This window comes from Micropterus salmoides, unplaced genomic scaffold (genome assembly GCF_014851395.1).
Source record: "Micropterus salmoides isolate LMB-PRFRI ecotype aquatic unplaced genomic scaffold, ASM1485139v1 Ms_hic_scaffold_15, whole genome shotgun sequence".
Taxonomy (NCBI): Eukaryota; Metazoa; Chordata; class Actinopteri; order Centrarchiformes; family Centrarchidae; genus Micropterus; species Micropterus salmoides.
Window position 1 is genome coordinate 12,621,623 of NW_024040596.1, and position 120,532 is coordinate 12,742,154.

General features: G+C 40.7%; 7 protein-coding genes and 1 non-coding gene across 17 annotated transcripts; 2 read left to right on the plus strand and 6 right to left on the minus strand.

The window, feature by feature from the left end:
• Positions 1–20,113: 20,113 nt before the first annotated feature.
• tmem41aa (transmembrane protein 41aa) lies at positions 20,114–30,983 on the plus strand. Its single transcript, XM_038720366.1, has 5 exons — positions 20,114–20,472; positions 22,009–22,159; positions 25,187–25,348; positions 27,035–27,173; positions 28,988–30,983. The coding sequence occupies exons 1-5, from the start codon at positions 20,297–20,299 to the stop codon at positions 29,206–29,208; spliced, it is 849 nt and encodes a 282-aa protein (XP_038576294.1). The 5' UTR covers positions 20,114–20,296; the 3' UTR covers positions 29,209–30,983.
• Positions 30,984–32,559: 1,576 nt separating this feature from the next.
• igf2bp2a (insulin-like growth factor 2 mRNA binding protein 2a) lies at positions 32,560–80,911 on the minus strand. 2 transcript variants are annotated; one of them, XM_038720364.1, is made up of 16 exons: positions 80,402–80,911; positions 79,157–79,217; positions 52,773–52,821; positions 51,210–51,261; positions 48,693–48,756; positions 47,384–47,671; positions 47,079–47,213; positions 43,907–44,029; positions 42,152–42,287; positions 40,044–40,181; positions 39,454–39,522; positions 38,582–38,704; positions 38,083–38,157; positions 37,718–37,849; positions 37,153–37,266; positions 32,560–35,779 (listed from the first exon to the last, which is right to left on the minus strand). In XM_038720364.1, exons 1-16 carry the CDS (start codon positions 80,574–80,576, stop codon positions 35,681–35,683), a joined length of 1,833 nt encoding a protein of 610 aa, XP_038576292.1. In that variant the 5' UTR covers positions 80,577–80,911; the 3' UTR covers positions 32,560–35,680. The 2 variants fall into 2 exon arrangements, with proteins under 2 accessions (XP_038576292.1, XP_038576293.1); XM_038720365.1 differs by lacking the exon at positions 80,402–80,911 and adding an exon at positions 79,988–80,301.
• A 3,662-nt stretch (positions 80,912–84,573) lies between these two features.
• Positions 84,574–90,087, minus strand: tra2b (transformer 2 beta homolog). 5 transcript variants are annotated; one of them, XM_038720371.1, is made up of 8 exons: positions 89,938–90,087; positions 87,259–88,000; positions 86,960–87,122; positions 86,513–86,701; positions 86,301–86,416; positions 85,215–85,337; positions 85,004–85,074; positions 84,574–84,914 (listed from the first exon to the last, which is right to left on the minus strand). In XM_038720371.1, exons 2-8 carry the CDS (start codon positions 87,429–87,431, stop codon positions 84,904–84,906), a joined length of 846 nt encoding a protein of 281 aa, XP_038576299.1. In that variant the 5' UTR covers positions 87,432–88,000; positions 89,938–90,087; the 3' UTR covers positions 84,574–84,903. The 5 variants fall into 5 exon arrangements, with proteins under 5 accessions (XP_038576299.1, XP_038576297.1, XP_038576296.1 ...); XM_038720369.1 differs by having other exon boundaries at positions 85,004–85,071; positions 87,259–87,404; positions 89,938–90,086; XM_038720368.1 differs by having other exon boundaries at positions 87,259–87,404; positions 89,938–90,085.
• Positions 90,088–91,317: 1,230 nt separating this feature from the next.
• LOC119904016 (high choriolytic enzyme 2) lies at positions 91,318–93,528 on the minus strand. Its single transcript, XM_038720367.1, has 9 exons — positions 93,357–93,528; positions 93,197–93,248; positions 93,010–93,069; positions 92,776–92,928; positions 92,562–92,679; positions 92,270–92,448; positions 92,081–92,162; positions 91,869–91,993; positions 91,318–91,771 (listed from the first exon to the last, which is right to left on the minus strand). Exons 1-9 carry the CDS (start codon positions 93,426–93,428, stop codon positions 91,758–91,760), a joined length of 855 nt encoding a protein of 284 aa, XP_038576295.1. The 5' UTR covers positions 93,429–93,528; the 3' UTR covers positions 91,318–91,757.
• Positions 93,529–94,455: 927 nt separating this feature from the next.
• Positions 94,456–96,802, minus strand: LOC119904018 (low choriolytic enzyme). Its single transcript, XM_038720374.1, has 9 exons — positions 96,310–96,802; positions 96,190–96,232; positions 96,040–96,102; positions 95,791–95,946; positions 95,544–95,661; positions 95,200–95,378; positions 94,905–94,986; positions 94,691–94,818; positions 94,456–94,576 (listed from the first exon to the last, which is right to left on the minus strand). The coding sequence occupies exons 1-9, from the start codon at positions 96,367–96,369 to the stop codon at positions 94,560–94,562; spliced, it is 846 nt and encodes a 281-aa protein (XP_038576302.1). The 5' UTR covers positions 96,370–96,802; the 3' UTR covers positions 94,456–94,559.
• A 46-nt stretch (positions 96,803–96,848) lies between these two features.
• On the minus strand, positions 96,849–96,921 carry trnak-uuu. The gene has a single exon. It is a non-coding gene; the product is annotated as a tRNA-Lys (tRNA).
• Positions 96,922–99,117: 2,196 nt separating this feature from the next.
• ankzf1 (ankyrin repeat and zinc finger peptidyl tRNA hydrolase 1) lies at positions 99,118–104,082 on the plus strand. 4 transcript variants are annotated; one of them, XR_005444640.1, is made up of 16 exons: positions 99,118–99,213; positions 99,548–99,702; positions 99,782–99,900; positions 100,033–100,135; positions 100,246–100,457; positions 100,566–100,675; positions 100,799–100,952; positions 101,545–101,767; positions 101,866–101,964; positions 102,138–102,332; positions 102,427–102,558; positions 102,680–102,962; positions 103,042–103,153; positions 103,241–103,408; positions 103,465–103,553; positions 103,654–103,731. XR_005444640.1 is itself a non-coding variant. In XM_038720375.1 (16 exons), the coding sequence occupies exons 2-16, from the start codon at positions 99,585–99,587 to the stop codon at positions 103,778–103,780; spliced, it is 2,226 nt and encodes a 741-aa protein (XP_038576303.1). In that variant the 5' UTR covers positions 99,118–99,213; positions 99,548–99,584; the 3' UTR covers positions 103,781–104,082. The 4 variants fall into 4 exon arrangements, 3 of the variants coding, with proteins under 3 accessions (XP_038576303.1, XP_038576305.1, XP_038576304.1); XM_038720375.1 differs by having other exon boundaries at positions 103,483–103,553; positions 103,654–104,082; XM_038720377.1 differs by having other exon boundaries at positions 102,141–102,332; positions 103,483–103,553; positions 103,654–104,082.
• On the minus strand, positions 103,992–109,642 carry glb1l (galactosidase, beta 1-like). 2 transcript variants are annotated; one of them, XM_038720378.1, is made up of 16 exons: positions 109,397–109,641; positions 108,877–109,046; positions 108,627–108,777; positions 108,015–108,075; positions 107,848–107,942; positions 107,585–107,765; positions 107,425–107,483; positions 107,214–107,335; positions 106,619–106,659; positions 106,390–106,508; positions 106,227–106,301; positions 106,044–106,133; positions 105,795–105,908; positions 105,472–105,603; positions 104,638–104,865; positions 103,992–104,545 (listed from the first exon to the last, which is right to left on the minus strand). In XM_038720378.1, the coding sequence occupies exons 1-16, from the start codon at positions 109,460–109,462 to the stop codon at positions 104,342–104,344; spliced, it is 1,908 nt and encodes a 635-aa protein (XP_038576306.1). In that variant the 5' UTR covers positions 109,463–109,641; the 3' UTR covers positions 103,992–104,341. The 2 variants fall into 2 exon arrangements, with proteins under 2 accessions (XP_038576306.1, XP_038576307.1); XM_038720379.1 differs by lacking the exon at positions 105,472–105,603 and having other exon boundaries at positions 109,397–109,642.
• Positions 109,643–120,532: the final 10,890 nt, after the last annotated feature.

Here is a 120,532-nt window from a genome sequence, read left to right on the forward strand (position 1 = left end):
ATTTACTGAAAGTAGTTAAATTTAAGAAAGAACTTGTGTTGCTTGTTTTTCTTTTACATGTAGTCTTATAGGTAGGCCTATTGGTTTATTCCCGTAAACACCCTATTTTCTTGCTGGGCAGTTAGCATAATTAGCATAATTCGCAGATATGGACAAATTTCAGCAACTGCTTGGCCAATTTGGACAATATTGGAGTGGTTTTGGAGGTTATTGAAGACGCTGAATTCATTCCTGACATTTTCTAAATGGCAGGTTCAACCAGAAGTGGCCAACTAGAGGGAGCTCCGCCTGGAGGGTGGCATTATGAGTTTTCCCATCTTAAATAGTAAAAAAAAAAAAAAAAAAACGGAAATCAATATGAGGCGGTCAGCAATGATAATGTGGTAGGCTGCCACAAATAAATTAATTTATGGGTAACACTGTGCTGGATATCACTCACCATATTAGCCAGTAAACATAAACCCAGTAAGACACAAACAGAACAGAAGTTGACTTCCGGCCGGCGCATCACCTTGGCAACGCTTCCGATGAAAGTGTCTATATGAAATGGAACAAACTGTAGATGCTCCTGTCTCTTTAAGCCCCCCCCCCCGGCTCCATCTAGTTCTGTGTGTCATGGAGCCATTGGTAGAAAAAACAGTTCATAACAGGAGGAAATCTGAAGTTTTTTCTTACAGGGATTTCTTTTAAATACTTTAACCTCATTGCTTGAAGCTTTGGCCATGTTTAACATGCATCTACGGTGCAAATTAAAAACTCACGTCTGGTTCGTTCTGTTCCTTGTACTTTGGTGTTTTTGAACTGAACAGTTACGGCAATCATGCGAATGAATAAAATACTTAATAAAATATCTGCTGCTTATCCTACGTATGTGCCAACCCATAGACACACACAAACACACACACACACACACACACACACACACACACACACACCACAACATAATAGAATAAACATTGTATTTGCAGCGATTTCCCTATTAAGTGTGGAAACAATATAAAAATATCTAAATAAAAATGAGTCTTTGTATAACAAGTATAACATGTTTATGATTTTGTTCTTTATTCTCACTGTCGTCCCGCACATTGGTAGAAATTGCTGCAAGATCCAGGGTGGGGATCTTCTATCCCTGCAGCTTACCTCTTCCAATGAACCATGTGTTTATGAGGAAAAACAGAACAAAATCATACTCTTGATCTGCTCTCATACAGTGTTTAGATTTGTTTTTTTTCAGTCTTTTTGTTAGCAACAAGTGACTTGCTCAGCACAGTAGGCTGTGCCCTATGCATGTGTTATTTTTTTTAAAAAAAGACACTGATGTGTTCCTTAGGTAAAATCAAAGAAAGAAACCAATAAAGTCTGTTTTCATAAATTGCTATAGGTAACAAGTTAGTGTTGAGCTAATATTTTTAGTGTTAAAGTCATTGCAGGTTTCATCAAATACATTAACGTCAGGGACACAACATAAGAAATCTGTAAAGTATATCCATGGCCAAAATCGTAATTTAAGAGTTTATACGTTTTAATTGATTTCAATTCATTCTAGGTGCATTTGACTTCATGCGGCACTGCGCAGCACTGACTTAAGGCCCATTTACGTGCGTACCTATGGCGTAGGCTACGCACGTAGCCATGCATTTATACTTGTACGTAGGTCTGTCCGTCATTCTGTGATACACCCCTAAACCCTAGTTGTGTTGCGTTTTTTCAGATTTTGAGAAAGGAGAGGCTCAGTCCAATGAAAATTAACAAAAAGATTTAATTACAAAAATTAGTGAATAAAGAGATGGCATTACAGAACAAACAAATAACACTGCAGTGGACTGAAAAGTTGGTCCTCCGTTCAGATTTACAGCTTTCAGTCAAGTCCGAACAGACTGAGCTAAAGCCGCCTCCAGCAGTGGACTGAAAAGCTGCTTCTCCTCCCAGATCCACAGCTTACAGTCCTGATTCTCACAAATAAATTGTTAATATCCTCCAGGTATGTGGGCGGGTCCATTTTCCTCCAAATGGCTTAGGTCCATAGCCATTGGTCGTCACCCAATTGGGAAGGGTGTACCTTACTGTTCTACCTTTTGGTCGAACAAAAGACACTGATCCCAGACGTGAAACCCCGCTTCAATCTACAGGAAAAACAGTCTTTTGCTCTAAACTAATCATAGAGAACAACTGGGCAGTCCTTCTGGCACTAAACAAAGAGGTGTCAGTTTTCTTCACATTACAAAGAGGATACAAACAATGGTTTAATCAACATTCTAATGCAATTGCCTGGCCTAAAATCCTGCAGTTTTACATTTGAAGAAAAACACTGAAACACTGGAATTAAGTTTGTTGAACTTTTTAAAACTCAACAATCCCTCCTTTCACACCATTTATTGGTGTGAAATCACTATTAGACTTAGCAAATCTACAATTATGTCATTGAAATGTCAGAAGTTGTAAAATCAAATCATGGTTTAAGCAAAAAATCATCTTCCTCTTCTCTGACCTCTTCCTCCTGCGTTGGTAACATGCCAATGTTACGTCTCCCCTCTGCATCCTCTTCTTGCATCTTCACTGGTTATGACCTTTTTTGTGTGAAACAGTACGTGTAGAAAATCAGTGTAAATGACATCAGTTCAATTGGTGAGTGCAAATGAATCAATAATCTGTGGGTGTTGTGGTTATATGAGTACTAGTGCAGTGTTTGTTGAGAGCTCCAAGACTTGTCTGTCATCTTGTTGAACTGTGCTGACCAGGACGGTGGTGAGCACTGCAGCCATTGTCTGTGTTGTTGGAGGGGATCCTCACGGGGAAACACTTTGCACTGTGATGCATAGACCCAAGTGTCCCTCTCAGCTACCTTGGCGGCAGTTGAAGTTGTCCATATCACCTGGGATGATCTTGACTGTCTGGTGATGGTCTCACTGATTGGAACCCTGGAACTGCACAGTGAGGCCCCCAGGTGGTGCGTGTGGCCAGGATTCTTCTGACCTTGTTCCTCTTCCCAGGCAGTCATTGGCAACTGGAGTAGTAGTTGACATGTACTCCCTCTTCCTCTCCTGTGTTTGGTGGTCCTCTTCTGTTTGAGGATTCTCTCCTCTCTGTAGGCCATAAGGCATGGTGCATGTAGACCTTCGAAAAGACAATCTCTGGACCAGTGTCCTAGCTGTCCACATTTGTAACAGCCAGTGAATCCTGTTGTCCTGGGCTTATACTGTCATTCCATCAAGTTCCCGGACTCTAATATTTCCTTCTATGCATTATGAGTGCTCTTATGTCTCCCAAACAGAGCTGGTCTCCTGCTGTATTCTCACATTCGATGATCCATCTTTGTCCTCCTTTTTGTAGTGGTGGCAGTTTGGTCACTAATGCTTCCATGTCCCCGTGTTTCCAAGGCTGGTAGACTGTTGCTCCTCCTCCTCCAGCCACCAGAGGGTATTGTCCCTGTGTTGTGCTTTCTATGGGTGATCGGGGGGCTTAAGATGGGACTGGTCAGGACTGCTCCTTCAGATGTGGTGGGTGGCAGTGCAACCTTTACTTTGCCCCTTAGTCTGTGTGTACATGTTTTGTTGTTGTCCTCTTCTTCTGACTCAGAAGAATCACTGGAGTGTCTTCACCTTTTTCCTTCCTCTCTGGATGTGTCACACATCCCTTTTTTTCCTTTCTTAATTTCTTCTTCACTTTTCTTGTCCTTCACTGTCTAACCAGTCCTATGTTTTCTAGGCTTTTTCTTACTCTTCGTCTTTCTCTTCTCCTCTTTTGTTGTCTCTGCCTCAGTCTCTGTGTTTCACTTCCCAGCATGGGGCTTCCTCCCTGAGCCTGAAGGCTCCATCTCCAGTGCACTCATTATCTCTACACATTTGTCCTTGATCCAGGGTGGAGAAGGATGGATGCACAGGGCTTGTCACTGGGTTCCGGTGCCGCCACTTCCTGTTCTGCTTGTTTCCAGTATGCTCTGGTCTCGCTTATCATTTGCTGTGCATTTTGGCCACAGCCAGAACCTCTGATATCACCTCATTCAGTTTTCGGTTTGCATCAGGAACTCCATCAACTTCCAGGACTCCTACTGTTACCGGCATTAAGGGGCTTGTACAGGTGGACTAGAGGGGGTAGGGAGCCTGGGTTGAGACAGCATGTATGGTGGGGAGCAGTGGGAATCACTGAATGTAGTCTAAGGTCCTTAAACTCATTCTGCTCTTCCTTGGTGGTGTCCGAGTTGGCCTCTTTCTCTGAGCAAGCTCCACTGGGCTCTTCTGGGATGACATGCTTCACGTACATCAACAACTGAGAGACACGTGCCATACGTTTGCAGCCTTGTCAAGGGCTCTTTTTGTTGATCCAAATCTCGGTTCTCCTTTCCTCTCCCATTTTGTTTGAGCTTTGGACGCTTCTCCTCTTTCATATCCTATTATCCGTGTTCTGTATGTTCCAGTGGGACATGGGTCTGTATCTACTGGGATCAATTTTCTGTCCTGCCAATCCATCCAAATTTTTTCCAGCTTCTTTTTGTTTTTCGTCTGTTTTTCTTTTCTGTGGCTGCCTCAATTTTCTGGAAAATCTTATTCTTCCAGTCTTCTGTTGTAATGCTTGAGGATGGCTGCAGGGGTTGTTTGTCTGCCATTTTGCTAATTTGTCTATCCCTGACTTCTACACATCGTTTGTGTCTTATTCTTTGAGTTTGGGTGTGTGTACTAAAATGAAATAATATAACAGAACAAACTCTAACCCTAAGGGGGGACTCCAACCCCTCAACACTAAAACAAACAATACTTAGGGACTCTAACCCTAAGGGGGACTCTAACCCCTCAACACTAAAACAAACAATACTTAGGGACTCTAACCCTAAGGGGGACTCTAACCCCTCAAAACAAACAATACTTAGGGACTCTAACCCTAAGGGGGGACTTTAACCCCTCAGCACATACACAAACAATACTTAGGGACTCTAACCCTAAGGGGGGACTTTAGCCCCTCAACACTTAGACAAACAATACTTAGGGACTCTAACCCTAAGGGGACTCCAACCCCTCAACACATACACAACAATACTTAGGGACTCTAACCCTAAGGGGGGACTCTAACCTCTCAAAACAAACAATACTTAGGGACTCTAACCCTAAGGGGGGACTCTAACCTCTCAAAACAAACAATACTTAGGGACTCTAACCCTAAGGGGGGACTTTAACCCCTCAACACATACACAAACAATACTTAGGGACTCTAACCCTAAGGGGGGACTCTAACCTCTCAAAACAAACAATACTTAGGGACTCTAACCCTAAGGGGGGACTCTAACCTCTCAAAACAAACATAACTTAGGGACTCTAACCCTAAGGGGGGACTTTAACCCCTCAACACTTAGACAAACAATACTTGGGACTCTAACCCTAAGGGGGGACTCCAACCCCTCAACACATACACAAACAATACTTAGGGACTCTAACCCTAAGGGGGGACTCTAATCTCTCAAAACAAACTACTTAGGGACTCTAACCCTAAGGGGGACTCTAACCTCTCAAAACAAACAATACTTAGGGACTCTAACCCTAAGGGGGACTTTAACCCCTCAACACATACACAAACAATACTTAGAGACTCTAACCCTAAGGGGGGACTCTAACCTCTCAAAACAACAATACTTAGGGACTCTAACCCTAAGGGGGGACTCTAACCTCTCAAAACAAACAATACTTAGGGACTCTAACCCTAAGGGGGACTTTAACCCCTCAACACATACACAAACAATACTTAGGGACTCTAACCTAAGGGGGGACTTTAACCCCTCAACACATACACAAACAATACTTAGGGACTCTAACCCTAAGGGGGGACTCTAACCCCTCAACACTTAGACAAACAATACTTAGGGACTCTAACCCTAAGGGGGGACTCCAACCCCTCAACACTTAGACAAACAATACTTAGGGACTCTAACCCTAAGGGGGACTCCAACCCCTCAACACATACACAAACAATACTTAGGGACTCTAACCCTAAGGGGGGACTCTAACCTCTCAAAACAAACAATACTTAGGGACTCTAACCCTAAGGGGGGACTTTAACCCCTCAACACTTAGACAAACAATACTTAGGGACTCTAACCCTAAGGGGGACTCCAACCCCTCAACACATACACAAACAATACTTAGGGACTCTAACCCTAAGGGGGGACTCTAACCTCTCAAACAACAATACTTAGGGACTCTAACCCTAAGGGGGGACTCTAACCTCTCAAAACAAACAATACTTAGGGACTCTAACCCTAAGGGGGGACTTTAACCCCTCAACACATACACAAACAATACTTAGGGACTCTAACCCTAAGGGGGGACTCTAACCTCTCAAAACAAACAATACTTAGGGACTCTAACCCTAAGGGGGGACTCTAACCTCTCAAAACAAACAATACTTAGGGACTCTAACCCTAACCCCTCAACACATACACAAACAATACTTAGGGACTCTAACCCTAAGGGGGGACTCTAACCCCTCAACACTTAGACAAACAATACTTAGGGACTCTAACCCTAAGGGGGGACTCCAACCCCTCAACACTTAGACAAACAATACTTAGGGACTCTAACCCTAAGGGGGGACTCTAACCTCTCAACACATACACAACATACTTAGGGACTCTAACCCTAAGGGGGGACTCTAACCTCTCAAACAAACAATACTTAGGGACTCTAACCCTAAGGGGGACTTTAACCCCTCAACACTTAGACAAACAATACTTAGGGACTCTAACCCTAAGGGGGACTCCAACCCCTCAACACATACACAACAATACTTAGGGACTCTAACCCTAAGGGGGACTTTAACCCCTCAACACATACACAACAATACTTAGGGACTCTAACCCTAAGGGGGGACTCTAACCTCTCAAAACAAACAATACTTAGGGACTCTAACCCTAAGGGGGGACTCTAACCTCTCAACAAACAATACTTAGGGACTCTAACCCTAAGGGGGGACTTTAACCCCTCAACCATACACAAACAATACTTAGGGACTCTAACCCTAAGGGGGGACTTTAACCCCTCAACATACACAAACAATACTTAGGGACTCTAACCCTAAGGGGGACTCTAACCCTCAACACTTAGACAAACAATACTTAGGACTCTAACCCTAAGGGGGGACTCCAACCCCTCAACACTTAGACAAACAATACTTAGGGACTCTAACCCTAAGGGGGACTCTAACCTCTCAACACATACACAAACAATACTTAGGGACTCTAACCCTAAGGGGGACTTTAACCCCTCAACATTAACAAACAATACTTAGGGACTCTAACCCTAAGGGGGACTCTAACCTCTCAACATACACAAACAATACTTAGGGACTCTAACCCTAAGGGGGGACTTTAACCCCTCAACACTTAGACAAACAATACTTAGGGACTCTAACCCTAAGGGGGACTCCAACCCCTCAACACATACACAAACATACTTAGGGACTCTAACCCTAAGGGGGGCTCTAACCTCTCAAAACAAACAATACTTAGGGACTCTAACCCTAAGGGGGACTCCAACCCCTCAACATACACAAACAATACTTAGGGACTCTAACCCTAAGGGGGGACTCTCCTCTCAAAACAAACAATACTTAGGACTCTAACCCTAAGGGGGGACTCTAACCTCTCAAAACAAACAATACTTAGGGACTCTAACCCTAAGGGGGGACTTTAACCCCTCAACTTAGACAAACAATACTTAGGCTCTAACCCTAAGGGGAGACTCCAACCCCTCAACACATACACAAACAATACTTAGGGACTCTAACCCTAAGGGGGACTCTAACCTCTCAAACAAACAATACTTAGGGACTCTAACCCTAAGGGGGGACTCTAACCTCTCAAAACAAACTACTTAGGGACTCTAACCCTAAGGGGGGACTTTAACCCCTCAACACATACACAAACATACTTAGGGACTCTAACCCTAAGGGGGGACTCTAACCTCTCAAAACAAACAATACTTAGGGACTCTAACCCTAAGGGGGACTTTAACCCCTCAACACAAACACACAATACTTAGGGACTCTAACCCTAAGGGGGGACTTTAACCCCTCAACACATACACAAACAATACTTAGGGACTCTAACCCTAAGGGGGGACTCCAACACCTCAACACTTAGACAAACAATACTTAGGGACTCTAACCCTAAGGGGGGACTCTAACCTCTCAAAACAAACAATACTTAGGGACTCTAACCCTAAGGGGGGACTTTAACCCCTCAACACTTAGACAAACAATACTTAGGGACTCTAACCCTAAGGGGAGACTCCAACCCCTCAACACATACACAAACAATACTTAGGGACTCTAACCCTAAGGGGGGACTCTAACCTCTCAAACAAACAATACTTAGGACTCTAACCCTAAGGGGGGACTCTAACCTCTCAAAAACAACAATACTTAGGGACTCTAACCCTAAGGGGGACTTTAACCCCTCAACAATACACAAACAATACTTAGGGACTCTAACCCTAAGGGGGACTCTAACCTCTCAAAACAAACAATACTTAGGGACTCTAACCCTAAGGGGGGACTTTACCCCTCAACACATACACAAACAATACTTAGGGACTCTAACCCTAAGGGGGACTTTAACCCCTCAACACATACACAAACATACTTAGGGACTCTAACCCTAAGGGGGACTCCAACACCTCAACACTTAGACAAACAATACTAGGGACTCTAACCCTAAGGGGGACTCTAACCTCTCAACACATACACAAACAATACTTAGGGACTCTAACCCTAAGGGGGACTTAACCCCTCAACCTTAGACAAACTACTTAGGGACTCTAACCCTAAGGGGGGACTCTAACCTCTCAACACATACACAAACAATACTAGGGACTCTAACCCTAAGGGGGACTCTAACCCTCAACACTTAGACAAACAATACTTAGGACTCTAACCCTAAGGGGGACTCTAACCCCTCAAAAAAACAATACTTAGGGACTCTAACCCTAAGGGGGGACTCCAACCCCTCAACACTTAGACAAACAATACTTAGGGACTCTAACCCTAAGGGGGGACTCTAACCCCTCAACACTTAGACAAACAACTTAGGGACTCTAACCCTAAGGGGGACTCCAACCCCTCAACACAGAACAACAATAACATACCATTGTTCTGTATTACCATCTCAAATGCTGTTTAACAGTCGGTATCTTCACTTTAAATCACTTTAAAATTTTAACAGACTTACGGAGTAGACGGTGCTTGATTCTCACACTTAAAATATCTTATACAGCCTATACAGAGTTTTGATAAAACAGGTCTCTGTTCTTACCTTCTGATATTTGGGCCTGTGTGAAAATCAGGCAATCGTCTGCTCTTGGTCTTTTTGTCCTGTCCTTTTCTCAAAATCACGTCAGGGTCACCAATTGTTGCGTTTTTTCAGATTTTGAGAAAGGAGAGGCTCAGTCCAATGAAAATTAACAAAAAGATTTAATTACAAAAATTAGTGAATAAAGAGATGGCATTACAGAACAAACAAATAACACTGCAGTGGACTGAAAAGTTGGTCCTCCGTTCAGATTTACAGCTTTCAGTCAAGTCCGAACAGACTGAGCTAAAGCCGCCTCCAGCAGTGGACTGAAAAGCTGCTTCTCCTCCCAGATCCACAGCTTACAGTCCTGATTCTCACAAAATAAATTGTTAATATCCTCCAGGTATGTGGGCGGTCCATTTTCCTCCAAATGGCTTAGGTCCATAGCCATTGGTCGTCACCCAATTGGGAAGGGTGTACCTTACTGTTCTACCTTTTGGTCGAACAAAAGAGCACTGATCCCAGACGTGAAACCCCGCTTCAATCTACAGGAATAACAGTCTTTTGCTCTAAACTAATCATAGAGAACAACTGGGCAGTCCTTCTGGCACTAAACAAAGAGGTGTCAGTTTTCTTCACATTACAAAGAGGATACAAACAATGGTTTAATCAACATTCTAATGCAATTGCCTGGCCTAAAATCCTGCAGTTTTACATTTGAAGAAAAACACTGAAACACTGGAATTAAGTTTGTTGTAACTTTTTAAAACTCAACAATCCCTCCTTTCACACCATTTATTGGTGTGAAATCACTATTAGACTTAGCAAATCTACAATTATGTCATTGAAATGTCAGAAGTTGTAAAATCAAATCATGGTTTAAGCAAAAAATCATCTTCCTCTTCTCTGACCTCTTCCTCCTGCGTTGGTAACATGCCAATGTTACGTCTCCCCTCTGCATCCTCTTCTTGCATCTTCACTGGTTATGACCTTTTTTGTGTGAAACAGTACGTGTAGAAAATCAGTGTAAATGACATCAGTTCAATTGGTGAGTGCAAATGAATCAATAATCTGTGTGGGTGTTGTGGTTATATGAGTACTAGTGCAGTCTGTTTGTTGAGAGCTCCAAGACTTGTCTGTCATCTTGTTGAACTGTGCTGACCAGGACGGTGGTGAGCACTGCAGCCATTGTCTGTGTTGTTGGAGGGGATCCTCACTGGGGAAACACTTTGCACTGTGATGCATAGACCCAAGTGTCCCTCTCAGCTACCTTGGCGGCAGTTGAAGTTGTCCATATCACCTGGGATGATCTTGACTGTCTGGTGATGGTCTCACTGATTGGAACCCTGGAAACTGCACAGTGAGGCCCCCAGGTGGTGCGTGTGGCCAGGATTCTTCTGGACCTTGTTCCTCTTCCCAGGCAGTCATTGGCAACTGGGAGTAGTTAGTTGACATGTTACTCCCTCTTCCTCTCCCTGTGTTTGGTGGTCCTCTTCTGTTTGAGGATTCTCTTCCTCTCTGTAGGCCATAAGGCACTGGTGCATGTAGACCTTCGAAAAGACAATCTCTGGACCAGTGTCCTAGCTGTCCACATTTGTAACAGCCAGTGAATCCTGTTGTCCTGGGCTTATACTGTCATTCCATCAAGTTCCCGGACTCTAATATTTCCTTCTATGCATCTTATGAGTGCTCTTATGTCTCCCAAACAGAGCTGGTCTCCTGCTGTGTATTTCTCACATTCGATGATCCATCTTTGTCCTCCTTTTTGTAGTGGTGGCAGTTTGGTCACTAATGCTTCCATGTCCCCGTGTTTCCAAGGCTGGTAGACTGTTGCTCCTCCTCCTCCAGCCACCAGAGGGTATTGTCCCTGTGTTGTGCTTTCTATGGGTGATCGGGTGGGGCTTAAGATGGGACTGGTCAGGACTGCTCCTTCAGATGTGGTGGGTGGCAGTGCAACCTTTACTTTGCCCCTTAGTCTGTGTGTACATGTTTTGTTGTTGTCCTCTTCTTCTGACTCAGAAGAATCACTGGAGGTGTCTTCACCTTTTTCCTTTCCTCTCTGGATGTGTCACACATCCCTTCTTTTTCCTTTCTTTAATTTCTTCTTCACTTTCTTCTTGTCCTTCACTGTCATAACCAGTCCTATGTTTTCTAGGCTTTTTCTTACTCTTCGTCTTTCTCTTCTCCTCTTTTTGTTTGTCTCTGCCTCAGTCTCTGTGTTTCACTTCCCAGCATGGTGGCTTCCTCCCTGAGCCTGAAGGCTCCATCTCCAGTGCACTCATTATCTCTACACATTTGTCCTTGATCCAGGGTGGAGAAGGATGGATGCACAGGGCTTGTCACTGGCGTTCCGGTGCCGCCACTTCCTGTTCTGCTTGTTTCCAGTATGCTCTGGGTCTCGCTTATCATTTGCTGTGCATTTTGGGCCACAGCCAGAACCTCTGATATCACCTCATTCAGTTTTCGGTTTGCATCAGGAACTCCATCAACTTCCAGGACTCCTACTGTTACCGGCATTAAGGGGGCTTGTACAGGTGGACTAGAGGGGGTAGGGAGCCTGGGTTGAGACAGCATGTATGGTGGGGGAGCAGTGGGAATCACTGAATGTAGTCTAAGGTCCTTAAACTCATTCTGCTCTTCCTTGGTGGTGTCCGAGTTGGCCTCTTTCTCTGAGCAAGCTCCACTGGGCTCTTCTGGGATGACATGCTTCACGTACATCAACAACTGAGAGACACGTGCCATACGTTTTGCAGCCTTGTCAAGGGCTCTTTTGTTGATCCAAATCTCGGTTCTCCTTTCCTCTCCCATTTTGTTTGAGCTTTGGACGCTTCTCCTCTTTCATATCCTATTATCCGTGTTCTGTATGTTCCAGTGGGACATGGGTCTGTATCTACTGGGATCAATTTTCTGTCCTGCCAATCCATCCAAATTTTTTCCAGCTTCTTTTTTGTTTTTCGTCTGTTTTTCTTTTCTGTGGCTGCCTCAATTTTCTGGAAAATCTTATTCTTCCAGTCTTCTGTTGTAATGCTTGAGGATGGCTGCAGGGGTTGTTTGTCTGCCATTTTGCTAATTTGTCTATCCCTGACTTCTACACATCAGTTTGTGTCTTATTCTTTGAGTTTTGGGTGTGTGTACTAAAAATGAAATAATATAACAGAACAAACTCTAACCCTAAGGGGGGACTCCAACCCCTCAACACTAAAACAAACAATACTTAGGGACTCTAACCCTAAGGGGGACTCTAACCCCTCAACACTAAAACAAACAATACTTAGGGACTCTAACCCTAAGGGGGACTCTAACCCCTCAAAACAAACAATACTTAGGGACTCTAACCCTAAGGGGGGACTTTAACCCCTCAGCACATACACAAACAATACTTAGGGACTCTAACCCTAAGGGGGACTTTAGCCCCTCAACACTTAGACAAACAATACTTAGGGACTCTAACCCTAAGGGGGACTCCAACCCTCAACACATACACAAACAATACTTAGGGACTCTAACCCTAAGGGGGGACTCTAACCTCTCAAAACAAACAATACTTAGGGACTCTAACCCTAAGGGGGGACTCTAACCTCTCAAAACAAACAATACTTAGGGACTCTAACCCTAAGGGGGGACTTTAACCCCTCAACACATACACAAACAATACTTAGGGACTCTAACCCTAAGGGGGGACTCTAACCTCTCAAAACAAACAATACTTAGGGACTCTAACCCTAAGGGGGGACTCTAACCTCTCAAAACAAACATAACTTAGGGACTCTAACCCTAAGGGGGGACTTTAACCCCTCAACACTTAGACAAACAATACTTAGGGACTCTAACCCTAAGGGGGGACTCCAACCCCTCAACACATACACAAACAATACTTAGGGACTCTAACCCTAAGGGGGGACTCTAATCTCTCAAAACAAACAATACTTAGGGACTCTAACCCTAAGGGGGGACTCTAACCTCTCAAAACAAACAATACTTAGGGACTCTAACCCTAAGGGGGGACTTTAACCCCTCAACACATACACAAACAATACTTAGAGACTCTAACCCTAAGGGGGGACTCTAACCTCTCAAAACAACAATACTTAGGGACTCTAACCCTAAGGGGGGACTCTAACCTCTCAAAACAAACAATACTTAGGGACTCTAACCCTAAGGGGGGACTTTAACCCCTCAACACATACACAAACAATACTTAGGGACTCTAACCCTAAGGGGGGACTCTAACCCCTCAACACATACACAAACAATACTTAGGGACTCTAACCCTAAGGGGGGACTCTAACCCCTCAACACTTAGACAAACAATACTTAGGGACTCTAACCCTAAGGGGGGACTCCAACCCCTCAACACTTAGACAAACAATACTTAGGGACTCTAACCCTAAGGGGGGACTCTAACCTCTCAACACATACACAAACAATACTTAGGGACTCTAACCCTAAGGGGGGACTCTAACCTCTCAAAACAAACAATACTTAGGGACTCTAACCCTAAGGGGGGACTTTAACCCCTCAACACTTAGACAAACAATACTTAGGGACTCTAACCCTAAGGGGGACTCCAACCCCTCAACACATACACAAACAATACTTAGGGACTCTAACCCTAAGGGGGGACTCTAACCTCTCAAAACAAACAATACTTAGGGACTCTAACCCTAAGGGGGACTCTAACCTCTCAAAACAAACAATACTTAGGGACTCTAACCCTAAGGGGGGACTTTAACCCCTCAACACATACACAAACAATACTTAGGGACTCTAACCCTAAGGGGGGACTCTAACCTCTCAAAACAAACAATACTTAGGGACTCTAACCCTAAGGGGGGACTCTAACCTCTCAAAACAAACAATACTTAGGGACTCTAACCCTAAGGGGGGACTTTAACCCCTCAACACTTAGACAAACAATACTTAGGGACTCTAACCCTAAGGGGGGACTCCAACCCCTCAACACATACACAAACAATACTTAGGGACTCTAACCCTAAGGGGGGACTCTAACCTCTCAAAACAAACAATACTTAGGGACTCTAACCCTAAGGGGGGACTCTAACCTCTCAAAACAAACAATACTTAGGGACTCTAACCCTAAGGGGGGACTTTAACCCCTCAACACATACACAAACAATACTTAGGGACTCTAACCCTAAGGGGGGACTCTAACCTCTCAAAACAAACAATACTTAGGGACTCTAACCCTAAGGGGGGACTCTAACCTCTCAAAACAAACAATACTTAGGGACTCTAACCCTAAGGGGGGACTTTAACCCCTCAACACATACACAAACAATACTTAGGGACTCTAACCCTAAGGGGGGACTTTAACCCCTCAACACATACACAAACAATACTTAGGGACTCTAACCCTAAGGGGGGACTTTAGCCCCTCAACACTTAGACAAACAATACTTAGGGACTCTAACCCTAAGGGGGGACTCCAACCCCTCAACACTTAGACAAACAATACTTAGGGACTCTAACCCTAAGGGGGGACTCTAACCTCTCAACACATACACAAACAATACTTAGGGACTCTAACCCTAAGGGGGGACTCTAACCTCTCAAACACAAACAATACTTAGGGACTCTAACCCTAAGGGGGACTTTAACCCCTCAACACTTAGACAAACAATACTTAGGGACTCTAACCCTAAGGGGGACTCCAACCCCTCAACACATACACAAACAATACTTAGGGACTCTAACCCTAAGGGGGGACTCTAACCTCTCAAACAAACAATACTTAGGGACTCTAACCCTAAGGGGGGACTCTAACCTCTCAAAACAAACAATACTTAGGGACTCTAACCCTAAGGGGGGACTTTAACCCCTCAACACATACACAAACAATACTTAGGGACTCTAACCCTAAGGGGGACTCTAACCTCTCAAAACAAACAATACTTAGGGACTCTAACCCTAAGGGGGGACTCTAACCTCTCAAAACAAACAATACTTAGGGACTCTAACCCTAAGGGGGGACTTAACCCCTCAACACTTAGACAAACAATACTTAGGGACTCTAACCCTAAGGGGGGACTCCAACCCCTCAACACATACACAACAATACTTAGGGACTCTAACCCTAAGGGGGGACTCTAACCTCTCAAACAAACAATACTTAGGGACTCTAACCCTAAGGGGGGACTCTAACCTCTCAAAACAAACAATACTTAGGGACTCTAACCCTAAGGGGGGACTTTAACCCCTCAACACATACACAAACAATACTTAGGGACTCTAACCCTAAGGGGGGACTCTAACCTCTCAAAACAAACAATACTTAGGGACTCTAACCCTAAGGGGGGACTCTAACCTCTCAAAACAAACAATACTTAGGGACTCTAACCCTAAGGGGGACTCCAACCCCTCAACACATACACAAACAATACTTAGGGACTCTAACCCTAAGGGGGGACTTTAACCCCTCAACACATACACAAACAATACTTAGGGACTCTAACCCTAAGGGGGGACTCTAACCCCTCAACACTTAGACAAACAATACTTAGGGACTCTAACCCTAAGGGGGGACTCCAACCCCTCAACACTTAGACAAACAATACTTAGGGACTCTAACCCTAAGGGGGGACTCTAACCTCTCAACACATACACAAACAATACTTAGGGACTCTAACCCTAAGGGGGGACTTTAACCCCTCAACACTTAGACAAACAATACTTAGGGACTCTAACCCTAAGGGGGGACTCTAACCTCTCAACACATACACAAACAATACTTAGGGACTCTAACCCTAAGGGGGGACTTTAACCCCTCAACACTTAGACAAACAATACTTAGGGACTCTAACCCTAAGGGGGACTCCAACCCCTCAACACATACACAAACAATACTTAGGGACTCTAACCCTAAGGGGGGCTCTAACCTCTCAAAACAAACAATACTTAGGGACTCTAACCCTAAGGGGGGACTCCAACCCCTCAACACATACACAAACAATACTTAGGGACTCTAACCCTAAGGGGGGACTCTAACCTCTCAAAACAAACAATACTTAGGGACTCTAACCCTAAGGGGGGACTCTAACCTCTCAAAACAAACAATACTTAGGGACTCTAACCCTAAGGGGGGACTTTAACCCCTCAACACTTAGACAAACAATACTTAGGGACTCTAACCCTAAGGGGAGACTCCAACCCCTCAACACATACACAAACAATACTTAGGGACTCTAACCCTAAGGGGGGACTCTAACCTCTCAAAACAAACAATACTTAGGGACTCTAACCCTAAGGGGGGACTCTAACCTCTCAAAACAAACAATACTTAGGGACTCTAACCCTAAGGGGGGACTTTAACCCCTCAACACATACACAAACAATACTTAGGGACTCTAACCCTAAGGGGGGACTCTAACCTCTCAAAACAAACAATACTTAGGGACTCTAACCCTAAGGGGGGACTTTAACCCCTCAACACATACACAAACAATACTTAGGGACTCTAACCCTAAGGGGGGACTTTAACCCCTCAACACATACACAAACAATACTTAGGGACTCTAACCCTAAGGGGGGACTCCAACACCTCAACACTTAGACAAACAATACTTAGGGACTCTAACCCTAAGGGGGGACTCTAACCTCTCAACACATACACAAACAATACTTAGGGACTCTAACCCTAAGGGGGGACTTTAACCCCTCAACACTTAGACAAACAATACTTAGGGACTCTAACCCTAAGGGGGGACTCTAACCTCTCAACACATACACAAACAATACTTAGGGACTCTAACCCTAAGGGGGGACTCTAACCCCTCAACACTTAGACAAACAATACTTAGGGACTCTAACCCTAAGGGGGGACTCTAACCCCTCAAAACAAACAATACTTAGGGACTCTAACCCTAAGGGGGACTCCAACCCCTCAACACTTAGACAAACAATACTTAGGGACTCTAACCCTAAGGGGGGACTCTAACCCCTCAACACTTAGACAAACAATACTTAGGGACTCTAACCCTAAGGGGGACTCCAACCCCTCAACACAGAACAACAATAACATACCATTGTTCTGTATTACCATCTCAAATGCTGTTTAACAGTCGGTATCTTCACTTTAAATCACTTTAAAATTTTAACAGACTTACGGAGTAGACGGTGCTTGATTCTCACACTTAAAATATCTTATACAGCCTATACAGAGTTTTGATAAAACAGGTCTCTGTTCTTACCTTCTGATATTTGGGCCTGTGTGAAAATCAGGCAATCGTCTGCTCTTGGTCTTTTTGTCCTGTCCTTTTCTCAAAATCACGTCAGGGTCACCAATTGTTGCGTTTTTTCAGATTTTGAGAAAGGAGAGGCTCAGTCCAATGAAAATTAACAAAAAGATTTAATTACAAAAATTAGTGAATAAAGAGATGGCATTACAGAACAAACAAATAACACTGCAGTGGACTGAAAAGTTGGTCCTCCGTTCAGATTTACAGCTTTCAGTCAAGTCCGAACAGACTGAGCTAAAGCCGCCTCCAGCAGTGGACTGAAAAGCTGCTTCTCCTCCCAGATCCACAGCTTACAGTCCTGATTCTCACAAAATAAATTGTTAATATCCTCCAGGTATGTGGGCGGGTCCATTTTCCTCCAAATGGCTTAGGTCCATAGCCATTGGTCGTCACCCAATTGGGAAGGGTGTACCTTACTGTTCTACCTTTTGGTCGAACAAAAGAGCACTGATCCCAGACGTGAAACCCCGCTTCAATCTACAGGAATAAACAGTCTTTTGCTCTAAACTAATCATAGAGAACAACTGGGCAGTCCTTCTGGCACTAAACAAAGAGGTGTCAGTTTTCTTCACATTACAAAGAGGATACAAACAATGGTTTAATCAACATTCTAATGCAATTGCCTGGCCTAAAATCCTGCAGTTTTACATTTGAAGAAAAACACTGAAACACTGGAATTAAGTTTGTTGTAACTTTTTAAAACTCAACAATCCCTCCTTTCACACCATTTATTGGTGTGAAATCACTATTAGACTTAGCAAATCTACAATTATGTCATTGAAATGTCAGAAGTTGTAAAATCAAATCATGGTTTAAGCAAAAAATCATCTTCCTCTTCTCTGACCTCTTCCTCCTGCATTGGTAACATGCCAATGTTACGTCTCCCCTCTGCATCCTCTTCTTGCATCTTCACTGGTTATGACCTTTTTGTGTGAAACAGTACGTGTAGAAAATCAGTGTAAATGACATCAGTTCAATTGGTGAGTGCAAATGAATCAATAATCTGTGTGGGTGTTGTGGTTATATGAGTACTAGTGCAGTCTGTTTGTTGAGAGCTCCAAGACTTGTCTGTCATCTTGTTGAACTGTGCTGACCAGGACGGTGGTGAGCACTGCAGCCATTGTCTGTGTTGTTGTCTTTTGCTCTAAACTAATCATAGAGAACAACTGGGCTTGTCTCCAAAATGGTTGACACCTTGACCTATCTTAAGTGTCAATGAAACAGTCAAAACAAAACAGTCCTTCTGGCACTAAACAAAGAGGTGTCAGTTTTCTTCACATTACAAAGAGGATACAAACAATGGTTTAATCAACATTCTAATGCAATTGCCTGGCCTAAAATCCTGCAGTTTTACATTTGAAGAAAAACACTGAAACACTGGAATTAAGTTTGTTGTAACTTTTTAAAACTCAACAGTTGGCAATAGCGCTGCAGCGTCCACCGTGTTGACTTTTGCCGGCTGAGCAGGTTAACTTCCGGCTTAGCGCTCCGCTAACGTAAATGGGGGTAAAATTGTATACATGCGGCTGGTGTAGCCTTTTCAAATGTTACCGACCAGTCATTTCGCTCAGGTTGCAATGGTCAAATATATTGATTCACTGTGTTACAGCCGCTGTTTTGGCTGCTAAATGTTACTTCAAAGCGCAGGGTACCTCTGGTCGGCTCGGAGGCATTGCGAGGCTACCCAGCCGACCAATCACAGATGTTACGGTCCGCATCGACTCGACTTGTAGTTACATTTTTGAGGAGGTGCGTACCCTCTGCGTAGCCTACGCATAAGTATAAATTGCACTTTAACGTGATGCATGCTGGACTTAAAATAAGGCTTGCTGGTTAGAAATTGTGTCTGACTTTCGCCAGCGCTGCAATGCATGACATTAAAACCTTGCGGGAGCAAGGCGGCTGCAGGTGCCGAGTCTGGCGGCCGCAGTTGCTTTTCCCCAGCGTCACCAAGTTGGAACCAGACTTTTGCCTGGTCTCGCGGCATTATTCTTTGCAAATGCCGCGAGATCATCTCAGTTTACAGTAAGCTCTCGCAGGTAGTGTGTCCGACTTGACGGCGCCATTTTTATTCCCCGCCACTGCAGTCACCTGCAGCTCAGGTTAGACTATCAACTCGGCGAAAGTCACCCGCCGTCATCTCGAACGCACCTACTTTTTTCTTCTCTTGATTAATACCGCATTGTAAACAACGTTTAGGTGCATACCGCCATCTACTGTTCAGGAGTGTGTAACACACACATAATTCGTGATTTCCAATTGACACTTGAAACTACGTTTAAAACAATCTTTCTACCAGATTGCTGGAATAGCATTATAAAAGCACTATCATTAGCATGACAGTCTTCATTTATCAGTTCAAAAACACCAAAGAACGAGGTAGAAATAGGGTAAAAGATGCGAGCTTTTATTTTGAAATGTAGAAACTAGCGGAAGGCACCAAGCGGGAGGCCATGAGAGGGGGAGGCCATGAGAGGGGGGAGGCCATGAGAGGGGGAGGCCATGAGAGGGGGAGGCCATGAGAGGGGGAGGCTCCAGGCTGCAGCCATACCGTCTCGAAAATCTGACGAACACGGTAGGAGTTAATATGTCTATGTTAACAACCACCAGAAGAGGGCGGTAGTGCAGCAGTAAGGAATCCAGTTGCCGTTGACCCTCGATAAAGCACAAGAAGAAGCAGGAGCAGTGGTTGGCCATTGTGTCTCTCCGTACCTCTCACTGACAATAAGGAGGAGAAGACGGTGTCCTGGCTAACAAAGTGAGGAATATGCGCTCACTTGTAGGATTATTTGCTGTGGTTGCTGCAGCAAGCCTGTACCTGTACTCACTGTCCCTGTACCTTCCTGCGGGACCACGACGGCGTCTTCCGTCAGCCGCCGACAGGAGACATGTGGAGACAGCGGAGTCCGAGCAGCCCACTGACAGCTCCGAGGAACCCAGCAGGTGACTGGTCATGCTATAGCCTTATTAGCCACAACAGTAAAGTGTTTATCTTGGTTACATATAAACTATTTTAAATGGTATGCTATTTTAACGTTACTGTCTCTTACGCTAGCTAATGTTAGCCTGTTCCCATCCCACCCGCTCACTCCTTCAAAGCTAACTGGGCAGGATGCTGTGATGTAACGTTAAATATTTCCGTCAACTCTGTTTATTAGTTACGTTACACAACAGCGTAATGTAATAATGGATCAATCATTTAGCTACTTTAAATGATAAAATTACTAAAAGGTTACAGACCAAAGCGATAACTTCAGAACTGATTAAAAACACTACTGTTGGCTGATTTAGCGAGAAAAATGAGCGAATCTGGAACAAAGTTTTCCCTCCTGGGTGTCTTAAGACCACATAAATCGTCCTGTTAACAAGGCAAATTTAGATAAGATAAGATGTGCCTTTTAAGCAAAAAGTCAGAGGTGTAGAGAGTGAACAGAAAAGGTACAGTTCCCTGGGGTGTGCCTGTGCTCCTGCAGCCCTGCAGCCTGTTAACATGGCAAATTTGAACGTCTTAAGACTACAGAAAATATCATGTTAACACATCCATGTTGGGGGATACCGCTTCATCAGTTTCTGAGGGAAAACTCTTTCATACAATAACTGCAAGGGACAATAAAAACATCTCCCAGCAGGAGATCTTTAGAAATAAAGTCGCTGAGGATCTGAAAAAGGTGTACAGCCGACCACAATAAAGATCAATAAACGGATATCCAAAATATAAGCAATGCCAAAAATCTTTTGTCTTGGAGTCTCTCTCAAGCAAGTGTGTACAATTAATTCAAAATGATCAATGATTATGTTCATGACATTGAAAATCAAGTCCCTTAAGTCACAAAGTTGTAATGATTGTAATCCAGAGAAATTTACTTAATCATTGATCAACAAAATTGTAATGAAGCATTATTTGTGTGTGTGAATTTCCCAATTGTTTATTGAAAATTAGTTATAGGCTAAATTTGATAAACCGAATGAGATAGGGCTGTAATTAAGTAAAGTAAGTCATCTTTGCTTAATCTGCAGTTATTTTCTCAATTAAATTATTGAATTGAAAGTAATCATTAATCTAAAAAATTGTGATGCCCATCACAATTTCATAAAGCCCAAAACCCAAAGTTGAACAGGTGACAATCACATGAAACTCTGATGGACATAATAATTATTTTGCTCTAAAAATGACTTCAAGTATTAATTGATTATCAGATAAATTGCAGATTTATTTTTTGTCCATCCACTCATTAATCAACTAAGTTTAAACAATTAGATCTGAACAAATGTCTTTTAAAACTACAAATATCATCATGCTTTAATTTACCAGTTGAAAATGCTGGCTATTTATGATTTTATATCTGTTAGCAGGTAAACAGTGTCAATATTAATTAATATTTGATTACAGTGAAGTCTTTGACTGTATTTTCCAACCGTGTCTAACTGTGAAAGATGAGTAGAAGACTTAACTAGCTTGAGTATGGGATGTTTTCGCAGGTTGAAGTTCCCTTCGGACTTGGAGGAGCTGAGGGAACTGGCTGAACTCCTGCAGTTTTACAAGACGGAGCACACTGAATACGTCCTGCTGCTCTTCTGCAGTGCATATCTCTACAAGCAGTCCTTTGCCATTCCTGGATCCTCGTTCCTGGTAAGGTAAAAATTGTTTCAAATATTCTCTGCACTAGAGCTGCAGCCAACTATTTTTTTCATTGTCAATGAATCTGTTGATTAGTCGCTCGATTAATCGATTAGTTGTTTGGTCTGTAAAATGTCAGAAAATGCTGAAAAATGTTAATCAGTGTTTCCCAAAGCCCAAGATGACGTCCTCAAATGGCTTTTTTTTGCAGACAATAGGGCTGAACAATATGAAAAAAAAAATCATATTGCAATAATTTGGACAGATATTGCTATATGTGATTTTTGCTGGTGTCTGTACCAAAAAAGAGCATGTTCCTGTTAAGTCTGGATAATACAGTTTGTGTTGGCCGGGGCATCACTGGAGCACCACAATGCTTCATTTTTAATTGTATGTTGTGACACATTTACGTTTATCAAAAAATTGCAGCTCCTGCGATTTAGACATTGCACTTGACTATATTGCAGTTTTGATAATATTTCGATAGTTAGTCCATAAATAAAATATTATCAGACAAAGAGGAGTAAAGAAAGTATAAAAATGTTAAGATGCTGGAATAAGAGAATTTTGATTTTTGTTCTTAGAAAACTACTAAAACATATTAATTCGTTTCAGCAGCCCTAAACCAGTTAATCAGTGCAGGTCTACTTTGCACCGATGCTGGATAAGAAGGCAGACATTCTTGTAAGGAAGGCAAAAACAGTGGCCTTTGGAAGTGTTAAAAATGTATTTCATCTTTATGGTAAGAATTAGTCACAGCATTTTGGATAAAAATATTCAGCTAGCTCAAACAACAAAGGCCTTTGGGTCAATGACATGACGTGGATATTTTTGTGTCCAAGTGAATTCTTTTCTGTTAAAGTAATTTTAATCAATTCATGACATAATACATATTTTATAAAAACAAAAACCCATTTGGTGTGAATACATTTTCATTTTCAACATTATAATGATATATATTTTATGTTTTGGCATCTAAAACTCCCAAAATGTCAGGTGGTGCAAATAAACAGATTAAGAAAATATTTTAAATTGTGTTTTAAGCATATTAAATTCAACTTTTAGTCAGACTGATTCACTTTCCATGTCAGGTGGTACAACCAGTGTAATACTGGAAAATTATTAATTTATCATGAAACCTTTTATTTAATCAAACCAATGTATGTATGAACTTGCTAGCAAAAGCAAAAGTTAATACAAGTTTCATACTATAAGCCTGTTATATTTGAAATAAGTAATAAAGTCAGGTGGTGCATTCAGTATGTCAGGTGGTGCAAATGCAAGGAAAGTTATTCTAAAGTGACTAATGTTTGGCTTGATAATGAAAATTTTAAAATTTGTTTTAAATTAAGAATGTTTTACCGCGTCTAAGCTTTTTCATGAGAATAGGTTGTGTTTACTAGCTTCAGAAGAGCTGCGTTCAATTCTACCAATTTAATAAGGCACCTAAAAAATGAACACTAAACAGAATACAGTGAGTTCACTTAGGTAACTCAATCCGAAGCAACACACGAGGATACTGTTAAGGATAGAGAAATTTAATTAAACAGTGATCCTGAAGTGTACACTATGCAACTGTATTTAGTAAAATATAAGTATCGGATCGGGACTCGGACTTGGCAGATACTAAATATTAAATGACTCGGATCAGGGGCAAAAAAAGGTGATCAGAACATCCCTATTTGTAGTTATCTGAAGATGAAGATAGAGGGAAAACTGTGAAACTCCCAATTTAGCCAGCAGTCCAGAACAGAACAGCAAAAAGTGAGGCAACAGTGGAAGCAAAACCGGTGAAAGCACAGGGAGAGGAACATTTAAAACTTTGTTCAGTTACAATGGAATACGTAGGGGTGGGAATCACCAAAGGCCCCACAATACGATATTATCACGATACTTATGTCACGATACCATATTATTGCGATTTTAAACATATTGCAATTGTGTCCCCAAAGGAAAATTCTTTTTCTAGTGGACTGAAAATGCTATTTTATTAGTGCCAAAAAACAAACTTCTCATGTACAATTTATATAATAAAAGATCGATACTTGACGTTCGTGTTACGATACAATATAATATCGCGATACTATGCTGTATCGTTTTTTTTTTTTTCACAGTGAATCCACTGCACTGTAGCCTGTTTTTAATCAGTTCATTACTTTTACTTCAACAGAGACTGTTGACTAAAACACCTTTTTTGTATTTGAAAGAAAATTGCAATTTTACAGTATGTTCGCTGTCATTACTAATATGTTGTCAGGTGGCGCAACTGAATTGTCAGGTGGTGCGACCAGCTACAATATTGATTTAAACTGATAGGTTGAAGCGAACATATGGTTTAAAACAATGATGATCATGAATACTGTATTGAAAACGTCAATTTTTATTTTTGTAATTATTTTTCCATCACTAAATGTAAAATTGGATGCTAAAGATACTAAATAACTGGCTTCTAGAATGCAATAATCTTAGATAATTGTAAATACAAATCACAAGCACAAAATAATAATTTGTTAAGCCTATAGACACTCTAGGGAATACTTGCCAAAGCTATAAATTAGAATAAATAGTAGGAAAATATATGTTGTTACAAATATTTGGTTGCGCCACCTGACATTTTTTGGGCTGTGAAGTTACAAAAATGTGTTTAAACAATGTTATTTAACAAATAAAACTTGTTTATACACATTGTTCTAATTTCAAAAATATGAATTATATCTATTTTGAAAAGACTTGAACTGACTTTAAAAACAAAACAAACATTTTTTGAAGCTTTTTATGTCATTTACCCTTTTGCGTTTTGGACTTTTGTGACAGTTTTTATTCCCAGTTTAATCTGTACAGCCGAGTGTGCCGCACAGAGAAGAGGCCTCAGCCACACACCACATGCTGGTTAAAGTGACTCTAACCCAACGTCTCACACTTAAAACCACTGTTGGATCACAGAGGATTTAGAAACCGTAGATCTGTGTGTCAGAGCTGATCATTACACATTTTGATGATGTCTAGTAACACAGTCCTTATCTGCTTGTCTTTGTGCAGAACATACTAGCAGGAGCTATATTTGGACCATTTCAAGGGCTGCTGCTCGCCTGTGTACTCACCACAGTCGGCTCCACCACATGCTACCTCCTGTCCCAGGCTTTCGGAAAACGCTATATTGTTAACCTCTTCCCTGATAAAGTCTCCATGCTACAGAGGAAGGTAAATCAGTGTTCTCATTCAAGCCAACAAATATTGAAAATGTTGTGTAAAATTATATTTGACAACATACGAACTTCTAAAGCAATGATGCGCTTAGTTTAAAGCCGGGGCAATGTTGTAAAAACTAGCAAGAGACTGCTAGATTTTGAAAGTATCCAACTGAATGACAGGCTTTCTTTCAAAGCCACAACAAAAATACAAGAACAAAAATACATTGCCTACCCCAGCTCTTACCAAGTAACTGTTCTTCCTGGGTTGTATATCTTCTACATAGGGAGATAAAGATCAGCACACTGCTGACTATAAATACACTGCAAGGCTTGGTAAAAAAAAAAAAAAAGTGTAAGCCATCATCACTGTCTTACCAAATATCCGGTCAGAGATGTTTCTTAAAGCAACTGCAAGGCACTTCTTTCTGCAGCCCCTGTGGACAAAAGCGGTAGTTTCCACCGCCTCGGGTCGTAAAGATCTTGATGTGGCTAGCGAGCAAGTGGATTTGTTTTGGAAGCGAGTGAAAGAAAGACGCAACTTGTTTTTAATAATACTTTTCTTTTTTGGAACACCGCTGTTTCAGGGCGCGTAGCGATGAGGTAATGTATTTATTTGTGGCTATGACAGATTAATAAACTGTAATATGACAAAGGTGACTCAAAGTAAACTTTGTTTTGGTACAGTTCATAGACCTAGGTTAGATGTAAGCCTACAACTTATATATTCAGTTGCTCAGTAATATTTATTTCGTAAGCTAAAGTTCAACATTATTAGGGAATCAACATTCCTTAAAAATGTTCTGTATTCGTAATAATAAGAAAACAGAAAGATATAGTTCAGGCCAAAATAAAATGTCATGTTATCAGCCATTTCTTTTACAATACTATCCACCGTGACCTATACCTCCATGGACTGTACACAGCCAAATAAAACAGACATAGCATACCTTCCTGGAGGAAGACGGACAATTCAGGATCGGTTTTGAATAATTTCAAATCCCTCAATTCTCCCCTATGTGTTGAACCCTGAACCAAGATCGACTCCCATTTTCTCTTGGCTTATCGTGCCCCAGTATCAGCTATAACCACAAAATATAAAGACAGAAATAAAAGTCCTCTTCTGCTTCCTTTTAACTAGCTAACGTACCACTCACTGTAAAAATGTAAACAACAGCAACAACAACAGCCACAGTCACAGAATATTATGTGGTGTAAATGTTTACAGGTTTTATCACCTCCCCTAGGAGGTGTTATGTACTACTATTTCAGGTTTCATTATGAAATATGACACCTACGTATGTGAACGCGAGGTGAGGCTGCGTACTGACATTGAATCAGAGTCTATACTGTACGCCTCCATTTAGAATATAAAGTTGTATTTTCCTGACCCGATGTATTATTATGTGCAAAGTTATACCAGGAGGTGTTTTGCAGTGTTATTAACTAAATCTTATTCTACTATAACGAGGTTAAATGATGACTCTTGTCATGTTCCTGTTGAAAATCTATTCAGCAGGCTGTTGTGGTTACTGTCAGTTGACACTGTTCATAAACCAGTGTGACATAACACTGACACCCAAAAGAGAAATTACTATCTATCTTACGATAGATGGTAATTAGTAGTATTAGTAGTATCTATCTACTGTCCCTTCATTGATTCAAACATCTCGTTTAACATCTCGTCCTTATCTCCCAGGTCGAGGAGAACCAGGACTGTTTGTTCTTCTTTCTGCTCTTCCTGAGGTTCTTTCCCATGACTCCCAACTGGTTTCTGAACATGTCTGCCCCGATTGTCAACATCCCCATCACCTTCTTCTTCTGCTCGGTCTTCATTGGTAAGAACATACACCTGCACACCTGATTGACGGCTTGCTGTCAATAAATGATGATGATCCAAAACGGAAAAACAGATAAACAGAAAACAAAAAAAACAGACATTGGTTTTTCTTTTTCTTTTTTAAAACCAAAACAGAAAAATATTGATTTGATATTTAATGAGTCCGATTTGTGTTACACTTAAACCTGCAGCAGATACACTCGGGCGATTGTGGTGCCTGATTAAATGTAAATGTAAATTTTCAATTTGTTGATAGCCCCTTGAGATGCAGCATCTCGTTTTCAAGAGGGTCCAAATACACACATAAATAAGATGAGCTAGAAAAACAGAACAATATTATATAGCTGCAGTACTGGAAGCTGCATCTATATAGCCTAATATTAGCTCAACGTTCAGTTTGTAACTCACTAGCAACTGTAACAGAAACGCATTCCTGAGAATCCTCCAGTTTTTAAGATTTCTTAAATTATTTCAGTGGTAGTTGTCAGTACATCCAAACGGGACACTGCAAATATGAACTGGTATTAGTTAGTTCGGGGAGCTGTATATTAACGAATCATACACGGATTAAAATTTTCGGGTAAATTTCATTCATCTCTACACTGTTTCGAGATGACCTTTATTTTCTTTTTGAGATGGAAGAATTTAGAAAGTTGTGCTGCGCTGCGGAGAGCGTCCAGCTGCAGTAACACATGGATTATGCGAGCTCAGCCTTTATCCAGCCAGAGGGAACGACCACTGACCGTCCAGTGAGCCGGTTCCACTGGCAACACAACCCATAGTAGGGTGAACGGAGGGGGGGCAGGGGGTTGGAGCATGTAGGGCGAGGGAGAGGAGGTTGCACCCTGACCTTAGCCTCAAGAAAAAACCCTTGATAAACATATTCGGGTATTTTTTGTTGAGATCGCTCAGCTGCTTCAGATCCCAAACAAAATGCTTCCTTGATTCTGACGTACTTAAGCTAGAAATAGGAGAATTTTGAGTGTTTGAGGCTACAATCATATTCGCCATAGTTGATATGAGATGCGACCTGACAAGAAATAGCCTTATATATAAAATATTTGGCCTAATGTTGACTTTTTGTTTCACAGGATACACGAACACAAGTCTCCTGGTTCAAAAGTCCTGGCCCTCCTTTCACCCCAACCATGTTCTAACTCAGTCTTTTCTGTTAAATATCTCATACCTGCCTTTACCGTCACAAACTGACGCTACAGGGCTTCCCCCACTGCATTGACCTATGACACTATAGGGATTCCCAGTGCGTTACAAACGCCGATAGGCCTTGATCATGAGTCCATATGTGACGAGTCGGGGAGTGAGAACGGGTTGTAGGGATACAACACTGGTCAAAGATAGAACAAAACGCAGCTCCTTTGTTTTCCCTTATGGATTTAAAACAGAAAAACCAAACAATGACTTGGTTTTTTGTTTTTTCTGATTTGGTTTTGAAACGTAGTAATTAAAGAACAAACCATACACTCTAAATCAAAACAACACAGACCATTTTCAATTCTTTTGATCCCCCAGATAAACAATGTAGACACCAAAAGAAAAAGGACTTTACATTCACCTAAATCAATGTTGAAAAGGCCACTTTAATGGCTGCTCATATTTGGTTGCTCCTCTTTGTATTAGTGTTGGTTATTACGTGCCTTCTGATTTAAAGTGTTCATTGTTTCTGTCCTTTTTTGTCTAACAAAATCACAGAAAACGGGGATTCAATTCAAACAAGAATACCAGATAAAACTGCAAATAGCCCTTCTTATAATGTCCACCACAGTTTTTTTATTGATCTACTTGCTTTCATAGGTCTCCTGCCGTACAACTTCATATGTGTCCAGACAGGCGTCATGCTGTCCGAGGTGTCGTCACTGGATGACTTGTTCTCCTGGGAGCGGCTGCTGCAGCTGCTGGCCATTGCCTGCATGGCACTGCTGCCTGGCGCCCTCATCCGCCGCTTCAGTCAGAGGCGTCTCAAACTGGATGTCCGTTCGCAGAACGGGCTCGTTGCAGATAAGAAAGTCAAGTGATCTGTTCTGGAATCGAGTTTGTTTGTTCCCTGGCACTTTGATGACCTCTGCCATGAATGTAATTAGTGGTGACTCTTCAGAAAAACCTTATGCACATACATGTGTAAAGGTTTCTTTTATCTGGGAGTGCTTTACTTTTCTGGAGCCACATGGAGATGGAGAGGTTTTAGAAAAATAAGAGTGGCACAGTGGGATTTGAGGCCAAGTATTTTGTTTGACCAAATGTTGGTGTTTCTGTGCCATGGCGCCTGTTGGCATGCACAGTATATGTATATTATTTGGCTTCGATTATGAAAAGAAGATTATTGAGATAAACCAATTATTGTGCTGCATTCCGTTTCACAATGATGCTCTTGTTTTGTCTTGTAAATCCAGCGCATCCCTTTCCTTTACAGCGGTGGCTCTCGCCTATGTCTAAAAGCCCAAACTCTCTCTCAGCCAGGCTGTGACATATTAAGTTCAGCTCAAGCCAAGATGACAGGGGTAAAGACTGCTATAACTGGCACCATTATTAGCTTAAGCCTTTGGCATTTTACACTACATAAATAAGCCCAGTGGCTAGTGGACCTTTCCATAGCTTATAAATTACATGTATTTTTACTTTTGTTACTAATCGTTGATTTAAGTCACTGTATTTCATGAGAGAACACCACGGTTGAATTTCAGCATTATGTAATATTACGTAAGTTGTCGTCCACTCCAGTAGTTCACCTGTCACCTGCTCAGCCCCCCCAGGCAGCCCATCTGCAGTCAACCTATCGAAACACTGCCTTTCTGTCATTCTGTCACCTCTAAGAGGCTGTTTAAATTTAATAATGTTGGATGACTATTTCTTATAACTTGGGCTATTTGAGATTTTTGGTGTTCTGCATAATAACTTTTTTTTAATGGAGCATTAAATAATTATGATTATGATTTTCGTTGTAATGGAGCAGCCCTAATGTATATAGATATATGAATGTACAGTAATTATATGGAAAGAGGGAGGGGTTTTAGGGAAACTTTCGTGTTATACAGTAAGAGTACTGCTTCAATGTTAACAGCTAGTGTTTCAAGTGCCTGTCATCCCTGGTTCAAACTTCTACCTCCAAAAATGACAGCCTACCAGTGTTCATAGTGGCTGGATGGTTCCAATGATTGTTTTTTGGGTTTGTTTGGATTATTATATTTGTAATGTAAAAACTGATCATGTTTGCAGTGTATGTTAAACAACTTGGAAGTTGTATTTTTCTTGTGTGACAATCACATTTTGCAATTTTAGTATAAATTCTAAGAGTGTATAGGACAGTTTTTACTATTTTTCAACTCTGCTTGAACTTAAAAGATTTTTAAAATTGTAGAGACCAGAATAATTGAATTGAATAACAAAATGTACAGCCCTGTTTTACCATGTCATATCTAATCAGCTGGATTCATATCTGAAAGTGAATGTGCAGTTTATTCAGGCAGTGTGAGGCCTCTGTTAAACCAAGCCTTAATATTGCATTGCAATCCTTCTCTTTGCTGCCTCTTTTCACGGTCCATGTGTCTTTTGTACATTACCTGTCCAGCAGCTTCTGCGTTGCACAAAGTGTTTTAAAACTCTTTCTTAATTTTGCTGATGTAAAATGTTATGTCAGCTTTCTGTTTCTTCAAAGATGTGAATTCTTTTAAGTGTAATCTAATGCAGACTTTGGCTGGTACATTTGTCAGATTATAAATGATGTGCCACCTTTTTATTCCAGAGACGACAAAAAAAACTTTGAAATAATAAATCAACAGTAAACATGGAAAAACAGCATTTTGTTTTTTCAAATATTCTTTATTGCTCAGATCTAGGTTGCTCAGCAATACAGTTCACTCACAACTCAAAACAACAGCATGGCTGTTACCAGAAAGGCATGGATCCACGAGATGTGTTTAAAAATGGATCATTTGTCTGTCCAGTGCACAGTCACCGATCACCTTGAGGTGTTTGGGACCGTTTGGCCCATGGGGAATTGTAGAACTTGAGGGTTGTTGACCTACTGAGGAAACAAAAGGAATCTCCCAATTGGTGAAATGCAGTTAAGAAATGGATCCATGTGAATCCACTACTGAAAGTCTAGTGCTATATGAAGTGTAGTAAATACTGGACCGCCGTCAGTCTCGTGCAGTGCTTTGTGTTTTCTCATTGAACAATTAGACAGGACAAAAAACACTGCTGTGGTTCTGCATACATCCGGCCAGACTTCGCTAAATCCTTTTCTCGGCTAATCCATAATTTTAGGATGGTTGTTGAATGCAGAACAAGTTTTATCAGATTTTATTTTTTATTAATGTGTTTTTTTTGGACCTGGATACACCCTCCTTCCTTCTTTGTATGTCACAGATTCATTTTATTTTCCCATTCTGATTCTCCCAAATTTGTTCAAAATTAGAGCTAGGACATTTTTCAACCACAATTAAAAGCTAGTATTATTGGTAGTGATCTAACAGGAATGAATATTATAAGCAAAGAATCCCAGCTACTGCTCCGGACTACATTATTAAATCAGTGTAAATGACGCCAAAACAAAACAAAACAAAAAAAAGCCTAAACTATCCAACCACCATGTGATATGACTAACAACACAGTACACCCTCAGTGATGTGTGTAATTGTGGTTTTCTGGTACTGAATATTAATGTCTAGCAACACCCCACAAAACCTAGAAACACCAATCCTTGGAAGTAAAAAAGAAAAGAAAAAGAGAAAAAAGGTTACTGTCATCTTGACAAGTTTCGCCTCAGATTGCGGTTGGCTTACAAATGTCTCAACAAGCAGGACGCCGTGCTGACAACACCACAGTGTAACCGAACCACCTCATAGGGAAACCTGCACTTACTGTATAAAGAGCCAAAAACACAAGAGAGACAGAGGCCTGAAGAGTCCTCCGCAACGCAAGAAAAGAGCCTCAGCTTCAAAACTGCTCTAAAAAGCTACTGCTTGACAGTCAAACAAACCACGAGTGACAAACTACAGTTTCCAGTGCTACCGTGAAAAGCCGTTTTCTCCCCGCGACATGGCCCTACTACAGTGAAGCAGACCACCACAGGAGTCATGCGTTCGAGTAGAAGCACCGTACTGCATCCGTGTGGGTAAGGTCGGGGTATTTGAATCAGCTCTGGTGAGCTCTCATCATCAGTGTGAGGTACTGTACCGGCTGTGGGGAGGCTTGCTGAAACAGCCTCAGGCATTGTGTGAGTTTGATAGACCTTTATGTTTTGTTTAAGCACTGCTAGTCTGTGTTCACTGGGACAAAAATGATCCACCTCATCTGATGACAAACGTCTGCCCTCCAAAAAGTAAAAATCAACTCTCAACAGTCAACAACAAGACAAAAACACTAAATTTCACTATATCATTCATTTATTTTAATTCTTTTGCCCTACATCGGTTTTAGTAACTAAAGTCAGCCTTGGATTCTGAGAGGTAATTCTGAAATGTACAGCACAAATAAAAATTAAAATTAAATCGGTAGATTGATGGGAAAACCGTTTAGAGGTCAGTTTTGAGGGAAGCTGTGACGCTCTAAATTTCTCCCACCATATCTCACAACGCAGGTGCAGACTGGTAAGTGTTATAGAAAGACAGAAAACGATGCATTTATGTGTGACTCTATCGTACATGTTTACAGATATACAGTTATCTTGTTGTACACAGTGACATTTCAACGACTAGAGTTGTTCTACATTCTACACAGAAGACTACCATGTTCAAGAGTCCTGTCAGTGTATTTTTGCAGCTTCGTGTTTTCTTCAAATCAACCCCAGAGTATGCTGTTAACAAATAGAGCTGGTAAGATCGGGTTGGGTTGCTATAAAATTATTTTTTTTCCCACAAATGAATAAACTTCATTGTTATTTTTAAAACTCTAAAAAACCTGGAGGTACAGTCAGGAAAAACAGGAGGTACAGTTGGTTGGTTTCTGTTTCTATCAACTGATTTGTATATTTTTCTTTCTTTGACGGTGAAATCAGTACACAACATCCACATTCAGAACCACTTCGGGCAGGTATGTACCCCTTAGATCCTGCTCTTCATTCCTTTCTAGCAAAAACTTTGAAATCCTTTTGACGTGTATCATTAAGAGGTTGTATTGCGTCCAGGCAAAGACAGTCCAACAGAGTTGACTACGGTTTACAAAGTTTCACTAGTCGGCTGGACCTGAAGAGTTTAAAGATTACTGTAGGTCTTTTGTCTTTTTCTTTTTTTTTCATTAAAAAAGAAAATTAAAAACGCTCAAAATGATCAGGTAACAAGGCATACAAAATGTGGAAAAGGGGAAATGAAAGATTGGACTGAGGTACCCTGAAGCCTGAGGTAGATCACAATACTGACATGCGCACTGTTCACATCCTGACCAAAGTTAACGCGATGGTTCACTTTACTGTTCTCCTATTTTTTCAGGTTTTTATTTATATTATTATTCATAGTCTAGTTTTCAAGAAAATAAACACTTCCCTTCAAAATAATATGGCAGTGTCCCACTGAGGAAAAAAAGAAAAGGACTTTGTTTTCTTTTAGTTTCTTATCAATAGCTCTCATCACAAAATAGGAAAAAAATAGATTCATAAATATTACTCTCTCTTTTATATATATATACACACACGCTTGCGTACACGCACATACACACACATACACACACACGGAGGAAGCTGTGCGTATTGGCAATAACCTTGTGTCTGGAAGATGAAGCTGATGGGTGAAGTCTGAAAGGTGACAAAATAAGGCAACAAGCTTCCATGGTCTCCAAAGTAAAGCACAAGGGGACACCAGGACCTGCGTGTCCAGCGTACTCACAGAGTGGTAGGCCAGCTCGCCAAAATAAAACAAAAAAAAAGTTAAAAGAAGAGAGCGAGAGTGAGAATGACAGTCTGTGTGTCTGTGCCTCTGGCCCGGCCTGCTGGACACGGCAGGGGTGATATTTCTAAAAAGGCTGCATATTGTACATTCACAGCTGTCATGCCGTTTTAGAAAGCTCCCTGACAAAAGGGGTTAAAGCCAAACGCGGCTGCGGTCATGTTTGCGGTTGTGTGTGTACCACAGGTCATACAGTGCCTCCCCATAACACCCACCCCCCCCCACCCCTTTAACCCCAAACTCTTCCTCACTGCCACTCCACACCACGAGTCTGCACCCTCCCCATCCCGCACTCCCTGAAAAACCCCTTCCCCGTTCTGGGCCCTCAGCTCACATTTTGTGTTGGCCCTCCTGACGTCCTCATAAGGCAGAGCGTGTGGCAGGTGCACGTTCACAATGACTGGTCGCCCATTAACAAGCAAAGGTGCACCACTTTTCTTTTTAAGACGTCAATTTTTGCTCTGGTCGTCGTCGAAGGATTTTTTTTTAATATTAGGACAACAAGCATGAATGTACATATAGTCTAGTGTACAGCATGGGAGAGTGATACCAGTTTACTGGTAAAACAAAACCAAAATCCCTCTGTTGCAGTTAACATCTATTCTGTTGAGCAAAAGTGGCAGTCAGTTTGATGTTATCAAAAGCCTATGGAGAAAAAAAAGTGTTTATTGAAAACAAACCTTTTTATCCTATTAAAAATACATAATGGCAGATGAGAGAGAGAGTGATGAGAAAGTGAAGCAGAAGTTAGCAGAATAGAAAGAAAAAAAATAAAGTGTAGCATCAGACATGAATGGAGAGGGACGTTATCTTTTGCGTTGGCACACACACAGGCTTGTTACAAAGACTCAGAACCATTCACCATATTTACTTTATAGGGGTTTTCTTTTTTGATTTCAGTGGCCTATGTGAACAAACAAGGGAAACCGCTTTATGTGGCTGTCACAGCCCAATCAATCTCTGGAACAAGCAAAATATTAAAAACTCCACCGAGTTGTACTGTCATTTTCAAAAATAACAGCGCATCCTCCGGGTGCATCAATATACTTTTCTACTCTGTATTAATACTGCTAAGGATATTTCATCTTACAGTCTGAAGATCATCTCAATCTCTTGTGAGAGAAGGTGTCCATTGTCCCTCTCTCTCGCTCTAATCCAAAATATCAAACACAATGCCTCGTATACGCTCGTGTTAATACAGCTTTATCTGTTTGTTAGGCCTATGTTAGTCCAACTAAAGAGATAACGTTATGCAGGGCGACATACTATTTCCTGTTGACCTTTTTAACTGTGAAGACAACAGTTCCCAAATTCTCTGCCATTTCCAACTTTCTTTTAGAATTTTTTTTTTGGTCTTTTTTTAAATATTATATTATATCAGTACGATTTCTCCCACTCTATCTGCTCTCACAGGGCTGGCAGTGCACACAATGCCCTCAGCCTTTGGCTCTCACTTGTTTCCCCCCGAATGAAGTTCTTTGGTTTTGATCCCGGTGCTGCTGGTCTGCCCTGCATGTCCCCCTTGGCCTTGGCCTTTGTCTTGGTAGGTCTCTGTCCGTTTGGGAGGGCTACATTCATTGGCTGGCGCCCGCTGGAGCCACCCCGCTGGTCACTTGGAGTGGTGCGGTGACACGGCGGCGCCCTGCTGGTGCTTCTGTTCCTGCTGTTTCACCTGCTGAATGATCTCCCGGATCTTCCTCTGTGCAGTCTGTTGGAGAGACATCACATGTGGGACGAGGAGTTAATTGTCTCATGACAAGATGTTGACATTAAAATAATGGACAGGGAAGAACTACCACAATGTAAAAAGGAAGAATAATGATCATTAAATCCTACATGGAATTATATACATCGATATATGTAAAATGTATCTGAAAGACTGTTGATGTGCAGATAACTGACAAGTTTCTATGAATTGCAAAGCATCAAGAAGGGTAAGCTGAAATATGAGGGGGGATGAATTGTATGTTTGTTTATGTGTTTTTCTTTCTTTTTCATTTGCTTTCCTCTATTTTTCCCCCTGCAATTATCTGTCTGTCAATTGTATTAATGTATGGTATAAATATGCGTTGGTGCCGTTAGCTGGGGACGGTGTCAAACTAATAAAAAGCAAAACCAAACCAGTGAGCTCCAGCTGAATTTATCATTGTGATGGCAGAAAATTGTTTTCTCTTTTAGTTCTTTTATGCAAGTGCTTATAATAGTACTACTTTTCTATTATTATTATGTCTTATATATTCTTTTAATATATATTCTTTTCTTTAACCTTTTCTTTTTATTATAATACTCATTATCCTAGTCTGTCCACATGTGTAGGGTTTAGGTCAGAGATGTGAAGTTGTTTTATTGTTTTCCTCACCCAGCCTTGACTGGGACCAGTCAAGGCTGGGTGAGGATCTTTGTTCCCCAAAACATAGAAACCTAGCCTGTGTAAATGATTATGCATCCATTTGCTTGGGGCCAGATGTTGATGACTGTCCTAGGAGACAGAACCTCTGGTCCAGCTGATTTATGTTGTACTTCTCTGTTTATTCTCTTTTATTAATAAACCACAATTTTAACAGATAAAGACAACGGTTTGTTGTAACTCAATTATTTGCTCAATCCCTCACCAGGAATACCACAATTTTCCATTACAATCATCATTCATTTTTTTTGACAATACAGCTTTTGTACATGTACACGAGAAAATCAAAAATCAAAAATCAAAGATCAAAACAATCCCAACTCAAGGTCCACTTTCTAACCTGTTCTGGAGATTTCAATCATATCAGACAGTCTTCATCATTGGATGGAGTTTGCTCAGTTGTCTCGTAGATGGATCTGTTTACAATTAATTAATTATTAAAAGCTACTGGGCTTGCATGCCTAGTTGTCTCCATGGCACTAGACCATGTGATATGGTTGAAAGCTTCAGAAAAATCAAGTACAGTAAGTGAACCTTGAGTTGGGATTGTTTTGTCCAAAAATAATTGCTGTTATATCTTTGTTAAACAGACAACATGCTCACACCGACCAGTAAGACATTACACTGTTTAATGACTCCCCTGTTCACAGAGCCTTACACCTTGTTTTGCGTACCTGGCTGGCAAAGAAATGCCCACTGATTTTCACAAAGACCTCATCATTCTCGTCTGGAGTTTGGTCCCGCGGTACGATGACCTCAGCGCTTGTAAGGTTCTGCAGCTCGTTTACCTGGGGAAAAAACACTCCAGAGATCATCATCTTGCTTTGAATGTCACCTCCAGCCTCACTTACAAAACATGCTGACAGACAAAGTATCAAATTATGGCACACTGAAAACACCCTTTGAAGAAAACAGGTGTTATTTGGTGTACAGTAAGTGCAAGTCCAAGTAAATGCAATTGTGTAAATATAAATAGTAGCTCATTTCAAAACAACTTGCTGAGTTACTTTTTAATATAGAGAATGTTGATAGAGTTTTTTTTTCCCCGAGCAGAGTTCAAACTACAGTCTTCTGGGTGTGAAGTGGAAATGAAATATTTAAAAGCCAACAAAAAAACTTTCTCTTCTTTGCTGACCGACTGTTACTGTTACATTTGGCCAAAAATGTCTGATGCTTATGGAGATCCCTACTGTGTACTAAATAATTTACACAGTCAATGCAATTTAAGCATCAACTCACCGTCTTGCCGCCTTTACCAATGACCCTGCCGGCTGCAGTTGAGGGAACCTTGATGTGCGTCTCCAGTTTGACCTCCTCCTTCGCTGAGAAGAAGTTCTCCTCTTTCAGCTTCCCAAATATCCGACCTTGGGCCTGGAATACAGAGGAGGGTATGAGGCAAGGAGAGACTGGGGAAAATGGGAGGACACAGTGATCCACTGCAGTTTACTATAATACAGGAAATATAATAATCATGATTTTCTTTTTAAATCTATAGCAATTTTAAGTAGCAATCTCATCCTCAAAATGTTTGCATACAATTTTAGCATATAATAATGACATTTTAATGCATATTTGTACACACATTGTGTGTCAAGTGTTTTTACCTTAAACTGAGCCTCTGGGGTTCCAGTAATGATTACCATCCTCTCAGTCACATCTGGGCTCTCAGCTGGGGCAATCTGACACACACACACACACACACACACACAAACAGGTTATGGAGACAAACAAGGAGATAAAATGTGAATTTGTTCTGTGGTCATTCTATCCATGTAACCAGTGAATCATCTGAGCAAATTCCTACAAATACATTGCCTTAGATTACGTTATGAGAATTGACCAGCTGTCCCACCTCACTAGACAGGGCTTGAGGGGCTTTCTGAAATGCCCAACTCACTAGTCATCTCCTTATTTTTGTTTTTGTCTTTGACCACGAATAACTAACATCCTCAGATGTGGTCCGTGAAGTGCTGTTGACTCAGCCAGCACTGACTGCAAACTTGATAACTTCACCTTAACTTCAACTCGTGTTTGAGGGTGTAACGACCGCGTCTTTCCCCCTCCTAACTGAAGTCAGCGCTCTATTGACGCCAGCAAACCCACCTTGATGGAAGCTCCAGCGAAGTGGGCGAGTTGTTTGATGTGCTGCCCCTTCTTGCCAATTAGGGCCCCGACCGCCTGAGTTGGAATAAAGAGGTAGACAACCTCCTGTTCTTGAGCCTGTTGCTGAGATACAAAAAACAGAGCGCACAGGAAAATACATTTCACAATTTCTTTTTTGCTAAACTCCACCGCTGATGGTAGCAGAGAAAAACACTGAAAAGTGCTTTAATTTTACTTAACTCGTCATATACTTGAAGAGCAGCGGAAAACGATGACACCACATGCAAGGAAAGCTAAATTGAGCACTCTTCGAGGGTTTTCTCTTCAGGTAAACATCCCACTCTAGCTGGGACTGAACGGAACATTTCCTATTAAGGCCGATGGTTGCCCTATGTTTTTGTTTATCTTAGCTTGGTAACACTCGTGTATTCGAGGTTTACAAAGTGAATTTTTACGAGCCACAGGACCACTCTGGGCTGAAAAGTCCCCATCCAGAAATATTTGTGGTGTTCTGGTGACTGGGTGATGGTACGCAGGAATGCCAGACTCGCTGTTAGACATAAATGCTGACTGAGAGGTTGTCACAGAGTGTTATTTATGTCTCCGGCTCTATTAGTCTCATATCTTTTTCTTTACACTGTGGCAGCTCCTTGCATGTTTACCACAAGTCACAGTGCAAAGAGAGACTTTACTCAGCACGTACAGCTTAGAAAACATCCACGGTTTGAGGCTTTTCCTAAGATTCTTGTGTGCTAAAAAGCATGGCTTTAAATGCCCTCAACTATTACAATAATTAGCTACCATCACCAACAAATCTAAGTCTCTGATCACCAAGGCTACACTGACAGTAGTGCAGATTGTAGGGAACATACTGAGTGCTGGTGAGGGGTGGCACTTGCTGGAGGAACCCCGTACAGGCCACTGAGTTGTGAAGAGTGACTCTGAAAGTGAAGTGACAAGCACACCGATCAGATGGCACACAAGCACACACATTTATACACACATGCGTATACACAACTCGAGATGTTGTTAGGGGGAATTTAAACTCACAGTGAATCACACACTAACTTTCTTGACTACGATGCAGGCAAATACATTCTCACACTCTGTCTCACACCACTTTGGCTCGACCTCGTCAGGCAATGAGTGGATACTTTGTTTTACAGACAAACTGACTCATTTCTGGAGAAGATGGGGGAATTCTGGTTGTTTCAAACTGTGTACAACAGCATGCAGGAAGACCTGAGTCAACACAGTATTGTTTCTTTAAAAAGCACTTCAGGGGGAACCTGGTTTACCATGTGGGAACAAATTGCTTTAAACTAATCCCTGCAGGAGCTGCGCATCAGTAAGCTGGGCGGCTGAACCCCACAGCGGTAAAGTCTAAAAGAAGCATTTTTTAATCTTTTTTTCACTAGCTTTTATGGTTTTGTGCAGTTGCTGCAAAGCATACTGTACTTACTAAGAATGGGTTGTATCCTGCTGGTGCCACAGGGGGCACTGCACCGCGTGGTCCAGCAGAAGGGGGCAGCACCGGCAGACCAGAGGAGAAGATTCCCAGAGCGTTCAGATTCAAGCCTGGGATCAGGTTGGCCTGTTGCTGTGCAGAAGAAGAGAGGGAGTGGCAGATTTTAGTCACGACTGGAAAACTACATTTGGATTTAATTAACGCAGATTATTTTTATTTAATTTTCTTTTATACCAATTTTCACTGCAAAAATATGCAGTTTTTTTAAGTAGCAGATTAAACAGCTTTTTACTTGGATTTTAATTCCCCAGACATCCATGTTTCCTGCTGCACGAGGACACCGACTGCTACAGTTTACAGTAAACAAAGATCATTGAGCACAGCATAGGAAATCTACGGCCAATAAGAGTTAAAGAGAAAAAAATAAGGAGAAAATGTAATCGACTACTTCCAAGTAAAAATACCTGTTGTTTGAATAACAAACAAACATCAATAATTTCCAAAATTGTCAATTCAATCTGACTGTTATTGGGGTCACAGAAATGAACCTAAATGTTGCTTTTCAGGTTTTTCTCTTTTTATCTACAAGGTAAGTTAAATATGTCCTGCCAAATGTGACGTGTTGAGCTGAGACAAGCAGTCAGCAACTGTTCTGATACCCGAGTTATCTTTTAAATAAATAATGAAGCAAAAATACAAAACATTCCTTGGCTACAACTATTTGTTGCTTTTCTTTGTTTTCCGTTATACTAAACTGAATATATTTGGGTTTGGATAGTTGATCCAGGCAGATTAGTGGCAGCCCTTGTTGTGTGAACTGTTTCTTTCCTAACACTAAATCCATTACATAAAAAAGTGCTTTTATTCGTGTTATTTGGTCACTGTCAAGTGAAAACCACAAATGACCAATTTCTGTGATTTTGTATTTTTCAGATAAAATAAAGGACCAAGTGTTCATCTATGGGTGGAGAAAATGCTCCTACTTCTTCAGCTAAATAAACCATTAAAAACCTCACTGGACCATCTGTCACAATGCTGAACACAGGGCTGCTTTTCTTAGCTCATGAAAAGATGTTTGATGTTTTGGAGATACATGTTTTTCACAGGACGAGTTTGCTGCTGTGTAACGGCATGGCAAAAAATATTTCTCCCCTCAAAGTCAAGTCAGCTATTCTGGTTTCATGGCCTTGACATGACACGCGGCCTCCTTTCACTTCCTTGTTCCCAGAAAGCCTTGTGTGTAATATCCACAGTGTCACGCTAGATGGCCCTCACCGCTTACTGTAGAGTCAGCCCCAACAGGTGCCAGAACAATTTAACCGCATGCTGCGTGGTACTTCTTGATGATTACTTCTGAGCCAATATTTGGAAAATCAAAACTGGAAGAAAAACAATTGGCAGTTCACGTGAGTGCAGCAAAACAGAAATCAGATATGCTGGGATAATGATTCTGAGTCTCTCCACGAGGAACTGCTGTTAATCATAAAGAGCATCATCACGGTGGATATAATCCCTTTATCAGCATTCATCCCTACTTTAACGCAATGCAATGCGTGATATCATCGCTATCTCTCTTAAGGTTGACCTCTCTGGCTGCAGCACTTGTGCGTGTGTGTGATGTAATCGGGGCAGTGTGAAAGGGGAGCTGGGTGAGAGAGAGCGGCCTACAGATATCAGATGGATGCTGGGAAACGCAGTGTGTTACAGCAGGAACAACGACACACACAGCGGGGAAGTGAGTCAGAGGCTCTGAGGAACAGGCGCACACACACACACACAGACACACTGTGCTCAAACACCCGAGTCACTGATGAGCTATTCAGCGATCGTTTACTCTTATCCATTTACCAAGCAGACAACAACGGGTATTACTAATGCTGGTGGTAACATGTACTGAATGGGGAAGTGATGTTATCCTGTTTTATATCATCACTCCTCTCCGTTGCTCACCTGTCAGTCTATGTGAGTCAACCTGAGATCATAACTACACACACACACACACACACACACACACACACACACACACACACACACACACACACACACACACTGTGGTGAACGTTCAAGAGTGCTGCAGATAATAACCTTTAAGCTCGGCTTACGTTTATAGCAGCAATGTCATTCTCGTAGGCTTCCCTCAGTTTCTTCGTGATCTCCGCTTCGGCTTTACAACATGCCTCCAAGCTGCCCTTCACCGTGATGGTCCTCTCAGGGTTGTAAATGGTTAAGTCTTGTAACCTGCAAGGGAGAACACACACACACACACACACAAATTAGTATATGCATATGCAACTTCAACTCTAGAGAACAGGCACACTCTTGTGAAGGTGGCGGTGACCGAGCTGATTTTTTTCATCATTATCAATAACTGACATTAAAATGTCTTGCTTAGCAAACAGGTAATTTAGTATTTCTATTCACGCAGAGGACAAGACACAGATTTAAAAACAAAAACAAACAAAGCATGGTCAAAACCAAAGCAGCAGAGGCCATGATAGTCCACCTCCAAGAAACACTAGTTCCTCAGTTCCAATAATGCAACTCGATAGGGTTTCACTATGCTGCATTGACATCATATGGTGGTGGAGATGGGAAACATGCCCATGTTAACATCTTGCTTGCATTCATCTGACAACTCAAGATGGATTTTTGATTACAGAGTTGTTTGTGTGCAAGTTAAAAATACAACTCATTAAAATATAACACTATATCTATTAAATGTGGGTTTAATTACACTGAATGATGGAATATGGCTGATGTGTCTGCTTGATTGTCAGACGTTTCTGTGTAAGTAAGTCAGACATTTCAGAGCATTCAGAAAAATCTGACTTTCCTAGTCCTCATTAACAACTTGGATGTTGATATGAACTCCATTTGGGAAACACCTACGTCTTATGAAGTCTACGCCCCCGAGTTTGCACAGCAGACTAGCCCAAACTAAGATAAACCTGGTGCCACCCTCAGGGTCATTTTCTTTTCAGACTCGACACAGAAGACACAGAAGATACAGAAGATATTATAAACCTCTCTTCAGAGAGTGAGTACTCAAAATAAAGTTTGAGTGAAAAAATATTTTGCCCTGAAAGTTATTCTCACTGCTTTTGCAACTACGGATGAAGTACTTTCCCCCCTTACCTGTACAAGAGACTTACACAGCAGGTGAGCTGACCTGAAGTATTTTTCAATACTCAAATAACCGATTGCTCAAGAAAGCAGTTACCCTTGAAGTTGGACAAACGATAACAACTTTGGGCTATTGAAGTAGAACCAATCTATTCTTTCCTCTGTGTGGGTGGACGTGGAGGACACAGAATTTCAAGGAACCATCAAAATTGAATGTACCGCTCGCCTCTTCTCAAAAGGACGCTCTCCATCTGTCTTTGTCTCTCCCTCTCTCTTGCCTCCTCTATGTCTCTTTCTCAAGGCTCATTGCGTCCTCAGAGCTCGCGGAGACAGAGCAATTCATTAGTCCTAAATGAACGAGGGTAGGCGGGCACGGCCCATTAAATGGGTGGTTAAAACCACCACCTCTCTAATATCATGTTCTGGAGTGAAGGAGCTGTAATCAACTCCTCACATTTGTTCTGTGACAAACTCAGTTAAGGGAAACCACATGCTGGGGATGCTGCTGGAGAAAGGTGTTGTACTGAGAAGTTGAAATGACTGCCCCTCATTTGTGCATTGTGGGAATAGTCAAAACTTTGAAAGCCTTTGAAAGTATAATTGCTGCTGTTCCACACTGCCACAAACCAGGGTGTGTTCACTTTCCTGAAGGTGCTAGTGGAGCTAGTAGCGTAGCCACAGAGCACCGCGGTAAAGAGCGCGTAAAAGAGGAAGCAGTGGGAGAGGCGACTTACGAGGAGATGGTAATCTTGGTCCCTGTCTCCTCCTCGATCTTCTTTAGGTTGCGGCCCTCTTTCCCAATCAGCCGGCCCACAAGGCTGTTGTGAGCGAGGATTTTCAGAGGGATGTCCTCCGTCCTACACACACACACACACACACACACACACACACGCACACACACACACACACACACACTCAGGTTAGGACAGATAATAGAATATAAGTTCTGCTGAGTGTCACTGATGCGGCGTGAGGAATGCTATGGTGTGATAGAGATGAACAGGAATGTGGATAGCTGCCCAGCTGGAAGTGCTGCGGTAAGCACAGGGAATAATGCTAAGACACAAGCCTTTTATTTAGTGATGTGTGCACAATGGTTCCTTTTTGGTTTTCATAGGTTTTCACAGATAAAAAAAGAAGATCAATTTAAAACAGTTTTATGGCTGACTTTTTGGACTTGTTCCACAAAACATTGTTGTGTTTCCTGTTGCCAGAAAACAGTGTTCAGTGTTCACCAAGGTTTACAATAAACAAGGTACTGTTGCAGCCCAGAAAACACTGGTAAAAGGAGGTGAAGAGAAAAACAGTGTGAAAATAAAAATGATCTGCTGATTATGTGCTGGAGTCTGAGAACAGTAAAACAGTTGTTTTTTTATTTTTATCATCAAAATAAAAAGCTGTTAAGTTCTAAGATTGTTCAGTTTATTTCCTAATAATTTCCGAATATCTTTCCCATTTCCTGTAAAAAAAAAAAAAAAAGTTAATTGGTAGTAAATGACAGTGTTCAAATGTTACACTTCCAATTAATTGATTGTAATCAGTTGCTAAATTAGCACAACCTCTCACAGCAGCTCAACTGAACACGCAAAAGTGTAAAATGTGTCTACAGGGACGCATGCAATTTAACATATATGAAGAATGAAGGTTCACAATAATGTTGCTTTCAAAGCCAAAATTAAGGAGAAATGTGCACATCGAACAAAATCGAATGAATCAAATGTAACATCTTATTTATCTAGAAGCCAAAGATCTTTAGTTTTACACAGAACTGGTATTCTCCCTCTTGCTATTGAGAAGGGTTGCAACGGTATGATATTTTCACAGTGCCATAACCATCTCAGAAAATATCACGGTATACAGTAATACACAATTATTATTATTATTATTATTATTATTATTATTATTATTATTAGCAGTAGTAGTATTATGGTATGATAACTGTCAATTTTCATATCACAGTACAAAAAGTGGTGTACGGCTGCAACCGAAAAGGTTTTTAGTAGGGAAACAGATTGTGCAAGCTGCGTAATTTGGGTGAAGTGGAAAGTGAGTCTCATTTTCAAATTATGATGATTTAAGAGAGTTCATTTTCCATGAAATGGCTGAACTATTCTGATATACAGATGGTGTTTGAATGGTTGTTTGATTTTGAAGTTTAAGTCTCTAACCATGTCTCAAAAGTCTAAAAGAGGCCAGATGAACTATTTAACTAGTATTTATTCCGATTTCTCCAGTAATATATAGCACATGTTTGTTTTTGCTTTTTGATCCATGACTTTTTGCAAACAACAAAGCAAAGTTGGCTGGGCATAGTTGTATGCATGACACAATGATAAAAGCTTTATTAATTAATTAATTATTAATTAATTATTAATTAATTGAATTGATAATAATGATAAACACATGTTTAATTGGGCTAAATGGAGCACCATTTCAAATGAATTTCTCTGGAAATCTGCTTTTAAATTGAATACAAACAACTCTTAAAACAACAGTCTTAAAACTTGGTCTCTTTTTTGCCTATAACTACTACCAAATGACATCGTTCTTTCCAGGAAACATTCATGAAATTAGTAGAAAATAAACACATAAAACAAAGCATTACTTTTTCTTTTCTTTTAAAATAAATAAAAACCAAAAACAACAAACCCTGTGTATGTGTGTAGATAGGGAAATAGAAGGAGCATCATTTCTGTATAATCTATATTCCTGCTGTGTGGGACAACTGTGGGGTGTGAGTGTGAATTAAGGTCATGGAGGGTAACCAGATGCTCGGGGTTTCTTTAGGGCTGGGTCACAGACTTGGTGGTGGTGGTGTGTGTGTGTGTGTGTGTGTGTGTATGGGAGGGGGTGGCAGGTCGGGGCATGTTATAATCTGTGAGTGTTGATCATTGCTGTAAAGTGAAGTTAGTTTGGAGTGAGTGGTGGGGTAGGTGAGGGGAGATGACAGTGTTTAGAAGTTGTTGGGGGTTTTCACTGTATGTTGGGCCTCCTTAGACTCAATGAAATTACAGGGTGTGGGACGGCCGAGGTAATTCCTGAAGGTGTGGCACCCAGGCAGGGCAGGGCGCTGTTATTTAGTTGACACGCAGCAGAGGTGTGGACATTATTGTGACTTTTGAGAGGAGGATTACAGATATGATAGATTGAGGTGAATCAGGGCAGCTGACTTCTTTATTATTGTCACATTGTATGGCAAATATGAATCTTTTCCAAAACCATTCCTTTAAGGGTGTGACACCTGCCTTCAATGTCTTTCTGGCAAACCAAAGAAGAAGGAGAAGACACAAATTTGGTCACAATAATTTAAGACCTAAATTCCTTTGGATGCTAGGAGATTGGCAGGAAACAAAGTGGGATGTTATCGCAGCAAGAGATAAAAAGTGTATTCAGACCTAATGCACACAATTTTTTTTTTACATACAATTTAAGCGTGATGAAGCAAAAGTCTGTTTCTGGCCTTTGTATCTCCAACAACACTGACAAATCACCAAGGGTGATGTAAAGGAGTGCAATTCCACAATTAAATGAAGGCAAACGCTGGTTATGTGTTTAAGGTGGGTGTTGATGCTCAGATGCAGCATAAGCTTAAAAGGTGCAGTGTCTTGTTAAAAGTGTCAAGCCCAATTAGACATGTTGGCCTTGTTTCTTAAATGCTAAGCTGCGGTCACGTGTTAGCCTATGTGAGTGTGTTGTGTGCACTTTGTTTACTGTGTTAGTGGTCCAAGCGAGAGAATGCACAGTGAGATTAAAAGGTGTGCAGGCAGGTTAAAGGATAAGATTATAGCCCTGCAGACATTATGGTTAATCTCCCTCTGGGAGTGTATACATGCTCTGCATAAGCACATCTGAGTGTGTTTATATGCACATTTATGAATCTTTGAGTATGCTGAAGTGCAGACTCACGTCTTGGTCTCGTTGGCCTCCTTCTGCATGATTTCCAGAATCATGCGGCAGGCAGAGGAGCAGCCCTCGGGAGTTGAGTGGATGGTGATGGGCTTTTCTGCTGCACCTGCATTTTCCTTCCGATGAATGTCCACCCTGAGAGAGAGGGAGACAGACAGACAGACGGACTAAATGAATAATAAAGTTTGTCATATTCCTTATAATAAATATGTAAAAATATGAGGCAAAAAACATGCCCTCTTCTACCCAACAATACTTTGGGCTACTCATTTTATGAAATTTATCCTTTATTTAACCTAGCTTACTTGGACTGTGTCTGTTTGGTGACGTTCTTGATGGTAAGGCCCTCCTTGCCGATGATGGCTCCCACAAACTGAGTAGGCACGAGCATGCGCAGGGGGAAGTCGTGTTGTCGCCGTGGAGCGCCAAAGTCTCCTGAGGGCCCAGACTGAGAGGCACCCTGGTCTCGGGACGACCGACCCCCACGCCGCGTGCGGGGAGCCTCATCGGGCGGAGCAGCATCCATGTCTACAATGTATGACACTTTGAAAGAGTAGTCGTCGAACTGTTGTCCTGTTAACTTCTCAATGGCTCTGTAGGGTGGAACACAAGGTGGAGGAGCAGGAAGGGGTATAAGGCAACAACAATAAAATGATGGGTCTAACTGTCAATATAATCAATTGTAAATGTCAGTAAAAGGAAATAATATCTCAGTATACAGATTCTGTGTTATGTCTTGAGCTTGTATAACGCATTTAAAATGATTTTAACATTTAAAACTGATGCCTATGATATATCTGCATGATGCTGCTTTGGGTAACCTGCATTCCTTCAGTAAGAAATGAATGCTTATCATCTGCAAGGTGCATTTGAACAAATGAACATTTGGGACAGGACCCTATTAGTGAGGTAAGTAAAGAAACATCAGCAGCATGCTCTGAACAAATGACAACAACAATGAGAGGAGACACAGGGTTGTCTTTTTAACTCTACTGCATTTTACATTTATTCATTTAGCTGATGCTTTTACCCAAAGCGACTTACAATTGCTATATATGTCAGAGGTCACACACCTCTGGAGCAACTAAGTGTCTTGCTCAGGGACACATTGGTGGTTGTATCACAGTTGAACCCGGGTCTCCCACACCAAAGGCATGCATCTTATCCACTGAGCCATCACCACCCTTGATACTGACTGGGCATGCTTAGATCATCGTTTTGCAAAAACTTTGTTCTCCCTGTACACGCTAAGTGTGGACAAAGGGCTGACATGGAGAGAAAAAGGTACATTTTTATATTTAGCGTAACTTAATACGGATGTATACTCTAACAGAGGTTGCTGCTCTTTTTCTGCCGTCATCTTAACATTAAAACATAGTAACCTCCTTTGGGTGTCACCATTTTTAATTATGCACCGGTTGTGCAAGGTGGATATTCTGGTTACGTCTATGACATGGCCCTGCTCTGACCCGTGTGGGTATACTTTTTAATCCTCCAGGTACACACAAAGTACACAGACAAGTATGTGAACAATGCTGCTCGTGCTGCTGCTGCATGTCTGCGTATGCATAGGTGAAAAGCAAGTATATCACAAGCCATACGATTGCTCCTTACTCTTTAGCTTCCTCCTTGGTTGCGTATGTGACATTCACCACTGCTGTTTCTGTATCAGTGTTCACTGTGAAACAAGATAGAGAGGGAAAAGCAAAAAAACATGAGATACAGCAGACAAAGCCACATTTACACATGCACATAGCAGGTCTTTGTTGTTGCCGCAGGTGAGTCAGACACGCGGTCCAGGTTCCCGTGGTGACCCAGAGAGCCACTTGTCTGTGAATCCATTACAGCCATCACCAAACTGGCTTCCCTCCAGACCCCGCTGCTGCCTCTACAGACGGGAGCTGCTAAACACAATAGCCTCTCTGGCGCTTGCACAATAACGGATTTAAGTTTGATACGACAGCCTAAACAAAGCAAGTAATCTGTGATAAAGTGCGACGCAGCACGCAGCAGAGACACACCTTGAGAAGATTTGTGGTCCTGTACTGCTCAGAGCAGAGCGAACTCTGCCAGAGTTATGGGTTTGATTTCTGCTGGGACCAAAACATGCTATAAAGGACTGAACAGCTACACAATGATGAAACAAGCTCAGAATGGGTCAATTAATTAATGAGTTGATTGGTGTATAATTAGCTTAAAACAATATAATTTAAATACTGGCCTCTGAGTAGTGAGGCTGGGCTGCAAAATCTTGTCATTTAGCATTAAAAAAGTATATCACCTGCCCATCATATTAAACGCGTATTAGGGATTGTTTTGTATGTAATGAAATTTAGTATTTATTATTGTAAATGTAAGTGTTACAGTACACATGTCCTTAACCTGCTTAATTCTACTTCAGCTTGGGCTTTGCTTAATTTCACAGAATAACTTTATTCAACCTGTGAAGAGTCTAACTTTCAGTACCTGTGGTATAGAAAGCCACAGTGGGAGTGACAGTGAGAGAAAAAGAAACATAACATGTTTTATTGATAAAATGCCTTCTGGTCTACCAAGGCCTCTGTCAGAAGAGACAACTGCATCTCTTGCTTTGTCAAGATGGATGTCTGTTTGTGTAACCGCTAAATGTCAAAATGATGAGTCAACAAAGAAGCCGCTGCTCTTTGATTGTGAGGGCTGATGCCAGAGCCTGCTGAAAAAATATTCACTGCAGATGCATTGGATATCTTTAAAAAAATGTGCTAATAAGCTCCATTGCAGCGTTTGACAAGTTAACCGCATGAACAAAGAAAATGACAATCAGCAAAAAAGATGAGCCAAATAAATGAGCCAAAAAATGCAATGTAAATGCCAAGATCATTGAAATAGTGAAAGAAATGTTTAAAAGTGGACTTTTTTAAAACGAAAACTTCCAAACTTGTGAGTGCGCGGCGGACAGCAGGTTTGGAAGGGTTAAAATCTGTGAGAGTGCCCAGCTGGCTTAGAGAGGGTGAGTGGGCAGAGCCTGGCATGGTGCCCGAACCCCAGCGCTCACAGCTAGCTCAGCCCCGCCCCCCCCCGCCCGACCTTCCCCGACACCGCCAGCCTTCACCATGCCACACAAGAACATGGGACTCCTCCAAAACCTCACCCGGTAACCAGAGCGCATGGACGCAGGCGGAGAAAAGTGACAGCCAGACAGGAAGTTGGACAGAGACACAGAGAGCGACTAAGATGGGGACAAATGCAAGATCGAGCTGACTCCCTGCTCTCTTTGATCATACACTGTAACTGCAATTCTGACGTTCGGAGAGCTGGACTGAGGGATAGAGAGGGAAGAAGAGGGAAGAAGAGGGAAACCTGCGCTGGTGTCTGGTATGATACAGATGAAGTAGGCTGTTTTATAGCAGCATCTGGGAAACTCTGAGTGGAGTAATTTCTCTGCTGGGTTCTCTTTTAGCACCTGTCATGACTACAGTGGGTGGTAGTTTGTCTTTGGCTGCTTTGACGCACAGAGAGACACTGTGTGTGCTTGTGTCTGCGTGTAAGAGTATTTTTCGCTGTGTGTGCGCAACCTTTGCATGTGTGTGTGTACAGTAAAAAGTTCCTAGGGATAGCTCTTGTGCTGTCTGCCCTGCTGAAACACACACACTTAAACACACACACACACACACACACACCATCAGACAGCGCAAAAGTCTCACCACACCACAGGCGCCTTCAGTGTCCTCCCCCATTGCCACGATGCACCTCCCCAAACAATACGTACAGGCATAAACACACACACAGACGGACACATTACTACTGGATGTCTGCCATGTCTGCCCACTTCAATCCATACGCTGGGGCCAGTGGGACACATGGCAATACACAGTGCTTATTATAGAGGCTGCATGTAATTGAAATGCTGCTCTCCCTGGGTCAAACGTATGAGACGTGCGCGCAGACAAGATGATAAAGGCTGATTTATATGCAGGGATGGGATATGTTTAGATAATGGGTGTGTGGGATGATGGTAACGAGGAAGTCAAGTCACACTGGGAGACTTGACTCACTGGGAGGTCTCTGTGCGTGTGCTGCTAAATAGACACATATGCATTGAACAGTTGGAGCGTGATGATGATGAGATGAGTGTCACAAAGAGGTCTGTACCTTGTTCCACGTTTTCTACAGTACCATACTGAGCTAGAAGTCCGTCCAAAACCTGAGGGAGAAATGAGAGTGTGAGTTAGAGACACAACCATGACCACTGATGAAAACACACACACACACACACACACACACACACACACACACACACACACACACACACACACCTACACAGGTCTGGTGCTCACAGTGCACAGCTACAGATGTTTCCAAGCAACGGATTAACACAAACTTAATTTTTGCTCGCTATAGGCTTGTAATGGTGAAACGAGCTGGCAGTTACTATAACTTATGAAAGTACTTTATGCAAAAAACACAATGAATTGGCTGGTAAATACTTCTTTAAAGCTACCTGTAATTCAAATGTAAAGTTCAAACCACAAGATTACCTTTAACTTCCCAAATCAGGAAAGAAGTTTAAATTTATGGACAACACACAAAACTATTTGTAATACAAAACATTAGTAATATTACTAACCAAGGCTATAAAATTGTCAGAGAGCTTCGGTCATGATCAGAAAAACACACAAAGTCACAGTCAAACTGTTCACTTACTGGGTATACATGATTAAAGAAACAAAATTAAAGAATGGGGAGTTTCAGTTAAATCCACAAGCAATTTAAGAAAATTGCTTGTGGAATTTATATGTATATATATATATATATATATAGATAGATAGATAGATAGACACACACACACACAGTAGATTTTTAGTTGCAGTGAAGCAAATTTTAACTACATTTTTTCATTTTATATTGCTTGATATATTATGCAGTGGAGTAGAAGAGCATAAAATGCTAATATTCAAATAATGTCCTGGTATTTGAGCAAGTGCTTGAATGAAGTTATTTTCAACCATTTCAAAGTTATCTTTATTATTAATGAATGGTTACTAGAAGATGGCAAATAAATAATTGTCAATAGGTAGATGGCATAAATAGTTTTTACATTTCCAGATGGAGCTGCTGAAGAGACAAAACCACTTAGTGGAATGAGCAACCTTGGGTTTAGCTTGGACCTTTGTTTGCCAGTCCACATTGAGATTTTATGGGGGAAAATCATGTGGCAATGTTTTATATCTGTCAAACAAACAGTGATTTGAGAGCTACTCAAGTAATTTGTCCAATAATGTTCATGTTTTTACATTTCTTAATGGTCTGAGAAGTTTTTGAAAGTTTTCTAGGAGCACGTAGACCATAACCTGTAAATATAGTAGAAACCCAGAGACACCAGAGAAAATGGGAGAGTCTGCAGGCATGATGACAGACGCAGTCACGCAGAGAAAAACAACTTGGATCCCAGCAAAGTTACAGATGTTGACACACAGACACAGTGTCATCCACACAGCAACAAACGCTGACACAGATATAAGCACAGAAACAGACATAAACACATGCACATAAAGGCGGAAGTAGCAAAAAAAAGCTGGTGACTCATTGTCAGGAAACTGGTTTATGTGCTACCTGGTGCTTCAGCTGGGCATCACTGTGCCTCTCTCTCTCTCTCTCACACACACACACACACACACACACACACACACACACACATAGAGACAAACAACTGACCTCCCACTGTAGATGAGGGGGAATGTTCCGGATCTGGATCTTCCGACTCCTGCAGAGATGAGAGACACAGACGGAGTGGATTTAACAGACCTGAACCACACAAACACACACACACACACACACACACACACACACACACACATACACTTTTGAGAGTTCCAGTCATCTGTTGTGTTTACAGTAAAGCAAAACTTCACTCATATATACCATATACACATTCGCTGTATCAACAGCTGAGAAGCAAGAACAAAGGCCCAAATGCAGTCAGAGCTGTGTTGGATGTAAAATAATGTAATAATGAGTGTCACCTTTCTACAACACCAACAGCTAATTAGACAGCATAACAAATCAAATGACTGTCATAGAGGTGCTGGAGGAAAGGTAGGTGAAGAAGTTTATTAGACAGCAGCTAGTGACTCTCAGTAACACCCTCCCACGAGTGCTATTCTTTCTACTCTCACTGCAAAAAGTCGTAGTGACACAAAAGACATGACAATGGCTGTAATTTAACTACACAGAAATGATGACACATAATTTGATGAAGCCAAACCATTCTGACTAGAGGTTACCAGCCAAAAAACAGAAATGCGTATCATGTATCCCCTCCATTCCCGATTTAACAATTAAAAAACATTTTTATGCTTTGTATGCTATTCGTTTTTATTTGGGATTAGTCCCTGAAAAAAGGAAGTGACAGAATAGCGTATAAGTCACACAGCTCACAGACTAGTTGAAAAACGGGATGAAATTGACTTGGAGAACTAGTGCTGAAACTTCACAAGAAAAATCACCAACTAAAATAAAGTCACAGGTGGTTAGATTAAAATGGTAATATCTAGCCTTTCAGCCTTTGATTGGACGGCCTTTTTCATCTTCCTGAGTGAAGCATTAGAGGAAGTGTTTTTGGTTAGACTTTAAGTTGTGTGAAATAAAGCAAGAAAGAATAAATTGCAGTACCCACCAATAAACAATTTTATTCCTAGACACCCTTGTTTTTGAATTCTCATTTATGTCAATATATATCCATATTTTTGGTTGCTTGTCAACCTGTCAATTGTTTGCACCTTTGTGAATTTGATTTGTGATTAACAACAAAGATAATCAAACCCCGAGTCGCCATGATTAAGATTTGAACAAGCTTGGTCTAACCACATCTTTTCACACATCGTTGTTTATCAATATATGTCAGTCAGAGAAGACAGAAAGATGGCCATACAAATGGGGCTGTGTCCATCTCCGCCCGGTCGTTCCTCACAACCTTCCACACTTTCTCCCCTGAGCGTCAGGTCAAACAGCAAAGCCACACAAACCGCCCGCTGACCACAAGCTGTTAACAACTACATTAACGTGAGAGAGTCCAGCTCCGCAATGAGAGCTACTGATTTAAAAAGCAGAGAGGCTGGTGGAAGAAAAAAAAGCCACACTGCTGAGCAACCCTATCCCAAAAACATAATTTAAGAAGCATTTTAGCACACAATTAGGAGCAGGCATTACAGGAGCAAGAGCGGCGGTATTAAAATGAAGTGGAGGAGGAACAACAAACACATATTCCTGCACACACCGACATACATTTCTCTGTCTAGGTTTTGCATCTTTCTCTCCGAACAACATCTGAGCGCAAAAAGACAGCAGATCAGAACTTCCTGTCAGCAGCGAGGAGAGGGCAGAGCTGGCAGCTGGACATGAATGAATGGCTCTTTCTGATTGTGCTGCTGGAGGGGGGAAAAACGAAGGCGGATTTGGGACAGCCCTCTCTCCTCCTCCTCACCCATCCACCCGAACTTTAAGCACTTTTGTTAAAAGGATAAATTAAGAGACTGCTGGGTATCTCCATATCAAATAAGAAAGGGGTTTCCGTTTCCATTTTAGATAGTGTTTGAAATATATATATAAGCTATTCCACACCAAAAAAATATATACTGTAAAATATTTATGCTGTTTTTGTCAGGTCTTGCCTGTCTTCAGTCATATAACTCCTAGAGCCATGTAATTTGGTAGGGGAACAGATCACAATGATTTAATGGCACAAGCAGACATATTTTTCATTAATGATCTTTGAAAATGGAAAAAAGTGCCAAATGGGTGCTTTTGGCGTATACATTACAGTATATGGTAAAGTATATACAGTACATATGGATGTTTCCAATTTAATGTTATACCACATTTCAGGGGGCCTAACATAAACAGAATGCATGGCAGGAAGCCAAGGCTGCAATTTGTTGTCTTTTTGAGATGCCAAAATGGCGATGTGGACTCATTCCTAGGGCCTTGAATACATGTGCTAAAAGGAGTCTACACGTGGGCATTTTGCGTTTAAAGATATGTCCCTTCTATGTTGTCTTGTTTAAATTTAACAGGCTTGTATAACATATAGGAGTTTGAACAAAATATAAAATGTAAAACTAAAAACATGCTATCCGATTTGGTAAGCAATCAAAAATCGTCACCAAACACAAACAACGACATTCATTTTAGAGTGGAAAATGTAGATGACATTAATATGATTCTACTAACAGTTCTGTAAATCTCTATCAGCAACTTAAGATCAGTTTAAAAGGTAAACACCTTCATAAATAAATCAACGGAAAAATTAGTTAAGTCTTGTTTATCCTCATGTGTGTCCTACCGCAGAAACTAACAGTGGACACAAACAGCGTAAAGAAAAAACAAAAACTGACAATTCCCAGTGTGTCCTACCACATAGCGGCCTGCAAGCTTTCTGTCACTGATGGTGGTTTAAAGTGAGTGGCTCGATGAAAGATCTCTCTTGGCAACCGGCATCCAAACAAGGGTAAACCGATAAAAATCAGTCTGTACCACTAAAACACATCACCTTTCTCAACGTAGTAAACAACCTCCTGCCATCTAAAAGCAGCCAATAGCTGAAAAGCGTTTAAGGCCAACTCCAAACCTCAAAACAGCTCCAAACGCTGGCAGCTTGAGCTGCCAAATATGGAAACTATAAAAGCTCCTTTCATTCAGCATCGTCTGCTTAAATAGCCCATGAATTCCGAGGGCCAGGTTCTCTATTGTATTTTGCTAATTGATTTTTCAACTGTAACCTTGATGTAATTTTAGACCACGCAACGCTGAACTGCAGCACAGTAATGCCGTCCTCTGCACTGTTTAAAGTTAAAAAGCACGTTAGCGGAGCCACTGTCAGGTGAGGAAAACTCAACGAGGACAGAGCAGAGTTTGGTGTAAAGTGTAGTCTTGCTTCAATCAATATTCTATCAATATTGTCCCACTATCTTTACATCACGTAGACACGAGGATTCCCTTCCTATTCAAGCAAGACTACTTTATTTCCTTCTCTGCTGCTTGCACGTGTTTTAAAGGCCACTTGCCTTTCTGTCATTTTGAAATATGCAGGGGAAGCTCCCTGAATGGACATCTCTCGGAAAAAGTGACAGTGCCTCCCAACAGTTCTTCAAGGTCTCATTTCCAGCATGCCTGCGGCCGCTGGCTGGCCGTAAGATCACTGCTCTCTGTCTGTCTGCCTGTCTCCAGGGTAGGGAGAGGCCATGCAACATGGACTATTGTCTGTCTACAGCGTTTATAGCTGCAGACATCAGCTGTATGTCCTCCCGGTCATATGTGTAGCTTTATACTGAAGAAATAACCCAGTGGTATTTTATGAAGCAGCAGGTATCTGCTAATATCTGTTTGTTTGCATTCAAGGTGAACCCAGCGCCTTTTCTCAGCTCCTCCCTTTCCCAAAGTCTAAAATGAACTGCAGTAGAAGATACAGACTGAAGTCAATGGTTTCTTAATGTTTGTTGAATGTAACCAAGCTGTCTGCTGTTGGTTTGGAGCCGCCTGCCAAGAGAAAAAAGAAAGTCTCTGAATTTTCGGCCTTTAAATATCTGAGGGTGGCCATGTTCATTTGTAAAGCTAATATTTACTGCACCCACCTGCACGAGGTAAGGAACCATGTCTGCGCACACGCGTGCACTTATACACACGCGCACGCAGAGCAGTCGAAGGAATTTTTACCTCTGAGAGGGCGGGGTGAGAAAGAGGGTATTCACCCTTCGCCAGAAGTTTGCAGTGTTCCTAAAGATGAACTTCTGATCAGCTGTGTCAAAAGCTTAAAATTATACACTTATTTAGCTAACCTTTTGTACTCTGTTGTTTTGTTTTATCTTTCGATCAACATTTAACACCTTTTTGTCTCTGAACAAAAAAGGCTCAGCTGGCTACCTGCTGAGATCACTCACAATGTTTAAAGAACTGTAAGGCATGGAGCGGCAACGATCAGTTGCTTTAATCCTTCAGGTGATCGACAAAAAATTTATCTGCAACTATTGTTGTTTGTTTTGGTCATTTACATTTACAGAAAAATGAATGTCTCTAGGTTTGAACTTTTGGTCAGACAAAAAATTCAGAGACATTGCTTTGGGCTCGAGGATCTAGTGATTGCCTTTTTAAAACTGTTTTCTAATGTGTTATAGCTCAAACAATAGATCAATTTATTGAGTACAATTTAAAGCTGTTTACTCAATAACAAAATTATATTAAGAATCAGCAACTTCTGGAGCAACATTTTATTTTTGTTTCTTTGAATAATTTCTGCTCCAACTGGAGTCCACCAGCACACAGCATGTGGACAGAGATGACAGAATAACGAGCGTGTCTTTGAAATAAAACTCTCTTATGACAGGAGGCAAACACAAGTGTTGGGACAAGACATCAGCAGCTAGGACGGTCTGGAAAAAATTTCACCACAAATGGAAAATGGAAATCAAAAACGAAAGGATGCATAAACATACTGTGAGTCAAAGGCTTTGGGAGATACTATGTATTAAATGTAGAGATATGACCACATATGACCTACACTTCTGCCCAGCAGCAGAAGATGTATTTAGATCTTTTAGAGCAGCAAAATGTACTTAACTTTATATAAGGTGGTATAGTTTGACCTATAATAACTGAATATTGTACAAGTAAAACCTCATTTTCCAATGTAACTACGAGAGAAGCGGTTAAAGGATCTGGAAGCCAAGTAATGTCGTTTATTTTGATACACATGCGATACAGAAATGTTTAAACTGGTTTGTATTTTATTTAATTTAAGAGATTTGCTGTTAATTTAATAATAAGGTTTGTGCAGATTATCAAAAAGTGTAAAATATAAAGTTCAAGGAAGAAGACGCTTCAAGTAATTTGTCTGTTGGTGTTCCTAACAAACGTGACAGTGAAAAACCTCCTATGTTCTCATGTCATTGTGAACAGGACACAATGGTTATTCAATTTGTCATAAACTCAGTGTACTTTGTTATTAAAAAGCCCCCCTCATGTCATTAAGAACCGTAACACAAAAAAGTCACAGGGTGTTTCTTTCGCACATCTTTTAGAGTTCCTTGAATGAGGGCAAAATCTTTTTTCTTTTTTTCCTCCTTACAGAAACTTACAGTAGTGAATGATTAAACATTTCCTTCTCTGCTCGATTCTGTCTAATGAGGCCTTTAAAAGCCTTGTTTACCTTTTCCTCCCTGCTCTGTGCGGAGGCCCGTGCTTGTCAGAGACATCTCACAAGGCACGCCGCCCTGTGCCCAGCGGGGAGGCTCTCTCCGGACGAATAAAAAGGCATCCTAAATAGCCTGTCCGGAGCACACTGCCTCACAAAACTTCCACAAACACCTCTGCACACACAGTCACCTCTACCAGAAACCTCATACCTAATTGTTTCTATGTCACCTGCCTGATAAAGCTTTTTTTTCTCCATTTAACTTTGGCTTTCTACTGTGTCGAATTAGCCGTCAACACTTTCTCAAAGTAGAGGTCTCTGATTATAAAATGCCTCACCGTTGTTTCACACCGATATGGGCGCATATTTGCTGCTTAATGCTTACAGAGATTCTTCATTCCTTGTGATAAAACGATGAGCAATATCGCCGTATCAGTCCTATGCCAGAATAACAGAAATCACCCCTCCCTCCTATCTGTATGTGCCTGACAAAGTGCTTTGTTCCCTGCTGAAATCCAGTCTTAATGACACAATAGACACAGGAAGTCCAGAAGACTTCATATTGCACGGAAGATAATTGATGACTTTCAAAATGAAAGATGATCTGGCCTTCATCACAGCCATACCATGCAGATAAAATGGGAAATGAAAACCTATGCGGCCATAAATCACACTGGAGGCGTGCGATTATGCACCTATTACATGATCATATTACAAATCCACTGATATATACTGCCTAAGCAACACTAATGTCTCTGCTTCGTGTATGCAGTGGTCTGACGTTTCAGTGCTGAGTGCCGTATAACGTGATCATCTGACAATCAGCTGCATGTGCATGTATGTGGGCTTCTGTTGCTCTAACATCATCAGTAAACTGACAGACTGTAAAGCTCTAAGCTGACAAATACGTCAGCACTGTTCTTATTCCTTTACATCTTACTGAGACTAGCACTCATAAGCGGTCTAATTTATACCCAGCCAATAAGTGAAGCAGAACTATAAAATATGGGTCCGTTTGGGTGGGTTGGTCGAATAGTCTGGTGGTCCTTAATACACCAACCACAGCCTCGTCTAATCTGAATTAACCCAATTTTTAGCTTTGCCTCTTAAGCTCTTTAGCATGTAAATTCCCTGAAATCTCAGAGAGGAAGCAACAAGTCAACAATATTCAGGGGACCCTACTGTGTGGAAGATGTCCGTTGGCTCCTCTTTTCAAACTCTGCCGGCGCTCCCACTGTGTCCCACTCTCTGTTGCTGGATTAAGTCGGAGCTCAGGCCATTTCTGTGTAGTGCTCCTAAGCACTCCTCTAAGGCCCATCCAATTGTTGTGGAGCAGAGATAACAGGATTTGTATGAGAGAAGTGTCTATTCATTGTTATTGCCCTTCAGCCACAAAGATGTGTTGCTATTTGTCCTCCCAAAGGACAAACAAATCCTGAAGCAGCTCCTCGGCTCGCATCTTACCATAGGCTGTTTGTAAAGGCATAGTATATTTTTCATCCCACAACGTCTTGTTAGACTTAAGCCATTTTTCCCACTTACGCATGTAAGTGCGTGGCTGTGCATGGGGGCTGTCAAAACACATCTGAGTGCGCAAAAGGAATTTAGCTGACACAGTGTGGACACGGACTGGACAGGGCCAAAAAAAAACAACAATACATATTTATCACATCTGTAATTTCCAAGACACTTCCTGGAAAACGATGCCTTTCTAACAGAAGGGAAGCAGAGGCAGGATTCAATTTGTATACTGCTAATTAATTCATTAAACTTAATTGCGAGCGTAACATAGATTGCTTTTTTTAGTCGGTGCAGTCACAACAGGTCTGCATGCAAAATGCGACACTCGTCTACAGGCTGGCAAACACTTCAACATAGATGAAGAGCAACATTTCCAATAATAAATGAAGAATAATGAATGAACATTTACTTGGGTTTCAATTGAGCTTTCCTTTCAAGGACATTCTTATTTTCCCTCTACTGAGTACAGCTGCTTCCGATGGGAACAATGCTGACGAGAGCAGCGACAGTGAACCAAAACAGTAAAGATAAGTGCAGTAAAACCAAAACAATGAACTGAAAGGTGCTAAAACCTGTGCAGAGCTAAAGGGAACTGCATAGTGATAATTCTCTGCAGGTTCGACACTACAAGCAGGGGACAGAGTATAGAGGGCCCTCATGTGAGGCTCATCGAGAATGTCTATGTACAGGGTCTAAAATTTTGTGCTACGCCGCAGTTTGTGGGAAAATTACATTTTTTAACTTTTTAAGTTGAACAGATACTTCAGAGACAAAAAAATTAAGCAGTCCATGGTTCATCTGAAAGAATACACATACTGTGATATAATGTCCAAAGTAATAATTGTTACTGGTAACATTTAGTTTCATTAAAAATCTTTTATTCCTCCAGGCTTTAATTGCATTGATCAAGAATCTCTCCCCCATAAGAAAACAGGCATTGTATCTGCTCTTCTTCACTGCTCCCTAACCACAAATTTTTCACACTGATACTGCAGAGTGAACAAAGCTGCCGCTACACAGTGCTGCTAACCATCTCATCTCAGTGTGCAGCGCTCAGGTGCCTGCTCCTGTTTTCTCTCCCAGCCCTCGGTGGGTGAGAACTCATCAGAATTCAGCACACTTACCTGCCTGCCTGTTTCTCTTCACGCATTAGTTTCCTCTGTGGCACCGAGGCAGGGAGGCACGGGCCAGAAAGGAAAGGCAGGTAGAAGCATGCAGCTCTAATGGAAGCCACAGCCTTCCTGTTGACGTTTGTCTACTTCTCGTTGTCAACACTCGCACAGCTGGTTAATGGAAGGATGTAAATAAGGAAGGACTGCATGTTCTTTCTTCATCCATTTTGTGTGGTTCAAAGTCCATTGGCATGGTCTACGGGCACGCATGGAATTTTCAAGTAGATTATTATCTTGTGTCAGGGAATGATTCATTGTCATGTGATGGGTTTAATTACAAATGACTCAATATATTTTCAATGACTCAGGCGAAGCAAGTCATTCATGTTCGAGGACCATGCAGCGTGAGAGACGGCTTACAGCAGCGTAATGTTTACACTGATTCATACAGCCCTCGTCGTTATTAACGGTATGCATAGAGGCATTTGTAGAGTGTGTTTTTTTACTACACGTCAGCTCATAGCAGATTTTGTAATAAAAAAAATTAAGACAAAAATCATATATTTTTACAATATCATATAATTACTTACAATAAGATACGACACATACATACCTACTCTGGAAATGTCCAGAGTTATTTGCATGCTGTTGTAGATGTGAAATGATTTTCAGTTCCCAGGTGTAATCACCACAAATTAATTTTCAGTCAGTGGTAAAATGCCACAGGGTGCCCATCTGACACAAAACAAATTTTCTCCCGTCATGCCTACCAAGCCAATGAAATGAGTATTTTGAAATGTTCCACTGTTATCGCTGTGGCATAATGCATTTCTATTTAAATGAAAACTGTTCTAACACAGCGAGTCAGCGTGGCTCTGAGCATGCGTTCACACATTTCAAATCAAATCTGGACATTTACATTTTGGTGCAAAATGCTCTCTGGTCCCAAGTTTATTTCTTCCAGCCCAGTATAGGACTACAGAGGAAGGAACCCGTCGATTACCCTGCAGTAGAGAGCTCACGAATGGTAATTAGAAGTCAGAACTGTATTGGATTTTTTCAAGGGAAAAGAAAGTGTGACAGTCTGATACTACAGCCTGGACAATGAAGCATTACAGAGAAAAAGATTTTTTTCAGGATTAAAGGGTAACTTTTTTCAACCTAGACCCTATTATCCCCATGTTTTTGTGTCTATGTGACAAATTGAGACAACATTTATTGAAATTGGTCAGGTATTAAGCAAGCATGCTGCAGTCCGCAGCAGTGAGACGGGTCTGCAACTTAATCCTTCCGGAATATTACACCACGTCAAAGCACATATACTGAAGTTACCCTTTGCACTATGTCATCCAAAGACCTATCAATAGATTGAGTAACACCTGCACACTGACTTGAAGTTCCCTTGATACATGTTTTAAGATATTTATAAAGATACTCTGCTTTAAATAATAATTTGTGTCTGACAATGTGACAAAATTCAATTAACTAGTTCTCCCTCAGTGACAAATCCAGAATCTACATGCAAATATTGTTCACTTCAAAGCGTGCTCTGGAGGTTTCAAGTTCCCACATCAAACTTGTTTAAGTTGCATCTTGGATAATAACTGGTTTCCAAACTAGGTGTGATGTCATAAAATCATTCTCATACGTGTTGAAGTCACATTGAAGGTGAGAACAGAGAAAAGTTCCCCTTTCCACAGATAAATGTCAAAACAGCCACTTTGCAAGGCGAGCAAACACTTTCACATGAATGGAGAATAACATTTTACATACTAAATGAATAATAAATTAACAATCAGGTGGGTTTCAATTGAGCATTTCCTTCAAGGACATTTTCCCTCTTAAAGAATACAGCTGCTTCAGATGGGAACGACGCTGACGTAAGCAGCGACTGAACCAAAAAAGTAAAGACGTGCCGCAAAACTAAAACAGTGAACTGAAAGATGTTAAACGCAGCAGAGTTAAGGGGAACTGCATAGTAATAATTCTCTGTGAAGTAGTGGGACTTGGGAAATGGTTAACACACACACAAACACACAAGTTCATCTTGACATAAGTTCATAAGACATTGACATAAGGCTTTCCCTAGCCCCTTACCCTAACCTTAACCATCACAACTATGCCTAACTTTAACCCTTACCCTAACCTTCACCTAATTGTAACCTGAACCCTAGAACCAAGTCTTAAAGAGGTGGTATTATGCTTTTTGGCTTTTCCCCTCTCCTTTATTGAGTTATATATCTTTTTTGTGCATGTAACAGGTTTGCAAAGTGAAAAAGCCCAAAGTCCAGCCCAAAGGGAGTTCCCATCTCCTACAGAAAGCTCTGCTCTGAACTGCTTGAAAACAGCTCGTTTGTAGTCCAGCCCTTCACTTCCTTTACTTGTGATGTCACAATAAAAACGCGTCATAGAGCTTGCCAAGCGGCTAGCGGGGTCAGGCACGAACTCAAACCAAGCTAGTCTGCGCAGAGGCCCTTTGGCTCGACTGGCCTTTGTTTGGTTTTCCATTGTAGAAATGTTGTACATGTACCTGCTTCCACGTACTTTTTTTCGTATCACCTCACCTCCATCAAGCTTCCAAGTGAGCTGAGGGATACTAAAATGTAACGTGAAAACACAACAGACTGCTGATTGGTCAGAGAGAATATTCACTATTCACTATATTTTTTAGTCCTAAAAGATGATGCAACTCCGACTCTGTTTGGGCCTGGAAATTCACAATCACAACCTGTAAGTATGCTTTATTGGTTGTGAATTATATTTAAAATAAACATGGCAATGTAACTTCACAGACTGTTCAATGCTGAGTTGTTGTAAGTTATAACTATAATGCTAATGTTACATCTGATGTGAAAGCTACTGAGCAAACATTAAAATTGTTCGGCCAATTTTTATGTAAAATTTAGATGTAAGATGTGGAACAATGATGTTGTGGACTTGTGAGTAACTTATACCATCTGCTAGGTTATGGTCGCAGTCTGAAGCAGCTTTGATTTGGATCACAATACCTTGTTTCTTACGACCCGCCCTTCTCTGCTTCTGATTGGCTAGTAGTCCTTACCTGGGAACTGCGCATGTGCAACTCCCAACAAAGATTTTGTACAAGTAAGATGCATCACTCTGTAGCTCAAGAGCGGAGCGTACAACACACAGGGTGAAAAGAGGAGCTGCAGCAATGTGCAGTATGAGAAAAATATGGTGTTTTTTGAAACTAAAACCATGTAAACCTGTTCTGGTACAACCCCTAATTAAGATGTTGAAACTGAAAATGAGCATAATACCACCTCTTTAACATTTAAAAAAACATCTACCCATGGTGACAAAAAATTAGGTCCCCATGGGTGACCCGAATCTCCGTTGGTTAGTGTGCATTCAGGTTAAAGTCCCCACCGAGGCAAAAAACACATTTAACACACACACACACTCACACACACATTTACCAGAAAGACCTTTCAATAGCCCTCAAGCAGATGCAGTACTTATCCAACACCTAAAACAGAATAAATAACCATACAAAGTCTAATCAGTGTGTTGGACAGGAAACATAATGTGCAGTCCTGTGCAGAAGTAATTTCTGCTAATCATTCAAAATGCAGCAACAGTCAATCATCTGCAATTACGACATTTACATTCTTTTACCACTATTGGTGCTTAACCCACTTCCTTTGCCGCTGAGCTGTAAGTGTCAGATTAGCAAAAAAAGAATAATAAACAGAAAGATGATTCAAGAAGACATGCAGAGTCATGTGCCAGTCTGTTCTGTCCTGTCCTGCACACATCAAACACTTGCCTGCACCTCCACACTGCTATTTCACTGAGGACTCGCCACAAAGCACATAGTCAGCACTGTCACTGACATCCTGTAGAGCCTACAGGGACACTACTGACACACAATCATCTCACACACATACACATCTCACACAAACGCACACACTAATGTATAACAGCCTGGTGTGCCCACTCTTCTCTACAAGCACACACTGATTTTTCATTTTCAGTGTCTTTCTCTCTTTCACACACACCTCAGTGCTACAAGCTACTGACAGGTGGATACCAGCTCATACTGCGGTGCTGCAGTGTGGGTCCGATGTTAGCTGCTCCTCATGGCTGCTTCTGTTGCTTTATGTTGAGTTGTGCAGCTTGTTCCTTAGGTCTCATCCTTTAATCTGCCAACCATAAGGTATTACACTGTAGCTGGAAGGCTGAGCCCGCCTGCCATAGGTGTAGGTCCCGGCAGGGTTAACCTGGATCAATACCACACGCACACCACTTCACATTACGCAAGCCCCCAAACCATTTCCCTGCCTGCGTTCCTCTCTGTCTATCTCCTGCTCGACTACAGTCTGTCTCACTGCTCCCTCCAGCTCCCTCTGGAGAGGAAGCTTTACTTGTTCACACACACACACACACACACACACACACACACACACACACACACACAAGTGAACGCACTACCTCTTGTCTCTCTCCCCTCCCCCATCTGCAGGGGAAGTTCCTCGCAGAGAGTGAAAACACGTATAGGTAAGATTCATCGCTGACAAGCTGGGTCAATAAGCAGCATATTTCAAAACACCCCTGCCAGTTACCGAGGAGTCCTCACTCTCCAAACAGTGGCAGAACAAAGCTTTTGACACACGGCATTTCTCAAACACAGGGTGGAGAGCCGGTGCCGGGCCGAGAGACACTGTCTGGCACATGCATGTGGCTGAGCAAAAGTTTAATTAAAGCTGTGTGTTTGCTTTTGATCACGCTACCTCTTACAAAATGACTTTTGTTAAATTTAAGTGCATTTTAAACTGTCCGGAACTCTTAGTTTTGGGCACTGGGTATTGTTTTTATTTTATTTTAGACAGTGTTGGAAACGTTTTTTGTCGATACTCCGTAGTAGTTTGCGAAAGTTGTCTTTGCCTGTTTATGTCACTTGTATTTATTCATATATTTCTTTGAATTTTAACAAGACTTTTACCTGGTTTAATAAAGGAAAGATTTAATGAAAATCAAACAGTATTAATTTAAGTATTTATTTAAATGCTGCAAGTGTAAAGTAATTATGTTTTTTAGAAATTTAATTGCCAACAAATTTGATATTCAACTTATTACTGGAACCAGCAAAAAAATTTGCTGTAAATTGAATATACAAACAGAATTATCTAAAGATGTCACCATGGGCTTTGGAAACTTGACAATAGCATTTTACAGTATTGTCTTGACGTTTATTACACTGAATAATTACTAAATTATTCAAAAAATAATCGGCAGATAAATTGATAATGAAAATAATTGTGAGTTGCCGCCCTGAAATATTTATTTAAATGCCTCAGCACTTTTAATAAATGTATAGTCCTTACTGTTAAGAATATTTAAGATGAAAGACAACAGAAATCAACTTCAAATGAAAAGTTATTTCTTGTATAATTTTGATTTGATTGATTAAACATCACAAAGAATTGACACTTAAAAATAAACATGCAGATAAAGGGGAAAAAGAACCAGTAATAAAGGAGAACAGATAAAGAGATTAAATGAATTGCAGACTAACAGAAATTTTACACAAGTGAGTGAAGTAAAGCCATCAAGAGATTAACAAGGCGGTGGGATTATCTATATAGGACGCAGTTGTGCGGGTTGGCGGGGTAGGGGGCAGTACAAACAGGTTTAAGGTTAAAATTACATCAATAGGCAGTTGTAAGCAGTAGAGACTGGTTCATGTTTATTGTCTGCAGAGGGAGAGAGTGGAGGGGTGCAAAAGTGAGGGTGGAAAAACATTCCCTCACCATTACTGTTTTCCTCACCGTAAAAGAGCAGTTTTTAACGGTTATGGGCGTCCAGCTCTACAATGGGTGGAGTCAAATGGATAAGGGCCTCCAATACATTAATTACATTGTGCTCCTCACGTGACTCACAAGTGGCTGAAGTGGCATTATCCCTGTCAGACTTTAATCCTGTGGCTAAAATGGCTCCAAATCCTGACCTACTCTCTGAAATGAGGCAGGGGGCTGGAGAGGAAGTGGGCTGAGGATGGTATAAATTCAGAGGTACGTGTGTGCATTTGTGTGGGTTTCCATGAGAAGAGGACGCTGGGATGAGGAGGGTGGTAGTTGGAGTTTGGAGGACACCGGTATGCTGTGTGGGAATGTAATATGTAGACTAATTCACTTATCGTAGACGCTCACAGTGGTGTCATCCCTGATCAATATGCAATAAATACTTGAGTAAATATCCTGCGTTGATATCGATATCCCAAGTTAGGAAGCCGGAGCGCCACAGCAGAGGGGAGCAGGTGGAAATGGCTGTTGTGTGGGCAGCATTTAAAGTGAGACAGAGAAGGCGAGAGAGAATTATTGGTGATTGAGAAAAGGCCTGAGGGAATGGTGTTTTTTTTGTTGTTGTTGGTGACTCTTATATATGCGAGTATAAGCACTCAGTAGAGCCGAAACGTCTGCCAAGCTGGAGCGATTCTTCAACTCGCAAAAGCTGCACCCTCCGTAACGGTTTATGTTTGTTTACTGTTTGTCTTCCAGGTTAGATTCTCTGACAAAATCCTACACTATGTGAATGCGGCAGCACACACAAACACAGTAGTTAGTTTAAAAAAAGAAAACAAAAAACATGTCAGGAAATCTCGAATCATTATCACCACCAAAATCTATGGACCCAAATCTATTTGGTAATTCTGCTGAAGGGCAATCAGAAGTTGAGTGCATTGCTCGCTATTAACAATGAGAGGCCATCTCTGATTTGCTACACAGCATATTAAAGGGTGCAGTCCACTAATTTAACAACTATTTCCAGACCTACTCTGGCTTACGACTTTCCTCCACACAGAAACACCAAAACAAATCTGCAAGCATTTACAGGCTTTCATCATTCCTGGCAGAAAACAGACTAGGCTGGTTCTCCTCTTTAGCAAACACCCTGTCTGAGTTGAAAAGGCTATTAGGAGTGAGGGCTGACCTGGAAACCTGGTCACTCATTCTTTAAGACAGCCACAACAACATGCTCTGAAAAGTGAGCGTGAAGGCCTGACAGGTCTGAGCACGTCACAAACACAAAAAAAACGCAATAAGATCGCTCGTCATAATTTGACCTTGTCATATAAAGGGTTGACATCTGCAGCGGTGGACCCAAATTGGTTATGGATAATAAGCAGCTACAAAAAAAATGGACTGTAGTATGAAAAGCAAATCAGAGCTGTGTTTTGTCTGGTGGCATTTCTATTATTTGCACTGACGTTTGATCAAATCAAAGCCTATCTGTGTGTGTGTGTGTGTGTGTGTGGACCTGTGAATCATGTGCCGTGAGCGCAGTGATACACCAGCTCTGATGACGTGCAGCAATGGGGAGGATGCAGCGAAACTGTAAGTGCTCCACAAATGCCTGAGGTGGCCATGCAGCTATCAAAAGATGCAACAATTACACTTGACAGAAGGAAAAAACAAACATCAGTCCTGTTACATTAGACTCCTCCTAAAATGCAGCATATTCTATGTATCATCTGCAGCGGCTCTACATCTATACACCACTGTCTCTTTGAGATCAAACTGGTCTTTGAAGCTTGTCATTCTATATCTCTGTAATTTATTCTCCCGCAACATCGAGCGACCGGAAACCGGGCCGCCTCGAGTCACTCCTCACACCACTTAAAACAAAACCATCTTAGCAACCATCTCTGACATGAACTGCTGCCTCCCCCCTGGGGAATGGCAGGAACACAGAGGCACTGTACAAACACACACACACGCATGCAATGACATGGACACATGCACACACAGACGGCCACTGTTGTCGAAGAATTCCACAAGCGGTTAAGCACAACTCTACTAAGAATAAACTGCCTGTCTCTGTTACACTATCTGATAGGGCGGCTCACATTCAGCTTACAGTACATAACAGAGTTGTACGCTATTTACACCGGCTCATGATAACACATAGCCGGCTTCATTCTTCACTGCCATGCTGTGCCAGGGGGAGCAGTGACGTTGTGAGCGGGAGGGAGGACGGTGAGAGACAATGCACGCGATCTAGGTGGTACGCATGACATGGTACGCTGACACAAAGCATGCACGTGGAAGGAGGAGGAGGAGGAGGGGGAGGGTGTGGAGGGACAACAAGCACCCGATGCTGCAGTGGAAAGGGAGTGTGACTCTCCCTGGAGCGCGGAGGTGAGCTACGGCTGCATCTTGTGGTATTCACTATTACTCAAAATGAAAATCACCTGAACACACGCAGAACGAGTGTGTCGACGTTCGGCAAGCGTGTGTGGGGGAAAATGAGCAGTTTTGTTCTTACTATGCGTAACAGGCAAAGACCTCATTAACTTTTGCAAACCCTCCAACAAAAATTCACGCATGGCTGCTCCAGCATCAAATATTTACTATCCTGGTGAGCTGAAGATGCCCATGCTTTTGGCTTTAGGGTTGTTTTTTTTTACAAGATCGGGTTCTGCTTCCATTTTAATTGGATCTGTGTCAGTGTGTGCTTCATTTAACCTGACAGGGACAGGCGATTCATCAATCAGTGTCATGTGTTGGCACCTGCTGAAGACAGATAGCAACATGAAAATATCAAGAACTCTATGCTAAACACACACACACACACAATCAATCAATCTGCCGGTATCCTAGCAACTTGCACGTACATTTTGTCAGCTTTACACGTGGTATTTTACTCATTGCATTTACAATGGGAATAGCTGAAAAACTCCAGTACTCCTCATGTACAGTAGAGCAGTGCTACCGCAGCAGCTACAGCACCCCTGAGTGTAAACTGTTTAGTGAGACACGCACAGATTGAACACTTCAGGATAAAAGATTATACTCCTCCAGGGCAATATTTGACAAGGGTCAGCAAGACAACAAGTATTTACAAACTGTTTGTTCACATTCTGCTCACGGCCCCCTGTGTGTGCAGCTCTCTGCAGCAGCTGTATGAAACTGCTCGGCCGCTCTCTTCCTGCAAGCTGATGTTTGGTGTGATAAAACCAAAAAGGACTCCCACAGGGTCCTCCCTTTCCTTTGCAGCTCAATTCTTCTCTTTCTGTCACCCACTATCACCCTCTTTCACATACATGCTTTGTCTTTCTCTCTCACACCGCGACTGACTGGGTATTGGCATGTGCTGGGTCACTTGGCAGGGAGGCAGATGGCGCCGTCCTACTCTCCAGCACCTGCCTGGCCCACATTACCCACTCATCTCTGAGCTCAGCAAATCATGGTCAGGATCAAGCACAGCTGTGTAAAACAACAGGCTTTATGGCACATCGCAACTGCCAAAATATTAAATGCTACTTGTGATGAGGCTGAAGGGCCAGCCTGCAACTCCTGCCACAGCTCCGTTTTGCAAAACATAAGAAGGGATGCCAACGGTGAAGGTTAAAAAATGATCTTCTGGACTAATAGATGGCATTTAATGAAAGATTTTAAAGAAATGACAAGAACACATTAAAAAAAGACCAAAATAAAACCAAAATAATAAGGAATAGTTAGAACAGTTACACTAATTTTATTCACTCTCTTGCAGAGAGTCAAATGATAAGATCGATGTCAATCTCATATCTGTGCTTTATGCTAAGCTAAGCTATCTGGCAGCTGTAGCTTAATTTTTAATGGACAAACAACCAGCCCAGGGATCAGATCATACCCAAAAGACAATTTCATAAGGCCCCCCACATGTTTTAGGATCGTTATCGTTTATCGTTACATCCAGCCTGCGAATACATTGTTTTTTCCATTGTAATAAATTAATTTTCTTGCAAGGCTGCAAAAGACAGAGCATAAAACATAACACACACACATTAACACTTTAGCTACAACCAACAGACCTCTGAATCGCCACAAGGCACCTGACATTGACATAGTTTTATTTTAACATCGAAATACCAGTCAGGTGGCTAGAGTTAACCTCATTGAGGGAATAAAATCAGTTGATAGGTAACATTAAGGGTAGATGTGAGAATATACACAATTTCTTTTTCTGTTTCAGACCCACAGCCAGAAATCCTCCTGTTTCTGAGCAGACCCATCACAGTCTGCTGACAGAGGGGCAAAGCCACTTCAAACCACCACCAGCCTCACCCAGCCAGCGAGCCTCTCTGACATGAGGGGAAGAAATGCTGCCCTCTATCGGCAGTGTTCATTTCTTTCCACCCAGGAGCAGAGACACACACACGCATGTCTTTGACTCGAAAGTCCTCTCCATGTCTTCCTCTTCCGTCAGAGACAGTGTGAAACAGAGGAAACACAATAGTCAGACTGTGCTCCAGGTTGTGTCGGAGGCTCAGCTGTGAGCGGACATTACTGTAGATGACTTGTTCTGTCGCAGGAGGGTGAGTGTGTGTGTGTGTGTGTGTGGGGGGGGGGGGGTTCCCCAGCTTCCGTGGCATACATATGGAAAAGGATGGAAATGGTGGCTCAGAGTGGGTTTATGAATAACAAAGGTCACAAAAGGGCTGCGGCTGTGACATAGATGGACAGCCCACTCAGCAGTTTTCCCTGCCACACTTGAAAATGAGCAGTTGGAAGATTTCACTGAAGTGATAGCTTAGGCTTTTTATTGAGGCACCTTACCAGGCTGTGTATTCACTGTCATATAAAATCTGCACTCTGACCACTGCACCGCCCATAGCATGAGCCACCAACACACGGCTGGACTGCAGACCGGGGCTTACAGCTATAACCAGTAGGCAGTCTCCACGCTCTGGGGAAATGGGTGTAAATTACAGGGTCCCCAAACTGACAGCAGTTCATAAGAAATTTAAGCTGTGATCAGAGGATTCTGACAGTGATATCAAAAGATATTCTAATGATTTATTGTAGGTGAATATCAGGGTGTTGCTGGCAGTAAACTCAACTTTTGTTTTTGTTTTGTTTTCTGCAGCTTGCGTGGTGTTCTGTGCACACTGGAGGACTTTCATTTTCTGAAAGCCTTCATCGTTCGAGCTCTCCGCCTATAACTAAGCAAAACACTCAAAACTGGTTCCCATGGCAACGTGGAGAACCTAACCTGGAACAGTTGGAACTGAATACAGCCCGACCTGTAAACACACATGGACACACATATTCACAAGCACAATGGCACAGTTTTGCACCCACATCAAGATGAGACTGCATCTTTCGACGTTTGCGTTATCACAGAGAGCTGACACAAAAAAACACACACACATCAAAAGAAATACATGGGACACATCTATGTATATTATTTCTCTATCTCACAATGTCTTGATGTTCCTGAACAAACAGCAGGGCTATGGCGATGACACTCAAACACACACACACAAACTAGGAGAGCTTCTCATAGTAGAGCTGATAGCAACATAGAAACTCTCTCAAAGGCACATAAATGTGCTTCTAGTGACGGCTCCAACACAGAGTCTGACAGTAGATGCTCGTGGCTGGTTAGCTCCGACTACCAGCTCTACGTTGCTGTCCATGCTACTGAGTGGTGGTTAGTCAGTCTCTCCCTTCAGTTTTCCCTGACCCTGGGGTCGCACACTACGTAGCCACTAGACCACGTCTTCTCACTTGTTGCTCCCTCCTTCCTCTGTTGCATTTTTTTAAATATAGGCTAGGAGAGAAGGTTGTAGCAGAATTTGAGGTTGAAATTACCCTTTAAGCTCACTTTGGACAAGGTTTCGTCACACAACCAAAAACAGTTTCATTACAAAGATGCAATCTGTCTGCCCCGGCACAAGACTGTAGTCATTTCACATCTCTTTGTGGTCATTTTGGTGGTTGATGGTTTAAGTCATACCTTACAGACTTTCTGTGCTCCAATTTTGTTCACCATTTTACATGCTGCCCATTAGGACATATCATGCAAACGCCCAACATCAGTTTCCACTTTTACGGAGACCCAGGTTCACCTCAGCTATGAACAATCTGATTTTTCTTGTGCTTATAAATTGTCTCAAGGACATTCATAAATGGTTGGCTCAAAATATCCTTCAACGCAATTAAAAAAAGACTGAGATACTAGTACTTCGCACTGACTCCTCCAACACTCAAATTACAAATATACTAGGTTCATCCTCTCATCTTATTACTCCATAGTGTAGAAACCTTGGTTTTGCCGTTTGCAATCAGGGCCCCCAGACTTTTGAAAATACCTTCCAGAGGACATTAGAAAGGCTATGTCTATCTCTTCCAGTCTCTTCTTAAAACACACTTTTATATTCTAGCTTTCCTGTGGTTCTTCTATCTCATCACACCATTTGTTTTTATTATGTTTTATTGTGGTGTTTATGTTGTATTGCTTTATTTGTATTGTTTTATTGATGGTGCTATTGTTTTATGACACTTTCATGACTCCTGTTGTTTGTTGTTTTTACAATGTAAAACACTTTGTACTGTTTTAACTTTGTTTTGGAAATGTGCTATATAAATATTGTTTATTATTATATATTACTATATATTTGTGTGTCTTTGTAGTCGTTTAGCATTTTTTTGCCTCTCATGCCTCGATCCCGACCACTTGACCCCCTTCAATAGGTTTGGCTATATGTAAGCAACACAGATACTGACTCTCTCTGATTGGGTAACAGGAGTTTTCTCCATTTTCATTTCACCTGTTCAAGAACCATCAGAGCTCAAACGTTCCAGCAGGGGTAGTGTAGTTATATGGTGTTGATATGGGACGAGGATGGGTCTGTCTGTGACAGAAATGCCACCTGCTGTGCGCCTCAGCTGCCAGACCTTCAATGGAGACCACACCCTTGGGTGCCCATTGGCACATTGAGTTGTGAGAAACACTTAAGCTTACATCCGGCATGTAGCTTTCAGCTAAGATTCAGCACAGCTTTTTTGTTTGTCCAGTGTTGTCCTAAAGCTGCGTGTGAACGTATCTACATGTGCATAACGCTCCCCCCTCCCATTTCAAACATTCATATCCACATGCTGTACACATGTAAAACAGACTAGGCAGTAGAAGGACATAGAAAATGAAGGAGAGACAGAGCAGCTGTTACATCTTCAAATTACTTCCCCCCAAAAAGAACTTGGGTACAAACTGCCCCACTCATAATCCTGATTTATAATTCATTAAATATTCACATGCAGCACATTTCAGATTCCAGCAATTCATCAAACCCTTCTTAGCAAATCTGCATCCTCAAACATCTGCTCAAAACAATGTGGGTCTATCCTGTAGAGGATTGGGATGGCGGTCACACTTTTATGTTGTACAAACAGCACACTAAGAGTTGTCTAAAGCACACTCAGTAGGTCTAAGTAAATGAAAACATGCAAAAGAAAAAGCTACTCTGTCAGCACTGAATTTATTAGAAATACATTTTGGTCACCCAAAACATTTCACTGCTAATAAACTCAATGCTAACAGTGTACGGAAATTCAACTTTTTCTTCTCTTCTCAACTGACAGAAACTGACTCCAACATGCCAATGAGAGAATATAATCAGTGACATGTTCTCTTGCAGGCAGAAAGAAAAATGGCTTCAGCGGGGTTTATTTTGCTTCCACCATGGGCTGCCTCTCTATTACCCTCATCGTTCAATAATAAGAACCAGTGAGAGGTAATGGGTAACGGTGAGGTCACAAATAATAACACAAACTGAAGAAGCAGCCCCTTCTTCTCCTATTGGATGAATGGTGTTTCTCAGCCCAAACTGCTTTCTGTCACTGACCAAACACACATCAGCAATCACTGCTCCAGTTCTGTCAGGTGAAACCATCTCAAAGTACTGAAAGGTCCTGTATATTTTGGTGATTTAGCATTAACAGAAAAAATGCATGCCGACCACACCTTCCACACCTCCTCAGAGCTGCTCCTGAGATCTCTTAACTCCTGGTTGTAATGAGTGTAATGCTACAGTAAGATATTAGTCATGCAACAGGTTGGAGTGGAATGTGAATGACATCTTACCGAGAATGAATCACTACAGTTGTTTTAAGTGTCTTGTTAAAAAAAGGAGATTCCAACTCTCTTAAACAGCAATCCCACAAGTCTGATAGACACCACAATGAATTTACAATGCTCTCACATCTAATGTTGCCGTTCCCTTAAGCTATATAGTCTGTTGTACTAGCAAGTCTGCCATCACTTCAGGAGAAAAATACACTTCTCCACTTTTGTGAAAACATTTAAAATTGCAATACAAATTTAGCAGCGTTGTGAGAAGGGCTGGGATTTAAATGCAGTGGCCTGAAAATAAAAGCCAATGGCTAACACATAACAAGTAAATTGTCATTATTTCTAGAGGTGCAAATGAAGAAATCATTTGGCATTATTTTTTCACACCTCATGAGCATTATTTTACACTACAGGGGCTCAGTCAAAGATAAATTGTTCTACAACATGAAGTATACTCTCTTTTTTTCCGCCTTCGTGAGTAAAGAGCCTGAGACAGAGCGAGTTAAAAAGACACGCTCTTTAAGGCAGAAAACGAACATAGGTGAGAGACACCTCGGGCATCTGCACCCCTCACTCCACAGAACAGACCACTTTGCACGATCCCTCCTCACAGACAGGTGAGGGGTACAGTGAGGAGTCAGGAGGAGGGTGCAGCGGATGTGGCTTTAGAGGGCAGCAGTGAAGTGCCTCCTGCTATCACTCTGGACAAAACCGGAGCCTGAATTGGAGAACTTCCCCTACACCCAGGATCAACTGGGGAGTATTAATGGATTCGGAGTGGATCAACTGATTGCTATCGTATTTCGCTGTTTTGACTCCGTGCGTACTGACAACCCAACACACACATCTGCATGTGCACCACAGTGGTGCAATGCAGATGTTTACACCCATGTCTTGGTTTGTATCCTTTTATGAAAAAAAAGGTCTTGTAATCAATTCAGTTCTTATCAAACAACATTAAGCTGTAAACTTGGGTTTATATGACGAGTACAAAGCAGTTCAACCTGTGTGTATCATGATACAGCCTAATGGAGTGTAACACAAGAGTTAGCACTCAATCACACATTTATTGCCTTTTTATTTGAGCACATTTTCACTGGAGGTTAAGTCAAAGGTGTAGAGAGATAATTAAGGGGGAAAAGGTCTGCTGTTGTCACTATTAACAGCTAAAGTATACTTTTCAGGAGCACAAATTTAAATGTGTTTTTCCCACAATAACAACGCTGTGTTCACATGTTAATATTACTTGTTGATCGGGCTCACAGCGAGAGATCACGTTAGCCACTTTGTCCACACCTTCACCGACCATTTGATAGTCAAAACAACGCTGCATATCATTCATGGAGCACCAATATCAATTAAGACCAAGTCACACTGCGTTTTCTCGTGTGTTGCACAAGCAGACACGCAGAAACTTATCACTTACTTATTACTTAAAAGTAGGAGACAAATACTGTTTTCTGATGTCTGGAATCAAAAAAAGCCTCTGTGAAACAATACATGAGCAAAATGCAAAAGAAAGGTATTCAGGTTTCAGCAAACAAACTGAATTCTCTAATCAAACAAAATGTCATTCTTCCAATCAAATTTAGACAATAAATTATAGAATTATTAACAGTCATTCTGCATGAATCTATTTATTTTCTCTCAGGAGTTTTGTTGTATTGATTATTTCATCATCAAATGATTAAACAGCTCATAATTTAAACCTACAATTAGATAACAAGCTCAGTTGATTATAATAATTTAATAACAAATGTCAGAAAAATGTGTTACTCACTAATAGAATAGTAGTATAATAGTCAATTCTTTTCAAACAACAGTTGTCTCAGCACAGAAATCCAGGATGAATTAATATTAAGTAACCTACATTATTTTAACATGTATTAAAACCATAATTTTAATAAAAAAATAACCCTAATAATTTCTAGAAACTCTTTTTTAAAAATATGTGATAAAGTGTAGCTAATTGTTCTGTATTTCCCATGACAAGAGGCTTCAAAAGCTTTGAAAAATAAAATTAAAAAGATAGTTTACTTCTGCTAAAATTTGCTACTTATATGAAAGGAATATGAAAGCTGACACTTTTCAACCAATTTGAAATATCAAAGCATAAAATAAAAATAAGTGAAATAACATTGAAATAGTAAATAGTCCATCAAAACTACAACAAATCATACAATTGTCTTTTCTAGGTTATTCAGAATTGCATTCATGAGGCCTTTTACATAATAACCTCATTAGCAAACAAAATGTTATTACAAAGACAGTATAATAAACAACCCTAAATTTTTTGTCCTTAAAAGTAGACATAATTTAATTAATAATCCCACCATGCCTACAAGCACAGTGGAGACATTACACAACTAAACTATATAAACAAACAGTTCACAGAGCAAACAGCAGCTAAATCTACAGCAGCCTCACAAAACCAAGAAATGCCAGCAGGCCTGAAGATGAGCTCACACACAGCTTCTTAAATCACAAAACAAAAACTGGTGATTGGTTCACTCCTCAAGCCCTGTTTAACTATTACTTTACTATTATAACCACACACACACACACACACACACACACACACTCACACACACACACACATATATAAATTCAAATCCATAACAATAACAGTAATTATAATATAATTATTTAAATACAGGATTTAGAAATAAAGTAAAGAAAAGAAATATAATTTGAGAATTCTACAACTGTATTATTAAATTTAAACAACTATATTGAAATTAAAATTTGATATTAAAAAGACGTGCATCAGAAACTAAGACAATTACATTCTCCACTGCAGCACAAAACCCCGCATTTTAAGCCTTGAATTCTGAATTATTGCAAATATTTCTGGCAAACTCTTCTGAGGTTTTAACAATAAATTAAATGATCGCCGTGGAAAGGCATTATCTATTTTAAAATGATTTAAAAAGATAATATGGAGTTGCACCTCCACACCTGATTTCGCCCAGTTCACGCTGATGCTCTGTTTAAAAATGACACCTGTGCGCCTCACGCAGGTCGACCTCACTCATATGGCGATGATTTCGCTTTGAAGGCCCGTTCAGAACACGCACGGGCGTCCAGCGGCTCCACACGCTGCCGATTGGACACATGCAGGGACATGTTTGGACATTTGGCCTCATCTGATTCAGCCTATAGCCGTGCAGTGTGCAGGGCCATCATGGCAGCCATTATAAGGCTCTCCAACATGGCCTACGTGCACATTAACTGTGGGGAGTGGCGCTGGCTTATACACGATATTGCGCCTTGCAGCTCACAAAACGCCTTCAAATCGAGTCACAAAGCGAGAAAATAACACAGCAGCTCCCTCATTAGACATTTCAAACATACAGATTTGTCTCTTCAGCGGGGCACAGCAAAAAAAACGAGGGCCGTAATGCGGGAAAGTGTAGCCTGCACTGAAGGGGGAGGACTATGCTGGAAGTATGGGTCACGTGTTCCTCCACAAGGGGCTTGAATATTTACCTTTTTGTCACGCAAGGTAGTCTTTCTCTACAGCCAAAGGCATTGTAGTGAAAAGAGGTGGATCTATACATACTGAGAGTGTATAGGCTGCACAATCTACCACAAACGAATGAGTTTATTACGCCGCTTTACGCTTTATGAATAGGCTATGCTTGATTAGTTCTTATTTCCATGTAATTAAAAGCTCGTGGTTGCCTTGTGTTTGTATACCGCGTGGATCAGCGTATAGAAAAAGCACACAAGGTAACAGTGGCGTCGTGGTTTGTGTAGTTTAGGGTTTGACCTACAGATTTCACAAAACCTCCCTCGCACACACATAATCTGTTTCTCTATATATACAGACATACACGTGCATATAGTAACCAGAGAAGAGGTTCAGCTGATTGGTATGCAACTCACCGTGCATTGCAGTGTTACAGTCAATAATGAAACCTAACTTCATCGCCTACATGCGGGAAAATATATAGGAACAATTTAAGTGGGTATGTGCAGCAGCCTACATGAAACTTTGATTACAGCCTAAATGAGATATCCAATCAACATGCAATTATTACACGTATGCAATTTGTGTGTGTGTGTCCATGTGTTACAGTGGGATAGGCCCTTGCTGCAGATCACGCGATATGGCAGCAGCCACCGTGTGTTTTGCGGATGTTGGGACTAAACTGCTCCTTTGTCGCTTTCTTTCTTTTGTTTAATCGCCATGTTACATTTCCCATCTCCAGGGAATAAAACAGCAACAGACAGGTTTCAAAAAGGAAGAAGAAGAAAAAAAAAACACACACACACACAAGCATAGGAAAGAGGATAAATCTGCGTGCTATATTTCACAGCGGAAGCCTACAGGTCACACAGTCTGCCATGGGGCACAGTATAGGCGTATGACACGATGTGTGCTTGTGTGTGTGAGTGTCAGATTGTAGGCCTACCTTAGTTTTTTGGGAACAGAGTAGTCTACCTCTATCACCTTTCCGTGTAATTCAACTTTACCTGTAGGGGCGACAATTGATAGTGTAACATTAGCCATGTGCCATGAAAGTAACAATGCAAGCTGGTAGGCCTACACAGCAACACTTTGAATCACTTCACCAAGTAGGTGCGTCCCCATTCAAACAGCCAACCCCTAAAAAAAAAGTACTGTACATGGGCGCGTAGTGCGCACAGCGGCGAATAAACTACTGGGTATGTTTACATTAAAACAACCATAGTGGGGCATTTTGAGGGTTACATTTGAGGGAATCGGCGCCAAAAATGAAGCATGATAAGCTTATATAGTATGGGGGGGGGACGGGGGGGGGGGACGGGCAGCCATGCTTTCCACTCCCACAATCCTCACAGTGCAATGAGGGGTATTTTTCCCCCTGCTCTCAGTAAAGAAAGCAACATCAAAGAAGAGATGGTTTTGAAAGGAGAATGACTTGTACTCTTTCTATTCTAGGTAGGTGTTTCTTAAATTCTCCGTGTTGCCCCAGCCCGGAGGTGAATTTGAAGCGCTCCTCGGCGGAGCTTGAACACGGGTTTTCGTTACTATTATGAGTGGCCTGGCGCAGCACGGAATTAGCGTCTCACCTCGTCCCCCACTCAGCTACCTGTTTATTAGCTCTTTCCTCCGGACCCCCGTGACCCACCTCCAAGACACCTCGTAAAAACATACCCAGACATCAGAGGAACATGGATCTGACAAGTTTTCCGCGGTCGATCCGCTCTGCTCTCGTCAATAAAATCAAGATAAAAAATAAGTGAAAAATAATTATGCCTACCCGAACCATCAGACCATCCCATACATTCCAGCGGGTGATTGCAAAGTAGCGCCCCACACTATCGGAATCTCCAAAATATAGGTTATTGTGCGCGTTAATAGCGTTACGACGTCTCGTGTTTTCTTTAGGCAAACGGGCACCAATGCCCCGAGTGGGTCCTGTGATCGATAATTTATCCAATTTTTTGGTTGGAGCGTGCATTGCTGAGCGTTCATCTAAACTCTGATGGCACACGGATGTGATCGCAAACACCGTCCCGAGCAAAATAAAGAAATAGGCCCAACACAAACAATGATTTATATTTCACATTTCGGACACGCTGGGCGATTTGTGTTTTTAACCCGATCTTGCAGTTTGACCGGCTGTGAATTTTTCCCTGTCACCAGCAGCATCACTTATCAAAGCCACACTTACCAGAAAGAGTCTCTATAGCCTTTATGGCCGAGTTCTGGTCGGGGAAGTCCACAAAAGCATAGCCGGATTTCAGTAGGACCTGGTCGGCCACTGGCAGCTTCCTCTCCCCAAAGAGCTGCTTCAAGTCCTCGACAGTGACCGAAGGACTTAAATTCCCAACATATAGTTTGTTCATGATCTGGAAGGAACAAAATCTCGAAAGTGTATCCGATCTTAGGAGTGAAAGAGAGGCGATTTTCAAATAATTGGGGAAAAAATAAAATAAAATTAATGAAAGAGAAAATAGAAGAAAAAAACGCAGCAATTACCCCCCAGGAAATTACTAAACTATAGGCGACCCCCCAGCACCAACTCTGGCCCTGGTCTAACTCTTTTAACAGGGACTGGGGGAAAAAGTGTCGTTACGACGCTTCTCTGGAGCCAACAAGCACCGCCTCTAAATAAAATCTCCCTTAAAATCACAAGAAAAAAAATGTTTGGAGGTGCATGGGATCACTCCTGGTTCTCCGCGTAGAAAGTGCATTAGGGTATGAAAGTGGCATGATGATCACTGGGAACATTCAGCAAAGGGATGGGCTTAAAGGAGGCAGAGGGGTTATTTCATCAAATTATAATAAGGGCCGTGCCTTAGGTCCCTCCAGGCTGGTGGAGTGAAAAAAAGGGCTACTGTGTGGAAAATCAAGTCGTTGTCACTGTACTTGTCGACCCAAACAGTGTCACTGATCCCTACAGTTTGCCATTCATTTATTTATGAGCAACACAAACATATGGATTTGTGGAACCGGTGTAAGCAGGGGGTCCAAAACGTCGCCGTGGAGGAGACATTACCCTGTAATGAAAAAAAAACACCTGAGATAACATTCATGATCTCGTAGTATTAGACTGTAATTATAAAACTATACAAAGAAAATAAAGTCTGTTTAAAACAATACAGAAAGTGAAACCTAAAACAGCCTTTCTTGTACATTCTGTCCTCACGCAGAGATAGAAGTGAAATAAACTGTTCCACTTTATTTTTTTGCCGTGCATCTTCATCAGGGGCCACTGTTTAAGACCTGCAGGTTGTGGCCCATTAACTTTACACAATGCTATTAAAGGTGGCGACACTTTCAGTTTTGTGTTTCAACCTGTGGACAGTGCCAATAGATCCAACTGCAACATGACAAACCTGAGCAAATATTTATTTTTAGATGCTGATAAGGGGAGGCGAGGGGATTCCTGGCCCTCACTAATATTTGTGTATCTGTATATAATGAGGGGAGGCGCCATCTATGCGGTGTCACTCAGCCATTCTGAGCTCATGATCCAGGCTGCAGACATGTATGCATCTTTTTCTTTTTTTTGCGATGTAGGTGTGTTGTGCGTGTGGGTGTGTTTGGGAGGGAAGCAAAGCTAAGGTGGATTTCAAAACAAAAGCAGAGATGTAAGGGAAGGACCTGTGCTGCATGGCGAAACGGGTGTGGGGGTGGAGGGGGCGTGCTGCAGTGCTCATGATGTGTATTCTTGTACCTACACACTAGTTACTAAGGGGAGGAGCCTTTGCTTACTTGAGTGTTTCTACATGTGACTGGCCTAGCGCCTTGGAACATTACTGCCACCCTACTGTAGTGGAGACTGTGCCAGACACAGTGACCATTCCTCTCCTTGTTTACGTCAGTGTGTGAACAGAGGAATGTCCAAGCTGTGGCCTATTTACAAAACATTCCCTTTAGTTACTTTCCTGATGACATGCTAACACAGTTTTTGCCTTGCCGCCTTGCTGCTGCCAGCGGAGACTCATTCTGAGAATCACCCATTCATTTCACCACCCCTTTAAGGCACTAAATTTACTATTAGCTACTATATTTATTTAACAACTCTTGACATTGAAGACATGGTTTATAAATGAAACGCTATGCAATCACTTTAACCTGCTTGCCTTTGCTTTAACATTTAAATAGCATTTGTCCTTTTCTAATAAACACAAAGTAGATAAAAATGTCACCACATACTAAACCACAAGATTTGTTTACATCCTTTCCTGTTAAACATGTTATGCCCTATGAAGTCAGTGTGCTGACAAATCAGACAATTACACTAAATGAATTCCACTCATGAGACAAAAATGAAATGGAACTGAAAGGGATGTGCACATTTGGAAGACACTGAGCGACCTGCCGGCCGAAACAAGCTACATACATGTAGACTTGTGGTGGAGGAAGGAAATACATAGGCTTATGCAGTTTCCAAGGTGTGGTCAGCTGTGTGACTAGTGTCTTGTTCATTGGTCTTCCTGCCTTCCTCTCTGTATGAACACTTTGAAAAACTCTGGAGTACCTGATTTATTTTATTACCAAGTATTTCAAGTACTTGCTTTTTAGGAGTAGCATTCGAAATAAAATAAAATTGACCATTTACATCCTCCTTAGAAGTTTCTGGTTGTACTGTGGGATAAAAATTTTACACCTTAATATCTACAACACTCCATTCTTCTGTTACACTGTGCAAATAAACCCAAGTGTGAATTACTATTTACTTAGGTATTGTACACAAGTACAGTTTTAAGGAACTGGCAGTTTAAATTGTTTCCTTTTTTTGTTACATTAGTTTTGCTGTATTTCAGAGGGAAAGTTACAATCAACATTTCTGCTAAAAGGGTATAAATAACAATAGATATAGTGAATAGTTTATGTGAATAGACCATTTCTATTAGTGCATTAATATCACAGGAAGAAAATAATTGTTAAGTGCTAATTCTATTATAGCAATTCACTCAAATTCCCCCCAAAATAAGAAAACACGTTCAATCCTGTGAGCACCACAGAGGTAATCCAAATTTTTTTTCTATCCTTTCTATTGGGGGGAATCTCAGAATGGATATTTCAAATACTTGACAAATAAAACTAAAATGCCTTGGCTTGATCCCATTCGACAAAAGTGAGAAATTGTGTTTTTTAATAATCTGAGTGAACTGACCTTTTAAGTAAAGAAGCAGACTTTTTTTATGGCTTTTTTTTCTTTCTTCAGGATTTATAATGTTTTTCCCACCAACCCTGGAAAAACTACAATAAACCAAGACAAGTCATACAGTGTTTTGAACTGTGCTGTCTGTCATGGATGCTGGAGCAGTTTGGACTCCTTTGTGACCAGTAGGGGTAGATGTTGGACCTCGGTCCCTCACAGCCAGATGCTGCTTGGCAGGTATTGCTTCACCTTATGGTGAGTGTGGTAGTTCCCCTCCGGCAGGAGGCTGCAGTCCATCAGTACCAAAACCTCACGCCACATTAACAGCTTCTTCCCATCTGCACCTGCTCTCATCAGCAGGGCCCAGGACCCCCTCAAAACTTCCCCCCTTTTACGATACACTGTTAATGTTTGCACAAACATATCTTGATTTTTTATGCACATATAAATAATTAACTGCCATATCGGCTTTATTCTTCTTCTATAACTTGTATATTTTGTCAATTTCATATTTTTAAATTTATATGTTTGTCTATTGTTACGAAACTAGTCACCAAAAACAAATTCCTTTTGTTTTGTTTCCTTAGCTGTTTCTGATTTCTGAGTTTAAACAGTGTACTTGATGGAAAAAAAAAAGTATATATGCTCAGTTTAAACTTGTGCCTACCTACCTGATAAGTAGCAGCATTTAAATGACAGATTTATAGTTTCAACTCAGGAAATATTAGCCTCATAATCAGACCAACTTGCCAATTTGTTTCACATCACTATTATTCTATTATTGCTGAATCTGAGATGTGGGCAAAGATTTAAAGGTCTGAAACCAGGCTAAGAGAATAAGATGGCATTGCATTTAGCCCTACCCATTCAAGTACAGTCACACCAATTTAAAGAAACCGCTAAAACAAAGATCATATTAAAACACAATTTTATTTAATGTATTTGACTATTTCTAGGTATTCTAAGTATGAATTTACAAGAACTTAACTGGTAAACTTTATACATTTGATCTGGTTTTATAGTTTATAATCAGACATTTCTTGATTTGACAGTTTATTAGTCGCTCTCCAGTTTTTATTGTTAAAGCTGAGAGAATTAAAATTCTTTATAAAATAGCACATAGCAATACGATAAAATGAAGGCTTTAATACATCCTTCTCTGTATCATAGCCTTGCAACAGCAAATAGTTAAAGTAGTAATGTAGAAGTGCTGCAAGAAAGAACATGAGTCAAAGTGAAAAAAAGCATCTTCCTTTTAATCTGTTCAAGACTTTTTTCTCTCAAGTTGTATACAAAAACCCCATCAAAACATTAATATAATATTTAGGACAGATGTTTCCTATACATTTAAATAAAAAAAATGAGGGGACAGCTTAAGTCATGTCACATGACACTGCTTCACAACTGATCTCAGTACACATGTAATGGTCATGTACATTAGCAAACAGAAGACGATCACTTTAAGAAAGAAGATCTATTCTGAAATTTATTCCGAAATCAATCAAACCACTCAGAAACACTTCCTGGCTGTGCTTGGAAAGGAGGAGGAGGAGCAACGTTCAATAGCGACCTGTGAAACGAAGCAGAGTCATAAGACGAACCCAACACATTGCAACCTGTTGAATCCTTCATTAAAAACGGTTTGTGAAAAGGACTCACGGGGAGAATAAGACCGTGATCTGGACCGAGACCTGTAAGCCCCTCTGTAGTACGGTGACGGAGATCGCCTTCTGAAACAAGACAAAATGATTAGTTCTCTTTGTGCCATTTTTGGCTGAACAGGACAAACTGAACAGGAAACTAAAACACCACGAGTTGAGAGTCAATTTCCCATTGATAATCTGCAGGATTACTGCTGAACAATAGTCACCTGTATGATCTGTAGTAGTCCCTGTCATCATAGCGATCATAGCCGCCTCTGTCGTATCCGCGGTCATACACACGGTCATAGTCACGCGAAGAGCGCCGAGGACCGCTTGGGCCACCTCCACCACTACACAGAAGAAAGTACAAAGATGAGATTGCGTTTGGATTTCCTTCTTAACAATTGGATTTGCAGTTATGTTTTATGTTGTTTGTAACAATTCCATTTCAATTTTAGGTGCACATTATATCACATACTATGCTGAGGTTACTTTAATGATCGTTTAAGCTCTAAACAGGAACAAACAACATGCCTTCCACTCAACTAGGGCTGAAACGATTCAGCGATTAAATCGATTAATAAAATGCATCGACACAAATACTTTGCATCAATGCTTTGTTTAATCTATATAACTATAAAGCACAGTGTTTTGCGCGGACATTTATAACTGTCGCACATTGCGCTTACGCTATGTGAACAGGATGTGATTGTGATGCAACAGCAAATAGTGATGTGTGCACAACGGTAACTGATTCGAAAGCAGCTGGTGTTCCGCTAGCATTTAACTGAAATCATGATTGATTGTTGAGTTGAAGACTAGCCAAAGTAAGCTGCAGTCCTCAGATGAAAATGTATATACGTGCGTTTGTTGTTTTCCTTTTTGGGCCATGAGTTGTAACCTCACAGTCATGAGTTAACTGGGTGTCGGGAGCTGCACCTTTTAACTCCCCTCCAGCTCTCTCTGTAGCTCAGACAATCCCTGCTACCTGCGTGTGCTAATCCATCCTTTACCCATATTCTTTTTCTTTATAATTGCTATCGGCAAGCAAAAGTACTTCTTTAATGACGCATCGATGAATCGTTGAACTAATCTATAGAAGCTTCGAATACTAAAATCATTGTTAGCTACAGCCCTATACTCAACCAACTTATAATTTTGTTAGGTGTTCTTAAGAGTATGTTATCTCTGCCCGACTGAGCTCTAAATATCAAACTAAAAACACACACCACTTCAGATCATATCTAATAAATGGAGATAAATTAATTTTACCTAATGAATCCACATGAACATCAGTATGTCAGGTGGCTTACTATGTGGGCCGGCCCATGTAGATTCCAGGGGTTGGGGTGTGAGGTCTCTTTGTGATGGAGAAGTCCACCCTGATCCTACGACCATCCAGCTCCATGCCATTGGCTCGCTCCTTTGCCTGACAGTGAACAAACATATAAATGACCTTTTTAAACCCAGAAAATATTCTAAGAAGAGGGTTGCCATGGGCCTTTGTCAACTCATATTCTTATACCTCTTTGGCATCCTCTTTGTTCTCAAAGTAAACAAAAGAAAAGCCCCTGGAGCGCCTCGACTGCTGGTCATACACAATACAGACATCCGCCAGGGGGCCGTATTTAGAGAAGACTTCCCTCAGATCCCTCTCTGTGGTGTACAAGCTCAGCCCAAACACGCCCAGGCAACAGTTTGGATCTGGATTCGCCTGCAATATTAAAAATATTAAAGGTTCTAATATGATCATATACTTTAATATAAGTAACTATTGAAAGAGTCCTCTATTCTCAAAAGAAAAAAATGAGTTTCTTAATACAGTATTACTAAATTAGTATATAGTGGTGTTTAGGATCTAAGACACATATATTCAGACATTATGCAGGAAGAACACAGGCAAAACTGATTTACTTAAACTTAAAAATTTACTTAAAAATATCTAGTACCCACAAGGGCACTGCGCACTTACGCGGTTGCCGATGTGCCTGCGGCGGTTGGACATGGGTGAGCGGCTATGGCTCCTTCGCCTGCGCTCTCCACTGTAGGACCTACTGTGAGATCGGCGACGATAGGACCTTGAGCGGGACCGAGATCGGCTATAGTGTCTGCGTGAGCCACGGTGAGAATGGGACCTGTATGGGCAGAAACACTTTAACATTCAGATTGGATCTATGGTTATTCACATCCAATTTCACTACAACTGCTATGAAAGACAGACGGGCATATCCAGTCTGTCAACAAGGGAAGAGTTTTTTTTTTGTGACTCACCCAGATTTCGACCTGGACCGAGACCGAGATTTAGAGTGGGAGTGGCAGGAGCCTTCTTTTGAACGGGCAGGCGAGCGAGCCGGGGAGTGGCTTGCCGACTTCCCTGAGCCCCGTGGACTCATGCTCCTGGATGCAGAGTGAGACTCCTGAACGAACCACACACACCAACACATGTCTCATCAGCACCAATGAGAGGACAAACTGAGAAACTTGCCTAAATAATTCTATGTATTCAAGAATTAAGACTATCCTGTTAAAAGTACAGAAGAGAACAGAATTTGAGATTGTGGATTAGAAATGTAGGTTGACACTATTTTTGTAGCCTTGAATCAAATGACATCAATTGATTACTTTAATCAATATAATTAAATTGTCAACATGATGAAAAAACAGAAATGTGTCAGCTGTTTAAAATTGCAATGATTTAAACTAATGTGTGTTGTATTCAATAACAAGAACATGCACGCATTTGACAAACAGACCAGAAAATTACTTAGCACAGTGACCTTATCAAGATTACTTCCTTAACTTCATTTCTGTAACTTCATTACTTCACATTATTCTTCTTTCTTCAATTGTCTTACTTCTTCTTACTTCCCCCATCTCACACACTGCCCACACTTCTTCCCTCCTCATGTTTTAGCATGCATTCAATAATTCAGCTTCACACATCTGAGCTTCATATTATTGAAAATAAAGTGGACATGAGACTTCTTCCGCATTTTCTTCGTCCAATCTTAACCTTTATGAAAAAGAAAAGGATGAAGAATATATGACTACAATTAAAACTGCACCCTCAATCAACTTTTAATGTGTTATTACGATCTTATGACATGCATGGGAATGTTCAAGAACACATAATACAAATCTTTATTGTTAGTTAACTATAAATATTTCACTTTCAGTGGTTCTAAATTCACTGTTCACAGTCCTATCAGCCACTTTGACTTAAGTGTATGAAGCATCTTAGATGCGAACATTAAAAAAGTACTGAAAGGTAAGCATATGAACACACACACATATCATTTTTTTATTTTCGTTGTGTTTTGACACGTTAGGGTGTCAGACAGGAGTCCATCTGCATTGGGAAAACAGAACAAACAATATTGTCCTATACGCGTACACATTCACAAGACGGTAAAGAATAATATGAGCTGCCATTCATTTTATCCTTTCCATTTCTTTTGCAATAAATACACTGTGTTCCTTCTGAAATGGATACTGTTGACATAATTCTGTCAAGTGGCCTCTAAGGCATGAAAGTGTATATCAAACCACTGAATGTGAATAGTACCTACTCAAGATTACATCACATAATTTAAAAAAAATAAATCTTAGTTTAACAAAGCCCAAACAACCTCAAGATGTTGCTTCCACTCATTTGTATTGACCTGCATCACTAGCGTTGATAAAACAGACATGGCACAGAGAAAAACATTTTAAATTAAGTGGCATACACAAACATACTTTATATAGGTCTACTCATGTAGACCATGTTTTGTTCATTTAGCCTACTTGCAGTTTAAAAAAGCCTAAATTAAAAGACATAACAGACAAACAGAGAAATGTTATTAAATCTGAACATTATACTAGTGCTGTGCAAGCCTCCTATGGGGTTTAGCTACTACTCTAGTTCTCTGTTTAGTGAGAAGTACAGACACACTGGTCATACCCTCTGGTTGACTGACAGAGGGTATGAATATAACATGTTTTCTGGCAACCTGCTGCTTGCAGATATAAGGATATGTTAGTTTTGAATTGGCATAAGGTGGAGGGCTGAATATGCGAGTCAATGCAAATGAATAAGAAGAAATCATGAGGTCGTTCGTTTTTGTTTGAAATGGTTTTAAATGTTTAACACATTATATGCCACTTGACAAAATTGCCACGCCCAGAAATTTGAGAAACCGTAATGACATTAACTTAACTTTATATGATTAATGTTAGCAATGTTAACATTCATTCATATTACTCAAACGAAATGTTATCTATTACTGTCTCAAAATACAGTAACTATCATATAACAATTAACTTTACTGATTGTGTTATGGAGAACTAACGTTAACATAATATTGACACAGAAATTATATTCCTTTCGCTGTGTTTTATTAACTGTTGACACAAGATGTTTAACTCGTCTAACTGCTTTTATAACGCTATTTGACAATGTAGCTGTTGTGTTAACCATAAACACCCAAACGCTCATTTACATTAACGTTATCTATAGGCTTGGGTCTGGTTAAACTAACTGGGTTGACTGGCTGGCTGGCTAAAGTTGGGATTCACATAACGTTAGCTGCATCTGTATTGCAATTCCCGTACTTACAGACAGGGCCTGTGGCCTAGCTAGCGTTGACAAGCTAGCAATAGCCAGCTAGCTAACGGCTCTTGGCAGGCGCTAATAACGTAGAGCAACTAAATTAAGCCATATGGCTCATTTTAGTCATCCAATATTAGCACATTCAAATTTAAATGAGCATGTTTATGTTTTATTAAATAACTGAAAATCCAGTAACTGATTTCAACTGGGGAATTGCGCCAGCTAGCTAACGTTAGCTAACCAGTATTAGCCAACACAATTTAAAGACTCGTAACGTTTCACTTTAATACAGACTAATAATGTATACGTTAGCTCCATAAAAACGGTTCCACCAAACCCCTCAAAAGGTTCATACGTACCCGCTCGCCATAACCTTTACCGTTATCGCTCATTTTTAGTGATACTGCGAATTTAGCTTTTTGTACTGCAGATTGCTTTGCCCTGGTGCTAACCAGCTAACTTAGCTACAAGCTAAAGTGCGTGTGTGGGCTGCAGCAGCGACTGAAACTTGAACGTTAACTCCCCAGTCTTTCAGACTTTCGCTGCATTTGGACAATGGGATAGATGCCAATCGGCTCTAATGGAAATAAGACATGGACTTTTACTAAAGTTGCTGAAAGTTTCAGGGTTTTAAGAGTTATTTATAGTTATATTTCCAATATGACTCTGTATATCCTTATAAGGTAGTTGGCAACTGTGAAAATGTAAGGGACAATGGTTATTTTTTGAGATTAATGTACTAAACATTAAGTTCACTAAATCTTTTTCTTTGGAGGATTTACAATCAAGCAAACCAAACTGTCAATACAACAACATGAATGTTTCATAAATGAAAACGGTGCATACTATTAAACATCAGTAAGAGATGTAGTGCTTAGTCAGCCATCATAAAAACAACCAAATTGATAAGTGGTCTTTTTGAAAAGAGGACTGCAAAGGGTGTCCCTAGACACCAATTTTGTCATAGTCACTTATCAAAAAGTATTTCTAGATAAGTTATGCACTTGCTGTTTTATTTAAGGAAAGTGCTGAAGAGTTTAAAATAATCTTAGAAATAATGATCTTTATGATAACAAAACTAAATTCTTACCTTTTAATGCCCACTCTTTCATAATTTTAGTCTTTCACCTGGGAGCCAATAAGACCAGTTTTGGATGATAAAGTTTTTTCACACGTTGTAAGCACTAGGAACACATGCCATTAACACCATACCACAGTGCTAACTGTCTGTTCCTGCGATCTATTCCTCACCTATTTACTGTGTTTCTTTTATTTCCTTTTCCACTGCAGCTTTATTTTGTCAGTGAAGAGCAGAAAATGAAATCCTGTGGATATGGAGAAGGTACCATGTGACAATTTATTTTAGTGTAAGCGCACTCATAGACTGTAGGTGCTACTCACTGGATTGTAAGGTGGCAGATGTACAGGAACACACCTCAAAGACCAGTGGTGCTGTGGTGTTTGATTTGCCCCATTTAAAACCCCTGTCACTTAGTGGGTTTACTGCTAGTTCTTTTTATTTTAGTAAATCCCTAAACTATTTCGCGTGGATACATGTATGTTAAGACATCTGTCATTTTCACACAGATCTGAACAGAAAAAGGATAATCTTGTTAGATTAAAAATCAGCAATACTGTTTGTGTTCCACCTGAAAACATTATCAGAAAGCCCATGGACCTCAATGCAAGACCTCTGCAAGACAAAGCTGTGACAAAAGATGTCTAAACCAGACCAAAAGTCTTACTATTGCATTTTCTTTATTAAAAAATGAGCAGAAGCTGAGAAGGAGGCAGACAATGGAACAAAGTGATTCAGAGCTTGGATGCAGTGATCTAATTGGCAGCGGCAGGTACGCAAAAACTTATCACAGTGCAGATTTTAGTTATATTCGAGAAATGCAGCTTTCAATTCTTACTTGCCAGTTTATTTCACCTTGATGACATCTTTATCACAGATCAGTTGACTGTACTTAGAACTGACTAAACACAATGTAAAAGTACACACTGGAATTTGTGATAATAATTTAAAATATATACAAAAATTAAATTCCTATAAAGTAATGCTGCCCATGTAATCTACTCAAAACCAGAAGTTAGAATAAACAGTTTTCCTAATCTGACATGACCTGGGAGCAGATTTTAACAGAGTATGGCATAATAAAAGGATATAACACTCCAGTTACTCATTGACACCTAGTGGGGAGTAGAGAGAAAATGTAATCAATCATTTTGAATGTGACAGATTTCTGCTAAAGATTTTTTTAGTCAGTAAATGTGTAAGTTTACCTACCACAGTCATACAGGACATTTATTTTATGAAGATCTAGAGCACTGGGTCCATCTCGCTGGCCAATCGGAACGTAAGGATCCGGTCTGGGAATAATTGTAGGTCCACCATTTTCAGAGAAGGCATATCTGGATGTAAGATATATAAAATATATGGTATTGTAACGCCCCAGGAAAACTAAAAATACAATAGTGTTCCCTCAAAGAGCGGCTCACCTTCCATAATGCATGACAGAGTAGTAGTCATATGGACTATTGAGATTGTTTGTCACCTGTTTCCTGAAGTTATGGATTTGGTCTGTCAAAACATAAAAGGTAAAGGACATAAAACTAATTTGGTGAGAATATTACTAAACAGGCGAGGAAAAGGCTTTAAATAACATAATGTTAGGTGGTGATCCTAACCTGGCATGATGTTTTTCCATACAATTGAAACATAGTGGTCTCGGTCTGAGCGAGACTGCTCATGTACAAAGCCGAGGGCGTGCATGAACTCGTGGGCAGCCACTCCCGACCACATGCACCCAGGAGTCTGCAGGGACAGGGTCTGGCTTCCCCCAGTCTGCCCCAGAAACGACCAGCAGCTTGGGGTACAGATCAGAAATGAGGTGTCATCATCGCTAAGCAAAATCACCACACAAGCATCATATACTACAAGACAGGCATTACATGTAAAAAGCCACACAGCCACACTCACCCATATCTTGGCTGAATATCGAGGAAGCTGCCTTCATGAGTGCGAGGAACAAATTTAATACATGTTCCAGAGGATATGTCTTGCATCCCAGTTTCTATGGTGATTCTGTCCATGTCGTCTGCCGTAAAAGAATAAAAATTTAAACTGGAGTTAAACAGAACAATTTAAAGTTCCAATGCCTTTGTGACGCCTCTTTGAATCTTTGGCTTCATACCATATAGTGGAGAGAGCAGGAAGGGTACGTAAACAAATCCGTCAACCGATTTAGGCCACAGGCAGGCATTGCCAGGGCAAGTTATGGCACTCCGTACATATGAGGTGGCAATATCTCCCTCTCTGAATGCCAGTCCGCGGGGGGCTCGCAACACTGATGAGAAAAAAATACTCTAAACTACTATACTAAAATAACTTAAATAGCACAATTTTATGTAAATTACAGCTTACTTACAGCGATTGACTTCCAGGATTTGATCCATTACATTCATTTCATCACGCTCTATAATTTCATCTAAACACAAAACAAAAACAGATTTCCTCTATTTTTCATTATCGCAATAATCATTGAAGTGTAGAGCATTATCTGAATGCATGATGAAGCGCATGTAAAAGTAATTTTAAAAGAGTTAGTAGCCCACCTGAGTATTTCCTCTTCAACCTCACTTTTCCCTCATTTACTCCGGTAGAATTCTGTAATACAAATGGTAGTGTAATTACCTTTTGGCTGCAAAGCATGACAAGACTAAAAGGTAAAGTAAAAGGGGCATTTGCTATAAAATATTGTCTCTTGGTACTGACCTTTACAGGTAGAGCGTACGCCTGGGTCAGCATGCCAAACAAGATACCCAGAAGGATCATGGTAGAAAGCATTGTTATGTTTTTCAGAATGGTGTACCAGTTTCAGTCTGCAGTCTTCAGATGCAAGTGCTAAATCAAGTCCTCACCTCCACTGAATCTATATACCCACTTCTCTTCCAGTGCTCTGTACTGATTGGGCACATGTTCTGTGATGCATGATTAAGACCCCTCATCATCCCGTGTATGCAATTTACTCAAGTCCACTGCTTATCCGTAACAGGTGGTCCTGATGCTGACCTTCACCTGTGCCCCGTACTTACCGCATGTTAGACTCAGCACTTTCAGAAATGAGACACTTAAAGGTGTTTTGCTGTTGGTTGCGCTACTCCTCAGCAGTTGCCATCAGGAGAATAACTCTCCACCCAGTCCAACAGACCAGCAATTTGTGTCTGACTGTACTGGCAACCAATGATTTTGTGATAAACTATCACTTGATAGCTGTCTTGACAACAATCATTTTGTCACAGGGGTAAATATCTAAAAACAAAACCTTCTCATACCCCAAATATTATTTCTAGCTTTATAAAGGGGCCAATTTGAAGGGCAATGAGGAAAGAATCCCATGTGTTAGCAGTTGTGAAATCTTGCCTCAGTGGATACTTGAAAGAACATTAGTGCTGTAACATTTCTGTATCTGAGTTACGGGTGCATGGTTCCAAAGATGAATACATTCATGCCGTGTCATACCACAACCTGGTTCTTCATTAATCGGGGTAAATGGTTTCTTCAGTCTTCCTCTGATTAAAACGTACAACTATTTATCCTTTATTTCTCTCGTTTAACACAGACCCGTGCTTTAATCCCGTGCTTCAAAAACATTATTTTACTGTAGTATTCTATGATATATGTAGGATTACATTTTCTTCACATTCAAGTTATCTCTTAGTGATTCATGAAATTGCTTATGCTGTATATACTAGGTTGATGTGGAAACTTGTATTACTACTTCAAACCAAGCTATCTTGTGTTCCTACTCCTTTTTCTCTTTACAACTTGTTTAAACAAACATGACTGCATTCACACAGAATAAATGCTGATAGAAAGCTTGAATTAATCTTTATTGTAACTGTATCCATGATTTAACATCAGATTATTATATGAGCTTTCAGTACATTCTGGGTTCACCTCAATTCTGTTTGTTTACTAATCATCCTTGCCACCTGCAGGGAGAGACAGAAAGGAAATATTTGACAGTAATATGCCGAGTATTCTTTCCCATTTATATCACACAATATGGTTGTTAGCTCTGAAATATTTACGGATTTTATACTTACATTTATAAAGTCTGTTGATTTTCAGCTGGTCAATGTGGCTGAGACTCGATCCCTGGCCCAGCTTTATGTCCTTGCTGTTACCTATCTTAGGAATGATGGTTGGCTCACCATCCTGAGAGTAGGCATACCTTAACATATACATATTATATGTTACAGTATAATACACAAACCACATTATTATATCTTGAGTGATCTACATGAAATTATCACTTACATGCCAAAGTGCATGATTGAGCCATAGTCGTATGGCAGGTCCAGGTTGTCAGTCTTGAATTTCTCAAAGTTCCTCAACCGATCTGTTGGAAATTGGAAAAATATTTTCTATTTGTGAGCATTCATTTAGATTGTTGTTGGATATCAAGTAAAGCATTTTCCTGATTTGTTCTGAAAATTGGTATCGGAATGCAGCCAATTATAATTTTATATATAAATTACATGTCCTGTAATTTACTGTTTGTGGAGATCTCATTCTCCCATGCTACCCCCCTTTCCTGCCCCTTTGCAATTACCCCTCCAAATGTTTGGCCACATGATAGTGACATATTTGTCCCGGTCAAAGCGGGACTGCTCGTGCACAAAGCCCAGGGCATGCATGAATTCATGGGAAATCACTCCAGTCCGGAGGCAGTCAGGGCTCTGCAGAGACACGGTCTGTCTTCCACCACGCGCACCAAGGTAGGACCAACACCTGGATTAACACACAAACATCTCATTAGAACTTCACAGAGTCCATAGAGAAGGAAATAATTGAAGGAATCCATTTGAAATTTCTAGACAGAAAACTATTTTGCCAAAAGAGAAACATTTTTAAAACAAAGACTACCACATTAACTTTCCAAGCAAAGGCTCTCACCCAGACTTTGGCTGGATATCGATGTAGTCTCGCTGGTGAGTCCGAGGAACAAACCGCACACAGGTACCTTTCTCTATGTTTTCCATCCCTTTCTTTATCATCTTCGTCTCCATTTCAGCTGTTCATTTGTTTAGAGAGAGTGGACAGGGGAAAGACAATTTCAAAATCATCAAATATAAAGTTAGTGAATTGCTAAAAGTATCAGGCTGTAATGTAATGCATATATTTAAATTATAAAATAACGTACAGTACTCAGGCGAGAGTGTATATGCAATATAGACGTGTCCATCCACTGACTTAGACCAGAGGCAGCTACGAGCGAAGCAGACTTTAGAGCGTCTTCCAGACGAAACAGCAATGTCTCCTTCCCTGAGACTGGTAGTGCCGTCTATGATTCGGGAAGCTGAGATAGAAATAAGGGGAAATAAAATTAAAAAACAGGAGGTTTGTCACAGTATGTTGTGTAAACAGAAAAATTACATTGTGTGTATCTTACCTTGGAACTCATTAGTTTTAATGATTTCATCCATTGCTGTCGTACCACCATGCTCTTCACGTTCTTAAAACAAAGAGTTTTTAGTCAGTATGTGTGTTTTTACTGCTGTCACACTCACATCAATTTAAATCAAATCCAAATTGTATTTACCTTCATAGCCAATGGGGCCCCAATTTGGGCTGAACAAAAATTTCTGCAGAAAAGACAGATAAAGTTTGCAATTATATTGCAGTCTGTTGTTGAACTTGTTAAAATTGCAGTCCCATTTACCTGTGCCTGTACGGCTGAGAGACAGGTCGAAACCGCGCACAAGAGGATAATCTGCTCCATCTCTGCCAGTCAGATATGTCTTCACTGTTGCCATTTTACCTACACAAACAGCTAGCTTTATAGGTGTTCCCAATCACTGTCCTCAGGTAATACCCATGATCATCTCAGGTAAATTACAGTGTTAGTTATATGTTTGTGAGTGAGTTTAATGCCCAAATTAGTTTGATTCTTTCATAAACAACAGCCCCAACAGTAGGATAATGTGAGGTCTACACTGTATGTAATAACAGCTCCACTGCAATGACTAGCTTTAAATTAAATGGTTTAATGTTTGGCACAGGTCTGGGGCAATTTTAGGCTTTAGGTGTCACATTTGTCTTACCAGGAGTGCTGTTTTGTTTTAACTGAAGCTAAGCTCACCAACAGTTAACACGCTATGTTTCTATGCTAATTTCACATAATATGTAACTCTTGCAAGGCCCATGCGTTAATACCACATTCTCACCCTCACTGTGTTGCGAAAAGACAAAAAACATTACCGCCCGAACAGGGACTTGAACCCTGGACCCTCAGATTAAAAGTCTGATGCTCTACCGACTGAGCTATCCGGGCTCTGACATAAGTTCCGGAAGTTGTCGTTATAAAGCGACGACAGCATGTCATTCGCACACGGGTTCAACTTCCACCACGGCAGCTCAACAAACCCTGTCATATAATTTCAGTAAAACAAGATATCATGAGCGCATTTTACGGCCAAACATTTGTAACACAACACGACAACTCTACGGTAGGTTGATGTTAACTTGCAACGATAACTGTTACTTAAGCTAGCTAACGTTAGCTAAATGTGCAAGGGTTGATATCGGTGGTTAACTTATTTACGTTAACGTTACAGCTAGAAGTAACGTTAACGCGAAACTTATCAACGAAAATAACAATGTTGGACATGAGTGCAGGAGTGTGAATAGCGTTAAAGTTAAGTTTAATGCCCCCTCTCGTTAACTTGCAGGAGGAAATCAATGGTCTGCAGCATGCCATCCAAGAAAACACTCGTAAACTGGAGGAGGTCCAGCAGAAAAGACTACGTGCTGAGAAAGAGATAATTCAATGGTACCGTCATTATGGCCCTGTATTTTGCATGTGACGTTATTGGTTTCGTCACTTAGTGGTTATCCATGGTGCCTTTTTGTTACTCAGTCATTTATGTGTGAATTACAGTTCAACAATTGAAGTTCATACTAACGACTGTGGTGTTTACTGTGAGTTTTCTTCTTGTATTTGCTGTTATAAGTTAATTTGTTTAATAATTTGTTTGCCTACACACTCTTGGAGGAATGCTCAAAACTCTGCTTAAACATAAATGTTCAGATTCAACAAGTCAAAGGTCAAGATGAGTTCCAATCATAATCATAATCATCCATCCTATCATATCATGCAGTGTTGACTTTATTCTGCATAGATTCGCCTTATGAGTCCTGTTCTCACATGCAGTAACCGAGAACTTGAGAGGAGAGTGGATTTGATGATGGGGAAAAGTGAAGTTGTGGATGTGTTGCAACAACTGGGTCATCTGCTGCAGGAGGAAAGGCACCTTTCTGAACAACTGAATAATCAAGCCTCTGTGGACAGGTAATGTGCTGTGCTATGTGCACACAGAGAAAGAGAGAGAAACCTTGCATAAACCAAACTTTACTGTATATTTGTTATCTTTCAGAAATAAAAGCAAAGATTTGCAGGAGAGGAGTGAGCACATCACAAACAAGGCGAGAAGCCTCGCTGCAGAACTTCTGCAGGTGAAACAGTGTCTGGCAGAAGCCAAGGCTCGTAATATGGCTGGTAAGGGGAGTGTGGGAGGTATCTACATACTGGTAAACTTGTATTTGAAAAACAGTAGATTTGTACTTTGCTATCCTTCTTTGCCAACAGCACAAGCTTTGATCCATGCACCGACCAGCAAATCAAAGAGAAATCAAAGAAAGTGAATCAAAAATTGAAAGTTTGTTTTGTACATTACAGGCACCATTGTTTTTATTTTTAATTGCATTTGAGATGTATAATTTATAGTGTTTATATTTTGTTGCACCTAATAAAATGTTTGACTTGAACTTGTCCCAGAATTACTTGTATTTACTATAATAGCCCAGCATGATATCTCTCTAAATATGCTCTGATTTGGGATGTAAGGTACTAAGTAAATTTACTCAAATACTGTGATTACACACAATTTACATATTATTATTATTAGGTTAGTTAAAAGATAAAATGTGAGTGGTGGTACTCCGCTGTTACAATGGCTGTCAACAACAATGCATTAAACTATATTTTCTATATTATTTACCACTAAATTAAATCAAAGCTGGAAATGGAAAAAGGCAGCAAATGTCGATTTCAGTGAGGATTGCCCCCCCCCCCCCCCCCTTTGCAGCTTAAAGTACATTTTAGCTAATTTCTTTGGGTCAACAGATGAAAGGAGCAGGAATATGAAAGATTATATGAGTTACTGTTAAAACCATATATATATATTATATTATTTAAATAAACTATTATAAAAGGCAAATGGGAAGGTATAGAAAAATATATATAACTTGTTACGTCTCATTGAAGTTACACATATACATTATTTTAGATAGTATAAGTAACAGTTTGAAGCTCCATACCAGACATGAATCAAACCTGTCAGTACATGTAAGTGTAATCACAAAAAGTCAGTAAAACTCGTTAAACGCGAGGTTGATGTACATTAAACGCTGTAGGAAACGTGGGCTAGTTTGCAACCTTTTGTTCGTGAACGTCTTCTAATTTATGCTTTTTCTTTTTTGACGCTCTCGGGCATCCGTAGACATTTCAGGAAGAAACACAAAGTAGCAACGTTAGCGCAACTTTATCATGAGACATCTTTTTATGGTAAGTTTTTGTTGCTAATTTTCAGTTAGTACACTGTGATTTAAAATAACTGCAATATTCTTAGCTATTAGAAAAGGTATATAGCACCCCCTTTTAAAGAAGATAATGATACCACTAGTCACTATTACACGTGTCGTTCAAAGAGCACATTTATGGTTACATCAGCTAATATAACGTTAACTTTTAGAAAATAGGACAAATAATAGTTTGTGCGTTGTAGCCAGCTCATGACAGCAGTGTTGTTAATTACTGTGAATATGTTTGAACGAAACATATCATTTCGGATAACTCAAAACAAAACGAACAGTAGGTTTATCTGTTTCTGACATGTTAGCAGGTCATGAAGTAAAACCAAAAGCCCAACCATTACAATGACGACTTGTGCCGGCCACCGCTCCGTCTTTGATTTGTGCCCAAATGATGAGGCTTTGATTGGACTGAGAGAAGTGAACCCGAAGCAGGCTGGAACCCCTCACCAAGCCTCGGACGGTATGTATGAAGAGTTAGCTGTAGTTTCTGTGATAAAGACCCTTTGAAACATACCCTTCTTGTATTGCTTTACACATAGAGTTGAATGATAAATCCCCAGAGGATGACAGACAGCAGGAGTCCAGCCTGGTTAGAGAGGTGTCAGAGAAGATGGTCTGCTCAGCCTGCAGATGCCCCTTTAATACTCGTGAGGAACAGGTGACCACACAACTTATTTAAAACGCTGCTCTGTTCATTTAAAAAAAACAACAATTGTATTTATGTGTTGACACCTGAAAATGAGCGTGGGTCGTTTTTTGAGTAAAACATGATTTTGTCTATAAATTTCAGATGGAGCACTACAAGCTCGACTGGCATCGGTTCAATCTAAGACAAAAGATTTCAGGGATGCCACCAGTCACAGCTGAGGAGTTTGAGAGGAAGACCGGAGCTGGTGAGGAAATCAGAGGTCCTACACATCTGTCGAGGACTTTAACAGGAAACCAGCGATGGGCTCTTGAAGTCTTTGTAACAGTTGATTGATTTTCAGTTATTGGTTTGCAGGAGACATGTCAAGCATCTCAGGCTCAGAGTCTGATTCAGAGGAGGAAGACTCGGATAGTGACGGCGGGGGGACAAGCAGCAATGTCACCGGCACAGATAACGAGAGCTCAGATCAAACCAGTTCAATTATCGGCCGGCTGTCGACCAAGGTTGTTTTCCAGAACTCAGCAGGACAGTATCTATCGGTCTACCGCAGCATTCTGCAGGGAAAGGTGAGGATAAGCAGGTACAATACTGAAGGATTTGGTTGTGATCAGACCTTTTGAAATATGTTTTTTTTTAATTACTAATTAAATTTTTCTGTTCCTGTAATATCTCAGTCAGATGATGAGCAAGACACCGTATCCTCCCTGAAGTGCATAAGTAAGAAGACTGTGTGGGTCATTCTCATGACAGGTGGAGGCCACTTTGCTGGTGCTGTCTTCCAAGGGTAAGTTGACAGTTTTTTGCATGTTTGTTTTCAGCAGCTTAGATTACACATTATGGCTAGGATTGTAAGTGCAAAACGTCAGCCAGGTCAGTAGTGTGTAAGCATCTGCACAACATTTTCCAGAAAAGAGGTCATTCAGCACAAGACCTTCCACCGATACACAGTGCGAGCGAAGCGAGGCACTGCTCAAGGACTCCGAGACTCTCAGAACCGCAGTCACATGCCCAAGTCTGCAGGAGCTGCTCTGAGGCGATACAATGAGGCAGCACTAGTCAAGGCAAGCTTCTGGTGCATTTAACAGCACTGTCATTTCCTTTACAATGATAGCCATGATGTTTTCTTTCCAGAGGACAAACAAATTAAGCTACTCCTGAAGGCTGATATTCTGTTGCATGGCTAATGATGATCCATGTGACCCTGATGATGCTTTCTGCTGAATTCCATTTAATTTTTCTCTGATACCAGTAAAAGTTTCTGTTAGGCTACCCAGCCTCCTCTAAGGGTGGCTCATTTTTTTTTACTTTTGTTAGAGATTGCCACTTCATCTGCAGAGCCTAGGGGCTGCTTATTCACAAAAACAGTTGGTCTCTGTGTAAGGGTTGCTTATTCCAAAAGGCAATTTTAAATGAGCATTTGCTTGTTGTCAGAATACAACTCCCAAAAATGGACTCAAGCGATTTTCTTGTAAAACACATACTCCTTGTTTTTTGTTCTTGATAAGATTTAATTACATGTTTAAGTTTTTTCTATTAATCCAATTCTAAAAGGTGGACAGTTCAATCATGCGAAATGTGAGTTCATTCGCTGTAGACCATTCTTCTGAGTTGCTGTTTTTTTTTTTATGCAACCTCTTGTGTAACCTCTTGCAGGACATTCAGGATCTTCTTGCAAGCTGGGCTGAACACTTGAAGCAGGCCTCTGCAATATTTGTACGAGCCTCTAGATACAACAAAACTATCTTCTTTGGTGGCCGTGCACCTCTGCTTGACAAAAAAGATCCCAGGTTCCATACACTTCCCTTTGCCACACGCAGGGCAACCTTTCGAGAGGTACAGAAGGTACATGAGGTGCTTTCCACCATCCATGTTTATGGTGAGCTGAATTATATCCTTGGAATAATTACATGTTCTCTGCTCAATTTCGTACAGCCAGGGTATAATCAATACTGGGTGAAACATATCTTAATGCAGGGAAAGACACAGACATGTCTGCAGTCTTCAGTCCATTAAAGAAGACCTGGAAAAAAACTGCCAAAACCACAGCACAAATAAATACAGATCAAGAGAAAGGTATGTTTAAGAGATTAACATGTACCCTCTGGGTTAACACTCTATTGAACTGTGGATAACAACATATCATGACAAAATTAAGCTTGCTTTTTGTTTAATTTAATTATTGCTGTTTCAACACAAAGTTATTTACTTTAAAATTTGGTATTACAGTACACTTCCTTTTTTGGCAGCAGAAGAAAACCACGATAGCTCAGACAAAGAAGAAGGTGGGGAGATTCAGCTGGAGATGGTGGAGATGACAATAGGAACTCTGGACCTCAGGGAGTCTGAAATATTTCCCTCCATGCACAGAAGGAGGAGGAGGAGAAATGAGGAAACCAAAATGCAAAATGAAAATAGGCCCCGTCCACTGTGTCATCACATAGGTGGCTATAGCTACATTACAGAAACTCAGTGAATGCTCATTTATCACACCAAAGTTCTGCAAGGTTCATGAAATTTCATATCCTTGTGTGACAGAATTGAGTAACACAGAAGCAGACAATCAGGAAGAGGAGGTGCCAGAGGCTACAGTAGCAGGAGACGCCCCTCAAGAGACGCAATCAAAGAACAAGAGGAAGAGGAAAGCACAGAGTAAGAAACAACTGGAAGGTGAGTGAGCGCCTCTTACTGCTGTACATTTATATTGCAGATGATTCTCAATCTTGCAACTTGTCACCTATTTAATATATAAAGTTCAAGATACTTATTATTTAGCTTTCTCTGTCCATAGAAATTGTTGATGAATCATGGGAGTATGCCCAGAGGGACGCCCTGTTTACAGCCTGTAAGGTTGGGGATGTGGACGCTCTATGCAGACTCCTCCAGCTACCTGGAGAAACAGCAGAGAGTCGTGAGCGGTCGGAGAGCAACCCTTCTGATGTCTTAAGTCCTCTAACTCTCCTTAATAAGCCCATAGACTCATCAGGGTTCACTTTGCTGCATGTTGCCTCAGCAGCTGCACAAAAGGCAGTGGTCAGGCTGCTCCTGGATGCAGGAGCAGACCCAGCCTGCAGGTATGAAAAATGGAGTCAAGTTGTATGCAGCAGTTGAATGCCCAGACTTGAACATTATTTCTGCAATATTCCTTTACAGGGATAACAGAAAGCAGACTCCGTATATTGTCGCCCCTGACAAAGACACAAGGAATGTCTTTCGTAAATACATGGGTGAGAATCCTGACAAATATGACTACAGCAAGGCGCAGGTATAGTCTAACTTGTGCATCTTAAGTGCAACTTATGCATCCCAGTACAATCAAGCACTTATATTTTTCCCTCTTTCGCAACTCAAGGTCCCCGGGCCACTAACAGCAGAGATTGAATCCAAACAGACGGAAAAGAAAAAGACACAAAAGGCATTGAGAAGACAGCGCGAAAAAGAGCAGAGGGAGGAAAAGAGAAAACAAGAGCTGGAGGCAGAGGAAAAGAAGAGGTTCGCATCTCTGACTGATCGTGAAAAGGTGAGATTACTCTCTGATATTCAAGTTATTTTTTCAAACACTGAATATTTTAACAGCTTCCTTTTTGACTATAGAGAGCTCTGGCAGCAGAGAGGAGATTAGCGGAGCAAGTAGCTGCAACAGGAATCAGCCTCTCTAATCTCAAGTAAGTCCCCCAAGAGCCTTCCTCTCATTGAGCGTCGTCATAATGCGATAATGTAAATGGTTTGTTACTCAAATGTGTGGGGGTTCATGTTTGACAATAGGAGGTGCTGGCTGTGTGGAGAGTCTCTGCTTGGGAAGATCCCATTTCAGTACCTGGAGTATTCATTCTGCACCCCTCGCTGTGTCCAAGCACATCGAAAAGCCACTACTCTTCCAGACAAGACCTAATGCACATGTGGAAAATGTCACTTGAAAGGAAGCTACCTCATAAGAACTAAAAGTCAATTTATGCGGCCTAGATGGGTAGATGGAAGTCTAATATGGTTGTCTTTTGCCAATGTGCTAGTTTCATTTTCAACATACATTTTAAATATAATTTTAATATAGCAGATTATCTTAGACAACTGGATGCATATACAGTATTAAAACATTTTAATAATAATGTTTAATAAATGTATCATTTATTCACAGTATCTGCAGTTACGGAAAAGGTAAAAAAGCAAACGCAATAAAAAAATTAATACAACTTGTATAATTTGTATAATTTCTTTTTAGTGAATGTTCTACTGTTAAGACAAAATCATTTTTGGAGCACTGTTTGACTGAAGCTGCTGTGTCAAAAGGATTAAAGAATTGGCTACAAAGAAACTGAAATCTGAAGTGACTAAGAATAATGACACAGAAATGATGTAGATAGTTCCTCATGTACAGAGTGATTTAAACTGATATTGGGATGTAGTATTCCTACAATCGAATGTTGTAAAATATGCTAAAGCTCTGTGCGCTCTGTTAAGACTTGTCAGCAGTGGCATTGAGCTGAGGCCGGTCCATGAAGAGAACCCGAAGGTGTGGTGGGGCCCCTTCCAGTTCCAGCACCGTGATGTTGTTGGGCAGGGTCGTGCTGAGCAAGGGTCCTGGGATGTAAAGAGTCTGTTGAGGGCCCTTGGCTGGCCAGTATCGTCCCAGATTCATACCATTAATCCAAACTTGACCCTGGTATAAACAAGACAATGAAAACATCAAAAAGGCTATAATTATTTTAGCCCTGGCATGCAGGAATTAAGTGTATTGGCACCAAAATATACCTTTGTCCATTCATTGAGCTTGAGAAAGGTGTCCCAAGCGAGACCGTTGGGCTCTAAGGTCCCCATGTAGAAGACTGGCCCAACTAAAGGTTCTTTCTGAGGAGAGGGGGAGGACTTTTTACTGTTTGAATGAGGCCATCCACCAGCGATGGCTCCATCAATATCCAAAGGGTAGATCTTCCAGTCAGTCAGTACATCTTTACCCAGGATCAGATTGCTCAGGAGACCCTACAGAACACATACTGTTTACCAGCTAACACTTGTACTTTGTTTACATAAGTTTTACTCAAAGTAATTATGAAATAAGAAGGAATGGTCTTCATTTTTTCATCATCATTTTAAAGTTTTAGCCTTTGTGGTAACAGGAACTGTCCCTGGTACTACAGCTGCATTAGTCTCTACATTGTGTTTGGTGTCCTTGAGACCCAAGGACCCCTTTAAACGCACCAAAATATTTCAAATATATAAATAAATAGAGAATATGGGTTTGCCTATTGGATCCATGACAGAGGTCTAACAAGAGTTCGGGCAGGAATAACATTTAGTTTCACTTATTTGTTTAGCAAATGAAAGGAATATTTTGTTTGTGTATACCTCATATATCATATTTATTTTGTGATCTTTCTCAAATGTGCAAGCCTAGTTTGGGGTAAAGTGGAGGATTATAACATCAATACTTTTCTAGATGCTTTTAATAAGGTCAAAGGTTGATTTGGTAGTTATTATTTTTACACATACAGCATTGTGAAGCTGTGGGGAAGTAAAGATAATGTCAACAAAATATGCGTGGTAAAGAAGTGATTGTGTGAGATTGGCCTTATTTTTTGTTCTTGCCTTGCTGTCACTAATCTTGCTGCCAAAATTCACCCTGCCCATGTTCTCAACGAGGATGTCCACAATTTCCCCCTGCTGTCCAGTGACGTTCATCACCAGCATAGTGTCTCTCTCCAACAGGCCCTGGAAAACCTGTCCACATAGATGCATACTCTTGGTCACGAGTATGAAAATTTTAAAAAATAAATCACTGACTGAGAAAGAAGTTTCACAAGCTGACATATTATAAACAAGCATGCTTTGTCTTTACCTGTGCTGTTTTCCCTATACCTGACCTGAAAATATGATTAGCTTGACAACAAAAGTTCATTGTAAAGGCTTACCCCATTGACGGACACATATGCACGGTCATGAACCCCATTCAGTGGAGAGATAAGTGGCGTGGGCCCTGAGAGGTCCCTGGGCAGCGTGGTCCGATAAAGCATGTATCCATAGAACTGAACACAATAGACATGACAGGTTGCAGACACAACAGTCTAGAAGTTCTACATGTTTCAAGAGGTTTACTGTCACTACAGCACTAGTCCCCTCCCTCACTGCCCCCTGTTGTTGCCTTCAGACAGACACCATACCTGTTTCATCTCTTCAAACGTCAGAGGATACTGGGATTTCACTGGCCCAACGGGTGAGAGGGTGTTCAACAAACCGCTGATGTTGCCAACCTGGAAAAGCGCGTCCATTGTTAGGATCAATCACAGCAACCTCTGGCTCGTTGTCAGACACTTTTTGCGCTTTAAAACCGGAAATTATAATACCTTTTTCAGGGTCACAAAGCCATAGGCAAACTTGGGAGTTGCAGGTGGCATGGGGCCCGAGGGAATATTTCTAAACTGTAGAGAAACAGATGCCATAATCATATCTAAGACATCTGTATAATAAGGACATCAACATCGTGGGTGGCAGTCCAATCTGTGGTACCTGCTTAATGACATCTCTGATGGCAAACAGCTTCTCTGTGGGGTCTCCTGCCTCAGACAGCGGGGCATCGTAATCATAACTAGTCACTACGGAGCGGAACCTTGTGTCATGATCAGCACCTTCGGGGGGAGTTACAAAGACACAAACCTTTTATCGCCATCTAAATCGTGTGAACACCTGAGATGATCCAAAACTGATACACTGATTATAAAAAAAACAATGATTTTACCATTCCAGTAGCCAAAGTTAGTGCCTCCCTCAAACATGTACCTGGGAAGAGAGAGGGACAGACTGTATTACTTAGAGGGACAACTTGTGTTTGTTACACAGACAAGTGCTTTTGACCTCTTGGGAGCAGTCTGGTGATTGATGCATCCCAAAGAAAAGGCAACCATATTCCATATTTGTCTTATTGTCGGCAAATCCCACAAAAAGACCAAAACCAGCAAGAATTTGATCCTACAAACAAGTACTGTATATAGTCAAAGCTGATATGTCTTATTCCCCTGTTCCATAGACTTTTAAAAACACATCAATGAGCCATACTGTTGCATCCATTACAATGAATACACATACTAGTGTATTTGACATGCTACCTTAAATATTCACTAAAGCAGCAAATGTGTATTAGTCCCAAACAAATGCACTTTTGCACTTAAGGAATGAATGGTCTTGGGCCTAAGAGCCACAGACAGGCTAGGGAAGTCCAAAAGACAAACGCATTGTTGGGTTTTGGTCATTGCATGGGATTTGTTGATAAAAAATATAGATAGACAATGCCAGCCACATTTGTGATGATGTGATGAGTGTTTGGGGAGACATACATGTTGACGTTGGCCCCCATGGTTAGCATTTCTCCTAGCACTCTGCTGACCTTCTGAGCATCAACTACAGCATGCTGATCTTGCCAGTGGTCCAACCAGCCAGTGTAGAATTCTGAATTCACCTGTAAGATCATTTAAAACATGTTTCCACCACGCGCTTGGTTTGATGAGTCAATAATTACTGCATGTTAAGAATGAACATGTCACTAACCAGGGGCCCTCGAGGTTCAAACCTTCTTTGCCTTTTGAAGGCTTCTGTTATGTTGGTGTCTGTGTAAGGGGATAAATAGTGGATATGTCAGCTTTCCCTATGAATACATTTAGAAAGTAGGATGATGCTTTCTTGTTAATTACTTTCATATAGTACCAACCTGTGCCAAAGTCTATTGTGGCATATAATCCCTCCAGAGTCCCGCATGCCATTTCCTTGTCTGTGTTTCCGTCAGTGGTGAACAGGACAATGTTTTCACCCAGAAAGAAGCGCAACAAAGTCCGCAGGTGACGCATGTAGTTGTAGTCACAAGCGTAGTAACTTCCATATTCATTCTCTACCTGCAGTTAAAGAGGATGAATGAGTAAAACCAATATTAAAACACTACTAATAAACATCTTAATTCCTCATTTAATGCTCTACCTGGACAGTAATGATGTTGCCCCCGTGGATATACAACCATGGCTTAATTTTGGGGAGAAGAACGGCAAACCAGTTGCTGACTGCCTGGACATAATCTGGAGCAGGAGAAAACAAATAATATAAAAAACAAAACAAAAACAGACACATACAGTAGGCGCATGTTATACCTGTGTCTGCTGAGCGAAGTAGCATGTTTGGTTTCTGAAGTAGCCACGCAGGTAAGCCGCCCTGGGAAGAAATAACAACTTGTTCATCAACAAGCAATAGATATACTGAAAGTGGCACATTTGAGTACACATCATCACTGAAAGACAGCAAGCAGGAAGCAGTTGGAGATCATGCTTTTGATTTCTTGGTGACTAACAGCCAATCCAGGTTATCATATCATCAGCTGCAGTCTCAGTAAGTGGTATGGACAACGACTGAATTTAGTATTTAAAGTAAATGAACTACCTGTTAAATATAAATCCCACAAACATCATTGTAACATAGATGCCCGATCTACAGCATTCATTTTAAGTGCACATGCAAGAAGAGTAATGCATACATTTTACAACTGAGACATTTTCAATAAAGTACATTAAGAATATTTAGGTGATAAAAAGCATCAAGCATACAGTTCAAAAACAGCTTACTTTGATTGTAAATCTCCACTTATAAAAATTCGATGGGTAAACAGCTGGATGATGTTTCAGATACTGTATACTTTCTTGATAAATGTCAACCTTATAGTGTTTATCAGTTCATTTTCTTCTTCTTCTTTAAGTTCAAATTCTCACCATTTCCCATTCTGCACAGATGTACGGTCCCGGACGCAGGATGACCAGAAGACCTGTCTGATTAGCCAGATCCAAAAAATGCTCCAGATCTCGGTCGCCTGTGAAGTTGTGAACCCCCTCTACTGTTTCATGGAAGTTCCAGGGCACATATCTGTGTGGAGGAAGAGTAAATGTAGTCAACCCATTAAGGTCGAGAAAGAACATAATCACAACATATTTAGTCCTTAATAATGTGATATGTTGAACTCACACTTGGATAGCATTGAGTCCAGTCATGTACATCTTTACAAGCCGGTCCTTCCAGTAGTACCGTGGGATTCTGGAGTAGTGAATACTGCCTGAGATGTACTGAAAAGGCTTCCCATTTTTGCGGAAACAGTTGTTTTTGTAGTCTATAGAGAATGATCTCTCTCCGGAGACCTGCAAGAGATCGCAAGAGAACTGCTCTGAGAGACAAAGTGTATTTTAAGACTGCTTTGTATATTATCATTCTTGAGTGACTCTGTAATATCTGTTACATACAGTATGGTATTTATCACCTGCTTGGACAGTGATAACATAAGTCGGCAGGGGGAAATTTTTTAATTTACTTATTTGATTTTTACATGTTAGCCTTGAATTTTAAAAGGATTTCCAAAATATAAAACCAAGATAAAATGTAGAACAGTTCCTACTGTAACTGGAAGAAAACGTTCCAGGAACTGCAGCCTTATGAGTGGTCAGGTGACTTTTCTAATATTAGTGTAGTAAACTTTTAGATTCTTTCTTACCAAGTTTCCAATGACAGCCAAACAAGCAAGGTTCACTGCAACAAAGAGTAAGACACCAGCAGCCATGCCCGCTGCCTTCCTGCGAGGACTGGACCTACAACGACTTCATCACTAATTTGTATTATGCTTTTAAGATTTCATATCTGTTACCACAGCTATGCTCTCCCTTCCGATCAGCTGGGGAAACAACATTACCGTCGACGACCTGCCAGGCATGTCAGACCCATAGTTCACACCGCGGTCCAAAGCGCTGCCACGTGATTCTCATTCATCCGCAGGGTCCTAAACTCTGTCAATTTCACCCTTACCTCGTCCTGTCACCCTAACCTCCTCCTTACTGTATGTGGACTGCCCTGAACCCCTTCGAAGACACAATTTTCATTAAACATCCAGTCCTGTGTTGTTTCTTGTTTTCCCAATGACCGGTAAACGTGATCAGTTATAACAAGCCTGGAAATTTTTAATTATTAAGGGAATTAAGAATGTATATGCTGGAGAAATTCTAAAAAGCTTTAAAAAGTATTTACAGCTTGACCACAAGAAAAAATAAGTAAGTAAGTAGGCTAAATGTCAACATCTAGAACGATCCATCATAAATAATGATGTATGTAAAGGTTCTCAGTCGTTTTGGTCATAGTTATCCAAGGAAGGTTATAGGGCAATAATGAGAAAATAAAATAGAAGTATGTAACTGTGTAGGCTAAGGAAAAACAACAGAGAGCCACCATATGATATAATGCTGTCATAACATGCTGTCCTACTATGCATTCTGTAGGCTGAGGACAATTCCCATTGTGTTTGACATGGCAAGATAACAAAGCAGCCAGTTCAGGAATTGTTTCCTTTATTACAGCTGCAGGACCCGGCTCTATGTCCGTCTGTCTTTTCATGTTGTTTGAAAGATGGTTTAATGTCAACCTTTAATCATTAAACTAAAAACATGTTTATTCAAGGGAATGTTAATACCAAGACCCTGCGACAGACATGAGGTAATGTTGGATGTGTGATAATATTAAATTCGTTTGCAGTTAGTCTAATAACAATTGACTGTGTAGTATGTGTGTAATAATGTCACATTCTTACAAAGAGCACTAGATGGCGCTTCAATACCTTAATGAGAACCAAAGAGAGGCGATGTGCCTGTCTGAGATGAAGATTTTCACAGTTTCATGAGAAAGTCATGGTCCTAGCAAATGTTAATCTTTATATAACAAGAAATCATTAAAAAACAACAAAAAAAGATTCCTTTATATTTTAAAGTTGGGAAGTTAAAAACAAGTATGATTTACCTCCAAATACTCAGAATCCATTAGCACTGATCCTTAAGTACTCAAACGGTTTTAAAACAGCATTTGTATCTGGAAGTAATAATTTCACTTCTTTTATTCTTCATTTAAATAGTCATGAAGGCCTGTTTGAGCCTGTTTAACTGCATTTCATCCAGCAAAATTGACCTGAGGTGGTGATTTGAGTAGGGGAGACCGGGTATGGTTGTAACAACACCAATTCCACCATTTAGGGATAGAATAGGAGTTATTTTGACCAAGCCTATATTTTGTTTGGTATCTATACTATTGCAGATAAAATTGTTTGATTAATATTAGATTGAATTGTAGTTTCTTAGGCTTAGGCTTCCTTTGTAATTTCAAACCACTATGCTAATACAGTTACTTAAACATTGAGTGACAGGGGTGGGGTGTGTTGTAACACTTCTTTAAAAAGTGCTATACATACAACTAGGGACTTTCTTGTTTTTCATATTTTACAGGGTGATCTTTGCAGTCTGGGTCCACCAAGCCTCCACTCCAGGGTTACCAGCATTCATTTGTCAGCACTGTGACTAGAATTCCCCATTCACATGTTGTTCACATGTTGGCACGTGTATCGGCACTAGATCTTTTCCATACTCTGTCTCCTCAGGTGGAGATGGCAGAGAAGCATACGGGCAGCTTGTGAGAAGTGCCGGTGCGCAAGAAAAAGTCCCGGTATGCCCTGTGGCGGTTTGGGGGTAGCCAACAGGGGCCAGTGAACCTGTAACACAGACCTTGGACCCCCCTATAGCCCCCCTCTGAACAAAAAGTCTACAATAATCATAGTAATATATCTTCCTTGCGATGATATAGTGCTGATGTGAAAGGCAGAACAAATGTGTCTCAACTAGTCGGATCCTTTAGGACGTAACACCACCACTGTCCGGTGTCGACTTCATGAAAGTAAATGAAAAATATAACATGTGGATTGTTTCATCTGTCATTTTCATATTGTTTTATCGACTAGGCTAATGTTACGTGTTATTAAACTTTGTATTATTCATTGCATTGAATTGAGAATGTCTAAACAAAACGTAGTTGATCACTTATTCATCTATGTTACTGTTTGGAAGCTAGATCTAGCCAGACAGTCACATTTTTCAAATAAGCTGCTCCTACAAATATTTACGCCATTGATACTGTAAAATCAACATCACTGTACATTACACGTTACATCTATTTTACAATATATATTCATACAATACAATATTTTGTCCTTGTAATCCATTGAGTGGATATAGCCTTTGGATATTGCTGGAAATTGTTCTCAGTCCCTCTCTTTAAAGGGTAAATTATTATCATAACAATTTAACAATGCATTGCATTTAAACAGCACTTTTTATTCACAAAGTGATAACAAAAGCCTACTAGTCCTACCAGGCTGGACATGCAGTCTGCCAAAATATCTATCCCCCTCCATAATGCACAGATGATTGCCAACTATCAAGTATTTTATTTTGTGTATACTTCACATCATGACTAACAACAGGGGTTACTTAGACTATTCATTAAGCCTTACAAAGAAGTGTTGCATCAAAGAATGTACTGTAACTTGAGCTAAAGTTAACAGGAATGTTTTTTTGTATAATGTAATTTAATAAAACTGTAACTAAGCTACTGAAAAGATCCTGTTACTGAAACAAATAACTGTAAGTTACTGAAACATACTAAAACATTACATTATATACTAAACAAGACATTTTGAAAGCTCGAACATTGCCTTTGTCTCTTTTGTCCTGTATTGAATGTGCCCCTCTGAAAAAACAATTGGCCCCAGCCTGGCCCCCTCAATAAAATTGGTCGAAAAAGGTAAAATACAGAAGTGCTTGTACTGAGTAACGGTGAGTACTGGCCCACTTCAAGCACTGACTGTGACTCTGATTAAGAATATACACACATTGACACACACAGACACACACCTCTTTTTTGTAAGATCTAAAGATGTACAAAGATGGTATTTAATTAAGTACATTGTTGTAGTATTTATTAAGTATACTGTTAAGTAAGTTCATTCGATAAGCTAGATAAATTTACATACACATACCTGCGCGCAAGTCATCAGACATAGTCTGTTACAGTGAGACAGAAACATTGTTCTTTTATATCACTACCTGTTTTTGAAGCATATCATATAATGTGGCATCTATTTTTGCATCTTTTGTCTGATTGTTGTAACTTACCCCAGCATGTGTTACAACCTACCCACATATTGAGGTAGGCTATAACAAGGGAACACGATGCATTTGACATCAACTCACGAGGTCTGTGATATTCTTGTAGAGGACTGAACTGGTGCCATTTGTAATGAACAAATATGGGTACTTTGTATAAAAGTGTGAGAACTCAAGCAAAAAAATTCAGCGAGTTATAGTTGCTGAAGCAAAAAGTGTTACAACCATACCCGGTCCCCCCTACTGGTGTGCTGCTGACACACTCAAAGAAAAAATAAGTTGCTTCCAGGACGCAATTTGCTGTGGATCTGCACATCATTATGGTCACAGAAAGCTCTTAAGTGGAAGTAAAGTGGCTGATATTGTAGTGTGTAATGGGAACAACAGTTTGTTTCTGTCTGTCATGTAGACACAAAGCAGTTAATCTCGGTAATTTGGGTTAATAATGCCTGCATCTGCCTGTCTTTGTGCTCACATGGTCATGTACACATACACTTTTACAGATGCTTTTACTCTTTTTTTTTCAGTCCCACCCCCTCAGCGGTAATGATTGTCTATACAGTAATCTCATTTCCTGCTCTGCCTCTTTATTCATCAGTCTCTTTTTAGGAAGATTGAACGGGGGTGCTCACAATTGCTAATGGCAACTGATTTCAACTGTAGATAGAACAAATGCTCGGGCTCCGTGGCTCATTAGCCCACTGTCAGACTCAGTTAATCACCTGGGAATGAGAGGAGGAACGACATACATGGGCTTGTAATTTGGTTATAAGCGTGATAGTGCCTGAGGAGAGCTTGTAAGTTCCCCATCTTTGAAGGCCCAAAGCTTGTGGAAAATGGATGTTCAAAGAAACCCATTGACTAATGCTCTAAGGACAACACCACTTATTGAGATACTATAGCAAGAGAGGAAGTCAAACGGAAGTGACTGAGACTAATATAAACACCAGAGAGACAACTAAACTCTCATTACTGCAGTCACAAACACTGTCAGATGAAATCAGGTTGCATTTAGTACACTACGTATGGTTTCTAAAACTTTTTATTTGACTTGCAAATCACTGTAATCTTTTAATTACTACGTAAAGGTACAGACCAGACCTGCCTACAGTAATTGGAGAGACCAGTCCCTAAAGTGATGGGAGACCCTCACCCTAGGGTCGGGCGTCACCTGAATGAAGTCATCTCCCTTGAGTCTGTAATTAGATTGTACCGTCCCCTTTGCCTACCCCAAAATATGCTATCAGAAGCAGGTGTATTTAGATACCCCACACCCCCACATACTCCCACCTACTCCTACAGTTCAGTTAATTTGGAACAGCTGATGTTAAAAGGGCATGCCACCAATTTACACTTCTTTACTTTAAAAAAAGAAATGTTTACTTGTCATGAGGAATACTACTCAGCCAATGAAAAACAGTATATGGACTGCAATTGCTTTTATACCAAACCACTTTACAGTGTGTCTCTCATTCCATCGTACACATACACACTCACACATGGTGGAAAAATGCCATGCGAGGTGCTCATCTGGCCATTGGGTGCAATTGGAGTTCAGTGTCTTGCTCAAAAACAAAGTGACATGTGGCCAAAGGGGGTGGTAATCTGTAGGGTCTATAGGTCTATTTGAAATACTTCTACTTCCACTTTACTTGAGTATTCACATTTTAAGCCACTTGATACCTTCACCCTCTACTACATTTTTGTTTGACAGATATAGTTACTGGTTTCCATGAAGATCAAGATGTACAAAGAAGTACAAGACATATGATCAGTATAAAATATGTTGAATTGTTATAGATTAAACTACCCAACAGTATATAAACTAGTTAAATTTAGCTTCACCTCAAATAGCTAAACTATTTACAATGGTGTGAAAAAGTGTTTGCCCCCTTCCTGATTTCTTATATTTTTTAATTGAAATGTTAGACAAAGATAACACAAGTAAACACAAAATTAAGTTTTTAAATGAAGGTTTTTATTATTAAGGGGAAAAAAATTCAAACCTACATAGCCCTGTGTGAAAAAATTATTGCTCCCCTGTTAAAACATAAATCAACTGTGGCTTATCACATCTTTGGAAAGCTGAGTTCAATTTCTCTAGCCACACCTATTCTCAATCAAGACATCACTTAAACAGGACCTGCCTGACAAAGTGAAGTAGACCAAAAGATCCTCAAAAGCTAGACATCATGCTGCAATCCAAAGAAATTCAGGAACAAATGAGAAACAGAGTAATTGAGATTTATCAGTCTGAAAAAGGTAATAAAACCATTTCTAAAGCTTTGGGAGAGCGCAGCGACGACTCATCCAAGAGGTCACAAAAAACACACAACATCCAAAGAACTGCCGTCTTGACGATCCCCAAGACTTCTGGGAAAATACTTTGTGGACTGACGAGACAAAAGTTGAACTTTTTGGTTGGTGTGTGTCCCATTACATCTGGCGTAAAAGTAACACAGCATTTCAGAAAAGGAATCATATGGTGATGGTAGTGTGATGTCTCGAGTTGTTTTGCTGCTTCAGGACCTGGAAGACTTGCTGTGGTAAATGGAACCATGAATTCTGCTGTCTACCAAAAAATCCTTAAGGATAATGTTCGGCCATCTGTTCGTGACCTGAAGCTGAAGCGTACTTCGGTACTGCAGCAAGGCAAGGATCCATAACACACTAGCAAGTCCACCTCTGAATGGCTTAAGAAAAACAAAATGAAGACTTTGGAGTGGCCTAGTCAAAGTCCTGACCTGAATCCGATTAAGATGTTGTGGCATGACCTTAAAAAAGCGGTTAAGGCTCAAATACCCTCCAATGTGGCTGAATTACAACAATTCTGCAAAGATAAGTGGGCCAAAATTCCTCCACAGCGCTGTAAAAGACTCAATGCCAGTTATCGCAAAAGCTTTATTGCAGTTGTTGCTGCTAAGGGTGGTCCAACCAGTTATTAGGTTTAGGGGGCAATCATTTTATCACACAGGGCCATGTAGGTTTTGATTTTTTTTACGCATTATTATGGCGTTAACACATTAATTCATTAACACCGATAATTATTTTATCTCACGTTAATGCAGTTTTTAAAAATTATTATTATTATTATTTTGAAAGTCCGTTTCTTACTGGTTCTGAATACACATACAGATCAACCTGCAAATCACCCACCCAAACAAGCAACGGAGGGAGGCTTCGGCAGACTACGCTGGATGAAGCATGTGTGATTTGGGCCTGTAAGGATATTTTTTTACTTGTTAATCAGCAATGACTGTCTTTGCCACTCTGAACATATAAGGTAAAGCTTAATGATTAGTAATTAGTGAACAGTTGAGGGGAACCGTAAATGTGAAGCTGTCTGTGATTCACACAGTTGAATCAGATGGTATGAGGCAGTGCTGGAGAATTCCCCACAGGTCACCATATCAGTCCTGAGCTCAGGGTACTATGAGGAATGTACCCTGTCTGTTTCTCAGGCTCTGAATGGCTAGTGAGTCACTGCTGGACTCACGGATGCTGATACTCTGAGAGAAAATTGTTCTGAGAAGCTAAACAATAAACAATAACATCCCAGTAACATGACAAAGGTCCATTGGCATTTTTGCATATTCTAACTGATTTAACTTAGCAGTTGGTTGCATCCTTGGCATAATTTTCCAGGTTTCTTAAAGCGATTAAGCCACAGATAGGAACAGATAGGGAGTAGAATACAATCTTACTGTGGGAGCATTGAAATATGAAGCTCTATAAACAAACAGGAAGTTGACAGTGCGGGGGAGCATGGGAAGTGTGTGAGCTGGGCCTCATTCCTCAGTCTCAAGGAAGGTATGGTATGCATTTGGGGTGTAAGCATGTCTGAGGAGAAATGTTTGTGGTGAGATATAAAATGTGAAATCCTGTTGCCTGGACTCATGGACCCACGGTGGTCCATCATAGCTAATGGATAGGCTTATTATACTAAATATACATACTAAACACTAAACTATACTAAAACACAGTGATAAACATCTTTCGTGCATTCTTTCTTCTCCTTTTCTAGTGATATGTTGACTGTCAATCCAGCAGGGTCTATGGTCTACTACCTTGTTTCTGACTTTTTTGCTAACGCCACTAGCAAGTTTACATTTGTAGTTCAGAGTAAAATATTTCACCAATTTCTGGAGGGTACTATCATTCATGCTCAGCTCAGGTGGAATAGTAATGACTCTGGTACCATAATCAGGTCAAAATTCAAGGTCAGGTCAGTGTTCAATACTTTGGTTTATGACCAAATAACAGCAAAACTAATTGCATTTCCATCTGCCTCCACCGTACTTTGTGTTAAGTGGTAATTAGTGAATGTTAGCATGCTCACAAGCTAATGTAAGACATGGTAAACTTCATTAGAATTGTCATTGTGGGCATGTCAGCTTGCTGACGATGACATTTAGTTCAAAGGACTGCTGTTCATTGGTGCAGCCCCACAGAGCTGCAAGCATGGCTGTAGACTCCTGGTTTTGTTATTTAATATATCTTATTTGCTTTTATGTGTATTTGCATTTACTCTTCCCTGCTTGTTTAAGTCCATTTATTGCAGGGCTGTAACTTTGTTGTATAAAATTCATTATGCAATACAGAATTTAAATAAAACACTGACAAATACACTTTCTCAGCTTTCACCTCAGTTTCAGGTGAAATGGTGCCACAAAAAACACTTTTGCAAATTAAAAGTTTGTTTTGTTTGGATTAGATATAGATTTTTTATTTCATTAATAACTGGGAAATGTTTTCCTTTGTATGCAACTGGGAAAACAATAAAATTTTATTGAAGCGAAAAAAAACTTTAATTTAATCCTCTGAATCGTTTCCACAATATTTTTGTCCCATCTTCTTGTAACCTCTGTCATAAAAACAGCAGAGATTGTTGACATAGTTGTGAGTAATGCTTTCAATTGGAGACCTGTTGGCTCAGTGGTGTTCCAGCATCAGCCACACAATCTAATAAATGTGGCACCAGGATTTGTCATCGACCATATTTACACATTAATGTGATCCTGCCAGTGAGAGTGATTCAATAAAGATTGAATAGTTGTTTAATGATATTGTTACATGTCCCATTTTTATCTAAATGTTCACATTCTCTCCTCTCCTCTTGCCATCTATCTTAGCTCAACTACATTTGCTTCAATCAATTTTATCTCTCACTCCGTCTGTCTTTGTTTGCTTTATTCTCTGGGTGTGTCCAATAATCCACTGCTCCCCTGACACAGCGGCCCCCATCCTGGAAGATGAATAAGCAATGACCACATCAATTGCATTAGTGAAATTCAACAAAAAGAGTCATTACATTGTTACTCCCATTTATATGAATGGCTTGACTGAGCTTGTAATGTGTAGATTTAACTTCACATATTGTCCTTTTACACTCTTTACTTGTTACACCTAATATTTACTACCTAATTTTTTTATATCTATACTTTATTTACCTAATGTTGTAATTTTGATGCTCTGGAGGTTCCTCACTTTTTATTTTTAAGGTTTACTTGTGGAATTATCTGACTTATCTGAATTGAGAGTCTGAGTGGAGGGTGTGGACAGATTGTAAATCCCTCTGTTTTGGCTTTATAGATACAATTTACTAGACTTGACTATAAGACATGGTTGTTTTATTATTTGTATTACAGTAATACCTCAGTTATTGATATCACTGATTATTGGTTCAAAGGCTCAGAGAGAGAACCTGAGCTCCAAACTAAATACACTAGGACTCAACCCAAGCCAAGAAGGTAGAAATCTAGGAGTGATTTTTGATTTAAAGGCTCATGTGTGGGTTGTCACAAAAACAAAAAGCAAAAAGCATGTTATCATTGAAAAAGATCTCCAAAGTGAGGCCATTTCTCGCTCTGAGCAACACAGAGAGACTGATTTCTTTGCTCTCCTTGCTTGTCTACAGAAAAATAAATTTGCTACAATTAATTAAAAATGATGCTTCATGAGAGTTTTTGTATTGATTTTAAAATTAGTTTTAGTTTGTTGGGCACATGGCCTTGCACCACACTAGCTCATAGAAATGCATATGGTTTATGAACCAGAAAGACCCCTCAGATACTCCCGTTCTTCTCTTTTAGCTGTTCCACAAAGCAAAACAAAAGCATCTGGTGACGCTGCTTTCAGCCATTATGATCCAAGCCGCTGGAACAGCCTTACAGAGGATCACAGAGGAGCTGAAACTATTGCTATTTTTAAACAAAAAAATATATATACTGGCTTTTTATAATTGTCTGATATTATTATTTGTAGTTATTTGAATTATTATCATGTCTGGATTTTCAGTAGGCGACTTAAGGACCTAAAAATAAAAAATGACAAAAAAGCAGATGGTACCATAACAACAAAAGTGAGCGTAGATCAATGTTTGTGCTTGTTGTTCAGCTGGCACTCAGGGTCCAGGCAATAATACATGGATGGGTGCTTTTTACATAATCAAAGCACCTCCAGTTAAGTGATTATCATGGCCTGGTTGTGACTAACAGCACGTGGCTTTGTAGATACTAATCAAATGCTCTCAGTCAATAGGACCTCCACTCCATCACATGTCCTCAAGCCAGACGTACCCATTGTTTGATATGAGGCTGCAAAATGGTCCTTCAACCAAACCTAAATGACTTTGCCTGAGGTCTTGTCTGCCAATGGGAGATTCATCTCAGGCTCTCTGTCCCCATTAGCCCTCTAAATACACAATTCTTCACATTTCATGCTCTGTTTTCACGCTTAATCAGACATTTACAGAGCAAGAACATTGATTTGAAATCGTCACGATACCCTCACTTGGTACTTTGGTTGGAAAAGTCCATCAAAAAATTGTCTTTGTGGTTTCATACAAGAGGTATATCCAGCTCCAGACTCCAGTCTCCAGTCTCCTACTGTTGGTGCCACTGAATGTGGCCGTAGAGACAGTTTCTGAAGCCACAGATCTTTCCACAGATGGACCTCATGATGTAAGAGCAGGAAGTGGGGGCAAAGATTGCACAGTAGATCTGTATGTGTGCTGGCTTTTCATTTTACAAATGCACAACACTAGAGAGCTTTTTAAAACATGTTGTTGCCGTTATATGTCCCATACAGCTCCATTCTCAATCCATATTCTGGCCTCTTGTAATTTTCACTGGTCATTCTTGAAGGACTGATAAATGTGCTCCGTTATGAAAAGACAGTAACATCTACTTGTGGTTTTCAATTTCACACTGAACACAAAGGCTTAATATCAACCTTCTTGACCTGACACTCAGCTGATAATTTCGTCAGACTGTGATATGCCTGGTGTCTCCTTTAGTAGTTACCCAGGTTTGCCATCAATCTGTTTTTTCAACTGCAACATATGCACTTATCCATATACCTCGTTGCACTGACAATGTGTTGAAAAGATAAGATAAGATAAGAAAAAAAATTAAGTAACGTTGCAAGTTGTGAACGGAGAAGGACAGTATTTGTTGCATTCATGATTGGAGGTCATTGACGGACCACATACTTTACTATTTTGGTATCAATTTTGATAGCAAATAGTGTAAGTTATGGTTTTTATTTACTTTATTTTTTAAAGCATTAACTATATGAATAAAAAGAACACTAGAACTTGGTCATTTGGGAACAAAATTAAAATGTTTCCAAATTGAATCCCCTTTAAAACGAAA

Coding starts and splice junctions, on each gene's coding strand:
- glb1l (XM_038720378.1), bottom strand. CDS start 109,462: ATGGCTGCTGGTGTCTTACTCTTTGTTGCAGTGAACCTTGCTTGTTTG. Junction 108,778..108,876: donor GGACTCAATGCTATCCAAGT/GTGAGTTCAACA, acceptor TCCTCCACACAG/ATATGTGCCCTGGAACTTCC. Junction 106,302..106,389: donor TCAGAGATGTCATTAAGCAG/GTACCACAGATT, acceptor GTTTCTCTACAG/TTTAGAAATATTCCCTCGGG.
- LOC119904018 (XM_038720374.1), bottom strand. CDS start 96,369: ATGGAGCAGATTATCCTCTTGTGCGCGGTTTCGACCTGTCTCTCAGCC. Junction 96,103..96,189: donor GGGCCCCATTGGCTATGAAG/GTAAATACAATT, acceptor CTTTGTTTTAAG/AACGTGAAGAGCATGGTGGT. Junction 95,379..95,543: donor GATATCCAGCCAAAGTCTGG/GTGAGAGCCTTT, acceptor GTGTTAATCCAG/GTGTTGGTCCTACCTTGGTG.
- igf2bp2a (XM_038720364.1), bottom strand. CDS start 80,576: ATGAACAAACTATATGTTGGGAATTTAAGTCCTTCGGTCACTGTCGAG. Junction 42,288..43,906: donor ACCAAGATTACCATCTCCTC/GTAAGTCGCCTC, acceptor TCTCCCTTGCAG/GTTACAAGACTTAACCATTT. Junction 37,267..37,717: donor TTGGTAAAGGCGGCAAGACG/GTGAGTTGATGC, acceptor TTTTTTCCCCAG/GTAAACGAGCTGCAGAACCT.
- tmem41aa (XM_038720366.1), top strand. CDS start 20,297: ATGCGCTCACTTGTAGGATTATTTGCTGTGGTTGCTGCAGCAAGCCTG. Junction 20,473..22,008: donor AGCTCCGAGGAACCCAGCAG/GTGACTGGTCAT, acceptor ATGTTTTCGCAG/GTTGAAGTTCCCTTCGGACT. Junction 22,160..25,186: donor TTCCTGGATCCTCGTTCCTG/GTAAGGTAAAAA, acceptor GTCTTTGTGCAG/AACATACTAGCAGGAGCTAT.
- tra2b (XM_038720368.1), bottom strand. CDS start 89,970: ATGAGCGATAACGGTAAAGGTTATGGCGAGCGG. Junction 87,405..89,937: donor GTAAAGGTTATGGCGAGCGG/GTACGTATGAAC, acceptor TGGTTCGTTCAG/GAGTCTCACTCTGCATCCAG. Junction 86,417..86,512: donor ACAAAGAGGATGCCAAAGAG/GTATAAGAATAT, acceptor GTTCACTGTCAG/GCAAAGGAGCGAGCCAATGG.
- ankzf1 (XM_038720375.1), top strand. CDS start 99,585: ATGACGACTTGTGCCGGCCACCGCTCCGTCTTTGATTTGTGCCCAAAT. Junction 101,965..102,137: donor AAATACAGATCAAGAGAAAG/GTATGTTTAAGA, acceptor CTTTTTTGGCAG/CAGAAGAAAACCACGATAGC. Junction 103,154..103,240: donor ATGACTACAGCAAGGCGCAG/GTATAGTCTAAC, acceptor TCGCAACTCAAG/GTCCCCGGGCCACTAACAGC.
- LOC119904016 (XM_038720367.1), bottom strand. CDS start 93,428: ATGCTTTCTACCATGATCCTTCTGGGTATCTTGTTTGGCATGCTGACC. Junction 92,163..92,269: donor ATGGAAAAACATCATGCCAG/GTTAGGATCACC, acceptor ATGTTTTGACAG/ACCAAATCCATAACTTCAGG. Junction 91,994..92,080: donor TCTGTCATGCATTATGGAAG/GTGAGCCGCTCT, acceptor TCTTACATCCAG/ATATGCCTTCTCTGAAAATG.